The sequence below is a fragment of the Brassica napus genome, chromosome C1 (genome assembly GCF_020379485.1).
Source record: "Brassica napus cultivar Da-Ae chromosome C1, Da-Ae, whole genome shotgun sequence".
Taxonomy (NCBI): domain Eukaryota; kingdom Viridiplantae; phylum Streptophyta; class Magnoliopsida; order Brassicales; family Brassicaceae; genus Brassica; species Brassica napus.
Window position 1 is genome coordinate 14,408,163 of NC_063444.1, and position 118,335 is coordinate 14,526,497.

The following is a 118,335-nucleotide window of genomic DNA, read 5'->3' on the forward strand; positions in this document are numbered from 1 at the left end:
GACTCCTCCACTCGCTTCTCTTCAACGGATACATGTCAACATTCCCATTCACTTGGAGCTCTTTTAAACACTTGACCGAGCTGGTTAACTCATGACTTGCTTCCTTTCCTTGCAAGTCACTCTTAGGTTGTACGGACAGCCTTGTTCTCCAAGTTACCTATCTTCTTGCTTTATTCTTCATGTCAACACTAAATCCATGACCACACTACAAATTCGTGTACCATGATCTATGACCATGCTATAAACAGCTTGGCCGTGCAGGCCATTACCTATAAGGTTCGGACATTCATCCTAAAGCTTAGGGACATCATGAATTTACATGTACATAAGGATAATATGCATCAGGCCATATAAGTGAGCATAGATATTCTCATCTCAGATTGAATACGGGTCATAAACCAGACATACACCATCTTAAGAGACTTTGAATAAACCACCACAAACATATGTGCCATCTAAGATGGAACCTCAAAAGAGGATGGGGAATATATGTTGGATAAGAATATGTCTTTCTCCCACGATTTCTAAGAGACCTTGAGCCAAAACATGGGTGATCAGATTATGGCCAGGTACACGGATTGCATGACCAATGAATCTGACTATCCAACATTAGAAGGAGAAAGTTATAAGCTGGTACAAAGAAAAGAATGACAAAGAGAAATAGTATGGTATCAACCATCATTGTCTTGGCACAGATCCTCGGACTAGAGAATATGATTATAGACGTCCAAACAAAGAAAAGAAAATATTATACAAAACTAGCTAATCGAGATGCCAGACACTGACCCGAAAAGAAAAGAAAAGAATGACTAAGTCATTATCAGCTTAGCACCAAACGAAATCTGATGTCCTAGAAAGAGACACAGTCAAGTTGCTACAGAGTCTATACAAGATAGACCAATGTGTTCCATAAGATAAGGAACCTCGGAAAGAAAAGAGAAAGGTGCATAGAATACAGATCCGAGGTCATAAGGGAAACCATACCAGACATTGAGAAAAGGCTGCGCAGCTAAACATCTAAGGTACCAAACCATGTAGCTTGGGACGCCAAGCTGCTAGGTAACAAAGGTCCTGGATAATGAAATCTCAAATCGATTAGATCATGTCTGGAACACAATGGAACCATATACATAAGTGTCAACACATAAGAGATATATTTGTATAAAGATACATAACATGAACCCACGAAAGAGTACTCATAAAGAATAAAGATTAGATTGAAAAGATAAATGTGGGGTTTAAAGTATCTATAAAGAAGAGATAGGCGTATTGGCCATACATACATATATACATAAACGCCATCTGATATAAACCAGTGAAATAGATGGGTCTTGTGAGGGAAAAGAAACCGTGAGATATGGTACATGATCACGTGGTCTAAAGGTGTTCATGTTTCCTACTAACAGCATACGATCATAGCTTGTTACACAAGGATACTCACAAAGACCATGAAACAGATTATAAGGAGATAAACTCCTATGTGGTGGATGCTGCTACATATTTTCGAAATTGATAAAGGTCTGGTCATAAGAAAGAAATTAGACTGACATATAATAATGTAGTAAGCAGCATATGGATCACTGGATAAAGAACAGCTTTGTTCCTAAGTTGGTCATGGACTGAAACAAAGCAGCTGCATATAGTATGAAATACTAGTAAAGGAATTGTATAAGAACAATCCAATTCAGTCCACACACATATACAAAAGAAATTCGAAATTCTTTATGTTTACTTTATCAGCCTAAAGAAAGGTAATTTGGATTAACTCAGCTTGCTATCTCATATAGCATGTTCTCCGGATAGACAAATCCGACATCAGATCCCTTAGATAAGGATCCGGCATAGCAGAACAGTTTGCTGCTGCTGTATAAGGCAACTACTCCCATGAGACTCTATCATGAGGCTGAGAGGAGATATTTAACCTATCTCGATCGGGTACCAATATGTTGCAGTCTATAAGCTCGTGTGATCAAAGTCCATGACCTAATATATATATATATATTCAATGCGTGATATGATACATGGCAAGAGAGGTCATGGGACGCCATCAAGATAAATATAGAACTGCAATGTCTGATGTATATGGCATTACCGAATGCAAGAAAAACCGATAGCCATGTATGAAGTCCACGAGTGTATTTGGCCGCAGAGCCATAGTTTGATAAGATCGTAAAAACTCGTTGCAGCAACGATCATTGGTCACATCATGATCTTGGACACTCATGAAATGAGTTGTGGACATGTATAGACGAGGTCTATGACCCGAACATGGATCGATCAGATTAAAACATTGCCGATGGTAGTGAAAAGGAGAAGTTCATATAGTCCACACTTTATCATCGTCACCAATCATAATAGCCAAACGGAGTATCCGTGGGCTTGTGTGGTTGAGATCTATGACTCAACATGAATCAATTAGAATAGAATATGGCTGATGATGATAATAAAGAAAGATCAATGGACAAAGACATTGGTACACATCCGTATATAGAAGATACACCGGATCATAGGTTTACGACCTGAAATTATAAATTCATGGTACCATACTTAGTATATTGTCCATAAGTATGTTTAGTCTGTTCGAAAAAAGTATAGACAAGTCGACATCAAATGTTCACTTCTTGACCTTGCACACACGATGTCAGAAGACATGAGAAAAGACCGGAGAGGTCGAAATGGTCCAATTACGGTTCAATAATAAACTTGGCCGATTTGTTTACTTCCTACCTGCACGTTCTGGAAGCTCACGCATCAGATGCGTAGACTAAAGAATCTCCACTGAGGTTCACATCAGGGGGAGTAGTACGTGTTGTACTCTTTTTCCTTCATCATGGTTTTGTCCCACTGGGTTTTCCTGATAAGGTTTTAATGAGGCAACATTAAGCGTATTACAATCATGTACGGTTATCGCATCCAAGGGGAAGTGTTATAAATCATTAAGTGAATGACCCATAACCGGCCCGGTCCATAACTGGCTCATACCTAGAGAGACATGGCCGAAACCCTAGAGAGAGAGAAGAGAGAGAGGCGGCCGACTAAGGAGAGAGAGGCACACGACTTAGGGTTTTCCATATTACTAGTTTTCCTATTCCTTGTTGGTTTATGATTTGTAATCTTTTCATTTATGTATTTCCATTTAAACTCTTTTGTAACCCTTATATAAAAGGATGTATTATTCATTAATAAAACACAGTCCCCATTCTTTTACAACAATTTCTTATTTTACCTAAATTAGTTTTAAAAAGATAGAATTGTAATAAACTGCTTTAAAAAATAAATCTAGACATTTATATAATTATATAGTTACAAAATCATTTATTTTATAGTTTTTACAGGAATTTGATAAAAAAATGATTTGTGTTGGACCAAGAAAGGCTTAAATAAGGCCTGTATAGTAGGCCTCAATCAACCGCATGTATGACGAGCTCATCTTCTAGGTATTTTGTAGTGCAATTTCTAAGATTTAAAGTGGGTTAATCATTTTGTAGCAAACTATTCAATTTTCGTGATACTATCGTTTGTGTATGTTTTCTTCAATGAAGTCGATGTCATGTTTTGTACTGTTTAAAAAACAACGACATAAAAAGATCAGAAAACAGAATGAATTATATCGTGAATGCTTTGTTTGTTAGAAAATTTCAATGTTTGTGATTGATTTCATTGTTACAGTATTTGATGGGATATAAGAAGAGTATGTAAAATTCTAGGTAAATTAAAATTCTATATCATCGTTCTTGCAAATTATAATCTTGAAGGAAGATATAATCATTCTGAATATGAGACAATTATAAGGATTTCGGTTGAATGACCAGCTAGTATATAATGGAGTTGAGGAGTGTGTCAATACCCTGGTAATATTCATTTTTAAAAATGTGTGGGATTCTTATCGTATATGTTGTGTTGGACCGCTATATCACCTAGGCCGTATGCAGCATTGGATTACTATGCTTGTTTAAGTGCTAATATTTGGGGCTGTTGATCGTGTGTGATCTTTTGTTGTGTTGTAAATTATGTTGTCAAATTTTTTTCTTGTTGGGTGGTCTGATTGATGACTTGTCTGTCAAGCTATGTGTGAATGTTGTACTTATTTTCTTGCAGAGATTTATGTCTAATAAAAATATATTTATGAGAACTTTTTAAGAACATTTTACACTTGGATGTTGTTGTGTTAATTTTATTATGTATGCTATATTGTAAGGCAAAAGTGAAGAAGCTCGTAAGCTAAACTTGTAAAAGGAATGCATGCATCCTATACTTTAAGATTAGGGCTGAGTATTTTATTTGATCTAGTGACTGGCCAGCACTTAACACGGAATGTTGTTTTTGTTGTGTGTATGTTACGATTATTTTCATGGGTTTAATAATCTTGTTAATTTGCGTGTATTTGATATTATATTGTTGGATAATTTTGCTATAAAAATCGTCATTGTTGAGAATATTATAGTCCTTCAGTCTACTAACATGTCTAACAACTGTTTGAACTCATTTTTTATTTTGTTTTATATATGTTGTCCATAGTGATTTGAATTATGCTGATCTTTGAAATATGTATGCTATTATCTTTGCATTAAGTTTTGTTTGTTGGGATTTTTGAGAAAAACACGATTTAATAACTTTGCGAGTATTGACTTCAAGTTTAACAATAGGCCTCATGTTGTTGCTGAATTAGGTGATATTGTTAAAAGAAAATTCAATATATTTCTGACACTAAAACTTTATATTTTTTGTTTAAATAACTAATACAAACTTTTGACAACGTTTGTAGTAGAAACATGTGACACTGTCAAACTTTTAACATTTTTTCTTTTAGAAGTTTATCTTCGGGAAGGATAATTATTTTATAAGTTAACATTTAAATTTATATTGTAGTATGTATAAATTTACTGTTGAACATTTGGCCTCACAATGCACGTTTTAATTATTTTATTTCCGTAGTGATGTGTTTATATGGTTGCTATGAAAAAGATCACAATCATATACTGCTGCTGACATTTGCTCGCTACAGACACGAAGAAGAAATAACATATATATTTAATCATTATTATAATCATTTACTCCTTTTTTTTCATGGTGGAAAGTAGGTCTGGGCGGATCGGGTATCCGAACAATTTTAAGATATCCGGATCTTTATTCGGTGGATTCATAATTTTACTATCCTTATCCGGATCCGGAGTTCTCGGATATCCGGGTGTCGAATATGTTTTTAAAAATTATAATATCCGGCGGATATCCGGATCCGGATTTGGATCCTTGAAATAAATAAATAAATAATATTAACATATATAAAATATTAACAATAATTTAAAAATATTACAAAATTTATATAAAATTTACATGTATAATTATTTTTATGTGTTGAAATGAAATCGTAATGTGAGGGAGAGAGATGTAGAGAGAGAATATGCTCTCTGGCCTCTTCCCGAGGTTTCAAATTTTGAATCTCTAGCTCCTTCCTCCGACATGCTTGTGCTATCTCCGGTGGTCAGCTGCTGAAAATGTCCTCCCTGGAAGTCTCCGTCTTCACCTCCGCTCCCTTCATTGCATCAAGTTATATCTGACAAGATCCATTTCAAGCTCAAAGCTAGATAAGTCTCTTGTTAAGTCCAAGCTCTTAACAAAGGACGGTGGTAGTCCTCCCTGGAGCTCCTCCGCTCTGTTCCGGAAGAACTTGTTTCTACTATCTAAACCAGCAACGCTCTTAGTCGTGGGTGACTAGAACGTTTTGCTTTTCTCAAATTCAACAACTATTTTCAAACCTCTAAGAACTCCAAGTACTTTCCAAGCTCCTAGCAAGAGGAAGAAGATGATGACTTGGTAAATAAATGGGCTCTATGAAGGTGTGCAACTGATTGAAAGCTTGTCTATGAGAGGCATATCTATCCAGCTACTCCATCTTTGTAGATCTTTACTAGATATTCACAGATCTTGGATTTTCAAAGTAGATATTTTCAAAGTAGATCCGAAGCTTTTCAAAATGTATTTCTCCCTAGTCCTTGTGAGCAAGGAGTACACGTCGGCTTCTCTTCGCCTCCGTGACAAAACAACCATCATATCTCCTCTTGCTCTTGTGGGTTTTGCTCCACAACCTTCAACGAGTTCTCCATTGTGGCTTGTTTTTTTGATCGGTTCTCCTAGGCCTGAAGTAATCAGTCCGTGCGCAAGATTCTAGCCAAGTTCTAAGTTTACGCGTCGGACGGACGACTTCCGTGTAAGTCGTATAGAAAAAAATATTTTTTCTTTAATATTTCAATTTCAAAACTAACCTGAGACGTCTAGAAAAAAAAATATTAATTTTTTAATTTTTTACTGGACGACTAATTTGTAAGTTGACTAGAAAAAGTCAAATTTCTGACACATTCTGGTCAAATGCAAAACTAACCTGTTTTCCCTAGACGACTTACTGGTTAGTCGTCCACCTTTGTTTGAGACGACTTACATGTAAGTCGCCTAGAAAAAATAAATTAAAAGTCAATTGCAAAACTAACCTCTGCATTGACTAGACTTACATGTAAGTCGTCTGGACGAACAGATCTGGAAAAAAACTCAATTTCATAGTTTCATCTAGTGAGATAACTTGTTTAGCACACATAAGTCTTTTCCAAGCACTCAGAATCTCAAACAAAAGTGATCCACCAAGAATCACAAGCTTCAATGGCCCTATGAGCCATAAAAATTTGAGAAATTGCACTCCACACATTAGCACTTTACCCTATTTAGCTCAATACCCATCGACTTACTTCTCCGTTATTATCGATATTTGTTGAACGATTTTAACCCTATAGTAATTTATCGGTCTTTTTTGGTTTTCTTTTTTCAATTTTCAGATTAACTATAGTTACACGTAAAGTTTATTGTCAGACAAGTTGTAACCTATCATGTTCTTTAAAACCTTCAATTTCGATAATTCCTATCTAAGCTTTTCTGCTATATATATTCTTATGTTCGTCTTTCCATCTATCTCAATTTTCGGATTAAATAGAAGCTTTGCATACGTCTCCGTCTGAGACAAGCTGGCTGGACCACAAGCAATAAAGAAACAAAAACCATGAACATCAAAAGGCCTCGAACCATACCACATAACCCATCCCAATCAGATTCCACAAAACCCATTCTTATTTTTGTATTATGTCACGACATAATTGATTTTATATCCTATATAAAAAACTTAGGCGGATATTATTTTATTTGTCTTGTTTAAAGTTTTTTCTAAACCATAACAATCATCATCAGAAATACCAAATTTTATATCGGGCTACAAATTCCTCTATAAATCTAAGCACTTAAATAGCTTGCTAATTCTTCGTTCAAAGTCTGCCACTACAAGAAAACGTGCCCATAACAACGAACATTTACGACGAAAATATTTCGTCGTAAATTTACATGATGTTTACAACGCAATTACGAGAAATCCAACTTTCGTCGTAAACGCCATGTAAATTTACGACGAATAGATTTCGTCGTAAACTCCATGTAAGTTTACGACGAATGTACGTGGAAAGAGAAATACGTCGTAATCATTACATCGACATTACAACGAAACATGTTACCGTTATATTTAGGTGAAAACGTGTATTCAATGTGCTTTAACTTACCTAATTTCGTCGTAAAGTCGTTGTAAATAATATGTCAAAACCATGTAAAATCCATGTAAAATATTCCTTGTAAAATCGTTGTTATGTTTCAACTACCCAACTCGAAAATTTCTCTATATATATGTCATTTCCCACAACTCTCTTCCTCACAACACACAAACGGGAGAAAAAAAATCCGAAAAAAAAATCAGAAAAAAAAAGATTTCAAAAAAAAATCTAAGAAAAAAAATGGCCGGTGGCGGTAGTATTTACGAGTTACGGAGTTGGATGTATTTGCACAAAGATTCCGACGGGAGGGTGACGAACGCATTTTTGAGCGGGCTAGAGACATTCATGCACCAGGCGGGCTGTACACCGATCACACAGGAAAGCGGTAAGATGTTCTGCCCCTGTCCGAAATGCAAGAATTCAAAATTTGCACGTAGTGAAACTGTATGGAAGCATTTAGTAAACAGAGGATTTACACCACAATACTACATTTGGTATCAACATGGAGAGGGTTATGGGGGAAATGAAGCTAGTAGTAATAATAATAATTTTGAGGATGGTCATCATAGTGAAGAACCGAATCATTTGCATAATGAATATAATTATCATCAAGATCATGAGCAGATGGTAGATCATGATAGGGTTCAAGATATGATTAGTGATGCATTTTTAGAAACAACTACAACAATAGCTGATGAAACTGAAAATGTAGAAGAACCTAATTTGGATGCAAAAAGGTTTTATGAAATGCTAGATGCTGCAAATCAACCAATCTACACTGGTTGTAGAGAAGGTCTCTCTAAATTGTCTCTAGCAGCTAGGATGATGAATATTAAAACGGATCATAATTTACCTGAGAATTGCATGGATGCATGGGCGGAGTTGTTTAAAGAGTATTTGCCAGAAGACAACGCGTCTGCTGAATCTTATTATGAGATTCAGAAATTGGTTTATAGTCTTGGGTTGCCTTCGGAGATGATTGATGTTTGCATCGACAACTGCATGATCTACTGGAAAGAAGATGACAAGTTAGAAGAGTGTCGATTCTGCAAAAAACCACGATTCAAACCGCAAGGCCGTGGGAGGAATAGGATACCGTACCAAAGGATGTGGTACCTACCAATTACAGACAGATTGAAAAGATTATATCAATCTGAGAGGACTGCTGCGTTGATAAGGTGGCATGCGGAACATGTCCAGAGAGATGGTGAGGTTGCACATCCATCAGACGCAAGAGCGTGGAAACATTTCAACAAGGTACACGCAGATTTTGCTACAAATATTCGGAATGTCTATCTTGGGTTATGTACCGATGGATTTAGTCCATTTGGAATGTCTGGTAGACAATATTCTTTGTGGCCAGTCATTCTTACGCCGTACAATTTACCGCCGGATATGTGCATGGAACAAGAATTTCTATTTTTGACCATATTAATCCCTAGGCCGAAGCATCCAAAATGGTCTCTTGATGTTTTTCTTCAACCGTTGATAGAAGAGCTTAAGCAATTGGGGTCAGAAGGGGTGAGGACGTACGATTGTTCCTTCCTTATCCTCGGCTTCGAACTTCCGGGATAAACTGGTTAGCTGCTATCAAAATTACACCTCGTGGACGCATTGTCGCTGGAGAAGAACTGCCCTTGCAAGAAGAAGACGCTATCAATACAGTTGAAGTACCAGAACAACCAACTGATCAAATCCTTTTGATCGACCCGCAAAACTTTCAATATGAAGATATTCCCGAAGATGCGACAGATGAAGCACGTGAAGACGAGTTCGAGAGAAGCGACGATGATGATTGTAATGATAGTGATGAGAACGAAAACGATTTAGAGTGATGTAATATTGATGAGAACGAAAACGATTTAGAGTGATGTAATATTGATGAGAACGAAAACGATTTAGAGTGATGTAATATATGTGTCTGATGTTGTATTTCTCTATTGTAACGTATGTTTAAAGAAATATTATTTTTTTACCATCCTAATGTATGTGTAACAAATGTTGTTTTATATAATATGTATTTGTGTTAATTTTAAAAAAATTATTTGGAGTTTTAGGGTTTTAGAGTTTAAGTTGGAGAAAGAGCACAAAGTAGTAGAGGAGAGATATGATGTTAGATGATTTGTGACTTTGGGGTTTAGGGATTTCATTCTCGGTGTTTAGGGTTAAGCGTTGTAAAATCGTCGTAAATGGTTATCTATTCCACGTAATTTCGTCGTAAATGGAAAAACGCGGGCCTGGTAACTTCGTCGTAAACGTGGGCCTGGTAAATTCGTCATAAACCGATGTTTTGACGTAATTTCGTCGTAAATCGAAAAACGCGGACCTGGTAACTTCGTCGTAAACGAAAAAACGCGGGCCTGGTAACTTTGTCGTAATATTATGTCGCGTTTACGACGAAACCTTTTCTATATATTGGGACGCCGAGACGAGGCTGCCTCGTCCATTCCTCCCAAACTCCTCTCCTCTCCCTCTAAGGTACATTATCTTTCCTCTTTTTTTTTAAGTTAGTTTAGGTTATTAATTAGTTAGGTAATTAGTTTAGGTGATTATTTAGATAATTAGTTTAGGTGATTAGTTAGATGACGGAATACTATAGTTTAGGTGATTAGTTAGGTAACGGAATAATTTTTTAATTATGTCGTCATAATTGATTAAATTTATTAAAAAAATTTTTAGATGGCTCCTAGAAGGAAACTAGCAGCACCTACTTATGCCCAGTTGTTTGGCGATGGTTCCGGTACATCTTCTTCCGGTCCATCGTCTTCCGATGCAGTTCCAGACTCTCAGACTTCTCAGAGAGTTTTTTCGAGTCCTCCTCTTCCACCGCAGATGCCTCCACCTCCTCCTCTAGGGGCTGCACCTGAGTCTGTCCCAGAAGGTGCAGTTCATCCGGATTTGCGTGTGCCTTCATATGCTCCCTTCGCGAGATATACGGTGGAGGATTTGCTTGCCCAGCCTGGACGGGAGGGTTTAGATGTTCTAGACCCCGATAGACCCTGAGGAACTTATTGGTAAGTTATTAATTTTTATTACTTTAAAATTTAATTAATTTTTATTTTCTAACGGTTAAATTGTTTTTTTTTCAGGTTTGGGGCTAACAACCGTGTTAGCCGGAGCGTTTCGGCGACGATTAAGGGTTACTACGACGGGGCATACCCGAACTGGAGCAAGACACCAAATCACGTTAAGATCACGTGGTTTAAATGTTTTGCGGTAGATTTTTAAATTTAATTAAATTTTCACTTTTAAATATATATATATATTTTTAATATTTATTATTAATTGTAATTTTTTCAAAATTTTTATGTTTCAGCAAAAGTGGCATTGGTCTTTGGGAATCACCGAGAGGGTGAAGGCGGAATTCGTTGCAAAGGCAAAGATACGCCTCTGCAACACAGTCTCTGATTGGAAGGACAAGTGGGAGATCTACGGGTATGAGGGAAAGCCCACTGAGCTCACGACGGATGTGTGGGATGGCCTCATCGCCTATTGGGAGCACCCCTCTTCGATCAAAAAGGCCAATTCGTGCTCGGCTTCTCGAAGGATGAAGGATAAAGATGGCCATTTGCCCATGCTTCACAGAACCGGACAAAAACCTCATGCAGGAGTCCGTCTAGAAGCTGTAAATTTTGTTTTAAATATATATTTTAAAATAATCAATTAATATAATTTATAATATTTAATTTAATTTTTTTTTGTAGTTCGAGAAGACGAGAGTCTTACCTTCTCTGTCTGACCTATTCAAGATGACTCACGCCACATCCGACGGAGTTTTTGTGGATCCTGCATCTGAGAAACTCTTCAGAACAGTGGCTGGTCGGATTGAAGAACGGGAGACGCAACTAACCCAGGAGTCTCCCGATGGATTACCAGTCACATTGTCCACCGAAGAGGTCGACAGAATCTTCGAAGAGGTAACTTAAAATTTTTGTTTACATTATTTTAAATATTTTAACATAATTAACTATATTAATATATGTTTTGATTTTATAGGTGGCTCCTAAAAAGAAGGGACGGATAGTCGGTATAGGCTCTGTTAACGAAGTTGCAAGGGCAACTTCGTCATACACTTCAAGACGGGATGAAGAGACTGCTCAGATGAAGGCTCGAATGGATAGCCAGCAGGTTCGTTTAGACTCTCTTGAGGATTTGCTAGACGTGATGGCCGTGGGAAACCCGGTTATGCAGAGAATGTTGAGTGAGAGACGAGCCGCTCTTGGAATGCCACCACGAGATCCCCAAGAGTCCGACCCAACCCGTCAACAGCCGAGGAACCCCACCAACTACTTCGAGAATATGTAGTTTTTTTTATTTTTCTGTTTGTATTATGAATTTAAATATTATTGTATGACTTTTTAAAATATGTTTTCCAATTTCATATTTCGTTTTAAAATTTAAATTATTTTAAATTCTGAATATTAAATATAAATTAAAATCTATTATATACTAATTAATAATAATATAATAAGAAACTATGTAAACTCCTCGTAAACATTACATGGAGTTTACATCGAATGTTTACGAGTGATTAACATCGAAATATTTACGAGGGTTTTACATCGAAATGTTTACGAGTGATTTACAACGAAAGTATTTACGTGTGCTTTACATCGAAATAATTACGTGGGCTTTACGACGAATATTTACGTGGCTTTTACGACGAATCCTTTCCCTGCGCTTTACGAAGAATATATTTCGTCGTAAACGTAACGAGTCGTTTACGACGAAACCTCCATTACGACGGACGTTTAACAACGAAACGTCTTTCGACGTTAATTCGTCGTAACACCCGGTTTACGACGAATTTACAACGAATATTGCCCTATTAAAAAATATGTTTTCTTGTAGTGTGCTATAAATTCCTATATTAATAAAAGCAAATAACTAATTTTGTTACAAAAATATATTAAAAATTTGTGCTATAGAATATATACATGTTAGCCGGCTACATACATTAGATGGCCTAAACAAAATTTATCCGGTTATTATTATTTTTGTCTTGGATAAAATTTGCTCTAACCATATCAGTTACCATCGATAAAAATGTATTAAATTTTCATGCAAATCTATTAAATGCATTTAGCCGGCTAACATATATATTATATGTGAATCGAAAAGTTTTTTTTTTTTGTCAACTTTCGTTTTCATTAAACGAAGCTCAAAGGGCATTGTTACAAACAGTCTCAAAATACAATTTAGCCCAAATGAAGTCCAAATCTTAAAGATAATGATAAATTGCATGATGAACATGTGGTCAAACTCGTGGCTTCATCTCTTCCAGTCCGTGAAAGAAGGCGGTGCCGGAACCTCGCCGGAAAACTCGCCGATCTTCATCTCGAAACTTGTTTGAGGCTGCTTGCACGTTCTTCATACCTCCAATCGCCGTCGATCTCAAGGTCGTCTTCTCCAATTGCTAGAGTTTATCCAGGGAAAAGCTTCAGTAGAATCAAAGATAGAATCTTGTCAGAACGCTAGCCCTTATGGTAGCTCTGACTCATCTGGATTCAACCTTGAATCTTCAGAGCACGTTCCAAATCTGAGGTTTTGATCATCATGGAGACTTTGCTCGAACTCGAAACAAAGCATGACACCATCTCCGACTCAAAACCTGAGCATATCTAACTAATAAGAGAAAACAAACCTCTTAATCAGACGGTATATTAAGTAAAAACAGAGGAGAAGAACCGATCTAAAAGATTTATTTATGTTTCAACCCAAATCGAAGAAAGATAAGATTGATAAACAGTTCGATTTGGATGAAACTGCTACACATCAAAATCGCCTTATGCGAAAACTAAATCGCCTTATGCGAAACTAAATCGCCTTAGCGAAGAGAGAATTCGCCTTGCGAAAACACAAAATCGATCCGCAGATCGAAAATATTTACACCCAAAAGGATCGATTCAATCATAAGATTGAATCGAAAGTGAAGCTTCTCATCTCTTCTTCTCCCGTGAAAGATCCAGAGAGAGAGAAACGGTGAGAAATCGAAAAGCTAAACGATAAAACATGATGTAGCTGAAAGCCCTTTTACAAAAAAAAAAATGATGTAGTTATGTTTACACGTAGGTTCAGAAGTGGTCGACTTCCCTTATACGTACGTGTTCATTAATTACCTATAGCCCCTTTTTCCCAAATTGAAATTGAAACTGTAACCCTACTTTTTCTCTGTTTTCTTCCTCCTCCGATCCCCGAAGACCCTAATATATGATCTATCAACCACCGTACAAACAAAATCTCGTCTGTTTCACACATGTTTCAAATTCTCTCATAAATCATTTCCGATTTATCTGTCTAAGAATGTATTTTTTCTCTTGGTTGTTCAAACAAAAAAATTGATTTTTCTACGGAGTAAGGTAAAATACACGCCCATAAATAGTTTGTCAAACTCCCAAAAATACTGTATTGGGTATTTCCTTAATTTTGCATATTTTTGTGGTTTTTGAGCTAATTGTCTCTAAAAATTTTAGAATCACAATTTTGGGATTTTTTTGGATGAATATGGAGAGAAAGTGAAAGAAATGTTGTTTTTTAGTTGATAAAAATTGAGAAAGAAAAAGTGTAAATCGATTTGAGGTGTATTAAGAGCTTCAAATTGGTTGTTCATGGTGGTTGATGTATTGATGGCAATGACAATATTGTAAATACATGAAGATGATGAAGTTGAGAGAGTAAAAATGTCATTTCGGAAAGAAAAAAAAAGCTAATGGCATTTTCATAAATAATGTGAACTTGTGGGGTGAATAAGACAAAAAAAATCCAAAAAAACATAGGTTAGTTTTGTGGTTGACTTCATGTTTTGAGGCAATTTTGCAAAAACCCCATGAGATAAAGTAATAATAAAAAAATAATCTATTTAAAACGTGCATGTGCTATATATATATATATATATTATCCAACAAAAATATATTTAGCACATGTATATTTTGATTATCTATAAATAAAAATTAAGTTTATTTAATTTGGATAGAGAAACACAAAAACGGATAACATATAAAAAACATGATGAGATATAATAATAATAAATAATTTTTAAATTAAAACGTGCAGTCGTTATATACATATATTTGACGTTCTAATTATACTTAGTAATTATTGGTAATCTTCAAGGTAATAATAATACTATCTTACACATATTAATACTTTGGACAATTTTAAGTTTTTTTGTAAAACCATGTCAACTTGAAATATTTTGTGGTAAAACAATTCTTTTAGGACAATTCTCCCAAATAACTCTTTTAAATTTTTGTCATAAAAATAGTCCTAAAAAAAGAAAATGACCAAAATAACCTCTTTTTATTTTGAAAATTTTAATTTTAATATTTTATTTTTTTTAAATTTGAAACCATATCCCCAAAAAACCATCACTTAACTCTAAACTCTAAGTCTATATTAGTTAACCCTAGGATAAAATACATTTTTACCCTTTAATAAAACTTATTTTGGTCATTTTCTTCATTGAGAGCTATTTTTATGACAAAAACTTAAAAAATGTTATCTAGGAAATTTTTCATTTTTTATACAATTAATGTCATTAAGAAAGAATATTATATAAATATTTTACCAGAAATAAATATTTTTATAAATTCTATATATTATATCTTTACGATTCACATAACTACCATGAAAGTTAAGGAAGCATTTTCAAAAAATAATAAATATTCCTAAAACTTTAGAAAAACAATTATCTAAATAGTTTTAATAGTCTTATTTACTACATACATAGTCTACTAATAAATAATATATTGGTTATATATGATAAATATATGTACTACTTGTAATATATAGGAGTTTCAAATTATACATAATAAAATCCAGTAATCCTAATTACACACGATAAACCCATTAATTGTAATAGTTTGATTATACACAATAAATCTAGTAAATCTAGTAGTCCGATTACACACAATAAAACCAATAATCCTAATAGTCCGAACACGCACAATGAAAACATTATAAAATTACACATTCAAACACCTGGACTACTTCCAAATTCAAACCACGGTCCGATACCTCTTCGTCGTGCCTCCGGCTTTTTTGCTCTGCCTTTTTTTTCTCTTCCAATATACTACACTACTATAAAACATAGTTATATACATGGTAATAAAATTCTATAGTTATAAAAATAGAAATACATAATATTTCAAAATTTGTAAAATATTATTATTTAATATCATATTTGAGTAGATTTACTTTAATGATGATGAATAATTTACAACTATATTTTTAAAAAATACCAAAAATATAAATCAACATTAAATGTAATCACATGTGCCACATTTAACTATAAGCCATGTCATCTAGTATGCCATGTGACACTTATTTAGTGAAAATGATTATAACGAAAACATGTGTTAAAACTATTTTGCAAATAATATCTAGAGGATATATTGTGTACTAAACCATGAAATTTATATTTTATTTCCAATTTAGGATATTATCATACTTAGTAATAATAGTTGTTGGTAATATCCAAAAATAATAATTTACATATGAATTTAATATAATGAAAATATTAAAATTTAATATATTATGAACTTTATGTTGACAAAAAACAATCCATAATTTTTTTACATTTTACATTATACAAATTTTTAATTTAATTATAAACATAAAAAAATAAAAAATTGAAATATAACATCTTAAATCTGAATTGGTTTTCATATTCATCAATATTGAAAAAATGAATCTGGGAAAAGACGAAAAATTAATCCATAAACAGTTTATTAAATTACATTATTTAAATTAATTAGTAACTAAAATATCAGTTTATAATTAGTTTCATTTATTTTTGAGAATAGTTTTTGTTAAAATAAAAGGTAATATAATTCATAGATATGCTGCATAAAAAAAGTTTGAAAAGATTAAATAATGAAAAAACAAAAGGAACTAGGACCCGTAGAAAAGATCTATCGCTTTTTGTTTATCATAATACAACTGTCGCTTTCAAAAAAAAAAATTAATATATATAAAAGAAATATAAAATAAAACAGGAAATGGACCCACCGCAAAAACGGACGCAAGGAAAAAAAATGAAAAAGGTAAAAGAAAAGGATAAAAGAAAAGTTAAAAGAAAAAGTAGTTTTGGAAGACAAAAAAGAAAAGGGGCATTGAGAATAAGTGAAGGATATTGAGATTGATTTACTTTTGTGATAAGGGCATACTGAATTAAAGTCCAAAGGAAAAAAGACGATGAGGGTATAAGTGTAATTTTGCATTCATTAATGTGAAAATCGAGTATATATCAACAATAAAACGCGGATAATTCATTAATGTGAAAATCGAGTATATATCAACAATAAAAAGATAAAAGAAAAGGATAAAAGAAAAGATAAAAGAAAAAGTAGTTTTGGAAGACAAAAAAGAAAAGGGGCATTGAGAATAAGTGAAGGATATTGAGATTGATTTACTTTTGTGATAAGGGCATACTGAATTAAAGTCCAAAGGAAAAAAGACGATGAGGGTATAAGTGTAATTTTGCATTCATTAATGTGAAAATCGAGTATATATCAACAATAAAACGCGGATAATTCATTAATGTGAAAATCGAGTATATATCAACAATAAAAAGGTAAAAGAAAAGGATAAAAGAAAAGATAAAAGAAAAAGTAGTTTTGGAAGACAAAAAAGAAAAGGGGCATTGAGAATAAGTGAAGGATATTGAGATTGATTTACTTTTGTGATAAGGGCATACTGAATTAAAGTCCAAAGGAAAAAAGACGATGAGGGTATAAGTGTAATTTTGCATTCATTAATGTGAAAATCGAGTATATATCAACAATAAAACGCGGATAATTGATTTTCGAACCTACGACCTGTAAAACACCTGTAAAGCTTTAGTCTAGCGGAAAAACAACTTCGCTACGCTGTACTCACTCAATTGTTATAAGTATAAGTTAATAACATATGCAAAATAATAATAAAACAAGAAAAATGTTTTGTCCTTTCCTCGAACTCGGGTTACTGCATTCAATGTTATTACCACTAAACCAAGTGACATTTCTTAGGTTCTTCTATCGGTCTAATATATATAAACCAAAAAAACATAAAATGCCTAAAAATAATCCTCCATTAATCCCCTGATTTTCTCATTCGAGGACGGATAACACCTACAAAAATTTTGAACATTGCATATAATATATGAAGATTTATTATCGGATACTTTTAGCTGCCATTTCCACAAAGGTGAGGATAAAAATTTAACCAGTTTCATACCAACAATTTTTTAATTGAAAAGATTAAAAAATTTACAAACCTAAAATAGCACAATTAGTCAAAACCAGATTATTTTATAAAAATCTAAAAACTATGGTTAGCTCTATTGTGTGCAATGGAAATGATTTGTCATGGATCCATTAGAGGAGATGACTAGATGCAATGTGGTTATGTTCCTTTTATAAAAGACGAATCTCTAAAGAAAAGGCCTGCCTAATGGCTTTTTACTCTTCTGTGGTAAAGTTGGTTAGTGTTGACGCATCAGTGTATATTAGCATATCAGGAATGAGACATCTTACCAAACGATCCAAACCACACTTGAAATAACGAGAACAAGACATAATTTGTCTATTTAATTTGATATATCTATACTATTAAAAGAGAAGTAGTCCTAAAAAATCTACTTAAGCAAAGTTATTGGACCATCTAAACTATTTTTTTATTTTTTTGGTCCAACAATTATTTACTCTAACTATACACAATTACTACTTTAATTATATATATATGTTTCATACACCACAAAACTGGGTTTTCGTTTTTGAGACTTTGAGATTTATATGACTAAACCAAATCTATATAATAACAGATGAGTTTTTGCTCTCTTCTGAGCTTGTCCAAGGTGCTGACCTTAAGTTTTTGTGTCGGTTCTGATTTGTCCAATGTTCTGACCTTTGAACCTTCTTTGATACAAATCTCTTAGTGTTTGTGTCTTTTGGTCTCAGGTGGCTTGCAAGAAATTAAAAAAACAGCATACTGTTCCTAAACTACTAGAAACAGTTCTCAAGACAGGAAACATAATGAATGTCGGAACTTCCCGTGGTGATGCACAATCTTTCAAGCTAGACACGTTCTTGAAACTCTCTAACGTCAAAGGAACTGATGGCAAAACCACACTCTTACACTTTGTTGTCCGTGAGATCATCCGTTCTGAAGGAGTTCGTACTCTCCGCCTCCAGAGATCAAGCAAAAGCTTCTCCAGCGTTAAAACAGACGATTCCAACACAGACATAAGTCCACAGTCTGTCGAACGTTACCGAAGCAGGGGACTTCAAGTGGTTTCAGGACTAACCACAGAGCTTGAAGATGTCAAGAGAGCAGCTATCATAGACACTGATGGATTGGCTTCAAGACAACCTAAGCGGCTCACTTACGAACGCTAGGGAATTTCTGAAGTGGATGGACAAAGAGAGCGATTTTGAGATAGCTTTAGCTGGGTTCATAGAACGTGCAGATGGTGATATCAAATGTTTGAAGGAAGCAAAAGAGAGGATCATGGTGTTAGTGAAAAGCTGTGCTGATTTTTTCCATGGCAAATCTGCTAAGAATGAGATAATAAAGCCACAACTGATCTGAAACTCTTTGGTGACAATCTGAAGGTACATTCCCCTCTTTTTGCAGCTTGGATCAATCAATGTTCTAACTGCTTACGTTGCCATTTTGTCTGAGGTCATTCGTTTTTCATTTTCATTTTCATTTTCCAAAAGCTATTGGAAGACAATCTCCCCCTTAACAGAGTATACAAATTAAAAGATGTGTCTGCTGCTCCAATTCGTTTCTTTCAGTGACATGAAGGGGTCGTTGGTCGGATTTGACTGAGAATCAAAACGAAGCTTTGAGAGCAGAAGTTACACGATGAAGAAACTGGATCTGAGAAAAACTGAAGATTAGCAGCTGCGTAATATCTTGAGGATATATGAATATACACACAAAACACGAAAAGACATTGCGGATAGAAAGCTTGGAAACACCAAGAAGCCATAGAATGAAAACAAGAGAAAACAGTATTATATAGAGTAAGCTTCTTACTGCAATAAGTTAATTCTTTTAGTACACCAAGTGCTGCTTTTATTTTTTTCTAAAGAGCACCTACTTTTATATTTAATAGTTTCCTACAAAATATAGAAAAGACTAAATCATTATTCATTTTTTATTCATTTATCTTCCTGTAAACCAAACTTTCCACTAGGCCTAAAACTTTTATCCGAGATACGGATTCGATCCGGATCCGATCCGAAAATCCGGATATCCGGAGGGGCCAAATCCGGATCCGGATAGTAAAATGTTGGATCCGTCAAATCCGGATCACTACAAGAAAACATGCCCATAACAACGAACATTTACGACGAAAATATTTCGTCGTAAATTTACATGATGTTTACAACGCAATTACGAGAAAGCCAACTTTCATCGTAAACGCCATGTAAATTTACGACGAATAGATTTCGTCGTAAACTCCATGTAAGTTTACGACGAATGTACGTGGAAAGAGAAATACGTCGTAATCATTACATCGACATTACAACGAAACATGTTACCGTTATATTTAGGTGAAAACATATATTCAATGTGCTTTAACTTACCTAATTTCGTCGTAAAGTCGTTGTAAATAATATGTTAAAACCATGTAAAATATTCCTTGTAAAATCGTTGTTATATTTCAACTACCCAACTCGAAAATTTCTCTATATATATGTCATTTCCCACAACTCTCTTCCTCACAACACACAAACGGGAGAAAAAAAATCCGAAAAAAAATCAGAAAAAAAAAAATTTCAAAAAAAAATCTAAGAAAAAAATGGCCGGTGGCGGTATATTTACGAGTTACGGAGTTAGATGTATTTGCACAAAGATTCCGACGGGAGGGTGACGAACGCATTTCTGAGCGGGCTAGAGACATTCATGCACCAGGCGGGCTGTACACCGATCACACAGGAAAGCGGTAAGATGTTCTGCCCCTGTCGGAAATGCAAGAATTCAAAATTTGCACGTAGTGAAACTGTATGGAAGCATTTAGTAAACAGAGGATTTACACCACAATACTACATTTGGTATCAACATGGAGAGGGTTATGGGGGAAATGAAGCTAGTAGTAGTAATAATAATTTTGAGGATGGTCATCATAGTGAAGAACCGAATCATTTGCATAATGAATATAATTATCATCAAGATCATGAGCAGATGGTAGATCATGATAGGGTTCAAGATATGATTAGTGATGCATTTTTAGAAACAACTACAACAATAGCTGATGGAACTGGAAATGTAGAAGAACCTAATTTGGATGCAAAAAGGTTTTATGAAATGCTAGATGCTGCAAATCAACCAATCTACACTGGTTGTAGAGAAGGTCTCTCTAAATTGTCTCTAGCAGCTAGGATGATGAATATTAAAACGGATCATAATTTACCTGAGAATTGCATGGATGCATGGGCGGAGTTGTTTAAAGAGTATTTGTCAGAAGACAACGTGTCTGCTGAATCTTATTATGAGATTCAGAAATTGGTTTATAGTCTTGGGTTGCCTTCGGAGATGATTGATGTTTGCATCGACAACTGCATGATCTACTGGAAAGAAGATGACAAGTTAGAAGAGTGTCGATTCTGCAAAAAACCACGATTCAAACCGCAAGGCCGTGGGAGGAATAGGGTACCGTACCAAAGGATGTGGTACCTACCAATTACAGACAGATTGAAAAGATTATATCAATCTGAGAGGACTGCTGCGTTGATGAGGTGGCATGCGGAACATGTCCAGAGAGATGGTGAGGTTGCACATCCATCAGACGCAAGAGCGTGGAAACATTTCAACAAGGTACACGCAGATTTTGCTACAAATATTCGGAATGTCTATCTTGGGTTATGCACCGATGGATTTAGTCCATTTGGAATGTCTGGTAGACAATATTCTTTGTGGCCAGTCATTCTTACGCCGTACAATTTACCGCCGGATATGTGCATGGAACAAGAATTTCTATTTTTGACCATATTAATCCCTGGGCCGAAGCATCCAAAACGGTCTCTTGATGTTTTTCTTCAACCGTTGATAGAAGAGCTAAAGCAATTGTGGTCAGAAGGGGTGAGGACGTACGATTGTTCCTTGAAAAACAATTTTACGATGCGAGCAGTTCTGCTGTGGACGATAAGTGATTTCCCTGCTTATGGGATGTTGTCTGGCTGGACAACACATGGAAGATTATCTTGTCCATATTGTCTTGGATCGACGGATGCTTTTCAACTGAAGAATGGTAGGAAGAGTTGTTGGTTTGACTGTCATCGTCGCTTTCTTCCACTTGCCCATCCGTACAGAAGAAATAAGACATTGTTTCGGCACAAAAAAATTGTCAGAGACGGTCCTCCTCCATATCTCACCGGCCAGCAGATCGAAGCAGACATTGATTATTACGGAGCTCAGGAAACAGTTAAAGTTGGAGGAAATTGGCATGTTCCTGGAAATATGCCTGATGGGTAGGGTGTGTCTTACAATTGGCATAAGAAGAGTATGTTTTGGGAGCTACCCTATTGGAAGGATCTTCTCTTACGCCACAATCTGGATGTCATGCATATTGAGAAGAACGTTTTTGAGAACATCTTTTTTGAGAACATCATGAATACATTACTTAACGTCCCTGGGAAGACAAAAGATAACAAAAAGTCAAGGATGGACTTACCTGATATTTGCTCAAGAAGTGAGTTACATATCAAGAGCAATGGAAACGTTCATGTTCCCATCTTCCGGTTGTCATCAGAAGCCAAAACAACCTTGTTTGACTGGGTTGCATCAGAAGTTAAGTTTCCTGATGGTTATGTTTCAAATCTGTCAAGATGTGTTGAACGAGGTCAAAAGTTCTCCGGAATGAAGAGTCATGATTGTCATGTGTTTATGCAACGACTACTTCCATTTGCTTTTGCCGAGCTCCTTCCAGCAAATGTCCATGAAGCACTTGCAGGTAATTATAAAACGTTAATATATATACATATGTTATGAAATGTTATTAATTTGATTACTTTTGCAATATACAGCCATCGGCGCTTTTTTCAGAGATCTCAGCACACGTACGTTCAAGGAAGAAGTCATCGAACAACTTCATCATAACATTCCGATCATATTGTGCAACCTGGAGAAGATATTTCCTCCTTCATTTTTTGACGTCATGGAGCATCTAGTTGTCCACCTACCGTATGAAGCATTGCTTCGTGGACCTGTTCACAACGGATGGATGTATCCGTATGAGCGACAGATGAAACATTTGAAGGGGAAAGCAAGAAATCTTGCAAAGGTGGAAGGTTCAATAGTTGCGGGAAGTTTGACAGCCGAAACATCTAACTTCACATCATACTACTTTGCTCCAACTGTTCGTACGAGGAAAAGAGTTCCTAGAAGATATGATGATGGTGGAGTACCGACATCATATCCAATTGATGGTGTTCCTGACATTTTCTGCGAAATTGCACGGTTTGGTGGTAAAACGAAAGAAGTATGGTGGTCATGTGAAGAGGATAAACATAGTGCCCACACTTATATTCTGCTCAACTGCGACGATGCAGTGACCCGTTACTTTGAAAGGTAAATATTTTGTTGAATGTTAATTATATGAATTGCAGTTAATTATGTATGAATTGATTATTTGTTTAATTTGCAGCATGTTTGTATCTCAAGTTGAAGAAGCAATACCAGGAATATCTGCAACTGATGTGGACACACGTAAAGATAAGCACTTTGTCAAGTGGTTAAAATCACAGGTACGTAATATATCTCATACATTGATTAATTAAGTAAGTGTTTTGATACTTCAATATTAATTAAGAATAACTGCTTTTTGCAGGTTGATTATGACGATCCTTATTATCCCGTATGGTTTCACGAATTGGTTCAAGGTCCAGTTGCAAAGGTCACCACATCACCTATGTATTTCACACGAGGATTTACCTTTCACACATACGAGTATGGGAGACATCGGGCAACGAGTAACTACGGAATATGTGTGAAAGGTGAAACAGACTTTTACGGGATCTTGCAGGAGATTATTGAAGTGGAATTTCCGGGGTTATTGAAGCTAAAATGCGTCCTCTTCAAATGTGAATGGTTCGATCCTGTTGTGAACCGAGGGATTCGGTATAACAAATTTGGTGTTGTGGATGTCAATTTTGGGAGAAGATACAACAAATTTGAGCCTTTCATTTTAGCTTCACAAGCCGAGCAAGTTAGCTTCCTTCCTTATCCTCGGCTTCGAACTTCCGGGATAAACTGGTTAGCTGCTATCAAAATTACACCTCGTGGACGCATTGTCGCTGGAGAAGAACCGCCCTTGCAAGAAGAAGACGCTATCAATGAAGTTGAGGTACCAGAACAACCAACTGATGAAATCCTTTTGATCGACCCGCAAAACTTTCAATATGAAGATATTCCCGAAGATGCGACAGATGAAGCACGTGAAGACGAGTTCGAGAGAAGCGACGATGATGATTGTAATGATAGTGATGAGAACGAAAACGATTTAGAGTGATGTAATATTGATGAGAACGAAAACGATTTAGAGTGATGTAATATATGTCTCTGATGTTGTATTTCTCTATTGTAACGTATGTTTAAAGAAATATTGTTTTTTTACCATCCTAATGTATGTGTAACAAATGTTGTTTTATATAATATGTATTTGTGTTAATTTTAAAAAAATTATTTGGAGTTTTAGGGTTTTAGAGTTTAAGTTGGAGAAAGAGCACAAAGTAGTAGAGGAGAGATATGATGTTAGATGATATGTGACTTTGGGGTTTAGGGATTTCATTCTCGGTGTTTAGGGTTAAGCGTTGTAAAATCGTCGTAAATGGTTATCTATTCCACGTAATTTCGTCGTAAATGGAAAAACGCGGGCCTGGTAACTTCGTCGTAAACGTGGGCCTGGTAAATTCGTCGTAAACCGATGTTTCGACGTAATTTCGTCGTAAATCGAAAAACGCGGGCCTGGTAACTTCGTCGTAAATGAAAAAACGCGGGCCTGGTAACTTCGTCGTAATATTACGTCGCGTTTACGACGAAACCTTTTCTATATATTGGGACGCCGAGACGAGGCTGCCTCGTCCATTCCTCCCAAACTCCTCTCCTCTCCCTCTAAGGTACATTCTCTTTCCTCCTTTTTTTTTTTAAGTTAGTTTAGGTTATTAATTAGTTAGGTAATTAGTTTAGGTGATTATTTAGATAATTAGTTTAGGTGATTAGTTAGATGACGGAATACTATAGTTTAGGTGATTAGTTAGGTAACAGAATAATTTTTTAATTATGTCGTCATAATTGATTAAATTTATTTAATTTTTTTTAGATGGCTCCTAGAAGGAAACCAGCAGCACCTACTTATGCCCAGTTGTTTGGCGATGGTTCCGGTACATCTTCTTCCGGTCCATCGTCTTCCGATGCAGTTCCAGACTCTCAGACTTCTCAGAGAGTTTTTTCGAGTCCTCCTTTTCCACCGCAGATGCCTCCACCTCCTCCTCCAGGGCTGCACCTGAGCCTGTCCCAGAAGGTGCAGTTCATCCGGATTTGCGTGTGCCTTCATATGCACCCTTCGCGAGATATACGGTGGAGGATTTGCTTGCCCAGCATGGACGGGAGGGTTTGGATGTTCTAGACCCCGATAGACCCCGAGGAACTTATTGGTAAGTTATTAATTTTTATTACTTTAAAATTTAATTAATTTTTATTTTCTAACGGTTAAATTGTTTTTTTCAGGTTTGGGGCTAACAACCGTGTTAGCCGGAGCGTTTCGGCGACGATTAAGGGTTACTACGACGGGGCATACCCGAACTGGAGCAAGACACCAAATCACGTTAAGATCACGTGGTTTAAATGTTTTGCGGTAAGATTTTTAAATTTAATTAAATTTTCACTTTTAAATATATATATATATTTTTAATATTTATTATTAATTGTAATTTTTTTCAAAAATTTTATGTTTCAGCAAAAGTAGCATTGGTCTTTGGGAATCACCGAGAGGGTGAAGGCGGAATTCGTTGCAAAGGCAAAGATACGCCTCTGCAACACAGTCTCTGATTGGAAGGACAAGTGGGAGATCTACGGGTATGAGGGAAAGCCCACTGAGCTCACGACGGATGTGTGGGATGGCCTCATCGCCTATTGGGAGCACCCCTCTTCGATCAAAAAGGCCAATTCGTGCTCGGCTTCTCGAAGGACGAAGGATAAAGATGGTCATTTGCCCATGCTTCACAGAACCGGACAAAAACCTCATGCAGGAGTCCGTCTAGAAGCTGTAAGTTTTGTTTTAAATATATATTTTAAAATATTCAATTAATATAATTTATAATATTTAATTTAATTTTTTTTGTAGTTCGAGAAGACGGGAGTCTTACCTTCTCTGTCTGACCTATTCAAGATGACTCACGCCACATCCGACGGAGTTTTTGTGGATCCTGCATCTGAGAAACTCTTCCGAACAGTGGCTGGTCGGATTGAAGAACGGGAGACGCAACTAACCCAGGAGTCTCCCGATGGATTACCAGTCACATTGTCCACCGAAGAGGTCGACAGAATCTTCGAAGAGGTAACTTAAAATTTTTGTTTACATTATTTTAAATATTTTAACATAATTAACTATATTAATATATGTTTTGATTTTATAGGTGGCTCCTAAAAAGAAGGGACGGATAGTCGGTATAGGCTCTGTTAACGAAGTTGCAAGGGCAACTTCGTCATACACTTCGAGACGGGATGAAGAGACTGCTCAGATGAAGGCTCGAATGGATAGCCAGCAGGTTCGTTTAGACTCTCTTGAGATTTGCTAGACGTGATGGCCGTGGGAAACCCGGTTATGCAGAGAATGTTGAGTGAGAGACGAGCCGCTCTTGGAATGCCACCACGAGATCCCCAAGAGTCCGATCCAACCCGTCAACAGCCGAGCAACCCCACCAACTACTCCGAGAATATGTAGTTTTTTTTATTTTTCTGTTTGTATTATGAATTTAAATATTATTGTATGACTTTTTAAAATATGTTTTCCAATTTCATATTTCGTTTTAAAATTTAAATTATTTTAAATTCTGAATATTAAATATAAATTAAAATCTATTATATACTAATTAATAATAATATAATAAGAAACGATGTAAACTCCTCGTAAACATTACATGGAGTTTACATCGAATGTTTACGAGTGATTAACATCGAAATATTTACGAGGGTTTTACATCGAAATGTTTACGAGTGATTTACAACGAAAGTATTTACGTGTGCTTTACATCGAAATAATTACGTGGGCTTTACGACGAATATTTACGTGGTTTTTACGACGAATCCTTTCCCTGCGCTTTACGAGGAATATATTTCGTCGTAAACGTAACGAGTCGTTTACGACGAAACCTCCGTTACGACGGACGTTTAACAACGAAACGTCTTTCGACGTTAATTTGCGTAACACCCGGTTTACGACGAATTTACAACGAATACTGCCCTAGTAAAAAATATGTTCTCTTGTAGTGCGGATATCTTGATTTTTTTAGTCCGGATATCCAGATCCGTAAGTTTTATTAATAACTATTTCAAAAATAGTAATATCTATATATAAAAAGTAATTTTATTTAATATATTTTTATTTTTATAATAATATATGTAAATTTTATATAAATTTTTTAATATTATACATAAAAATAATTTATTTATTTTTTTGTCGTCTACCCATCTAAGCTAGATCAAGTGGAGAACAGATGAGCCGATTCTCCTAAGAGCATCTCTATCTGTCTGTGTCTGGTCTATATGGGAAAAAAGATAGTGTCTGGTCCTTGCATCGTTTGCTAAAGCGTCTGCCCGGCCGTTCCGGCTCCGAGAAATATGAGATATCCTCACATCCTCGAAGTCCTCTTGTAATCTCTGTAAAGCCTCGATCTCTGTCGCGAACGCTGGCCAATCCATCGGGTTTGTAGTCATTTCCACTAAGTCCGAGCAATCCGTCTCAAACCGTACCGAGGTTATCCTTCTGTCTCTCATACAAGAGGCTGCCCAAAGTAAACCTTCCATCTCAGCATGCAAAGCTGAAAGGCTCCTGTGACACGCTCTTAATCCGAAGTATTCTGAGCTCATTTGATCCTTAAGACTCTGCCCTAAGCCACTGACGCTGCCATTATTGATCCATGATGCATCAATTTGACAGGTAGGGATTCAGGGCATCCAAGGGGGCACTGTCTCAATCTCTGTAGTGGGGGGATCGTATTGATCCTCCTTTGCTTCCTCCTTCTCGTTAGCTTTTCTCCAACATTCTGCTTCAAGAGAGGCGTGTTGAAGAGTGTCGATTGGGGATACGTCTTTCCCATTAAAGAGTTTGTCGTTCCTCGCCTTCCAAATGTACCAACAAATCCATGGGAAGGTATCGAATTGTGGTCTCAAATGGGCCACCTCTGTTCTCTTCCAAAACAGAAAGTTCGTGTTTTGATAAATAGATGTACTCGGGAAGTAACCCAGAAGGGACAGATAGTCCGATAAAGCCCAAACCTGAAGGGCTGGGAGGCATTCAAAAAGAAGATGATTAATCGACTCCACTGGGCCAGCACATCTAGGACAACTCCTATCGGTGCCCATGTGTCTATACATGAGCCTCTCTGTCGTTGCCACACAGCCCGAGATAGCCTGCCACAAAAAATTCTTCATCTTGCTCGGGGCCTTTATCCTCCACACATGCTCTGTAGGCCTGTGATACTTGGTTCTATAACCCCTTCTTGTGAAAGACTCAACTTGGTTGATCGAAGTAGGTCATAGCCGGTTTTAACAGAATAAACTCCTGATTTTGTGTGGTTCCAAACATATCTATCCGGAGAACGAGAGCGAGAGGGTGCCCAAGTATCAAAGGGATATCATCTGGGTGAAAGAAATCCCGTAAAAGTTGTGTATCCCACTCCTCGATATCATTCCTAATAAAGGACTGAACAAGAAGTTGGGGTAGTCTGTATACAATGTGGTCAGCAGGTCTAGGTGGTCGGGCCACTCCATCTGGAACCCAAGACTCACTCCAAACCCTCTTATCTCGAACCGTACCAATTGTTTTCCGTAGACCCAATATGAGTAGAGGTTTTGCTGCCATAATACTACGCCATCCATATGATGGTGAGTATGTACGCCGATCTTCTAATGGAGAGGTGTGATTATAGTATCTCCCTTTTAAAACACGTGCTAGTAAGGAGTTCGGATAATGAATTAGTCTCCACAATTGTTTTGCAAGAAGCGCTATATTGAAATCATGAAGATCGCGAAAGCCTAATCCCCCCGAATCTTTGGGAGTACAGATCTCGTCCCATGCTATCCAATGTAAACATCTGCTGTTTTGTTTTGAGCTCCACCAAAAGTTAGACGTTGTACTCCTTAATTTATCGGTAATGCCCTGTGGAAGCAAGTAACACGACATTACAAATGTCGGAACTGCGTGAGCCACAGATTTGACTTGAACTTCTTTTCCTCCTTTAGAAAGAAGTCTTGAAGTGTTGACTCTCCCATTGAACCGATCTTGTACAAAGGAGAACACTTTCATCTTCGAGCCACCGATTTGTTCTGGTAATCCAAGTTACATCCCCATGCCGCCTTCTGAAGAGAAACCTAAGACATCTTTTATATCTTGCTTCCGAGAATACTCCACTCGGTTTCCAAAAAACATCGATGATTTGGATGCATTTAGTCGTTGTCCTGATGCCTTTCCATATATGTCTAAAATGTCTATGATCTCCTTGCATTGGCTTAATTCCGCCTTACAAAAGAAAAGACTGTCATCGGCAAAAAGAAGATGAGAGATCCTTGGGCTTGCCCTAGCAACACGGAGACCCATAATCTTCTTCTCCACTTCCGCTCCATTTAGAAGTGAGATCAATGCCTCCGTACACATGATAAACAAAAATGGGGAAAGGGGGTCTCCTTGTCTTAACCCTCTCCTAGGTAGAATTCGCCCTCTTGGTTGCCCATTGACTAAGACTTGATATGTGACCGACGTGACATAACACATAATGAGGTCAACCAGTTTTTCATCAAAGCCCATCTTTAGCATCAAAGCCGCTAAGAAGCTCCACTCCACTATATCATAAGCTTTGCTCATATCTGTTTTAATAGCCATGAAGTCTTCCCTACATCTTTGGTTCGTCCGCAGGGCGTGGAAGTTTTCTTGTGCTATCAGAATGTTGTCAGTTATCAAACGTTTTGCCACAAAGACAGATTGTGTCTCCGGGATCAAGCGCGGTATAACTCACTTGAGTCTCTTGCATAGAAGCTTAGATATAATCTTGTAACTAACATTACAAAGACTAATAGGTCTGAATTTGGTCATGTCCCGAGGTTTTTTCTTTTTCGGGATGAGACAGATATTCGTCTGGTTCAATAATGGGTCGAAGCTACCTGTCGCAAAGAAATCTCGGACAAGTCTAATAATATCTTGCCGCATCTCCCGCCAGAATTTCTGAAATAATTTACTAGTCATGCCATCTGTACCAGGTGCTTTATTTGGGTTGATGTCGAAGAGAGCTCTTCTAATTTCCTGTTCCGACGGTTCCTCGAAGAGTGGATTGCTATCATGGCTTGCTGCCTCTCAGTTGTCGGGTTACTAGATAAGAAGAATGATGATAGACGGTTGTGGTTCTGGTACTCTTGTGTTCCTGGATCTGCATTGACCATCTTTTGGCTTTACTACTTGCTCAGGTACACTAGAGAGAGTATACGTTTCAGATACCATTATTACGTTTGACAGATATTCATAATTAAACTACTATTAGATTTAAGACAAGTCGAGTGCAATTAGTCTCAGGTTTTATATAGCTCAACAGATGCCGGTTTATAGATATTATTATGCAATTTTTAGGTACCATTATCCTCGTGTTAGTCGTTCATGTCAATTCGTTTTATTCACTCTCTCTCTGTAGACATGTGCTAAGAATCTGTTCTAGGCTTCCCAAGTTCCGGGTGGGATGCTATCTGGCTTCCATTTGGCCCCCTTCGGTTTGTGCATCTATCCCGTGTATATTGTATAATTATCATGAGCCTAATGTTTGTATCAAACTATCAACTTACTCTAATTTGAATTTGAAGCGGAGCGGGAACTTGTCTATACGTGGACCATCTAGTGGAGGAATCATCCGAACAAGTGAAAAAACTAAGGAACTATATGTATGTATGCATATAAAGCAAGGTAGAGATAAAAACGGTAGATTCCAAGTCATGCAGGTCAGATCTTCATTGGTATGTGTAATGATTTCTCGAACGACTCAAACAATTTAATTGACATTGGTGCATTATCAATCATAAATCGATACAGATGGTCTAAACAAATAATCCTTGTTTCATTATAAGTGTCGTTTTACGTTTCGACACACGGATTAAGAAAACAATTAATTTTGTATATTTCCTATAAAAAACACTATTACCTATACAACTAACCATATTTCAACTAATAAAAAAATAAATTTTACATAAAATTAATAAATTTTGCATTGAAAATCGAAAACAACACTTATTTTATAACGAAAATTTTTTTTCTAAAACGACAGAGAGAGTACAAATCAATTATGAGGTGTTGTAAATTTGTTTTAAGTATTTTCATGGATGAAGAATTCAAGTATAAGATAAATGTTCTTTCCAATAACTGCATCAGTGCTTCCAAAGTCGCTACAAAGTTGAAAAAGAAACAAAACTTGAAAAAATCTGATGAGGAGGAGGTTACAAGATTGTTCAATCCTCTTCATCGATGACTTTAGTGCCAAGACCGGAGAGACCTTCTGCAGGGATTACAGCGACAGTAACAAGGGAGAAGAACTCTTCCTTGGCATCTTCGTCATCATTTCTCTTACGAGCAACTCGGACTCTGATCCTTCTAGGAGGACCTCTGATACCTCTGCTCCAAATCTGCTTGTTCAGCTTCACATCCACTCTCACATCCTTTGTCCCCATTGCCTTCTCTGCAAACTTCCTTATCTCCTTGATTGCCTTTGGAGCCTTCTTCTTGAAGGTACTGTTTAAGAGACACAACAAACCACAAAGATACAACTCATTCAAAGCTAAATTCCCTTTAAAGTTGAGTGCACAACTCGAATTAACACATTGGCAATAAGCTTAATATTGAGATTCCACCAAAATGCTAACGTGCTGATGAAACCATCAAACAGCTTAGACTTTGAACCAACAGAACAAACCGATGCATAGAAGGTTAATTTATGTCGGAACACTTACCAGCTATGAAGGCGACGGTGAAGGTTGATGGTGTACTCTCTGGTCACCACCTCCTCTTTTCTTCCCTTCTTCTCTGACATTTTAATATATTTTTCTCTCTGTTCCTGCGTATATCCGAAACTCAAACCAGTTAAACTCAGATAGGTTTATCTATATAGCCCAATCAGCTCACTGTTTGTTCACTACACATCATTTGATTGTCAACCAAATGAAGGAATATGTATAAGAATCAACTGGCCTGAATATAAAACGAAGATAAGCGAAATAAAGTTAAGACAGTGAGAGAAACATACCTTCGCTTAGAGAGAGACGGTGGGGACGGAGGAGTCGTTGGCTTATATGCGGCGCTCAGTAAGTTACCCTAGTCGATTTAATGGGCTTTTTAATCTCTCACTTTTATAGCCCAATTAAGAATTTCTGAACTGATTTTTTCCACAATCACGTTCGATAGAGGCACACTAGATGATAACTAGATCAATATAATTAACAAAACAACTAATTGATCAAACGCCAGGCGTTTGGTCTAGTGGTATGATTCTCGCTTTGGGTGCCCGCATTACTGTTCGAGGACCACAACCAGATAGAATATAGAGCCAAGTCTAGTTTAGATTTTTTATTGAATACATTAGTCTTTTTTTTTTTTTTTTTTTTTTTTTTTTTTTTGACAAACACTTCAATATAGCATAAAACATTAGTAACGAACAACAAACACTTTTTGGGGCGAAACATTATTTAATATAGTCTCCTGCAAATAGTGATCCCATGACCAAGAGCAATTTGCGAGATCTGCACACGCTTATCAGCCGAGAGTTTCTTGTTCAGCTCATGGGCTGTTTTCTTGCCTTCTCTCTTCCCCTCGGGCTTGGACGAGTCCGGCTCAGCAACTGATCCTCCCCAAAGAGTTTTGTCATACACTATAATCCCACCAACCTTGATCAATCTCATAAGCCTTTCATGGTAGTTCCAGTAACTCCCCTTGTCTGCATCATCCACAAATGCGAAATCAAATCCACCCTCGTTCTCTTTCTGCCATCACAAACATCAAACACACAAAGACCATAGTCAAGATACTAAACCAAACGTGAGTAACAAGAAAGGTACACAAAGGAAAGAAGATAGATACTATACATGGTTTAAAAGCTCGTCGAGGACTGGAAGAGGTTCAGACTTTCTGAAATCAATCTTGTGTACAACACCAGCCTCTTGATAACCGGCAACCCTAGTTCATACGAGCTTCTGTTCACATTAATGGCTATAACCTGAAAAATCTTGTGAGTGACTAAATCAGTAGCAGAGTGAAAAAACTTGTGTATTTTTCTTGGTCATGTCCAACACACCTTGCCATCTTCTGGTAATGTAAGAGCAGTGAGAGAAGAGAGTATCCAGTGAAAATCCCAACTTCGATCGTCTTCCTTGCATTTACCAGTTTAAGAAGCATCTCTATTAACTGGCCAGCGTCCGGTGCAGCAGCCATGATAGCCAGAGCGTGGTTATGGGTAAGGATCCTAAGCTCCTTGAGAGCCTCTTGTTCGCGTGGGTACACACTTACTGCATGCAAACATTTTCAAAAGTTATTAAAAAAATGGAAACCCAAACGAGAGAAAAGGTGGTGATGATGAATTTGAAGGGGGCACACCTTGTAGAGCTCTTTACTCTGGAGCAATCCCTTGGAAAAATCTGATGCATTAGCTTCATCGTTAGCCATTGTAATCGCAGTCTCTTTTTCCCAAACACACACAAGTACCTGGCCATGGAACAGTGATATAGATAACTAAACCATGCCATAATTTAAGACATTAAGCAGAGAACAATATTTTATATATTTTCATGGAAATATCTCTAAACACATGTTCGATATGACTAACATATGAGCATTTCCCTATCTGTAACGTGTTTCTTCTAAAACCACTAGAACATACCAATCATTCAACATTTTCTATCGTAGACTATAACATAGAGGTTACGATGGGTCAAACACTCTCATACAGAAAAGAAGCATTATAGAGAGAAGAAGACTAAAAACGAAGAAGGATTGAGAGAGAAAGTACCAGAGTGCTTAAGCCTTAGTTTCTGAATCTTCCACTACAATGCAGGTTTGAATTTATAGGAGAAGGTACACCGAACAGTCGTCGTCACAATCAGATTTTACTCTTCTCTGTCAAGACTGGTAAGTGTTGACGTATCAGTGTACCATCAGGGATGAGATATCTTACCAAACAGTCCAACACACAGTTTAAGAGTGCCAAGCTTTGCTGTTGTACTAACTATATCTTGTTTCTATTATCTCTATTGTGAGCATGAAAAATGGTAGTGCCATTCATGGAATCATCTTCCTTTCTATAAAGAGGAATCTACAAAGGAAACGCGTGCCTAATGGCTTTTTACTTCGCTTGTAAGTTGTAAGTGTGGACGCATCAGTGCATTAAATCAGGAATGAGACATCTTACCAAACGGTAACGATGATACACACACCAATGAAACTGTCAAACGAAGAGCAAACATGTTGTCTATTGATATTATTAAGATTTAAGAGCTAGCATGAGTGATGATGCCTCAGCTTCAACTTGTGTGTATTAAATTATCCAGAGACAGAAAAAGAAATCAAATTTTGCCTCCAATGCACTACAAGAAAACAGCAAGGATACTGAGGGAAAAAATCGTCAGAATTTCGTCGGAATAACATTATTCCGACGACATACCGACGAAACAAGTCCTCGGAAATAATTCCTCGGAATTTCTTCTTTCCTCGGAAATCCTTCGGAATTTTCCGACGGAATTCCGAGGAAACAAATTTCCGAGGAAATTCCGAGGATCACTAGTTTGTCGGAAATCTCCTCGGAATATACCGAGGGAGAACTTCGTCGGGATATTTCCTCGGAAGTTCATCGATCGATGCGTTTTTGGACATATATCCATCGATCGATCGGAATATACCAAGGAATCCATCGGAAAGGTGTCCCTCGGTATATTCCGAGGAAGATGTCCCTCGGTATATTCCGAACGTTTTTTTATAAACAGATCGATCGATGGATTTATGTCCAAAAACGCATCGATCGATCGAGTAAAAAATATAATTAATTTCCTCGGAATGTAAAAAATATTAATTTTTTTAAAAAAATAAAATTTTTGAAATTTAAATTCGAAAATATAAAATTAAAATTAAAATTGAAATCATATTAATTAATATTCAAAGTTTCACAAATAAAAATAAAACATTCCGAGTTTTTGGAAAAAAAAAAAAACTACGGGTTTGGCACGTCTGGGAACACCTCGTTCGGGTACATCCTCTGCATCATCTGCATCATTTGCTGGTTCAGCCTCCTCTGTGCCTCATAGCGCGCCTGTTGAGCCGCCATCTGGGTCTCCAACAAAGATATGCGATCATCCTTGTCCTTCAAATGAGCCGTAAGTACTTCTGGATCAACAAAGGGCGGTGGTGCAGAAGAAGGAGGAACCGACCGGGTGCAACGACCCAAACCGACCAAACGTCCCTTCTTCTTTGGAACCGACTGAATAGAAAATAGCCAAATTTACAAATTTAAACCAAGAAATAAATGAATTGAACTTTAAAAAAAAAGAACTTACGGATTCAACGATTTCGTTGATTCGAAACCGGGACAAGTTGGTTGAAGCCGTCGAAGCGTCATCCTCGGTTTGAAGATGAGACACTTCGTCTACCACCTGAGTTTGGACCAGGTCGACCACATCCCTCACAAGACCGTCATCAATCTGGCCGGTCTTCTTGTTGGTATTCGCCCTCCTCATTAGGGCGAGATCATCAACCGGCTCGCCATCATTTTCTTCCGCCTTGAAAAAAAACATAAATTAAAGAAACATTAGAAATTAGAAGAAATGCACAATAAATTAAAATTCTGAAACTCAAATAATTGAAGAAAAAACAGTTGAACTTACCATGCGATCTTCCAGAGTGGCAATAGATTGAGCACCCAAGTTATGCTTGTAGATGCCCTTCCCTTTACGGTCGCTCCTGCGTTGTTTCAGCACCTTGAGCCCATAGTTGTTGCAACTCATATATTAGTGGCTGAAGAAACACATCAAGTGATCTCTTAGGATGCTCTGGTCCGGGAACGAGAATCGAGAGAAACAAAAACTCTCGTCGCAAGCACAAGTTTGGGGGTAGGTTGTATGGTGTAAGAATGACGGGCCATAGAGAATACTGTCTTCCACTCTTGCCAAACGGACTGAAACCATCAGTACATAATCTAAGGTACACATTTCTTCTCTCATACGCAAAGTCGGGATACTTTGATTGGAAATGCTTCCACGCTTTTGCATCTGAAGGATGTCTGATCTCACCATCTGTTGAGTGCTCCGCATGCCATCTCATTGGTTGCGCTGTGCGTTCAGACAGATACAACCTCTGCAACCTTTCCGTCAAAGGTAAATACCACATCCTTTTATATGGCACTGGAACTCTTCCACTCGTATCTTTATAACGAGGCTTTCCACAAAATTTGCATGTAACCCGCTGTTCATCCGCCCTCCAATAAATCATGCAGTTGTCGCTGCATACATCTATTACTTGATACGATAAACCAAGACCAGCTACGAGTTTCTGAACCTCGTAGTATGAACCAGGAGCTACATTATCCTCGGGTAGAATACCTTTTACAAAATCAGCAATCGCATCCACACAGTCTTCAGCCAAATTATAATATGTTTTAATGCCCATCAATTTTGTAGCAGATGATAAAGCTGAATGACCATCTCTGCAACCTTCGTACAATGGTTGCTTTCCAGCATCCAACATATCATAAAATCTCCTAGCTTGTGCATTGGGTAAATCTTCTCCTCTAAAATGATCATTTACCATCTGCTCAGTACCTACACCATAATCTACATCCGTTCTAATTGGTTCTTCTAATCTAACCGCTGGCTGAGGTTCGCTAGTACTACCATGTTCATAATCAGTTTCCCCATGATGATACCAAATTTTGTAACTTCGTGTAAACCCACTCAAATATAGATGAGTCCAAACATCTCACTCTTTAATAACCTTTCTATTTTTACAATTAGAGCAAGGACATCTTAACATACATGTTTTTGCTTCCGGTTGTCGGTGAACTAACCCCATGAATTCGGTTATACCTCGTTGGTATTCTTCCGTAAGCAATCTCGTGTTCGGATCCAAATGAGGTCGATCGATCCAAGAACGAAAATAATTTGAAGAAGACATATTTTTTATGAATCAAATTCGTGTGTAAATAGAGTAAGAGGGAGGATGAAGATATGGAGTGAATGAAGAGGAAGAGGAGCGCTTGTATTTATAGTTTAAATCCTGCCGACAGACCGAGGAAATTCCGACGAAATTCCGACGGAAAAGGCTAGTTCGTCGGAATTTCCTCGGAATTTTGTAAAATCCCCCAACGGCTCTCCAACGGCTATAATATTTCCTCAGAATTCATCGGTTTTTTCCGAGGAACACATTTTTCCTCGGAATATTCCGACGGATTGATATTTCCTCGGAATTCCGTCGGTATATCCCGAGGAAATTCCGAGGAAACCCAATTTTGTGTTTCCTCGGAATTTCCTCGGAAATTCCTCGGGATATTCCGAGGAATTCATTTTCCGTCGGAATGTCCGTCAGAATACCGCTGTTTTCTTGTAGTGATGCGATAATAAACCGCTAATTTATGGATTAAAAAAAAAAGCTTTTTTAGCGTTCAATGGTTTGAAAGGCATGTTTGTTCATGGGAGTTGCTTCGTTTCTTCAAAGGTAGTAGCAGTGGCGGATCCAGTGGGGTCATTTATCATATAAATATATTTAAATTATTAATTGTAATAAAATATAAAATAATATTAATAAATATAAAATAATATTTATGTCATATATTATAGTATTAAATAAATTTACTCTTAAAATTTGTAAACCATTTAAAAAATCTAAAACAAAACAGAAAATTTACATATTGTAAATATACCAATATAATAAAAAAATATTGAAAAAAATAACTATGTTCTTAAAATTAAATATTATGTATAAGCTAGTTAATTGTGTTTGTTTGTCTATTGATGAAATAGTGTTTTTTTTTTTGAGCGATAATTTTTTTATTTATGAAATAGACAATTTTATCATATGTGAATATTATAGTTGTCTATATCGTAAGATATGAAATGTACTATATAAATTGCACATGAAAAGTTATGTTTAAAAATGCATATGCGTTACACACAAGAAATTATGGAGCTTTTTGTGGTATTTAATGACATGGAAAAAGTATTAATTAGAGAGAGCAAGAAAAACAATTATTAAGCAAATCAAAAAGTAAATAAAGAACGTGTAAAGAGACTTTTACTGAATGACGTGTCTAGCAAGTAGCAACACTAAAAAGACTTTAACTAATTAAGAAATCTACACTAGATGATGACTAGATAGCAATGAAAAATATAAACAAATTGTTTAAAACAATGTAAAACAATGAAACAACTAATCAACCTGACTTCGATTTTCGGAACCAAGACTGTACGAGGACCACAACCAGATAGTATACAGAGCGAGTCTAGTGAACTGGTTCATAACTTATAAAACATAGAAATAGCCAAACTCAATAAGAGAGGAACATACAACTAGTTTAGTGTTTTTCGTGAATATATTAGTCTTTCTTAGTAACGAACAACAAACACTTATGGCATAAAACATCATTTAATATAGTCTCCTGCAGATAGTGATCCCATCACCAAGAGCAACTTGCGAGATCTGCACACGCTTATCAGCCGAGAGTTTCTTGTTCAGCTCGAGGATTGCTTTCTTGCCTTCTCTCTTCCCCTCGGGCGTGGACGAGTCAGGTTCAGCAACTGATCCTCCCCAGAGAGTGTTGTCATACACTATGATCCCACCAACCTTGATCAGTCTCATAAGCCTCTCATGGTAGTTCCAGTAACTCACCTTGTCTGCATCCACAAATGCGAAATCAAATCCACCCTCGTTCTCTTCCTGCCATCGCAAACATCAAACACACAAAGACCATAGTCAAGATACTGAACCAAACGTGAGTAACAAGAAAGATACACACTATATAGAAAGAAGCTATACATGGTTTAAAAGCTCGTCGAGGACAGGAAGAGCTTCAGACTCTCTGAAATCAATCTTATGTTCAACACCAGCCTTCTTGATGACTGGCAACCCTATCTCATATGTGCTTCTGTTCACATCAATGGCTATAACCTGCAAAATCTTGTGTACTAAATAAGTAGCAGAAACACAGATACATATAGCACAATGAAAAACTTTTGTCCTTTGTTCACATACCTTGCCATCTTCAGGTAATGTAAGAGCAGTGAGGAGAAGAGAGTATCCAGTGAAAACCCCAACTTCGATAGTCTTCCTTGCATTTACAAGATTCAGCAGCATCTCCATTAGCTTGCCAGCGTCCGGTGCAATAGCCATATTAGCCATAGGGTAGTTATGAGTAACGCTCCTCAGCTCCTTGAGAGCTTCTGGCTCGCGTGGGTACACACTCGTCTCCAGTATATACTGCAACATTTTTTCAAAGAAAGTTATCAGGAAAAAAAAGCGGAAAGTTAAAACGTAGTGATGAATATGTATGGGGGGCGCACTTTGTAGAGCTCTTCACTCTGGAGCAATCCCTTGGAAAAATCTGATGCCTTAGCTTCATCTTTAGCCATTGTAATCGCCGTTTCTTTTCCCAAAACACACTCAAGTACCTCGCCGAGGAACAATGACATAGATAAGTAACCATGGAATGATTTAAGACATTACGAAGAGAATTAAGTGTTCATAACGAAAAGAAACATTACAGAGAGAAGAAGACTAATACCGAAGAACGAGAGAGAGAGTACCAGAGTGCTTAAGTCTCAGTTTCTGATCTTTCACTACAATGCAGGTTTGACTTTATAGGAAATTGTCAAAGTACACTGAACATGTGTCAAAATCTGATTTTCTTCCTTTGATAAAAGAGGAATCTACGTAGGAAAGGCGTGACTAATGGCCTTTTACTCTTCTTTGTCAAGACTGGCAAGTGTTGGCGTATCAGTGTGTACCATCATGAATGAGATATCTTACCAAACAGTCGAAACACAGTTTAAAAGTGACAAGCTTTGTTGTACGATCTCTTGTTTCTATTATCTCTATTGTGAGCATGAAAATGGTAGTCCCATTAGAGGGATGACTAGATGCAATGTGACCTACAAAGGAAAGGCGTGCCTAGTGGCTTTTACTCTTCTCTAGTAAGGTTGACGGATTGGTGTATTATCAGTAATGAGACATCTTACCAAACGATAACGATGATGAAAATGACAAACCAAGAGCAAACATGTTTTCTATTGATATTATTAAGTGCTAGCATGAGTGATGATGCCTCAGCTTCAAAACTTGTGTGTATTAAATTATCCGGAGAGAAAAATAAATCGATTTTTTGGCTCTAGTGCGATAATAAACCGCCAGTTTATTGAATTAAAAAGCTTTTTTTTAGAGTTTAATGGTTTTAAAAGGCATGTTTGTTCATGGGAGTTGCTTCGTTTCTTCAAGGGTAGTAGCCAGTGAAAGTAAAGCCTCTTCCAACGATCTCACCTGCACAGTACCAGGCGAAGCATTCCAGACCAAAAAGTGCTGCGATTCCAGCATCTTCAACCTTCAAATCCGCCCTATTCTTCCACAAACCTTTCACGTGATCCACTTCCTTCCAGAACAACTCTGTACGTCCAGGGATGCTACCATCCAAGGAAAAAAAGAAAAAAAATGTCAGTCACAGGAACAAAGAGGAAGTACAGTTGTTACTGAACACCATATCTAGAAACACTGTAAAGACCTTGATCAAGAAATCTACGCTAACACTTCTCTATAAGCACTGAAATGCTGGTATCTAGTGACATGCATCAAAGCAGATACTTTAAATATGTGTTTATAGTCCATAACCATCACTAAAACTAACAGATAACGAGCTAAGACTCTCTGCATCTTTCAATATCCCCCATCAAAGCAACCATGGAAGAGAAACAGAAACCAAACCCTTCACAGCATAATAACAAACAACAGATAAAGCTTTAACCTTTACTACACAAAGAAAGCTATTAAACAGCAGTGCTTAGGCACAATATTGCAGAAAATTCTACCATGCAAGAAATCCAGCTACCACGCAATTATCTCATCTAACAAACACATCAAAGCGAATCCAGAGGATCAGAAGAAGAGAGATCAAAAAGGAAAAATCAAAACAGACCTAGCAAGACGAGTGTAGAGAAGCTGCTTAGACAACTCATTGCATTTCTCGACAGTGGCTGGCTCCTGGATATAGTGCTTGTTCTTCTCCAGCAACTGTTTGTAGTAAGTCGTGCCGTGCTTCGACACAAACTTTGATGCTTCACAGGCCTTGGATTTCAATTGTAGCATCTTTGATGCCATCTTTCAAAGACTCTTCCCTAAGATTCACAAACCAAAAGAGACTAATGGATGGATGAAGCAGTAGCAGCCATTATCTATATATATATATAATGGGGGTAACACTAAAAAGGTTATATTCCAATTCCATTATTAAATGCAATCAAAAGAACTAAAACAAACCCTAATCATCGATCAAAAATAGTTTGACCTAAACAAACCTTCATCATCGAAAGTTAAGATCATTCCCAAATAGCCAGACCTCGGGAAGATTAAACTATCACTCGTAAGCACACACTCAATCAAATCAATCACTCATCAAAGCAAGCGACTCGAAAGCGCAGATCTATCCCTTAGTCAAATTACCAGAAGGAAAAAAGTGGAAACGAAAAGATGAAATTTCGATCACCTTGCTGATTTCGACGGCGACGGAGATTGAACTGGCGGTGTCGCTGTTACCGGAGAACAAGAGTGAAGCAGCTGGATCAATGGAATCCCTAGGCTTGTTTGTGACGAGGGTTTTGTTTCCTAGAGGATTTGCAGACAATGGTACGGGCCTTTCCGTAACATCTTACTAGCGCACAATTGAGTAGGCCTGATACAACGTAGGCACAGGGCCCATGGTTTATTAATTAGTGGCAAGTTTATTTCACTGGCCAACAACATTCCCTTTTATAAAAAAAAAAATCTAATTTAAATTTTTGTGATTTGTACCCTGTTCGGGACTACGCTAGGCGCTAGTCGGGCGGTAATCTCGGGTCTAGCGAGTTTATCGAAAAATTAGGGATTAAGCGGAGTAAACGCGGAGCCTAGTTTTTATATTTTAATTATATATATAAGGATATATAGTAGTACATGCCAAAAAAAAGACGTAGAAACTTAGTCCAGTGGTCCATGACATATTTGTGGTTTTAAAAGGTGTTGGGTTCGAACTGGTTGTGACGTAAATTTTCCTTTTTCTTTTATTAGCGCGCATTGGAAAAAAAATTTAAGAAACCAGTTGAATTTGTTCCACATCGACTAATATCAGTAAGAGGGGTCGTGGAATCTCCATATAAATAGATAGAGAAGGTTTCATCTCGTTTAAAGAAAATTGGGCTGGTTTTATGTTCCGAAATTTGTCATATAAGTAATATTTTGGTCTGAATCGATTTTGGTCTGATTTTTAGCGTTTATTTGGTTTTTAAATCAATTAATCCGATTTCCAACTAATTAAACCGAATAGGTCCAAATCGTTGCGGTCATGCTCCGCCGAATGCCTAGACGGGCGGCTAGGCGTCCGCGTTTAAGAACATGGGATTTGTATGTAACACTTCAAATCAATATTATTAATTCAGAATCATTGTTAATTTTTACCCCTACAACTACTTGGAATATTACTTATTTTACCATTAGACCTCTTTTAAATAAATTAAATGCCAGTATTTAACATATATATATATATCTACCTACCTATTGTAGCGCGGATCAAGATCTAGTAAAAGGTTAAACGTTTCACTCTTACACCAGATAAATATGAAACCAAAAAGATGGCGCTAACATCTGACTTGAATTGGTGTGAGGTCTCAAAAACACATAGAAAATTCATCATTATAGACATTTAACCTACACAGCTTGGAATTGTTAAGTTTTAATTTATGTGTGTTTAATAATATATTAGAGTATGATCCGCGCATTTGCAAATGTTTTTTCACTTTAGTATCAAAATTTATATGAAAATAAATATTAGGTGTGTTATTTATAAAATATATATTTTATTTCATTATAATTATCGGTAAACAATGCAAATTCGCTGGACCTTAATTATTTAAAAACATGGTCTTGTTATAGGCTTCTTGGAGCATATCTATCCGTTGAAAACATTATTTTGGTATGAATTTTGTTTAAAATCACATTTATGTGATATAAGTTTACTTTGTATTGAGTTGATTTAAAATATTTTATATTAGTCAAAAACATATGTTAATATATAACTTATTTGTGTATAATTAAATCCCATTAATTTTTACGTTTTCTATATTTTAATTAAAATATCTTAATTCATATTTTAATATATTTTACACTTGTCAAAATTTATTTTTATAATCAATTTGATTTTGCTCTAATATAAAGAGAGAAAATGCCACCTAATATTCATCCATCGGTATAGAACTACTATAAGTATTCTCTTGTCCTTTCAATTACTTTCTTTTCTTTAAAATTTGTTTCCTTTTTTTGAATACGTAAAACTATGACATATTTGGTGAGAACATATTCTTACAGTAAACTTAGAAAACAAATGAGAAGAAATCTAACTACAAAATTTTGGTGATAATTATGATTGTAGATGCAACAATCGAGGAAAAGTAAATGGGAGATGTACATGTTGGATTTGATGCTCTTGATATCAACTGCATGGGATATGGTTTCAGGTTTGTTTCTTTTCAACAATTTTTTTTTTAAATCAAAGACATTAGGTAGTTGAGAAATTCTATAAGATGCAACATATTCACTAGACATGATTTTGTTGGTAAATGTTTCCATTAGTTTTGCAAATAATTGAATTTAATATTTATTCAGGAAAAAATGAATGTCTAGTAAATTTTAGTTAAGGAATTTAATTATGTAAAATTTAACAGATAAACTGTTTCATTTGAAACGGGTGGTAATTCCCTTACAAATATTGTCCCAATTTTTTTCTAAATTTTGATGCACTAAATTTCTCTTGTAACATTGCCTCCTCTACTGCATAAAAAGTTATTTTATTATATTTTTTGCATTTTTTGCTTATGTTTTGCTCATAGTTTACTTTTTGTTTTTCTTTTGTTTTAATGAAAGGTTAGCTGTGATATACGTTTTTCAAAAAAAAAAAGTTGTAATATAACAATCTTGATGTTTTGTAGATTAGCGTGTTTTGGTTTGTGTATTTAACTATTGTGTCAATGCTGATCAAGACCACTCTTGCTTTTGTGTTTCTCTCCAAATCTTATTTTTATGAGTAATGGATTTACAGAAAATATTGATTTGGTTTTACTTTTGTTGCATTATAATTGCAAAAGGAACATGGAATTGGATGTCAAATGCTATTAGAGACGTGTATTCATCGTTCTATCGTATTCATCATTCATCAGATATTCAAGTAAAAAAATTTCATTAATTAATAATTTTACTGTGTGTCCGATAAAACACCTTCCAACGCTATTATACTTCAAATTGTAGCAAATATGATTTATACAGCAAAAGCAAAGTTCTTGTTGACGTTGAACTAGTAAAGCCGTACTACATTTCCCTGATCAACAATGTAAAAAAAACTTCTTTATAGAAAATAGTATTCAGAACCTATATTCTATATAATATTCATCAGTATATCGTTCATCTTTTTTATATGTTAAGTAATGTGTTATATCCAAGTTCTGATATTCATCATAACATGTTTTTTTCTATCATGCGGTATTTTTCGTCGAAGCTGAAATGGTGAAATAGTACAACGAGATTCGGATAAGTCTGGTGGTGGGTTGAGAGGTATCATATCAACACACGTACATCAGAGCCGTGCAAACACTATATAACATACATAAACGATTTTAAAATATATGCTCTCATTTGTGAAAAAAAAAAAAAAGTTTAGCATTATCATTATCAGATAGAAAAAAACAAACAAACTGAATAATAATTCTAAAACATATTTTCTTCTTCTTGTCTTTTACATAAACTCATTGACTAGACTTTCAAAATATTTTTTTATATTTTTTTCTAGTAGATAAAATAACTAAATCAGTAATTAGTTTTGCCAAAAAGCTGAACAAAGATAATATTTTTAAACGACTTTTAATTTGAAAAACTCATTTTAGAAACCAAAAAAATATTTGAAAGTTATTAAATAATAAATTAGTTAAAAAGAAAAGGCTTAAGTATAAGATTTGTAAGAGAATGTGAGATGAAAAACACTGTCAATGTGAAATCAAAGTGAGTAGAAGAAACAATAACCCATAATGGTAAGTTCTTTTACTACCCTAATTGGTTGTAAGATAAACCAAGAATAGCTTTTATATATCTTATTATTTTAATTAGTAAACAAATATACACTAATAAACTTATCTTTTAATTTGTGGCACATATTTTTCTTTTTAATAATCTTAAACTTAAGCCCAAATAAACATATTTTATTAGTTAAGATTAGTAATTATTCAAATACATGTTAAGTGTTTTGTAAGATTTTGATGTCCTGAGCCAATGTTTCTTTTTCTTTCAAGTAAGCACGGCTCTGACGTACACCCAACCGGAAACCGGTTATACCATTTATTCGAAAAATAACAAATGTTGAAGACAAAGATGCAAATATAATATGATTATTTCATCTTCATCTAAAACGACCGACTGGAAGTGACCGACTTATATATATTTTTAATTTTACTTTTACTATAAATACGTATGTTCACTTCTTTCATTTGATCAATTCATATATGAACGAAAAAGTCAGAGTTAACATCATCTCTATCTCACTCACGTCGACCATCTTTCTCTTTTATTTTATAGACACAAAATATATAAATACAAACACTACCTCACCTATATTACACAACACGTTATCAGCACGAAACTCTGACCAACCGAGGTTTATCAATCCGAAAGTTCTTAAATCAGTCGAGGTAATGTTTAAATTTATGTATTTCAATATATTTAATTTCTTTAAATTTTATTATTATTTCGGAGTGAGAGGCTAGACCTTCTCCGTCTATTTATTGGGATGATAGACCCTGTATTTTCCGATTGATCGTTATGGTAGGCTATGCCTTCACGATCAGAGAACACGTGGTAGGCTTTGCCTTTATGAATAAAAAGAAATGTAAAAAATGGTAGACTAAGTCTCCTCGGACCTTTAAATAAGTAAAAGTTAAAATGGTAGACCATGTCTCCTCGGACTTTGAAAAATGATCAATATGGTAGTCTAAGACTCCTCGGATCATGTGGTAGGCTAAGCCTCCAATTTTATTTATTGTTCTTTAAATTTCTGCAATTTAATTTATGCATTTATTTTATGCTTTTAATTTATGCATTTAAATTTCCGTCTTTATATATTATTATTCTATGAATACGATTATCATGTCAAATTTGACAAAGGTCAACATAAATGCCCTTGATATTACAAGACTTGGGCAGTGGGTGCAAAGATGCACCTGAGAGAAAATAAGTTTTGAGAAATCATCGATAAGTTGAAACGATATCGGATGAGAAAAAGAAAAACCATGATATTTTACCCACTTCAATGATGGTTTATAAGATGAGGTGTATCATGAGAAAAGATTTAGAAGATCTTTGATAGTTAAATCCTTGAAAGAAAGGATCAGAGTTTTTGTAAATCCTTCGAGTAAACTGAAAAAAATGAAATCATGATACTAAACCATGAAGTCGGTCCTACTAGAAAAGGAAGAGGGTGTAGTGTAGATGCGGTTGAAATCACTATCATGGTCGTGGAAGAGGACGAGGAAGAAGATTCTGTCCCTATGAGAATAATGAGAACTTCCACGAAAATGAAAGTGGTCGGGTGATAAAAGGCAAACAAAATTTTTTTGCTATAGATACGGCCAGAAAAAAAAATTGGATATGTAGTTGTCGTACGCCAGATATTTAGCCGATCTATATCGAAAATCAAAAAATAAAAAGAGAAAATAAGTATATTAAACTTCATCTCTTATGAGCCTATACCATTTTTCATAGCTTGAAAACTCATCTTGATGATTCAGATTTTACTGTTTGGTCCAGAAAATGAAAATAAAATATCGATGTGATATGAGAATTATCTTCCTGAATAAGATTTTGAGATTCATGATGGAGATAAATATACCTGGCATATATTGGGTCATCGTACATGACTACTAAGGTAACAAATATTTCTCCTCTCTCAAAATAAATAAGTATAGTATCTAGTAATATAAAAATTACTATTGGTTCTAGAAGAGCTTATGATGAAAAGAGATGCATAAGAAAAAAATGGCAAAATTATAAATAAATGGTAAACCTGAAGTTTACTGATATATAGTCATCTCCAATAATGTTATCGACATTAATTGTGAAATGTTGAAAAACCAGAAGTTTTTAATATAGCATGTCTTAAAGAAAATAAAAGAAACCATCATGGGTGATGAATCATCAAACAAGTTCATTATATGCGATTTCTTTAAGCAGACCCCAAATTAAGATCTCACTCTAAAGGATTTGAAACAGAATTCATCCCAAATGGGAAAACTGAATATGTTATTGGTTCTAGAGTGAGAATCAGTGCGAGATTTTAGACATGGAGTGTCATCATCTCGAGGGGGAGAGTTAAATAATCCTAGTGAGTGGAACATTGAAAAATTATGTTCGCACTTGAAAAAGAACTTGATAAAGTAAATTCAAGTAAGATGATCCCCATGATCGGGTGTAAACATGCAGTTGTGCATGTAATAAAGACATATACAATCCAGAGGGATAAAGTATATGGATACTTTAAAATATGCTTGCAAGTTTGCTAGAAGCATATGATAAGCTGATGGAATGAGATATGTGAAATGGATTACAATGAAAAGTAGGATAATCCATTTATAAAATGGCTGCCAGACATTTTGATGAAATAATGATATCTCATATTCCAGCCGAAAATGCTCCAATAAGAAAATGTGTCCTAAAAGGACGATATATGAGTCTATAACACGTTGGAGACGTGATAGACCACTTTGGTTCCAGAGAGTCCTCGAAAAGGAGCAAATATATGAATAGAGGATGAATTTCATGATGAGACCGTTGATATGGTTAATATAATTGTCATGTACGTGGGTAAATCATTTATGATGATAAAGAGATCTCAATTAACCATATCAGTACGGATAAAAAGATGGAACCAAAGAGAAAATAGATTGTCGACAATAATGAAAAAACGCTATATAAATGAGGGTTATGAATCTACCTCTATATATTAGGGTAGAGTGAATTGATTGGCCATCAATTCGATATAAAGCTCATTAGAAAAACGAGAGATTTTCGGACCAAAAGTCCAAGGTATATATTTCTCCAGAGAATGAAATGAAAGATGACCTTGAGGTATGAAAAACAGCTTGTTCCGAGGTCATTGGAGAAAATTTAAAATAGATGCAATATATTGATATGTCTGGCAGGACACAAAAACGACTTGAGTTGCATCTTGATATTTTAGTAGTCCCTGGAAAATTGATGATGTTCTCGGGAATGTATAAAACTCTGGAAGAGTTAGAACAAGCCACATATATAAGGTATCTTGAACCAGTAACTGGTGATATATTTACGGCACGGTTTGCCGATTGCCATTTAAAGAGGATGAATTTCCAGCGTTAGGGGGAGAAATTAAAGAAATTCCTAAAGAGATTACATGGTGTACACAGTTGTTGTTACACTTTGGCCCCCCTACGAATCAAAGAGAGCTGAAAATTCAGGAAATTGTGCATTTGCATAATTTGGCAAACCAGTTACCAAATGTGTTCACAGATACGACATGATATACCCGCTGAAACTGTTCCATCAAGAGTTGATGTTCCTGAAGAACAAACTGATGGTAACAAAATAAATGAACCTTGGGTTCAGTTAAAGAGGGGGAGACTAGCGGGTTCTAAAGATAAAAATCCCTGAAAAAAATTGTTGAGCAAAGCAGAAAGGTTCGGAAAGAACCTAATATTGAAAGATGTCTGAAAGAAGACATAAGTGTAAAGGTTCCAGAAGAACCTGATATTGAAAGATGTCTGAAAGAAGGCATAAGTGGAAAGGTTCCAGAAGAACCTGATACTGAAAATGTCTGAAAGAAGGCATAGATGAAAAGGTTCAAGAAGAACCAAACAAAGATATGGATCCAGATGACGAGAAGGGAACAGAAAAGTATGAGATTTCCATCAACTACTCCCTTGATGAAAAGTAATAGATAAAAGATGTTGATGGAATGTTCTCCTTTTCTGTGTCCAAAGATATCGATCATGAAATGATGATCCCGATCCAAGGTCCATTTTGGAATGTTAAAAGACATGATTGGGAGGAGTGGCAGAAGGCCATTCGAATTGAATTATTCTCCCTAAATAAAAGGAATATCTTTGGACCTATAGTCATAACGCCTGAGAATATAAATCATGTTGGGTATAAGTGGGTAGTCGTGAGAAAAGTAACACGATATAAAGCTTGATTAATGCCCAAGATTTTTCTCAGAGACCGAATATTGATTTTGAGGAAACGTATTCACCGGTAATGGATGCAATTACGTTTAGATTTTTGATGAGCCTAACTGCGTCTAAAAATCTTGAAATGCATCTCATGGACGTTGTGACTGCATATTTATATGGATCGTTGGATAATGATATATATATGAAACTCCCTGAGGGAATGAAAATGCCAAAGGCATTGAAAAAAAAAACCAGGGAGATTTGTTTGGTCAAGTTACAGCGATCACTTTACGGATTAAAGCAATTCGGACACATGTGGTACAATTGCTTAAGTGAATATCTTTTGAGTAAAGGATATGTGAATAATGCGATCTGTCCATGCGTTTTTATAAAGAAATCGTCATCTGGATTTGTGATCATTGTTGTATATGAAGATGACTTGAACATAATTAGAACTCAAAAGGAGGTTGATGATGCTCAAACTCATATGAAAGAGGAGTTCGAAATGAAAGATCTCAGAAAGACAAAGTTTTGTCTTGGACTCCAGATAGAGCATCTCCGAGAAGGAATATTTGTGTATCAATCAAACTATACAAAAAGGTTATTGAAACGCTTTTATATGGATAAAGTGACTCCTTTGAGTACTCCAATGGTTGGTAGAACTCTCGATGTTGAGAGAGATCCTTTTAGGCCCTACGAAGATAGCGAGAAGATATTAGGCCCTGAAGTACCTTATATGAGTGCTATCGGTGGGCTTTTATATCTTGCAAACTGTACCAGGCCTGATATTGTATTTGCTGCTAACCTCCTGGCAAGATATAGTTCTGCTCCTACTCGCAGGCACTGGGACGGAATAAAGCATGTATTCCGTTACCTCCAAGGTACAGTTGATTTAGGGTTAATGTATTTTAGAAAACCCAAGTTTAGTATGGTTGGTTTTGCAGATGCATGATACTTATCAGATCCTCATAAGGCTCGATCGCAAACCGGCTATGTTTTTACCATTGGTGGAACCGCGATCTCTTAGCGGTCACAAACTTTGGTTGCGACTTCTTCAAATCATGCAGAAACTATTGCGCTTCACGAAGCATGTCGAGAATGTGTGTGGCTTCGGTCAATGAGTCACCACATACAAGAGTCAAGCGAAATAGTCAACGAGAAAGAACCGACGAAAATATTTGAAGACAATTCGGCGTGTGTCGCTCAATTTAAAGAAGGCTACATTAAGAGTGATAGAACAAAGCACATCCCTCCAAGATTTATCTCGTACATACGAGAACTCGAGAAAAATGAAGAAGTGGACATCGAGTATGTACGGTCATGCGACAATTCGGTTGACTTGTTCACAAAGGCTCTTCCGACTACAGCATTTCGAAAACATGTCTACGGTATCGGAATGCGGCATTTGCGTGACTTGTGACGAGAAAGCTATGTCCACTATTCTCAGAGGGAGATTACGGGAGTGTACTCTTATCCCCTTGTCATGATTTTTGTCCCAATGAGTTTTTCCATAACTAGGTTTTTAACGAGGCACTACGTAATACAATGAGATTAATCAAGGGAGAGTGTTGAAGATAAAAATCCAAATATAATATGATTATTTTATCCTCATCTAAAACGACCGACTGGAAGTGACCGGCTTATATATTTTATTAATTTTACTTTTACTATAAATATGTACGTTCACTTCTTTCATTTGACCAATTCATATATGAATGAAAAAGTCAGAGTTAACATCATCTTTCTCACTCACGTCGACCCTTTTTCTCTTTTATTTTATACACACAAAATATATAAATACAAACACTACCTCACCTATATTACACAACACAAAACATTTTATTAACTGAGAAAATAACATTCAAGCTTGATGCTATTTTGTGTATCTGTGTCTGAAACTGCAAAAGAAACAATGTGATAGCTAGATGCAACGAAATAAAGACGAAGAATGCGTAAGTATGGTTGTGTAGTGATTAGTGAGATACACTCGTCATCTTAGATCATTTGTTTGTTCTGTTTCTTCTTGTTCTTATTTACCAATGGTGATGATTTCATTTTAAATTGGATATTCCTCCTTTGTAAATTAAATTCTTGAAAATCCTCAATTAAATGGGCAGACAGAAAGAAACGGGACTTACATATTGCATGACTTTTTATCACTTCCGTTGATTCATCTCAACATGTTTTGTACTTGGTCAGTACAAATAACAATCAATCGATATATAATCATGATCTGACGGTCAAATTTTTATTTTATTTTAATGCATGGTCATTTTCAAAGGAAATCACATTCTAGTAAACACCAAACTTACAATTTCTCAGTTTTACCCACTTTTTATAAGATAGTTTGGCCAGGAGGAATGAAGAAGCACACTTACAAGTTTTAACCATGTTGAACCCTTTTTGAATCATGTCAATAAAATTATATGCATCAATGAAAATTAATACGAAAACTCAAAATAACACAGAAAGTTAAGAGCTTTGTAGCAATATATAAGCACATGAGTTTTGTAAAAGATTTTTAAAGATTGTCAACTGATTAATAGAAGATTGATAGAAGTAGCATGGAGAAGTTGAAAACTACAGACATAACCGTAAACACACAATTATTTCGCTCAACTACTACCTAAAACATATAGGACATCATCATCATGTTCTTCGACTAAGTGTCACTTGGTGATCTCTTTGGTGACTGGAGGAACATCGACTGGCCCGTTGCAGTTGCCATCGTCCAGGAGGGCCGACATGAGCTTCTCTTTATCATCAGACACATCTTTAGGGCTCAAGAAACTCGGCTGGTTTGTGGACGACAGCAGCCTCGCCCACATCCTGTCTGTGATCACCACATGGTTCTGTTTCTCCGTTATTCTCTGCAACATCACAACCAATCCACACGATGATTATGGCATTAAAAGTACATCTCGATGATGATGATGATGATGACATGAAGATAATGCTGGTTTGATCATTAGTTTAGCTATTTAATCAATCAAGAACATTAAATCTGTTTTGTAACTTACGTAGAAGGGAATGTAGGTTTGTCTTCCATTCACTAGACCACTGACGTAGCCAGTGTATCCAGCCATCGCACCGTGCACTGCGCTCTGAGCCAGAAGAGTACAATAAACATTGTCTGACGCATTGCTAGGAACAGCACGGATCATGTACGTTGGATCTGAAACAAAAGACGATCAGAGCTAATAATCTAAACCGCCAAGAAACTCATAATGGAGAAAGTGAAAATGATATGAAATGTACCAATGTACTTAAGGTTCATCACCATCTTCTTCTGATTAAAATGATCCTACAAACCCAAGTAACAAAAAAACCAAATTTTAACACTTGATTGGTTTAGTCTGATTCTACTTCTGTGTAATTTGTGGCTTTACCTTGATGCTTTGTGAAAGCCAAAGACCAACATCGTTAAGAAGTTTGTTACCAGAAGCATCTTTGAGAGTCATAGACTCCATGCTCTTTGACATAAGATCTTGTCCTGCACCTTCTGCAATCACAAGCACCATGTGCCCACTCTCCTTGAGCCGTTTCTCTATGTACTCAAACAGTCCACCTTCTCCTTCCAGGTAAAATGGTGACTCCGGAATCAAACAACAGTCCACGTCTCTGCTTGCTAGAGTAGCGTACATCGCTATGAACCCTGTTAAACAAAGTGCACACACTTGTCAGATAATCTAACAAGAGAGCTTGAATAGGGCAGAAGAAGAAACAGAGTGTATTACACACCGCTGAAGCGACCCATAAGCTTGACAACACCAATACCGTTCTCTATACTCTCGGCTTCCACATGTGCTGCGTTGATAGCTCGTTGAGCCTCTTCTACAGCTGTGTCAAACCCAAAAGATTTGTCTATCACCTGCAACAAAACAAAAACGTGAAGACTTTTAGTTCCTCTATGAAAGTGATGTGAGGTAAGAGAGGGATACACATACAGGTATGTCATTATCGATTGTTTTTGGGATTCCAACAACTGCAACTTTCAAGCCACGTCTTCTAACTTCCTACATGGTTACAATCACAAGATCGGTCAGATACTGAAGTGGTACAAACTTGCAATGGTTAAAATGGGATTTCATTACCTCAAATATAACAGATGCGCCTCGCTGTGTTCCATCTCCACCTATAATGTAAACCTGGACGATGACAAAACAACCACATCAAGAACTGAGTTTTTCACATACCTCTAGGTTAGTATCCAAACCTGATTGATTCCTCGGTCTTGAATGCTGTCAACGATCTTTGTAGTATCATGACCACCTCGTGAGGTCCCAAGGATGGTCCCTCCTCGCTTATGGATATCATTTACGACTTTAGAGTCCAAGGAGACAGTATTCCTAGCATAGAAGCCTCTATATCCACCCTGAAAAAAATGATCCAATCTTAGAGAAAATGAGACAAACAAGAGCGTGAATGTGTCTAGATGAAAACTTACATCTATTCCCAGTATTCTCTTCACTCCATACATATAAGAGAGACTGCTCACGATTTCCCTAATCACGGTATTAAGGCCGGGACAAAGACCCCCACAGGTGACAATGCAAGCATGGACTTCATCAGATTCGAAGTAGACCTGCAGACAGAGATATGTCAACAAGAGATCCTATTTCAAATGAAGCAAATCTAGCAAAAGGAAAAGAAAAAAACCTTTTGACGCGGCCCGGCTCGTCTAAAGTGAATCCCCCTTGGACCATCCTTGTGAACAACGATCTGAACAACAAGTGAAACATGAGGTCTAAATTCTCAAGGATGCCATGGATATTATAGAAAGCTCCAAATATATATATATATATATACCTTCTGAGGGACAGTGTCATCAGCATCAACAAAGTATTGCCTGAAAGTTTCCACAAACAAAAAGAAAATCATGTTACAATTGCAAGGTAACATAACTACGAACCTTATTTGCCTAAATATCAGGGAAAAGAAGACTCACTTAACCACTGAGTAAGCTGGATTGTCTTGCAGTGGATTATGATAAGTCTGCAATCACAAAATAAAAACTTTACCATTAATCAAAACTTAACAACACATAATAAATGACTAAAAGTCTAGAACCATTACAGAGATCATAATCATTGGGACCCAGATGCAAAAGATCCCACTTTCTAACTTGGGCAATCTTATATCATTTTTCAAAGATTCATTTCATCTAATCTAAACTTCAAAAAAAAAAAAAAAAAACTAAAAAGTTAAAAACTTGCACAGACATGTATCTAACATAGATCAAGTTCCGTCTTTTCTTGCAACTGAATAGATCATCAAAAGCAAAAGCTTGAATCAGAAAGTAGCTGAGTGAGAGAGATGGGAGAGGAGGAAACGTACAGGAAGAGCGGGAAGATAATCGGAGAGATGAGGAACGTCTTCAAGAACATAACCACAAGAACCAGTTATGATCTTCGGCTTGCTACTTTCCACAGTACTCATACCGACGCACTAAACTGGAATAAAAAACTATAATAACCTTAAACCTTTTTTCTTAAAAGAGATCTTTTTTTCTCGTCAACGATTAAATCGAACAGAGGAAAGCAGGAAGAAGAAGCTCGATCTCTGAAACGAATAAAGAGAAAAAGGTTAATGAATGAAATGAAATCCGTAAGATCAAAGACAAAGGGCGAGCCACTTTTATAGGATCAAATCAAATTTCAAAAACCAGAGAGAGAGAGAGTAACCAGTTAAGAGGTACATACGAGGTGGTAGGGAATGGTGGTTTTGGTAAGGGAGAATATTGTGGGTGGGTATGATTCTTTAAAGGGTGTCTTGATCAATCAAACCATGTGGCGGTTTTTGACGGGTTTTGCCGCAATAATAAACTGTGGTTTCATCAATTTTAGAATCTCAGCTGTATACCGTATTCTACGAGGACGATGCCTCTTTTTGACAAATCACCGTAACTACGACCATGACTACTTGACAGAGAAAGGTCGATATTTTCTAGAAAAAAAAGAAACTATTAGTTTAACGACTTCTGTTTAGCTACCTCCTACCTTACCTAGGTTGATTTTCTGTTTTTTCCAATCTCGGACTTGTTTGACAAGTCATTTTTTTGGGGTTCGGTTTGATATATTTTTGGGTTTATAAAGTTTTTATTCAAAATGCTACACACATTTTAAAATTGTATAAAGATGGTTGTGTGTTTGTATATGTCCATCTAAACTTCTTGTTATTGGTTTATCAAAAAAAAATATTCCATCAACATGAAACTAAACAAATACGTTTGGTAACTGCAATAAGTCTATTTCAGCTAAACACTTAATATTTTAAGTCTTAACACATGAACTCCACTAGCACATTGTGACAAGTAATTTGCAAATGAATCATTTTTAAAGAACCTTTTAAAAGAAATATCTAAACATAGAAGCACTTTTTGAAAAATAACCTGATAGCACTTGCTAAAAAGTACACAACAACAATGACAGGAGTTGATTACATAATTCGTTTGATCTCTGTTCAATGCCAAAAATATAATTCTCCGTGTAGGCCGGCCTTCAATCTTAAAAGAACGGGCCATTGAAAGCCCATTTATGGATGTAAATATTAAAATAATGAATAGTGATGAACTTGTGTCTCTCCACCTCTTTCCAGTGAACCGGGTTTATCACTGTAGCGCGGACCTCACGTCCGATTAATTTTTTTTTTTTTTTCTTTTAAAAACAAAAATCAAACAGAAAAAAATATAATAAAAAAATACTTTGTGAACCCCATTCACTAACAGGGTGCTCTTAGACTTCTTGATTATATTTGTCCTCGTTTAATAATGGCCTGAAAGACTTAGCGGGCGCACATATGATTACGACGTATTAACATACGATAATACGGTAGTTATATTATTAAAAACACACACACAAACAACATATGACATCACTCGGATGGGAAACAAACAACACAAACAAACAACACACGACATCACCCAGAATTTCAAAGCATGAACCTTACATCAAAAGGGAACAAAGCTACTTTATTATTACAGAACATAACTCAGAACTTCAAACCGGAATCTTTGAGTTTCTCCTCCATGATCATATCGATTTTGTTCCCCATCTCTGGAGTTAGATAATTCTTCCAATCACCAACTATCCCTTTTCGAAAATGGTTCTTGTAATCAATGCCATTGATTGATCTTCCTGTCTTGTTAACCTCCAAGCTGCTGAGGTTAGGCAGAGAGCACATCTCCAAGATCTCATCCACAGCTCCATTGTTTACTTCTTCCTCAGAAAAGGGACAACCCAAGAACTCCGCAAGTTTCTTGAGCTGACCACGAGTATCTGCATTCACTTCATCGTACCTCATAAACATAATACGCTTAGGGTTTTCCAAGCTAGCTTTCCAATAACTCAGGATATGATCCCAAAAGGGACCAAACAAACAAACCGCGCTACAAAAAGACTCGAACATAGACTCAAGTATGCTTCTGTCCTCTTCTTTATTCAGACACCTACAAATTATATGCCAACGTGACACCAGAGAATCCTTAGCATCCCTACAAATGTACACTACCTTGCAAGGAGAGTCTTTGAGAGCTTCTTGCAGCGTGTGGTACGGCATGTGAGTAGAAAACAGCCTTGGAGATGACGATAAGAGCTTCCTCAAGTCCGGTTTTGGGGTGTCGCGGTACAGATTCATCTCAAGAACCGGTACGAGGTTATGAGGATTGTTGAATAAAAGAGGATGTTGATCCTCAGAAGAACGGTTCTTTGATCTCTCAAGGAGGGCCACGGTGAGTGCCTTGAGCCATAAGGTACCGCATTTGGGGAAGGATGCGACGATGACATCGGTGTCTTGAGGCTGAAAACCTCTCTGGACATTGAGGACACCTTGGAGAAAGTTGTAGTAATACCAAGAACCTTGGTACTTGCAGAGGTTTCCACCAAGGTACTCTTTCTCTGAAGGAAGTGAAAAGATTAGAGTCTTTGTTTCTTTGGTTAAGTCTTCTTCTCTCAAATTCATCCAAAACTCTTTCTTCTCCATTTCGACTTTTGTTGGTTACAGTTTGTGTGTTTCCTTCAAATCACCTAGCATCGCTATTTATATTGAAAATCTTGTATACTACCTAAAGAGGCAGTTATTAAGTATAAAAGAAAAAAAAGAAAAATAGATACATATGCTAAATAATGAATAGTTTCTATATTTCTTGATTATTTTCTTACTATGAACTTAATAACATAGCAATAAATCAACAATTTAAGAAAATCCTGACTTGATTAGCTGTATTAACAAGTATTTAAACTAAATTAATGTAAGTTCTATATTCCCTCTCTATTTCTCAACAAGTGTCAATTTAGCATTTTTTTCTTGTTATACAAAAAAATATCGTTTTAGAATTTCAGAGCATTTTATACTTATTTTTAACTGAATATTAATTGTAAAAAATAAATAAATTTATTTATTTCAAATACTATTGGTTAATTAGATGTAATTAATGAAAATATAAATATATTTTAATCATTTTTTAATATATGTGAAAAGTGTCGAATTGACGCTCTATATAGAACGAAATTAAGGAGTTTTTTTAACTTTGGAGATATCAGAGGTCCATGTAGAGGCCAAAACTAATCCATAAGAAGGTGGTGTGGCACACGGATGGATTTTTGTTCTGGGTATTCAAATCACCATATCCGTGTGGCCACAAGTTGAAGTGTAGTGGGGTGCCTTCGAACCTAAGTTGCTTAACAATTCCAAAATCCGCCTACCACTATACCACCACCTCGTGGTTAAGTGTCTGTTAATATGATTTTCATTTTTCAAGAAAATCAATAAAAGGATGCATGCATTAGTTATTAATTTTGACATAAATGTAATGAGTCATATAAAGCAGAAGGTAGGAATAAAACTTATTCCAACTTAAATTTCGAATCATTATAAGACCTACAAGAAAACTGCTCTTTTGGCTATGCCTCCTCAAAACCATGTTGTTACGGACCATCTTTCTATTTAAAACAAAATATAGAGTTAGTACAATGGACATTAAAACCTGATAATTAAAGAAGGATAATAATCTTCTTTGTCCGATAGAAATCTAAAAAGATTTCAAAGTATTTTTGTTTTATTCTGGTTCCAAGGATTCTTTTCACGTGCTACTCAATCCGTATCCCAAGTAGCTCAGTCTTTGGCTCAGCCTGTGCGAGTCTAGCCAAGATCTAATTGATGGTTAAATTATAGAATTACATCGAGAGACAGTTTTAAGATTTTTATAATATAATAGGGCAATTTATGCTACCAAGACACTTTCTTCTAACAGCTTCCTTATTTCCTAAACAAACTAGTCAATTTACAACTAAACTCATGACTAACCAAACCAGTATATTCGCGGGAAACAACCTCAACCACATATCTATTTTCCCACTCAACGGTCCAAATTATATCTATTTCTTTTATTGACAGGATTTCATCACAACCCTTCATTTTTATAAATAATCTAATGGTCAAGCTGATTATAGACAAAATGGACCCCTCTATCTTTCTTCTTCGTCTTCTTCTTTCCAAACATTCTATTTTTTTTTCTAAATTGAAATCTGATTCTTCAAATTACTTTTTCAAAAGAACTTGCATGTAATTATTATCTCTATTGCTCAATCTATTTTTTAAGATATGTCAAGATGCATCTCCGATGATGGTTTAATAATGACATATACGAAAACGCCATCAACGACAGAGACATTATCAACTTTGGGTAGCAACGACAGAGACATATACAACGGTGGAGAAATTTCAACGGCAAAGACGATGCAGAAGACCCATCATCCACCATGGACCAGAATATGAAAATCAAGAAATTCATCCAATAGGACCACCACCAGTGAGAATACTATTTTATTCCTGAGATTTTGATTGACTCACAATCTCAAACCGTGACGAGCATCTTTGTCTGTAGCATCAAACCGCGAGACCACATGCCTGAGCCGCTACACTCGTGGTCGCCGTCAAGCTCCAATCGCATTCGCAGAGAAAAAGCTCAATCAACAATGGTCAACTCTCTCGTGTACACGTGGATAGTCAATCATCGTGTACTTCATATACACATAGTTTCCCATGGACAAAAATATCAGAATGTATACGTGTACTAGATGTATTTGAATGTACGATCTCTTTTTTGATGAGCCACTGGTATATTTTTTAAAATACGTCCACCTTACACAATGGATCCATCCTAGTGTACGTGTGGACACTATCAATAAAGTGAACATGTGTGCACTATCGATGAAGTGTATATGTGTACACTATGTATCCAAATGAATCATTGTACATGTGGATAATGAAATATTTTGTGTACATGATATAGTGTACACAGCAAATGGAAAGTTCAAAGCTTAAGATGCCTCGTTTCAAAATGATTGTTACATTCAGAGTGCTCATGGCATTAGTGAATGTTTGGACCGACTATAGTTAACGATTTTTTAACCATCTAAACAAGACTCCTTTGTAAATTTTTTACAAAAACGTTCAGTAGGTAGGATGTCCATGGATACATTTGACTCATAGTGCACATGTGTACATTTGCCTCAATGTGTACATGTGTACATATATAGTTGTCCACAAGTACTTTACTTCACATGTACGTTTTTTAAACAGAAAACTGATGCATTTGTGAATTCATACTTGTCTTATATGTTGAATAACACAAAAATCATTTCACATATACATTCTTATTCTTTATTCTTAGTATTCAAATTGTTGAATAACACAAAAAGCAAAATTCTCAAAGTCTTAAGGCCTTGAAGAACAAAATGTTGAGTTAAAACTACATTTGAATTTTTGAGTTAAAACAACAAGGAACTAAAAGAAACAACAAGAAATTAAAATAAAACCCGAAACTTCTCAAAGTGATCCTCTCAATTCTTCAAAAGTGATATTATTTTGGAATTTGGGCTTCGAGAATAAACAGTTAATGACTCTTTAGCATAGAACGATACTGCAAAAACACAATAAGAACTAGAAAGACAATCTTGTCAACATACAAATGAGGATAATGTCCATATAATAGTTGCATCTCCTGATCTGTAATCCTAGGCCGATAACGTGGAAGCATCTGGGTCTTGCCGCGATCTTCTGATGGAGGACGAGCGACATGAATCTGTGACTTTTTAGTACATAGGAAGAAGGGGCATATGATTTAACTATCCGAAGGATTTGGAGATATTAGAAGCAGATGAGACGAATATTGGATTCGCCACAGGATGATAATTGGTTTTTAGACTCTAAGCTTCAACGAGAGTTCTTGAAGAATTGGATGACTAGTGATTTTAGAGATTGTAAAGTCAATCGTTGGAAAAAAAATAGCAGAACCAGATCTGAAAAAAAAAGAAATAAAAAAGATGAGAAGATATATAAAAAAAGTAGACTTTACTAGTTATATATATAAAATCAGGTTTAATCTTTTCTTGGGTTCACCACTAACTTTTGAATTTCGAAAATCCAATCAAACCAAAATCTCCTAACTAAAAATCAACTCACTAGTTACGCTTTTAAGAGGGCATTTTGACACTTTTCACTTAGAAACTGCTCCAGTAGCACAAACTGCCCTAGAGTTAGGGCTGTGACGGATCCGGATATCCGGGAAATTTAGGGTATCCGGATCCGGATCCGTCGGATCTGTGGATTTAATATCCGGATCCGGATTTGTGGTTTCCGGATATCCGGATTTCGGATATCCGTCTCTATATTCTATTATCCGCGGATATCCGGATCCGGATCCGGATCCGCAAAAATAATTAAAAATAATAATTTTTTTTAAAAAACTAAAATTTTAAAAATAATACAAAAATGAAATATTTATACAAGAGTTATAAATATATATATATATATATATATATATATATATATATATATATATATATATGTCTATAATATTGTAAAAACTAAAATATAATATTACAAAATTAATTTATGTATAAATATTATTATATAAAGTATAAATATTAATGAAATTTAAAAAGTTAATGTGTTTTAAAAGTACGGATCCGGATCCGGATATCCGGACCTAAAAATTAAGATATCCGGATCCGGATCCGGTTTGGACGGATACAAGATTTTACTATCCGGATTCGGATCCGGGCACCCCGGATATCCTATTTTCGGAGCGGATCCGGAGCGGATCTCGGATCAAATCCGGATCTCGGATAATAAGTCTCAGGCCTACCTAGAGTGTTAATAAAACTTGTAAACTGTTAACAACTTTCTTCTTTCCTAAACAAACTAGTCAATTTACAACTAAACTCATGACTAACCAAACCAGTATATTCGCAGGAAACAACCTCAACCACACATCTATCTTCCCACTCAACGGTCCAAATTATATTTATTTCTTTTATTGGCAGGATTTCATCACAACCCTTCATTTTTATAAATAATTTAATTGTCAAGCTGATTATAGACAAAATGGACCCCTCTATCTTTCTTTTTCGTCTTCTTCTTTCCAAACATTCTATTTTTTTTCTAAATTGAAATCTGATTCTTCAGATTATTTTTTCAAAAGAACTTGCATATAATTATTATCTCTGTTGCTCAATCTATCTTTTAAGATAGGTCAAGATGCATCTCCGATGATGGTTTAATAATGACATATACGAAAACGCCATCAACGACAGAGACATTATCAACTTTGGGTAGCAACGACGGAGACATATACAATGGTGGAGAAATTTCGACGGCAAAGACGATGCAAAAGACCCATCATCCACCATGGACCAGAATATGAAAATCAAGAAATTTATCCAATAGGACCACCACCGGCGAGAATCGTGACGATTTTATTCCTGAGATTTTGATTGACTCAGAATCTCAAACCGTGACAAGCATCTTTGTCTGTAGTATCAAACCGCGAGACCACATGCCTGAGCCGCTACACTCGTCGTCGCCGTCAAGCTCCAATCGCATTCGTAGAGAGAAATCTCAATCAACAATGGTCAACTCTCTCGTGTACACGTGGATAGTCAATCATCGTGTACTTCATATACACATGGTTTCCCATGGACAAAAATATCAGAATGTATGCGTGTACTAGATTTATTTGAATGTATAATCTCTTTTTTAATGAGCCACTGGTATATTTTTTAAAATATGTCCACCTTACACAATAGATCCATCCTAGTGTACATGTGGACACTATCAATAAAGTGTACATGTGTGCACTATCGATGAAGTGTATATGTGTACACTATGTATCCAAATGAATCATTGTACATGTGGATAATGAAATATTTTGTGTACATGATATAGTGTACACAGCAAATGGAAAGTTCAAAGCTTAAGATGCCTCGTTTCAAAATGATTGTTACATTCAGAGGGCTCATGGCATTAGTGAATGTTTGGACCGACTATAGTTAACGATTTTTTAACCATCTAAACAAGACTCCTTTGTAAATTTTCTACAAAAACGTTCAGTAGGTAGGATGTCCATGGATACATTTGACTCATAGTGTACATGTGTACATTTGCCTCAATGTGTACATTTGTACATATATAGTTGTCCACAAGTACTTTACTTCACATGTACGTTTTTTAAACAGAAAACTGATGCATTTGTGAATTCATACTTGTCTTATATGTTGAATAACACAAAAATCATTTCACATATATATTCTTATTCGTTATTCTTAGTATTCAAATTGTTGAATAACACAAAAAGCAAAATTCTCAAAGTCTTAAGGTCTTGAAGAACAAAATGTTGAGTTAAAACTACATTTGAATTTTTGAGTTAAAACAACAAGAAACTAAAAGAAACAACAAGAAATTAAAATAAAACCCGAAACTTCTAAAAGTGATCTTCTCAATTCTTCAAAAGTGATATTATTTTGAAATTTGAGCTTCGAGAATAAACAGTTAATGACTTTTTAGCATAGAACGATACTGCAAAAACACAATAAGAACTAGAAAGATAATCTTGTTAACATACAAATGAGGATAATGTCCATATAATAGTTGCATCTCCTGATCTGTAATCCTAGGCCGATAACGTGGAAGCATCTGGGTCTTGCCGCGATTTTCTGATGGAGGACGACCGACATGAATCTGTGACTTTTTAGTACATAGGAAGAAGGGGGCGTATGATTTAACTATCCGAAGGATTTGGAGATATTAGAAGCAGATGAGACGAATATTGGATTCGCCACAGGATGATAATTGGTTTTTAGACTTTAAGCTTCAACGAGAGTTCTTGAAGAATTGGATGACTAGTGATTTTGGGGATTGTAAAGTCAATCGTTGGGAAAAAAATAGCAGAACCAGATCTGAAAAAAAAAAGAAAAGATAAGGAGATAAAAAAAAGTAGACTTTACTAGTTATATGTATAAAATCAGGTTTAATCTTTTCTAGGGTCCACCACTAACTTTTGAATTTCGAAAATCCAATCAAACCAAAATCTCCTAACTAAAAATCAACTCACTAGTTACGCTTTTAAGATGACATTTTGAGTCTTTTCACTTAGAAACTGCTCTAGTAGCACAAACTGCCCTAGAGTGTTAATAAAACTTATAACTGTCTTAGAGTGTAAATGACTTCACTGCAGGTCACTTTTCATCTTTTATATTACATGATAGGACACTTATTGCTACAAATACACTTTTCTTTAAATTGAAATTGATTTCTAACTAATATAGCTGAATCCTAAAAACAGACTTTCCTAACTAAAAACTTTAACATCCAAAACCCACTCATTTTTAAGCTTCTCTTTCTCATCTCTTCTATCTCTCATCTCTTTAATCATCTTCTTTGTCGCTTCTTTTCTTCTTTTATTTTTTTTCTAAAAGATTTTTTCTTCATTTTTACAGATGAAAGGTGACTAAAAATCAGAAATTGTCCTTGATTCTCCGAGGTGGGTCATGGTCTCTCCATCGTCGATTCACTGTAGACTTCTCTGATTCCGCGACTAACGAGCCATGACGAGCTTTTTCTCCGTCGTCAATGTAACTGAGTCACGATCTCAATCCGCGTTCGTAGCCCTAACCATGGCGAGTGACAAGCCGCTACCCTCGTCGTCACTTCGCTAGTCGCCGTCAAGTTCTAGTAGCATAGAGAAAATTCGAGCAACAAGCTTTAGTCCCTTAGTTTTTACATTCCAAACCATAGCCAGATCATATAATATTATATACATGGGCAAGAATCGTGTTAAAACAAGTTGCAAAATTGCAAGAATCGCGAAAAAGTGATGAAGGCGCATATTAGGGTTTTCAGTCGAAAGAGACTGATGAAGAAGATGAAGGTTACTTTTGTAATTTTCCTTTCATTAAAAACAGGAAAAAACAAATAAACATTATTTACACGGCTCGAACCCGCCACCTTATGTGATTTGTTTAGGCACAAACCACCGGACTACCATGTAAACGTGTATACAGTGTACAAAACATAATTTCTATAATATGTACACCATTTTTCATCTTTTGTGTTATTGATAATTTGTGCTGTGATTTTATACGTCTCTATGTAATGCATATAATCATGTTATACATTCTAAACCATATCTATAAAATTGTATTTTTGGGGATACGACACCAACTCTCAAAACACAGCTCCCTAATTAGTATCTACATAATTTTGCAAATGTGTATTTCAAGTGTGTGTAGCAAATGTATTCACTTTATTCACATGTACATTACGCCACACAAAAATATACTTAAACTATCCAAATGTACATCTCTAGACAGAAATATGTACATGTGTACACATGTACACACAAACATGTACACATGTACACATGTATGCATGTACACATTAACATGTATGGCCAATAGTACATTTTGATTATTATACTATATAATTACTATTAAAATTATAAAAATAATGTATTACAATTTTTATGATACAATTTGACGGTTTTATTGATATTTTATACATGTACATATGTACACAATCACATGTATGACTAATTGTAACTTTTGATCACATGATTTTATTGGATTTTATCATTTTATTTTAGTTTATTTTGAGCTACTTTTTCTATAAGACCCTACAAGTATTCTTTCCAAAACTTTTTTTTTGAAGTTTCTATTCAAAATTTCAACATTAATCTCAGTTTTTTGTTAACTCATTTTGACTAGATCGACAACCAAACTTATACTTTTCATTTTCTTAAATATTATGTTTTGGTAAATAGGTGTACATATGAATCATTATACAAATTAATTGGTGTACATGAAAATTGTTGTACATGTGGATAGTGAAAATTTTGTGTATATAGTGTCATACACATATAAATAGATGTACATACACACAAGTGTACACATGGATATTATAAATATGAATATTATTACAACAATGTACATCAACATGTATATTACAGGCCAAGCGTGTATATACATATATAAAATACTAACGTTGCGCAGGAAGTCTAAAGATCTTCTCTAGCCCAAATATTACAACCCACACGTTTTTTGGGTTTTTCTTTTCTTTTTATTTTATTTTAGTGAGGGGGATAATAGTAATTGTACCAAGTCATATTCCTCCTAACCTAATCTCTGTAACAACGACGCCTCCACTTGTTTCAAGATAACAACGACACCTCCACTTGTTTCAAGATTTTTCACCCATTTACACACGATTTCATCATTTTATAACTCGATCCTACCATATTTTCTACAGATCCTAATAAAAAACACATGTTTTAAACATAAAGCGAAACAATTACAGAAAAGAATTCGAGAAATCCGAGTTTATCTCCGATTAGGGTCATTTCGCGGAGTGATGCGGAGGTAATTTTTCGATACGAATGCAGCATAAACAAGGACATCCCATGGTGGAAGATCTCGCTGTGGGAGCTCGACGCAACTCGATGCTGGAGCTTGACGAAGCTGTAGTTCGTGGAGGAGACAAGACGCAGAAGAGACTTGGAGCTAGGGATGACAATCAAGGACCTGGACCGCGGGCCTGGACCGCAGGCCTAGCCCGTAAAGGCTTGCTGCAGAGTGGGATTGGGCCTCCATTTGGTAAGCCCGCAAAATTGCGGGTCTCGCGGGACGGATCAAAAGCGGGATGGGCTTAACCTGCGGGATTTTGAAGACCCGAACCCTAAGTCCCCATTTTTGTTTTCGCCTAAAACATTGAGAGAGAGAGAGAAAGAGAGAGAAAGAGAGAGAGAGAGAGAGAGAGAGAGAGAGAGGGAGAGAGAGAGAGATAAAGAGAGAGAGAGAGAGAGAAGGTGATTCGACATTATGTAGCTCCGGTGATGGTGGTTTCATGGTCGATGATGCTTCCGGTCTCCCTAGCGCCTTCAATCTGCACCGGGGGATCTTCTTCGAGTCGTCATAAGAAGTTTAAAAACTCACTTTCCACCGAAGAAGAAGATCTAGTTCCCGCCATGAGTTCTTCATAGTTTTGCCTTTATGTATTTGTTCACATTATCATACATTTTGGAGTTTTAGGTTTCAATATATCTTTAACTGACTTCTATTATTCTTATTTACAGAAGATGAAGTTGATGGTGAAGAAGAGAAATTTCCATCTTTTTGTCGCTTGTTGGTATTAAAGATGAAGAACAAGAAGTGTGATTGATCTTTTCTTTTTATTTATTTTTGGGATTAGCATCTTTGATTTGGTGTTGGTTTTATTTAATTTTGGATTCAGGAAACTAAAGCATTTGTTATGAACTTATGAGTTATAATATTTGGATTCAGCAACTAAAGTAATGTTTATTTTTAAAATGTTTGGAGTCTAACAAAAGTAAATAAACTAGTGTTTTGATCCAACTAAAATCTTCAACTAACAAGTGTATTGCCTTATCCAGTTCAATCATCGACTAAACTCACTTACTGATGTGTTATGAAACTGATAAAGCGTCATGAATCATGTCCCGCGGGCCGATCCGCAAAGGCCTACATATTTTGCGGCACGGGTTTAGTCAGCCATTTTGAGGACCGCAGCCCGTGCGGGCCTGACCCGCTCGAAGACGAGCCCGCTGCAGTACGGGACGGATCAACCTGTTTGACATTCCTACTTGGAGCTGAAGATGACTTACGGTGAATGGAAAAGAAAGAGAAGGAAAAAGTTAAAAATATTTTTAAATAAAATAATTAAAACACAAAAGGAAAAAAAATAAAGGAAACTAGAATCTTTTTGTTTTTGTAGTTACATTTCGTCAGGGAAAAAGAAGTAAAAGTTAATCAAAAGTACCTTATGAGCAATAAGTAACTTGTGATGTAATAAAAAGTCACAAAGTGACCCTGAGCGAAAATAATTCAATGTTAAATATATGGTGCAGAACTTCTTATAATAGTATAACTTTCCTGTCGCAGGTTCCATTTTAGCTAGGTTCTGCAACTTGTGCTTTTTATTTTTTTGTTAAGGTAGTTAGTTTAGCATAACCAAGAAGTAAATTGTTTCGTATATTTAATTTTGTAACTAATCGTATGGTTTCCCTACGTAAACAGTTGGCGGGAAGGGTAATTTTACTAGTCATGTAATACTATTATATTAAAAAGCTGCACATTGTTCAATCATAAAATGATTAGATTTGTATAATAACTCCCAACAATACATGTTAGTTGTTAGGTTAGTTATCGCAAAAGTAATTAAATTTAATCTTTTTGCAAGTTGCTATAACTAACCTAACAAAAAATGTTTTCGGCAAAGCAAAAATTGCTTTCCAAATTTCTTCATCGCTTGGCATTGCACTCATTTGTGCTGATAAATCCTCAGTGCACCTGAATGAGTGAATGTCCTGTATCAGCTACACAGAGAAAGGCGAAACATCCTGATTGGGCCATCACTCTACACCGCCTGGTAAGTTAAGGAAAATTTGCAAGTTGACTGCCCAAGTGGTTTTATATGCTATCTCGAATGAGAAAAACAAAAGGTTACATACTTGGCTAGGCACACTTATTTAATTACCAAGGAGATTCAAATCTGTAACGACCCAAATCTCGGTCTGGGAAAATTTAGCCCAATAAGACTCAATTACATTGCAGAGAACCCTATAGTTTTTTTATTTAAGATGGATTTCGTGGTGGCCTATGACAGAGACTTTTGGGGATGGCAAAGTCCTGCCGGAACGTCACCGGAACAGCCACAAATAGCCACCATGAAAGAGAAGCCATCCCACCATCCGAAAAGAGAGATTAGAGCTCAGCAGACACGTTTTGGGGAACAGAAGAACGATCGATCAAATATGAGTATTTCGAAGCTAAATTTTGAGATTATGTTCTACACTCATAGATCTATGTGTATCAGAAAGCAGATCGTCATTTGGAATTTTTATCTAAGAGTTATGGTTGTTTCTTTGGAACTGATATCTACAGATCGGATCCGCGAACAGTCAACTTCATCAGCGTTTTACCGTTGATACAGAAGGAACCAGGAAACGTGCGAGATATCATTGGAAAGATCTCGATGCCAGCTTTTCAGATCATCTATCCGATTGTCAAATCGACGTATGGTTAGAAAGTTATTGACGTTTCTTCTTGGTGAAGAATAAAGCTGTTGAATTGCAGAGACAGTTCCGACCAGTCTCGGTGTAAGTGAGAAACGGTCGACAGAAACAAAATATTTCAGTCTAGAAATTTGTCAGTAAGTAGATAATTCTCTTATCTATCATCTCTTGCAAGCGGATCGTTATTCCGAGTTATTTTCTGAGAGTTATGCTTGTTTTCGTGTGAGGTGTTGGTGCATTTTGAGTTTACGACCATCCAGGAGATGAAGTTACTTTGGTTAAGCAAATGGTGTCCGATCGGAGTAAACTAGGTGTATATGGATAGATGACACATAGGACTACATTATGACCGGAGGGATCGAAAAGTTAACGGTCATTTCTTGAGTTATTCATCTGTTTACTGTATGGTTCAGTTCTGCCAGAATATCATATTGATCTAATTTCAGAGAGTTCCGGAGTTGCTTTGTTAGAGCCGTAAAGGTCCATTCGGCGTTTCCTCAGGTTTCTTCAGAACCCGTGGCAAAGGTGAGGGTCTTTTCCCGAACTTCTCTTACACGGCTTAGGACCTCGAATAAGTATAATTTGTTTCTAATGTGTTCCGTCTGTGTGAAATCGAGTCTGTCATTGCTTGTTTAGTTTTAGGCTCTTTGCTTAAACCGGAACTAGGGTGTTAGATGGTTCAACAGTGCTTGTTCATTTATAATTGATAATATATATGTATAAAGTATATTGAGGTGATTTGGGTGTTAGCCGACCATGGAGACGTAATTCTGTGTGTCGGCCGGGGACCAGTACATTGGGTGTGGTGTATGCTGCGGCACAGCTTAGTCGACCTGTTGTGCCAAGGCTTCGAGGTCGATAAATCGTCTACGGGCGTGTGTTACCGAGCACATATTCGGTGGTGTTTTGGCCTGTAAGTGGGCAGTGAGTGTGCACGTCGCTAGGACTGTTGTATGATCTTTGGGTACTTTAGGTACCGTGTTTGCAACGTGTTAGGATTAAATTATATTTATTCGGAGTGCTCTGTCCGGGTCCATGGACTTCGGGTTTAGTATCCCATACCTCACTGAGTGACTTCCCCGTTACTCACCCTTCATTTGCCCCCTTTCAGGTGAAACTGACGAGTATATGATATTTGGACGGATTGGTGCTACTGGGCTTTTTATTCGGATTTTATTTGGGCTTAGGGTGAGTGGAGTCGTGTATATGGGCTATTGTGTTATGAGATATTGTTGGTGGCATGCTGTTCTCCCGATAGGAGGTGACGGGTGTCACAAATTTGGTATCAGAGTGGGGTTCCGCCCCGGCCTCGACCCGGGATGGCGATTAGGGGATTCGGTTTTCTACGTTTTTAAAAAATATATATAAATTATTTATATAAATATATATATATAATAAAAAAAATGTTTGCGAAGTTCTTTTAGCACCATTATGTCCAGTAATTACTAACTCAATTGTCTCTTTCTATGACGATGAGTAAAATCATCGCCATTCATCCTTCGACTAACAAGGTTCTAGCCAGATGTTCAGTAGCAGATGTGTGATGCCTCAGTTTGTCAGTTTTCTCAGGAGTTATCAGTTTCTTCGGTCATGATTCCGAGATTATCTAGGAGTGGATATGTGACGTTTTTGCTTCCACCCTACTTCAAGCAATCGTTCCACGAGGTTTTGTTACGGGAGATTACGTGATATGAGGTGTGAGCCATTGGTTGGCATGTGTTGTTTTTGTGTACGAGTATGTTGACTATTTTGGAGGTATATTTGGTTTGTGAACTCGTGGAGATCGCTTTTGAATTGGGGTGCAGCAGCTTGCGTTGTATTGATATTGGAGTGACACTTGGTTTTGTTTACTAGCTTTTGGCATTGTTGATCGTTTCAGAGATGTGTCAGTTAAAACAGCTGGCATGGGATGTGAGACCTATTTATATTCATCGCAGTGTACAGTTATGCTCGGAGGACTGATTTGTTTGGGGAATCGTCAGAGATGGAACTACGTTTTTACGATGTCATCCTTGGAATGGATTGGCTGTCACGACATCGAGTAGTGTTGGATTGCCTGAGGGAAAGAGTTGATATTGCTGGAGCTGATGGGAGTTTTTATTGCATGCATGCTACATGCTCAAGGGTTATTGGATATAAGAGCAGAGAGATTTTTGGCGACCATATTGATGCTTAGGAATGTTGGACAGTATGAGTTGTAGGATCTTCTGGTTATTGCAGATTATAAGGATGTATTTGTGGCCTTTGGAACGGCCACAACCAGACACGTGAGACGTTTTTACAATTGAGTTGGAACCAAGGACAACACTTGTTTCACGAGTTCTACACCAATTAGCGGCAGCTGAGATGATCAAGCTGAAAGAGCATATGGAAGATTCATCAGACATGGGTTTTATCAGACCGAGTACTTCACCGTGGGAAACATCATTATTTTTGTAAAGAAGAAAGATGGAAGTTTCAGTCTTCGTATCGACTACATTGACTTGAACATGGTATCCTCATATTGATGAGTTGTTGTATTAGCTACAGGAGGTTCATGGTTCTTGAAGATCGACTTGGCATCACGACACCACCAGATTGCGATAGATGAAGAGGATGTGCGGAAGACAGCCTTCCGTATTATGGACATTATGAGTTTGTGATTATGTCATTTGGGTTGACGAACACACCCGTAGCATTTAGGAAACTAATGAATGATGTTTTTGTGAACACTTGGACAAGTGCGATTGTACTCATCGACGACCCCATTGAGTTATTCTTGGAGTAGAGGGAGCATGATGAGTGTTTGCGCATTTTGTATTGATGCATGAGGATCAGGTCATTCTATATACATTGCATCAGTTGAGACCTCACGAGACCCACTACCCTATTCATGATTCGTAGTGGCTGCAGTGGTATTTGCGTTATAGTTTTGGAGATTGTAATTGTACAAGAAGGAAGTTCAGATTCTCTGGGATCATTGGAGGCTGAAATCTATCTTCATTCATTAAAACATGTACTTAGACAGTGCAGTTGGATTGAGTTGGTAGCAGGCTACAGTTTGGACATTGCATACCATCTGGTAAAGACAACCAGGTGACAAATGCCTTGGATAGGCACATGAACGACGTATCAGGAACCAAAGAGGTTCATGAGTTTACTGGGATATTGGCTAGTCTCAGATTGTGTGCCATTACTGTCGATGGAGAGACAGATGGCCTTGGGACTTTGGAGCAGGCAGTTTTGCTATGGAGGATACCCCAAACACATGTTAGCGTTATGGCTTTGTAAGACGATCGATATTGGGAGTATTGTTATCATAAGTGTTGAGCGGGATGTACCTGTACTGAAATCGAGTTGTGTGTTGGACGATAAGCTGTTAAGAAAAAGAATCTTACAGCAAATGCATCACTCGTGTTTCTCTACCCATCGGGAACACCAAGGCGTACAAAGATATGAAGTGTTAACTGTAATTGGTCTAGTATGAAGAGAGTTGTAGCTTCATTGTGTCACAGTGTCAGACATGTCAGATGGCTATGACAAAGGATCAGTTATCTATCATGTTATTTTTGAACTTGCTTTTGCCAGAGTGGAAATGAGGCATGGTGATTATGGACATTGTTATTTGATTTTAAATCACCATATGTGGAAAGGATGCCACATGGGTAGTCATGGATAGACTTACCAAGTCAGCCTATTTCCTAAGTAATTAAAAAGACAGTCTGAGTTAATCAGTTGGAGCAGACCTACATTATTGAGTTGTGAGGTTTCATGGATGTCAACATTGTATCGGATTGGGATTCGAAGTTCACGTCTACATTTTTGGAGTCATTCAGAAGGAACTTGGGACAAAGATCCACATGAATACAACTTATTATCAGCATACAGATGGTTAGTCAAAGAGGACTATTCAGACTTAGAGGACATGCTCAGGGATTGCGTCATACAGTGGGATGGAAGATCAGAAAGCATTATATCTAGCAGAGTTTCCCTACATCGACAATTATCGTTCGAGCATTGAGATGACACCGTATAAGCCTATTTATGGTAAGCCTTGTCGTATACCACTTTGTTGGACCAAAGTGAGGGAGTGACATGAGTTAGAACTATTAATGCTTCATGAGATGGTATAGCAAATGGACATGCTCAAGGATTGGCTTTGGGACGCCCATGACGGCAGAGGATTTATGCAGCTAAGCGTCGTAAGGATTTGGAGTTACATATGGGCAATCTAGTATACCTAAAAATAATGACATTTCAGGGAGGACTTAAGACTCATAAGCTGAAGCAACTAAAACCGAGATACATTGGACTGTATCCTCCGGTGGAGTGAATTGGAGCAGTTGATTGCAGTTATTTTATCAGCAGTGTATCAGACTTCCATGACGTGATCCAAGTGAGATCAAATTCAGATGAGAATTGACTATCCGAAGGTTTTTTTTTAGGACGGTATTGGACAGCCGACTCAGGATTTGAATTCGAGGACGAATTCCTCGTAAGTGGGGAAGAATTGTAACGACCCAAATCTCGGCCCGGGAAATTTAGCCCAATAAGACCCAATTACATTGCAGAAAACCCTAAAGTTTTCATATTTAAGATGGATTTCGTGGTGGCCTATGACAGAGACTTTTGGGGATGTCAAAGTCCTTCCGGAACGTCACCGGAACAACCACAAATAGCCACCATGAAAGAGAAGCCATCCCACCATCCGAAAAGAGAGATTAGAGCTCAGCAGACACGTTTTGGGGGAACAGAAGAACGAACAATCAACTATGAGTATTTCGAAGCTAAATTTTGAGGTTATGTTCTAAACTTATAGATCTATATGTATCAGAAAGCAGATCATCATTTGGAATTTTTATCTAAGAATTATGGTTGTTTCTTTGGGACTGATATCTACAGATCGGATCCGCGAACAGTCAACTTCATCAGCGTTTTACCGTTGATAAAGAAGGAACCGGGAAACGGGCGAGATATCATTGGAAAGATCTAGATACCAGCTTTTCAGATCATCTATCCGATCGTCAAATCGACGTATGGTTAGAAAGTTATTGACGTTTCTTCTTGGTGAAGAATAAAGCTGTTGAATTGCAGAGACAGTTCTGACCAGTCTCGGTGTAAGTGAGAAACAGTCGACAGAAAAAAAATCTTTCAGTCTAGAAATTTGTCAGTAAGTAGTTAATTCTCTTATCTATCATCTCTTGCAAGCGGATCGTTATTCCGAGTTATTTTCTGAGAGTTATGCTTGTTTTCGTTAGAGGTGTTGGTGCATTTTGCGTTTACGACCATCCAGGAGATGAAGTTACTTTGGTTAAGAAAATGGTGTCCGATCGGAGCAAACTTGGTGTATATGGATAGAGGACACATAGGAATACATTATGACCGGAGGGATCGAAAAGTTAACGGTCATTTCTTGAGTTATTCATCTGTTTTCTGTATGGTTCAGTTCTGCCAGAATATCATATTGATCTAATTTCAGAGAGTTCCGGAATTGCTTTGTTAGAGCCGTAAAGGTCCATTCGGTGTTTCCTCAGGTTTCTTCAGAACCCGTGGGAAAGGTGAGGGTCTTTTCCCGAACTTCTCTTACACGGCTTAGGACCTCGAATAAGTATAATTTGTTTCTAATGTGTTCCGTCTGTGTGTAATCGAGTCTGTCATTGCTTGTTTAGTTTTAGGCTCTTTGCTTAAACCAGAACTAGGGTGTTAGATGGTTCAACAGTGCTTGTTCATTTATAATTGATAATATATATGTATAAAGTATATTGAGGTGATTTGGGTGTTAGCCGACCATGGAGACGTAATTCTGTGTGTCGGCCGGGGACCAGTACATTGGGTGTGGTGTATGCTGCGGCACAGCTTAGTCGACCTGTTGTGCCAAGGCTTCGAGGTCGATAAATCGTCTACGGGCATGTGTTACCGAGCACATATTCGGTGGTGTTTTGGCCTGTTAGTGGGCAGCGAGTGTGCACCTCGCTAGGACTGTTGTGTGATCTTTGGGTACTTTAGGTACTGTGTTTGCAACGTGTTAGAATTAAATTATATTTATTCGGAGTGCTCTGTCCGGGTCCATGGACTTCGGGTTTAGTATCCCAAACCTCATTGGGTGACTTCCCCGTTACTCACCCCTCATTTGCCCCCTTTCAGGTGGGACTGACGAGTATATGATATTTGGACGGATTGGTGCTACTGGGCTTTTTATTCAAATTTTATTTGGGTTTAGGGTGAGTGGAGTCGTGTATATGGACTATTGTGTTATGAGATATTGTTGGTGGCATGCTGTTCTCCAGATAGGAGGTGACGGGTGTCACAAAATCATTCCGAAGGCCAAGCTGTATGGAATGGATCAGGATGCAAGAAACACCAACAGGATCACATCAACTCAAACAACCACCGGAGACACGTACCTGCATTCATGGTTTCAAAACTTTGCGACATAAATTCCCAAGTTCAAGCCAAATTCCAGAAATTGTTGTTGCACATGTGTTTTATCTTCTACTTTTTACCTTGCCTGTGTCAGCCTATTTCTTTCTGTATCTCGGAAGTAAAGATAAAAAGGAAGTTAGTAAAAAAAGATAATTTCTCTTGTTGACAAGAGTCACAAGATCATTGACTGACTGTATACATATATAATATAAGTTTACATCATTATAAAATTAACTTTCCATTTTAAAAGTATGATAATTTATTTTATTATTTATAAACGCAACCAGCAAAACTAACATAGATTTTTGTTTAAGATGACCTATAATTATTTTATATAATTTTATTCTTGCTCATTGCATTGTTGTCTACTACTGGTCTCTAATGTAAGATAAATAGTAATTACTGAAACGAATTTAACAGATTGCAGGTGTAAATAAAAATGACAAGGAACAAATATAACTTACAGATATTCTCAGTTCTATTTATTCGTTTATAATATATTATTTTCCTTTACTAATCTATATTAATACATTGAAAATAGAAGAGGTAATTCAAGTTGGTCTACTTGTTGTGTCGGCCCTCTTTTCTCTCTACCTTATCCCCAAGCCGTCGAAGATTTCTCGAGTCTGTTCAGCTCCGGCCACCGGCGGTGGCGCGCGTGGTCGCCGGAGGCAGCTTCCTCTCCTCTTCCTTTTTGTAATTTGCTCTGGTTTGCCCTCTTTCTTTGTCATTGTCGTTTTGCTCGGTTCTGTGGGCGGTGCTCCGGTTCGGTTTCTCTAGATTTGCTCCGGGGAAGTTTAGATCTGTGGCTTGGGGCTTCTGTTCTGGAGTTTCGGCACGGCGGTGAGGGTTCTTGGGCTGCCGGAGTCGGCTTTTAGGGTGAACGTTTCGGTGGATCTATGTTTTCTCTTTCTCGGTCCTTTCGAAGCTTTCCGTGTTGTTGGCAGGTGGGTTCGTCGGCATCTCTCTCCTCCAGTTCGGTAAGTGCTTTTTGCGAAGTAGTCTTCGTCGTGGAGAGAGGAGTCCTGGCTTTCTTCCTTTCCCTTGCTTGGCGTCTCGCATCGGAAGGGGGTTCGCTCTTGGCTCAAGGGAGGTGATAGATTTCTTCTATCGCTTCGTGCACGGAGGTCCGATGGCTGTGTGGTTGTCGAGCTTCTGTGACTCCATGTCTGCAACTTCTTCCCGGATGGTTGGTTTGTCGTCTATGGCTTTTTCAAACTTCCGCTTTGGTGGTTGCTCTCTCTTTGTTGTTTTGTCCCATCTCTTGTGTCCAGCCATCTCTGCCTCTTCTGAGGTCTCGAGCTCTCAGTCCTTCTTCGTGGGCCATTCTTCATTGTCGAGTTCTCCGGCTTTTCCCGTCGAAGCGCAATGGAGACCGGAGTCAGGTTCTCTGCCTTCGGGGCAAGACGTCGATTTGAAGTGTCAGTGTGTCATCTGTCTCTCCTTCGGCGATGGAGACTTGTTTCGACTCTGTTCATCCATGTGCCTGAGTTGCCGATGGTGTGATCAGGTAGAACTTTGTTGTTCTCTATTGCAGGTTCTGGTGTTCGTTATGGTTGGTGCCTCTTCGCTGCCTGTTTTGTTCGAATAAGGTGTTCAGGTCTTCAGGTGGTACGGGTCCTCGACTTGTGCTTTCCTTGGAGGCTTGTTCTGTTTGCTCGTCTTTGGCTTTGCTGGTGCTTGGCCGAAGGTTTTTGCTGTCTGACCGTCTTGGTTGTAGTTTAGAAGGACGTCTGCGAGCTGTTTTTGGGGGAGTCTTATCATAAAGAGCGGATCATCGGGCAAGCCAATTTCTACCGGGTTCCGACTCTCGGTTTTACTGTGGCTTCTCCTTCTGCGGCAAGTGGGTTGTGCCGGCCCGAATCAGTCTAAGTCGAGTCTCTGTTTAGTTGTACCTTTGTTTCTTTTGTATTTCTGTCAAAAAATTGAAAAATTGGTAATAATATCTTAACATTTTTACAAAAAAAAAAAATAGAAGAGGTATTGTATCTTTAACGGTAGGAGTTTAACGCACAAAGCCGACCGAGGATTCCTCCGCTAATCGCAATTTACAATTTCTAATATGGTTAACTAAGAGAAATGAGTAACGGTTTAAATGATCTGATAAAAACATGAGGCGAGAGAAAAATCAGGTATAAACCCATTTGGGATAAGAGCCAACGTTGCCTACAGCTTGCACGTACGTAATACATACACATTATCGTTATTCTTTATCCATTTTCTTTAACTGAAACCGTATCTCTTCGCTTATCTACATGCATGCGTAACTATATATACACAAACTTATCTTAATTTTGTTGTTTACTATAACGAAACACAAACATCTTGACAAGAACTCAACTCTTTGTTCTCAATCATTGTTCAATAAACCTTTTTATTTTTTTTCCCTTTTTTCCTTTTGGTATAAGACTTGAAAAAGGAAAACCAGATAACTATCATTGACGAAAAGAAAAAAGGAAAAAAGATGAGAATTCACGATGGTAGTCTCATTTGGACAACGAACGAAGATGTTGTTGAAGGACTTTCAAGATCCTCTGCAAAAGATTCATCTGATTCAACAGAGGACGCCTCCTCTTCTTTTTCTTCAAATGGGGCTTTTGACGATTTATCAGACCTCATCTCTCAGCTACCGACCATGTAATGACTATTCTCTTCGCGAATCCATTTTTCTTTCCAGGTTATATAAAGAACATAAGTAATAAACCATAGAGATTGATGCTTCTTGGATTGATCAGTATAGGGGATAATATACAGCAACCTTGAAATATTCATCGCAAGATCTCAGAATCATTTCTTCATGCTTTGATTGATCACATAAATTGTGTTGACAGTATTTTTTTTTGGTTGTTTTGTTTCACATAAATCATTTAGATGAATATTTTTTCTTATTACGTTTTCACAGCCACGAGAAGAAAGGACTTTCAAAGTATTACAAAGGCAAATCTCAGTCATTCACATCTCTAGCAAAGGTAACATGCCTTACCGGTCTTGTCAAGAGAAGACCAAGAATGAAGACTTGCAGGAGCTCTGGGGGGCATTTGGATCAAACCTGCAAAAGGCTATATCGACCCAACGCTACAATCTCCATGAAAGCCACAAGAACAGCATCTTCAACTCGTTCCAATTCAAGACTAATTAACCTTGAACCTTTTCATGATTCAACTACACTAAGTTCAATGACATGACAATAAACTTTCCGGTTCAGTTTAACATTGTAATCATTTGTATACAAGGTCGCCCAAGATAAATGAAAATAAAAGATAATTTAGAGTTAAAGAACCGTCTTTCTCACTACTAGAACAGAAAAAAAAAATGCCAGAACAGATAGCACTCAGGTCTTTTAAGTCGTTTAATTGTGATAGTGATTAGCATCATCAAATCTTGTAAACAGGGGTGATTCCAAGAAGGTGGAAGCATTTCCTCATCACTACAGCCGTTGCTTCACAAAGTAGGAGACGGCTTGCCTCCTCTGGTGAACCAATGACCTGTGACGAAGTTCATATTTTTAAGTGAGATTCAAATAATGGGCTATGAAGTTTGATATCACAAATATCAAATAGAAACGTAGAATGTCAGGAATCCACACCTGATGAATGGAGTAGAAGGAGGTGTAGCGTTCAGATAAGTCGTAGAGGTAGTGACACAACACGTTCGGCAACAAGTTGCTGCAAGCTTCCTCAACCGTCTGCAAATCGTTCATACATGGGTTCAGCAATTTGTTCATCTTGTTACCCAGAAAATGAAGTCAAATTTGAAAGTAGTATCTAATGATCCGCATGTTTTACCTCAGCAAATCGAAGCAAGTGAAGCCCCAGTGCTCGTTCTTCAGGATGATCCAATGCTAGCTTTTCTGTCTGCAATAGAGCGGATGTTGAAACGTAAGAAAAATCTTTATCGCACGGTGTATGGTAAGAGTTTATAACACAGTTTCTCAAGGTGTTTAAGGATCCATCAGATATGAAAATGTGAAATTCGACAGCACAAACCCGAGAATAAATAAAAGACAACAATCTTAAGACTTCCCAAATCTAAATGCTCACTATACACACTGGCATGGAGTTAACAGTTAAACACTTCTGAAAACTGTTTAAGCTTTCAAACCAAATAGATTGAGACAATGGGAAAGTTCAGTTGTAGTCAAGAGGAAGAACGGAGGAACAATGAATAATTTATGGGTATGCGGCTAAGTACCTTTTTCAGCTCATCTATGTCTTTGCCAGACTTTCTGATGATTGAACAGATCCGAGCATGAGCGTAAAGAAGGTAAACGGCTGTATTTCCCTGCTCATGATGACATGTGACCAATAAGCATGGCTAGGATGACTGCATAATGCAAATAAGTAAACTAGGTGGCAAATACCAGTACCTTGTCACTAAGCATTTGATCGAAGTTGAAAGTATAATTTGTCAATCTGTTGTTCTTCAGATCAGCATACCTTGAAAGAACATTAAACAAAACCGCATGTTAGCATTAACATCAAAATATTAAAATGCGCACTATCAAAACATCTGGTCGAAAATTCATCATATTTGTTCCCCAAAACGAGAATAGACATAATACTCACTTCACAGCACCATATCCAACTGCCTCAGCTGTTTTGTCTAGCTCCTCGGGAGTCCATTCTTTGTCCTTACCTAAAAAGAGGAGCAACATATAAAGGATGTATAAAATCACAAAATAAGTTACAAGGCTGACACAAATTTAGATACCACGCTCAATAAGGGCAGTTTTACTGCGAGTCTTGGCCTCATCCAGCAAATCAACTAGGCGGACTACATCTGAAGATCGAGTTCTAAATCGCTTGCCATCTTCCCCAAGGACGAGACCAAAACCAACATGGTCCACTCTTGGGTAAGTTTTATCACTGTCTGGAAGCCACCCTGCTTTTCTGGCAGCCTGATTCATAGTAACATGATAACCACAGTTACTACCGACAGTTTTAAGAATGACACATAGAAACAGAAAATAAAAATATTCATCAATCCTACTTTGAAGAACATATTGAAGTGCTGCTGCTGGCCTACATCGGTGACATATACAATCCACTCAGCTTTCTCTTCATTAAGCCGATACCTGGGACATGAAGATTTAATTATCAGCATACAATTCATTATTGAACAATAGGCAAGTTCAGGTCAAGCCACACACTTCAGTAAATACAAACACAATACGTCATAATATATGAGATGTATACAAATTTTATAGAGGAAAAGATAACCCACCAAAGAGCAGTCAGATCAGTTGAGGCATAGTTAAAACCACCGTCACTCTTTACAACCATGAGTGGGATGTTGAAGCCTTCGAGGAAGATCACACGAGCACCCTCACTTTCTTCAATCAACCCCTTGCTATCCAATTCCCCGATTACGTTAGCGATAAAGGGGTTGTAAAAGCTTTCACCCTGGCATTTATCAATGTATTTTTCATTAGCCATCCATATACCTCTTATCTTTCTATTTGTGTCAAATAATATAGTATCGATATCCCTTCTTTTACCTTTTCTTCAAGCTCAACTTTAAGGCGCTGATAAACCTTGGCAAACTCGGTTCGGCTGATTTCACAAATCTTAGCCCAAGCCTTGCGGTAAATAGGATCTCCACCCTACACCAAAGAAACCGAAAAATAGAGAAGTGAGTAATTTAGATAAGGCAGCAGCATATTGGCTCACTGCCAAACAGAAGAAACCACCAATAATTCAGGTTATGAAAAATGTTATTTACCTGTAGACGGACAACAGCCTTTTGTGCCTTTTCCTTGAAGTCCGGATCACTATCAAATTTAGTCTTTGATTCTTTGTAAAACGTCTGTTAGATGGCATATGAAAATAGAAATTCAATTGATATAGTTCTTCACATATAGCGTATTATGCAATTATAGGTACAAAGAAAAGCCAATAAGCCATATGATGTAAAGCAACTGACCTGAAGATCTCCAATGGCTGTCTCAGTCACACTCTCGGTATCAGGAAATTTCTCAAAGAGGTACTCAATGAGCATGCCAAACTGCAGAACGAAAAGGGCTTTTATTTCTTTGATAAACATTGGAATAAAACAACAAAGCACTTGGTTCCAAGGTTAAGAAATTATTTGAAGAGCAGAAAAACAGCTACCTGTGTTCCCCAGTCACCAACATGGTTTCTGCGTAAAACTTCAACCTTTGAGTACTCGAGCATGCGAGCTAGAGTGTCACCGATGATGGTTGATCTCAGATGACCAACATGCATTTCTTTAGCAATGTTGGGAGAGGAAAAATCAACCACGGCTCTCTTAACTGGAAGACTAGGCGCCCATGTGTCAATTCCGTCAATAAGCATTTTTTCAATACTCTGCATATTAGAAAACAACCATGCTACACATAAATTATATATACGACTGATTAAAAAAAAACAATTATACAAGTGAGGAAAACAGCAAGAGCACCTTAGCCATCCACTTGCTTGATAGTACAAGATTAACAAATCCAGGGCCAGCTACAGAACAAGTTTCCACCATCTCAGAAGCAGGTAGATTCTTTGAAATAGCCTATGTGAAAAAAAAAACGGAAGAAAACAAGAGTTAACAGATAATGTAAGATCCAATAAGAATCTGTCTGCTACAGGACAATAGAGAGCATACAAAATCTCCGGAATTCTAAAGACCAAACAAACCACCAACCTGACCAACAGCTGGAGGACCCCTGAACTGAGTACCCTTTCCTTTAATTACGGACCATAGACCCATTGCATTGTTACTGCAGACAAGAATATTATGTAAAAAAAAAAAAAAAAAAATCTAATTTAACAAAACTAAAAAGGAATTTAATTTGAACTTTTTTATTTCTATCGGAATTAAGTGAAAGAGAGAGAGCACCATTGGTAATCTCCAGGTTTTCCAGGAAGAGAGGCAGCAACCTCGGTCTCCACACTAGTTCCATCAGGAACCGTTAATCTGAGAGACGCATCAAAGAGCTTCTCGACCTCCCGTTTTAGATTCCCCGTGAACTCTTGACTCTGTCACAGCACTCAAAAATATCAGTTATGAAACGGTGAAAGAAGAGCAATGTCTCATGGATTAAAACAAAGAAAAACCTACGACTTACAGCTGCCATGGTTGCCACTGACTTTGATCTGGTTGCAAAAACAAGTCTCCTAGTCGTTGCTCTGAATACACCTGTCTAGGTTACAAAACAACACAAGGGGAATCAGTACACGCAAAATAGCAAACTCCATTAAAAAAAAAAAAAAAGTTTCATCAAAGCATTGCTACACACATCATGGTCAAATAAACACTCAACGTTTATCTTCGACAACCCACGAAAGCCAATCAAACGCATTCTCAAAATTTCAATCAAAATACGAAAACACAGAGAAACAAAATCAGAACATGCTCACAGTACAATAATTAGTAGCAAAATCGACTCTCTCTCTGCTAAAAAAACAACACTCTTATCTTAACAAATATTGCAATTGAAACGTCACTATATGAAGCTGAAGCTCGAGAAGCAATTGCGAGAGCAGAAGCCAGTAGAGATAACGGCCGAGAAACGGGAAGATTAGAGGTTGGAGAGAGGATTTTACCAGATAGAGAAGAAGAAGAATAAGAAGAAGAGGACGACAAATAAGCCAAGTGAGGACAACGAGAAAGAGGATTGAAGGAGCAGAGAGATGACGGCGGTGTAGCTGTAACCGGGAAAAGGGTTAGCCTTACTGCTGCCATAGCTATATTCTCATTTTTCCTTACTTTTTTTTTCCTTTTTTATTTTTCTAAAAAGAAAAAAAATAATAATTTTGTTTAAAGCAAATCAGGTGTTGGGCCAGGCCCAGTATGTAAATTAGGTCATGTCAAACGCGAACGTGATTCGGCGTTTCAAACAACTTAGCGGCTGCGATCGCCAGATCAGGGAAGCGCACAAAACAACGGGGAATTCACAGAGTCGAGGAGGAAGAAGAAGAAGAAGAAGAAGGGAGGAGGGATCGTACCACGGTGGATGATATCAAAGGATCGGCGGCAGGCGGAAGGAGTAGAGCCAGTGGCGAGAGCTGTGTCGTTCGGGTTTTTGATACTGGCAGGGCTAAAATAAGTTAGAATTTAGAAGCACTTTTTGATATTTATTTCAACATTTTCTTAAAATTACCTTGTCAACCAAATCCATTTGACTCTCTTTGAACCGATGGTGGGACCCGAACCGACCAATAGTCAGATATATGAACCAATGTCTTGAAAATTCATAGATTCAATTCAACCGGTTGGACCGTGAAATCAGTCAATAATTTTAAATCATGTCATTAATTATATTTTCAGTTTAATTATCGTTGTACAATAAAAATTTTGTTAGAAAATAAATGTCATTTTAATTTCAACACAAAAATTATAAATAATATTCTTTAATTTATTTTTTCAATTAATTGAAATATGTTTATGTGTAATTATGATGTTTTTATTTTGAAAATATACAAAATTCAATATTTTTTAATTTATTTGCACAAATCTAAAACGTCAACATGTAACGGAATGAATATTTGATTATTTTCAAAGCAACTCTTATGATGAAGATGAAAGAACAATACTTGAAGTTAAATGTCATGTTAGTACAAGATTGAATTAAAATGCTTTGAGATTAAGATTTCAACTAGTTTATAATTCGCGCCCTGCGCGGGGTGAAACATAAATTTATATAATTACAATAGTTACTTATGTTTAAAACATGTATAAATCTTGAATGACAGATTATGTATATTATATTTGTCTTTCTGTTGTTTGTTTTTGTTTGTTTACATAAAACCATTTAGACTAATAATAATGTGATATAGAAGAGGAAGATGTATTCACTAATATTTCTAAAATAAAATAAAATTATTTATCATATATCTGTTCATAATGGTTTTTAGTTTATCTTATTTACATCACATATATCTTAATACCTACAATCTATTAAAACAGAATAACAAATAATCCAACTTGATTCCAAGTAGAATATTTTTTTAAACTATACTTTATGTATTTCTCTTAACCTATACTATTACTAACTACTCACATTTAAATATAGTCTAACTATAGCTACATATATCTACAACTAGGGTCAATCCGCCTTACGGGCGGGAAGTTATGATAAAAATTATTTTATTATGTCGAATAGTGCATCCAGTGATTGCGTGTTACGTGCTCTGAAACTTACGATCATTGAAGTTGCTAGGCTTTTTCTTGACAATAATGTAGAAGGAGCTTACGCGGATGTAATTGCTAGACACCAATAGATGGTGGATCCAAGCAGATGCTAATCCTCCTTCCAGTAAAAGCATTCTACAATCTTGTATTATTAATATCACAAATTGAAAATATAAATTATTTCTAATTCGATATAGCAGCCTTGATTTTCATTTCTTTTTTTAAGTTTTTGTGATTTGGAGGATTGTTTTGTTTTTGTTAAACTTTAAACACTTTTAAATTTTAACCCTTTTTGAATATAAATGTAAAAACATTTGTTGGCATGTTGATGCTTAAGGTAATATTAGTTTGTCTCCTCTTATGATTTCCTCAAATTTCCTTACTCTTCTTATGAGATCTCAACTTTGGGGAATACATGGTTCAGACGAAGTATTTTAGTTGTTGACAGTTGATTTACAGGTTTAATTTATTATTGTGTGTATAATAGAATGGATATCGATTAATTTCTTGAAACCAAAATTAATAAATTTAATTACTATAGTAGTAAACTACTTCAATTTCCTTCGACCATTGGCTGCATATAGCAAACCATATCCAATGTTGTATTCAACCTAGATCTAATGGCTGGCCTGTTCCGTTTAAAATATATGAGAAGGACATCGAGAAATCATTGGCTTCAGAAGGAACATGAACAATGTGGCTACCGTTGTTGCTATTGACGGCTGAAAGGAGGGGCTCCAGTTTCTGAGGTTTTTCCTCATTGTTTTCTTCTCCAAAATTGACAATGCCAAGAGAGACACCTTCTTTTTGAGCTTTTTCCCAACAACCTCTAAGGCATTTTTTTTTGTACTTGATTGGGCTAAGAAAAACAGAAGCACGACATAAGCATCCGATAGCTTTTTAAGAAAAAAGAATAGGCAAGAATTCTAGTACCTTACAGCCAAAACAATAATCCTTTGGCTGTTGATTCTTGGCGTTACAGTTTTGCAAGTACCTGGTGCTAAAGACCTGTAAGAATGGCTTCCTTCTCCTCATCACCCAATCAGTTTCCAAGTCCAGGAAGAGGAAAGGTGTGTATTAACACTAAGCCACTGAAATCAAACCATACATAAATAATCACCATCATTTTCAAGTAAAAAAGCCACAAAACATTAGAGAGTAGCTATTTCCTCTTAAATTTGGTTAAACGATGGTGTTGCTTTATAAAGGTAGTCTTTTTCGGTTTGGTGTATGTAAAACATATCTTGCTATCAGACTTTGTTACATAGTCAATTTCGCAATAGTAAATATCATAACAATCAAATGAGAAAAGATATCATGGATATAATGGAACTTACGGCTCTTCTTTTGATTTAGAAATAATGTTTATGCTCTTTAGGTCCTCATGATCAACACCGCTCCAATCTGTAACAAAAAAGGATGTTTAATCATATCAAATCGAATAAGTTTTAAAAAATTAATTGAAATAAAATAAGCTTACCAAGAGATTTTTAGTCCAAGATTCAGTGCGAAAGTTCTGAGAAAACAAAGACACGTTCATCGTTCTGCTACGTTACTGGCGCCAGCTCAGTTGTCGGGAACCCAACTGTCGATCTAAATAGAGATCCGCAACTCTGCTTGAAATCTAATCCTTTTACTTTATAATCCTCTCATGAACACGACTGATCCTAATTTTACTCTAACTTCTTGAAATCAAAATCAGAGGTAGGCGTAGTCAAGACTCTAACTCCTTTACCTGCCATTCTCAAGATCCCCACAGTGTTCTCCAGATTCGACTGCAATGGCAAAGCACGAAAGATCCCCTAAATCACAGACAAAAAGGTCAATTCAAAAGCTCTAATGGAATAGAGTATAACTGGGTTTTGGCACCGCAGAGAAGATTGATAGCTTCGGTTTGAGCCTATAATCTCTATCTCTCATCAACTCGAAGTTGTCGATGTATATCATAGTCGACTACGGACAAATTCAAAATTCACGCATCAATCAAAAATACTCAAAATCAGAACAGATGAAATTCGAAAATCACCTCGAGCAAATGTTGAAGATGAAGATAGAGTTTGAGAGATATATAAGATGGTTTGGAGGGGAGCAAGGCATCCCTTTTTTTATACGGAGAAACACCGCCTCTAAGAAGACATTGAAGTGTAGATCATGGATAAAGGAATTAAGAACATGTTTAATGCAATGGATCTGGAAGTTGTATAGTTTTGATGGATGGAAAGAAGTTGAAAGGACGTGAGTGAAACCCCAAAGAACGGAATCGTCATGCCAACTTCTGCATCTCAGTCTCTCTAATGGCGGATATCAAAATTGTGACAAATCCCTAAATTCTAAAACGATGCAGATCAAGGGTCTTAGTGTTTCACGCAAACGGGGCTCCTTGAGGACAATACGAAGCCCAAATAACACAATATGAGACCCACCTTTCTTGCAGAATTTAGTTAATGAAACGCAAAGTTTTGGCGCGCATGACACGTGTCACGCCTGGAGCCATCGAATTTCTGACGTGTAATCCTACGTGTCACGTCCGGGAGTGAGAGAAACTCTCTTTTATATAATAAGACTAGGGTAAGCCCGCCCTGCGGGCGGGATGTGAAAAAAAAATATTTAATTTATTTTCAATTTGTGAAAATTATCTTAAAATATATTTATTATTTGGTATTATTATTTTTGTTAAAAATCATAAGGAGTAGTCCATTTGATGTTGTTTTTCTGTAAATTTTATCATTTTTTAAACTTGTCTCTTGTAAAAATAAATTTCATTGTTTTTTGCTTAACACTGTTTATATGTATGTTTATATTATGTGTGAATTGTTATTCGGATCGTTGCTATACATTATATTTTTCGTCAAACTTATTTGTTTTAAAAAATATTTTCATTAATTTGTGAATAACCTTTTAGTTTCACTTTTTTGCACACTGATTTAGGGATGTTTAAAAATAAATAATATTATAATTTTTCATAAATAATATAATAGTATTTTACAAGACAATTATTTTGTAACATGTTGTATTAAAATATTTTGATACAATAATTTGGATTCAAAATTTAGCTGTTCATGTATATTTCAAATAAAATTTATTAACAAATCATATTTTCGTGACATTTTAGAAAGGAAATAGTTTCCAAAGATACAAATATTTCGATTTTATTTCAATTCATGCATTATCGATTTTGATTTTTTTAAAGTAAGATAAAATTAAATATATACATGTATAATATATTAACTTCTTGCATAAGAATACTTTCAAACATTTTAGATAAGAGTACTTGAAACCTTTTTGTATTATATTTTTTAAAATTAAATTTAAATTAGGTTTATCAATAATTTTAAATATGTAGTTTGTTTGTAAATATTTACTTGGTTGTGACTTTATAAATTTTGAACATTTTTCGATGAATAGAAATTAATTATTTTTAAATATATAAGATATATTAATTTAAAATTTACATATTAGAAAGTGAATACAGACCTCCTAGGTTACAAAAGTGAGATTATTCGCTTACTTCATTAGCCTACCTACGTTACAAATTTCAATCAATTAAAAGTGTACCAAAAGAATGAAGATGGTCCTTGAAGAAGTATTCAGAGGCAAGGAAAGATAGACTATCGTAACAGATTGAAGGAATGGAATAAATGTCTTATGAGGGGAAAAGGAAAAGAACTGAGATTGTAAACGGAAGTTGAAATTAACAATAGTCAACATTCTCATCACACAATTATTTACACAATTGCAGATTGCAAGCGATGCCTTTGGTCCCAATTAATGACCTTTTGGCTACAATAAAAGGAATCAACATCTTTCCCTCAAAATTTTTTAAATTTTTTTCTAACATAATATGCAAGCTTTTCTGTACACCCTGAAGTTTCATTCCTATAATACTGATTTCCCTTTAATCGTTTAGCATTCATCAAAATTTATCACTAAAATTTATCAAGTTATATACATATGTTCATGTCTGATCATAGCTAGTTACACACATCCGATCAACTAATAGAGAGCTATAGTACAATCAACAACCAAGACAGCTTTGCTTCGCTTACAACCTGACAAAAACCCATCAAATCAGACTTTAGCTGCAATCACATGTTTGGTTTTAACCACCCACTGAACCACTTCTTGTGCCCCTCTTTATCAGATAGTAATCTGAAATATAAAAAAATTGATCTGCCATTCTTCCCGTTACCACACTCCATCCAGTGTTAGCCTCACTCATCATATACAATGCGCGTTATGTTCTCTGTCTTGAACAAATTACAGTTCGCATCTCTGGCTGTTGCGTCGTTACTGCGCATTGAAGAATTATTATCATTATTATGACTATTGTTCTGGAAATATAAAGGGTTGGGAAAACACAAACGTAAACGCCACAAAGAAAGGACATGGACAAAGGAAGTTCACTTCAATAAATACCTTTAAAAGAGTAAGGGGAAATATGTTTATAGTAATGAAACGTTCACATTCAGATAGAGCAATAGAAAGGTGCATTGCCTTTCATCACATCAACTGAAACTTTTCCCATACTAAACCAAAGTCACCAAATGGAGTTAGGACCGAGAAAATATACTCATATCCAAGGTCTATCTTAACCATACTAAACAAAAGTCTCCGAAAGCTCTGTCCCTATGCTCTCTGTATTACATGTTACCAAGCCACATGCTCAGTTAGATTAAAATAATATGGACCACAAAAGAACCTAAGAACAATGCGTAAGTGGAATGATTCTAAACTACACAATTCTACACACGGTACATGCTCCTATAAAAATTACAAATAGCCTTTTTCTTCCTTTAGATGCTATTTTTTTTTTCTCATGCATCAGTTCATCATTTCCACAGAGGCTTTATCGCCACAACTTAAAAAACGAACCAGATAACTGTGATACAAAATCGGATCAAACATTTCAGTGTAGCTATTTACATAATGTACAACATAAACAGAAATGTAGAAGGGAAAATCAGAATCAGATCAAACCAACTAATACAGAGCTATTAAGATTTATGACATCATATCATGGACACATGTTTACTTGAAGACGAATATGGAGGTTCATATTCAGAGAAAGAAACAAACCATGATCCATGTCTCTTTGAGTCCTATTCATGATCCTTTGCGGAAGACTGCACATTCCATTCAGTCAATTCACTCTCAGTCACAAACTTGTTGGCTTGTAAATTTCCAAGAAATCAAACATATGAACATAAGGCTGAAAGATCTAAAACTTAAAACATATCAAAATTCAATATTTTCCATCTCAGTCAAAGTTATCGTGTAGCATAAAGATGATGTCGTGAAATCTGCAGTATAACATATAAGTCACTTTTGCAAAAACATCAAATGCAGATTAAACAAATGTTATAACATTACAACCAAACAAACATGCAAATTTTGTGTTCTTGATTTAATTATCAGATTAAAGTTTTCAATTCTAAACCGTGAAGTGTGTAAATAAGATGTGAGGAACAGATCGAGAAGAAAACGACCTACACTCTTTGTAGCGAATCAAAATTCCATACCATAGTTCATCATCCACCATTATTGAAAACGAAAGGAAGCACAAATTAGCTTCGCTTTCTCTAAACTATGTCGCTGCCAAATACGTAAATGCATCTTGTTCTGTTCACCGTAGTCACTGCTGATTCTCCACCGTTCTTCACGTTCCGTGATTCCCAGAAACGCATGTGATGCGTCATCCCGAGGATTTCATCCCGAGGTGTGGGAAGAAGGTAATTAGAAAACGTAGTGGGAAGGAAAATGTAAATGGCGAGTTCAGATGATGATGTTCAAGGAAATAAAGGCTTTCCTTTTATAAGAGAAGAGACACCGCCTCGCAGAAGAATAAAGTGCATTCAATAACAGATAGTGTTCAAAGAGGGGTGATGGAGTTAAGGAGAATGATAAAGGAGGTGAATCAATTAGGAGACACGTTTTCGTTTATCTGAAGAGAAGACATAACGTCATAGATGTATCAGAGATCGATGAAGAAGACTCTTTGTTTATTTTGTGGAAGAAGAAGACGAAACCCTGAAAATCTTGTGGCTGGTCTTGCTGAATAAAGAAACAGAAGCCCAACACGTGATAAGCGTTGAAAGCCCATCAAAACTCGCGTTCAAATGAAACGTTGAGTTTCGCTATTGAGTGACACGTGTCGGCCAGAGAGAGCTCGACTTATCTATGTGGCAGAGGACGTGGCGCAAGGAGAAGGGATGCAACTATACTTTATATAAATAGATTTGTTTTGAAATAATACAAACTTCCTTATTTTACTAACTAAAGATTCTCAAATAACTAATTAGATTTAATTAATCTCTAATATTATATTTCCTAAATCCTTTTAAAAACATTTCCAAAATCCGGTCAAAAATATTTACCACCAGATATTTAGTATATTTTAATATGAATATTTAATTGAAGTTTCCAAGTTTCTACTCATATGATTTTATTAACATTTGTATATTTGTTGTAACAAAAAAAATTAAACTATTAATCACAAAATTTTCAATGTGAAATATTTAATAGTTTTAGTAATTTATAATCATTTTTAAAAATTCAATGAAAATTTTAAAATTAAAATATTCAGGTCTCGATACTTTTTCAGTGCGAGTTTTGAAATTAACATATTTATGTATTTTATATGGTATATGATATATAGTTTAATTTAAATAATATTAAATATATATAAAAATATTTTATATGAATATCTATTAAATGATACTTCACATTCATGTGATTTTATGATCATTTGTTTTTTTTATAACAAACAAAAGTAAAATCATTGTTCACAAAATTTTTATTGCCTGGTTTTTAAAAGTTTTAGTAATTTATAGTCATTTTAGAAATTCAAAATATAACATATAAGAAAAAAAATTAGATTTTTCATTATATGTTTAATGTGATTGTTTAATTTTTTAATAATATAAATTAAACAAAAATGATGGAGGATACAAAAACTATTATCAAATCTTTATTATTCAAAATCATTAATTGTTGAATATATGTTAATCACATTAGGTAATTCCGTAGCTTTTATTTAATGAAAGAATAAAGAATATTTTTTATGCATTTCTAATCAATTTAATAGTTAATTTAATAAAAACTATAATATGCATTTAGATGGACCAACCTATTTTTCTAAATATTCTGAGACTGGTTTAATCTTCGTTCAATTACCATGAACTTACATTTTTTTGGTAAAGAGTTTCGTCAAAACTACATTGATCATAGTACAAAGAAACTGATAGGGATGTGTTTATTGATATTCGGATGCAAATCTTTAAACAATACACAAGAGTGAAAATAATTATGAAATCAAGAATATGATTTCTATATAAACTAAAAATCAAAACGAATGTGCTCAGAATAGAAACCCAACCGCCAGAGTGGCTACGGTAGCGACAAAAGCAGGGATAGACAAGGAAGCGTCAGAGGTAGGGCTCGGAGCTGGAGCATCCACGGCGGCTGCCTGTTGCAGAGCAGAGAAAGCCATCATAGCCACCAAGACAGCCTCAAAGAGTCTCATCTTCATTGCATCCATTGTTAATTACTGAGAAAGCAAACGAAGAGATCGTTAATGTATTTGTGTGTTTTGTGGTGTGTTGCTATGTGCTGTGACTTGTGTGTTATATATACACATGGATGCGTGATAATTAGGCGAGCTGTATGTGCCTACTTTACAGTTTAATTAGCACCAACCCAATTAATCATTTTTGAATTAATCAACACAAAAATCATTAACGTGTTTGAGCTCATCAACTAAGATATTTGGAAATAATTTAGAAATAAATAGCTGGAAAGAGCAATGCAGCCGATTTTAGTTGTTAGTATCTAGTGTTTTTTTGTTGGAACTCGTTTTTGACAAAGTGGTGTAGACCATTTTTCTGATGGGTTTTTCGACGGAGACGTCTGTCGGAAGAACCGGAATTTGGACACGATGTAATCGTCACCGTGAACACTATGAGTTAGTGTATTTGTTAGTCAAAATCAGAGTTGTTTTGAATGAAAAATGGAGGTCCAAAGTGAATGACATGAAAAGCTTATAAAGCTATATATTTGGTTAAATATAAAATATAACAAATATTTCACTTTAGATACGTGAGGTTTGAATTTAGATTTAATAAGTTAATTAGACTTAATGTCAATTAATCTATTTTAAATCTTATTCATAAAATATTTTGATATTTGGTTAAATATAAAATATAAACTCAATTAAGTATATTGTTGGTTTTGATTTGGTCAATACAACATTATGACTTAAATTTGCTAACGTCTAGAATCTTTACTCACGGAAATCAAATTTTCTTTATTGCTAGGATTATGACGTTAGCGACTCCATAAATGACATAACGTGTTCATCTTTTTTGAAGTTATAAAAGGAGCACTTGTGTTAACTTATCCGTTGATAGAGAAAACATACAATCCTCCATATTTCTTTTATCTTTCTTTTTAGTTTTCTTTTGAATCCGAGAATATACACAAAACTAGTTTCTTCAGGCTTCTGATAGAGTGACGCAAATCAGAAGATTTTTTGCAGTTGTATCTTGGGACTCATTACGTTATCAAACCGTCGCACTACGGGACGTATTTTGAGTTAAGAAAAGAGATAATATCTCGCCTCTGCAATTAAATCATTTTTTTTTTAATCTTTGGTATACTTTTATCAATTTTATTCTTTACAATATTCAGTTCTCCGTAAATTATATAATACGGTCTCATCATTTTTTTTTCTTGGAGAGATGGATATAATATGTTGATTCAAAGAATATACAGTTATTAAGGTGTTGTGTGTTTCAATTGATACAGTTCATATAGGAACGTTTTCGTTAATAAAAAGTAAAGTACTATATATGAAACTGTTGTTTTTCCCCTGTGCCAGTCGTGAAATGAATAGAAAATGAGAAAATGAGAAAATGAGAGAACCAATGAGCTGTGTGGCTGTTTATTTATAGGTGAAGAATATGGACTGTGAATCTGTGATTGATGGCACAGTCCATATCCATTTCTACCCCAATTATTTCTTAAATATTCTTTAAAAAAGAATTTATAAATGGAAATTTTCATTTTCTTATATAACAATACAAATTTTATTCATAAGGCCGAGAAAAAAAGAAAAGAGTAAGTTACATAAACATGTTTTCTTTCTTGGAAGCCAATAAATCAAAAACACACACACAAAACCGAGAGATCCAAAAAGTTGGTTTAGAACAAACGTAAATCCTTATTCAATCTAAAATCTGAGGTGATTTGATTTTTAACGAGGTTTTAGATGATTTTAAGGAATTATGGAGAATAAAATGATTTTTGTTAAACCACTATAGAATATCACCTAAAACCAAGGGATTTGAGTTTTTTTTTTTTTTAACTAAGAAACTCCACCCAAACACTCTAAAATCACTTGAAAACTTGAAAACTCCACAACTTAAAATATTTTCAATAACAGTGGATTTCAGAATACTTTATAAAATGCCAAGTTCAATAATACTGGATTTTAAATGAGTTTTTAAAATTCATGTTTCAATAACGGTGAATTTGTCATTTTGACACAAATCACTTAAAACTCTCAATTGAATACATCCCATAGAAAGTTAGAAAGTGTAAATTATATCAGCTACAGAGACAGAAAGATTGGAACTTGCGATCAAATGAAAAATAAAGATAATTTTAAATCAAACGCCAAACAAGCCTACTTGACCTGGACATATACGGATGATGACAAGCTGTAACGATCTGCAAGCGACCAAAATAATTATTTTCCCAGAAGATATGAACAAACTTAAAGCAAATCGACAACAGCCCCACTAGTCTTAAAACATTCCGAGATACTCCAGAACCAATTGAACGGTCAACGGTGTTTCAAGTGCATACTAAACTCGAATTGATTGTCTAGCTATCACCAAGGACCATACTTAAAATGACCCTGAATCTTTAAATACACTTCAGAGATACAAACTCTAATCAGGATTATGATTTTTTTTTAACCGAGATCAGGAAGCAAGAACTACAAAGTGACTACGAATGATATATATAAAAAAACAATATGAGAACTTTACAAAGAAGCGAAGATGATCGGGTTTGATAATATATTGATCACTCAAAATGCAGATGGAAGTGATTCTGATATGTAGCGATGGCAGCTGAAGATGAGCTATAAGCGAAAGCGTGATCATCACGATCGTCTTCTTCTTCGTCGTCAACTTCAGGATAAAGCAAACCTGGCGGAGGAAGACAGAGAACGGTCAAAAACCACACAGCGAATCGACCCAGTTCCTGTAGCGGGAATAAGCAGACAAGGTCGAGCATTTCCCGGCTGCTTATGCGGTCCGACGGTGGTATCATCCTTGCTCGCTGCCAAATATCAGCCGACAAAAGGGCTACCGACATAACACTCCCGCCGTTGAACACCATATGCCCGTACAGTGTTTATTCACAAAACGTTTCTGGTTTCTTTTGAAAGAGATGATGATTCCGTGATTTCTGTATGATTTGTTTGTATGTTGAGTATACAGAGAGGTCAGGATTTACCTTTTCAACTACTTGATCCCTTTTGTGATTTTGCCACGTTGACTTGAATGTTTCATTATCAATCATTAAACATCATTTAGTGCCTAATCCGGTTTTTATTTTTCTGTTGATATAATATTCAGAAATGAAATTTTGTTTAAAGGTCCACTAGGCATTTTGTATTGCGGAGTTGTAAACACATATCACGAGATCAAAACACAGGATTGTCAGACTATTGAATCCTAATACGGGTTTTTAAAAAAATACATTTTTTGGTGCGTCTATGTTCTGTTCTGTGTGTAAATTAATGAAATCTTAGTTCTTTGGAACAGAACTCTGTAGAAATGATAACTTTGGAAGTGAGAATGATGTTACAGTCTTTAGCATCACATAGTCTATAGCATATTCTCTATACACTCCTGACATATGCTTGAATAACGCACTCATTTCCACTCGGTCAAGATAAAAGTTATACCCTGACACTATTGATGAGTCTAGATTGAATAAATAAGAGTGAAAATCGATGGATAGAAGATTAAGAGAGGAAAAAAGAAAGGGGATAACACCCAGTTTTTGTTAACCGTAATCGATAATGTTTTCACGACCTAAAACAATGAAATATAATCGATTATTTTGATAATCAGTGAATAACAACATACTTTCGATGAAAAAAAAATATACAAGGCAAACATATGGTCAACGCCTGAAAACGTAAAAGACTTCGATATGATGGGCCGTAAGTCAAGCCCAAAGGCCGAACAATGATAAGTTGAAACTATCCGGTGGTTCAAGTGTGGTAATTAAATTTGAGACCATTAATCACAGTCTGCTTTAGTTCTTTTGGGGGCACTGTGTGATAATTTAGGGTTTCTTGGCTCCTCTGTTATTCGGACTCTCCCGTGAGAAAAACGAATCAGGGGTTGTCTGTGAAACGCTAGAGAGTTTGTGCAACTGGTTCTACTGGAGAAATAGGACCATCTCCGACTTGGTCAAACTCTTCTGGTCTCATTGTCATTTTAGAAACTATCATTTGGCCAAATAATCAAACTGTAAGTTTTTCTATGTTTTTTTTTTTTTTACTTTTCTCTATTCGGATTAGTTAACCCTTTCGGTTTCTCTAATCTGCAGGATCCAATCGTGTTTCCTCACATGGACATCATCAGTCACTTGTCGGATGATTTGCTCTTGCGGATTCTGTCATTTGTTCCTACAAAAGATGTCGTGGCCACAAGTCTTTTGTCCAAAAGATGGGAATGTCTTTGGACGTCAGTGTCCAAACTTGGTTACGATGATAGCTATCATCACACCGGTGACTACAAGAACTTCTCGCAGTTTGTTTACAGGTCTTTGCTCTCCAATAAAGCACCAGTACTAGACAAGTTACATCTCAAGCTCGGCCCTGACTGTCCCTTCATCGATGTTGAACTATGGATTAACATCGCACTTAGTCGCCGTGTCCGTGAACTAGAAATTGATCTTTTTTCCAAGGAAGAGTCTTTTAATTTGCCTAATAGCCTATACACCTCTGAAACACTAGAGATCTTGACACTCATCAGCTGCGTCCTCGTGAACGTCCCTTCTTCCGTTTGTCTCCCGTCTCTCAAAACTCTCAAGCTCGACCGTGTCGATTACACAGACAACGATACTCTACCGCGTCTTCTATCCGGTTGTCCAAATCTCGAAGTCTTGTTTGTGGAACGACATGTTGGAGACGAGACAACTGATTCTATCGTCGTCGCGCCTTCGTTACAAAGATTAACTATGTTGGACACACATTCCGGTACATGCGGTCGGTTTGTGGTTGATGTCCCTTCTTTGAAGCACCTTGAAATTACAGATTCTGTTGCTTACGTCGACCTCCGTCGAATGGAGAATATGCCTGTGTTGGAGAAGGCATGCGTTTGGATTACTAGTAGTGGAGTGACCCAAGAGTTTTTAAAGGCTCTTACTTCTGTCCACCGCCTTTCACTATCTTTATCACCTTCAGAGGTAAAATTACAAAAATCTTAAAATATATATTTTGTATCCTGTAAAGTAGTTTTTCATCTCTTTTGTATAATTAAAATGAAAATAAAAATAACAGGTTATGATGCATCCTTCTGGTATGACATTCAATCAGCTTGTTCATCTGGACTTGTACACTTTAACTGAAGGCTGGTGGGATCTTCTTACTTGTATGCTCCAAGATTCCCCTAAACTGCGATTTCTCAGACTCAGCAATGTATGTGGTCGTCTCTAGAATCTGCTTTTATCAGGTTTGGTTTTCCGATACATTGACTGACTGTTAATTATATATATCTTTGGTCTTAGAACAAATTAACAAGTGAAAGCAAAGAGACCCCAATTGGTTGGAGGCCTCCGAGTTCTGTTCCTGAGTGTTTGTTGTCTAGTCTAGAGGCTTTCGTGTGGATTGGGTACAATGGGAGACAAGGGGACAGAGAGATGGCAATATATCTCCTGAAAAATACTGCTTGTTTGAAGACAGCGACATTCTCTCCAGATTCTACTGATTTGGGAGAGAAGTATCAGATGCTCAAGGTGTTGGCATCTGTAGCTACAATATCTGCTTCGTCTCAGCTTCTATTCGACTGAAACAATGGTAAAAATGTCGTTGTCTTGTATGGAAATCTCTTAGTTTTTGGTTAAATTCCGGCTAGTGTGACTTAGGCTAGGCAACCTTCAACTTCGTCTTGGTTTAGTATTTTTGTTGATAGTCGTTTAACGAGTCGGTTAATTAATCATCCTCTCTCCTTTATCTTTTGTGCTCATCTTGTGCCGGACACACCAAGGAGTTTGCTCATTATGATTTTCCGGTTTATTTTTCTAGATTGGAAATTTAAACTTACATTATTTTTGTTCGGTTTACTTCCATGGGCGAATCCAACATTTAACTGATTGATTCTACGGTTGGATTCATAAACAGCTTTGTACCTGATTTTTATTCAGGTTTAGATCAGTACGGTTAGGATTATATTTAAGTGAAATAAACGTAGTGTAGGTTAACAACATTAGGCCTCAGAGATCTTGGTGGTTAACCAATCATCAACTGAAGAACAACAACGTGTTGTTCTTCATCAAGAGTAGCAAATATTTTACTTGCATCACTGGCCGCATGATATATATCGACACACAAATTTAAAAGGAAGACAATTAGTTTCAATGATAATGAATCAGAAGTAGCTGGTTAATGATCACATCTTTCCCGAAGGAAATCAATGGGAATCCGAATGATTTCTTTCGTCATCTCTCACCATCAACGAATTTAAAACGAAAAGATACAGAAAATAAATAAAAAAGGTTGGAGTGATGATGATAAGTCAAAAGTAGCTGGTTTATGATCACATCTTTCCCGTAGGAAATCAATGGGAATCCGAATGATTTCTTTCATCATCCTTACCAACATTTAGCTCCCCTCAATACTTCAAAAACATTCATTCTAATAAACGACTAAGAGAGTAAAATCACTAACGATATGTGCCTTCTAATGTATCAAAATAAGAATTCCTAAGAGAGAAATTCAGACAAGAAAATCAATGAAAGACGCGAGATAAGAGCGTTGATGCAAGAAAACGTTGTTTCATTCTTTGTTGGAAGAGGAGACAAGAGATGTAATAGTATATATATACAACGACGACATAGTTGACTACAACGAGGAACCCTAATGAGGGCTCATGGGCTATCTATGTGGTCACTAGTTTATAGCCTGGACCTTTTCTTCATGGGCCATCAGTTTGGTCGATTGGTCTACTTCCGGAACGGTTTATATCCCTGACTCATCCTAACCTTTTGCACTATATTGATTTAAAAAAAAACAGATTAAAGCTTTGATTATACAACGGAGCACAGGGTAAGGAGGATGGATACAAAGACATAAACATGAAAACGACTACATAAAAATATATATATATTTCTTAGGACAAAATACATTATACAGACATTGGGGCAATGTTGTGTTCTTAGCAATAATCATGTCGAGCTGCAATGTATAGATAGATTCAGTCTCAGGTACCAAATGCTTCGGACCAGAAGCTGCCTGTGAGGACAGTGTCTCTCCTGATAGTGACACGGTCTATATATAGGACCACTGGATCAATACTTTGCTTACGAGCTATTCCCGACGACCAAAACCTGAGATTGCCTGCCTCCAAACGTAGATACGGGTTTGTTCTAACTTAAACCGACACCTCTTGCTTCAATTTTAAAGCTTGAGGTGTTGGTGTGGCTGCTGCTGATCTATCCTTGACAAATGTCCTTAGGCATCCGTTGATAATGCGTGGCGCTGATCCATCACAGAACCGTTTTGCAAGATCAACAGCCTTTGTTTTTGCATCATTTTTTGTAACAGTGTTAGTTCACAAAATGATCAAGGTTATCGCATTGCAAAGCTAACTGAAGAGGGGAGATACACAGAGAAAGTTGAGCGATACCTCGTTAATGACAATCGGGTGTCGGGTTTCAAGGACTGCCATTTCAGACATTGCTAAATGAAGAATCGAAAACTCTAGTATTCTTCCAGCTGGTGCACTCTATAATCACACAGACAAAATAAGAGGCAGCTTGTAGATGCTCAAACTAATTCAAAAGCACATGCAACAAAGGGACAATGGAAGAAAATGATAGTTTTCAACAATCCAATACTTGACCAGAGTAAAAGTTCCAATTGTTCAACTTATACCTTCCAATCTGGAGGGGAAATCTTCTCGATGATGACAACATGACTATCCCATTTATCAGCCACTGCAGCCAAGAGTTTCTTTGCAAACCTTTGGGAAAAACACATAGTGGTAATAAAATATCCGTGATTTATTTCACGGCCAGCAGCAATATCTATCCACTAATACATTTAATAGATTACCGTAAAACAAGTTTGCTGTACACCAGCTTTGGAGGAGCTGAGAGCACTTCTGCTTCTGCAGAAACGGTAATAGTAGTATGTCATTTACAAGTAAAAAAGATGGGAAACTAATTCTTAGAGAATAAAACCTACCAATTTTCGATTCGTTTTCATCATGACGCACAAGCTCATCTTCCTCTTCACTAGTCTCTGTTTTAACCGGGGGACCTCCAAAGCTCATGTGGTTGTATTCCAACAAAGAAGTCTTGTCAAACTCGTATCCAGGCTCTGTACAAACCAATGATCACACACACGCTGAAGTCATGTCACAAGCCATTTAATTATCAATAAGAATCAAGCAATTGATCCACATAATGACGCTCTCAAACAAAACCAACATAAAATTATAATGAAATTCCTATTGCAGCAGGAAACAAAACAAAGATAAAAAAAAATGTATATTATTGATATACTTACCTCTTCTTGCATTGATCCTCTTCTCAAAGAGACGAATTGGGTCAGAGCCTTCTAAGCAAGCGGCATAAAGTGTAACACTGTCAAGATCATATAGCAGTTCATTTTGTTAGCTTAAAATAAATAGATTTCAGTGAAGGCTATATTAAAACACCTCTAAGCTCATGGAACTCTAATTAATATGAGCCTTATTCTTATCACACCAAGCCACAAAGATGACTGAACCGTTCCAAAAATCTCCAATTCCTTTCAAGTCAACGAAGCAAATACGATTTTCAGAGGCAAAGAGAAAGAGAGAATGAAACATACAGCGCGAGCTCGCGGGCGGCGCGGGGGCTGCTTAATCGGCCGCTCTTATCTATCTTCGGCATCGGGACATCTTTCACTTCCTCCGCGGTAAGCGTCGGCGTACGGAGAGAGCCTCTCGCCGGAGCAATAAACAACCGTCTGTTTCCCGTTCGCAGGGATACCAAGTTCGTTGGCCGGAGCGAATCCACTAATGTAAATCCTAGTGAACGGTGAGAGTCCAGTGAAACGTTACTGGAGAAGTAACACAGACTCGATGAAGAGCGTATGCAAAGCGGCGAGATGGTTCCCTCCATTTTTGTGTTTGAGCTCTCTCTCTTGCTTCTTCTTCTTCTTCGTGTTTAGTGAGAAGCAGATAACGATTATCCGTAAAGAAAAACAAATATCTCGGAAGAAAACGCAAGCAGCAGAATGGAACGACGGCGTTTTGAACACCATAAAGGTGTTTTAAAAAAGTGGCCTATACAGGGATCGAACCTGTGACCTTCGCGTTATTAGCACGACGCTCTAACCAGCTGAGCTAATAGGCCATTACGATAAGCAGCTGTGTGTCAACTTATAAATAGAATAGTTTTAAAGGCACTTCAAATTGCTTATGGTCATCATCATTTATCTGTACAAAATGCGAAGAGCTTTAAAGACTTGAGAATGATAACTTTTACCTATTAGCATTAGCAATGATATAACACAAAGAGAGAAAATATTCCATTCTTCAAAACTCAAAAGTGTTTATAGATCTTCAACAATCTGTGTGATCACAATATTTTTATGTACTTCAAAGCTCTGATGAGTTGTGACCAAAAGAAAGGGAACCAGAGATTGTTCTTTTTCTAATTTTTCCTCCTTTATCCTGAATTAGAGTTCTCATTGAGCTGAGACGACCCTGAGGCTGCTGAACCGGATGAAGAAGAAGCCGAGGAAGAGAACAATCCGCTGAACCGCCACCCAAATGAGAACCTTCTCTCGTTCCCACTAGTGTTCCTTGCATCCTCTTCCACATCACTTCTGTTGATCTCTACACTTCTTGTTCTCGGTCTTAACAGATCAGCCTTTACCTCATCATCAGGAGGTAGTTCATATCTGCACACGGGACACGAACTGTGAAGCTCAAGCCACGGTACTATACACCCGACGTGGAACTTGTGCTTACACGGCATCTCTTTAGCTTCACTTCCTTTCTCAAACTCATCCAAACAAACTGAGCATTGCAATGTCTCGCATATCTTAACCGTTGGAAGACTCTCCACTGCTTCCTTACGTGCTGGAAGAGATCCGTGCCTGGTTGGATCGTTATCAGCTAGATGTTCAAGCAAGTGAGCTAACCCGGTTCCGACAAAGTTATCTCCAGTTCCAGAAGGAGAAGTATTGTTCTGGATAAAATTAAAAGCCGTATTAAACTGGTTCCTCTCCGAGCTCTCATCCTCGGTGTTAATCCCTTCACGAATGCCCTGGAGCAACTGCAATATAGCAGCTGAGCTTCTCCGTCTCCTTCTGATGATAGAATCAAACTCCCTGTCTAGATCAGCCTCTCCATCATGTTGCATGTGGCGATGACGACGACGGTTATGATGATGATGATGATGGCTATCGACAATGCTGTCATTTCCATCAACATCAGCAGCTGCAGTAATATTGACGGCATCATTATCTAAGCCAAGCTCTGTCCTCCTAAACCTTCTACGTCTACGAGGATTGCTCATCATCCCAAGCAAGATTGGACCCCATTGAGATAATGCACGGTCTGTACCGAAATCGATCTCTGAGTCTTGAACCTCTCTAATGCTGCTGCTGCTGCTGCCATCGTTAAGCTCACCGCTCATTTCCTCCACGAACCCGCTCTGGCAAAAGGGGCATTTGATCTCGGCTTCAATGACAGGAGGATTCACCATTTGTGAACACATATGACACCAATACCTAGCCGCCATTGCCTCTTCCTCTCCACCAAACTCTGTCTCTCGTTTCTGAAACAAACCAGAAGAAGAACGTAAGAAACATGACGAAAACTTAGAAAGTTCCCATCTTTCTAAGTTTTAGCAGATTGAAATAAAGTCAATGACATTCAAAACAAGTCAATAAAACGAGGAGAATCATCGTCTTCACAATCCCAAGATTCAGAAAGGAATTTTACCCAAAAAAAACAGATTCAGACAAGAATTTTACCCCCCAAAAAAAACAAGATTCAGACAAGAATTTCAGCAAAAAAAAAAAAAAAAAAACGTTTCAGACAGGAACTACCTTAGGAGATTTGTAAGAAAATCAAGCTCCCTATGCAAGCACACAAATAAACTACAGAACATGTTCCGCTAAGCAATGAAAATAAGAGCACATCGCATGAACATATAACCTATATAAAACCATACCTTGCAAAGGTTCCTGCTTTCTGAAGATCTAGAGGAAAAGGATAAGATCTTGTTTCTTCTTTAGATCTCCCCCAAGAAGAAAGAACTCTGGGAGCTCTTTTATTTACCTCTGCAGAAATGGTGGTGGGGGAAGAAGAAAAGAAGGGAAGGAAGACGGGAAAAGGAACAATAATTATTTGCAGACCCAATCCTAAAGCCCATTAACCGTAATCAAAGGAACCTAAACCAATTTTAATTTCGAATCTAGCTGAACCGAACCAAATCGAGTTAAACCGAACCGGGGGAAGTTGGAACTTGATTGAAAGAGAGGAGAAGGCTCGTCTCGGAAAGGTCGTGTAATCTCCGACGATGAACGAAACCGAAGCAGCCGGCGTTACCGATGATTCCGCTCCCGCGAATGCAGTCGCTGCCGATGCGACGGAGCATAAAGCGATCGGAGTGATTGAATCGGTGGAGGAAGCAGTAGGAGGAGCAGAGAAATGGGTGGATGATTTGCAGCGGACGGTGAAGGAATCGAAGGATTCCGCCATGCGCTCCGCTCGTTCTCTCCGTGAAAACTCTACCTCTCAGTTCCGATCCATACAGGTGGTTATGATTCTCTTCGAATCGAGATTCTTTCGCAGCAATTTTCAGGTTACGCTAAGATTTCTAGAAACAGAGTTCGATTCAGGGCAGATTCTGCTTCATTGAGCCGTTCTTGTATGTGAGATGGTGCTAGTTATTGTTCAGATGGTGGAATCGTAGCGTTAGGAACTTATTCATGGCCTTTGATTTTGCTTCCTCTTGTTGAGTATCTCCTAGCATTGAGTTTCTTTGGTTACATATCCTCCAAAGAAACAATGTATTTTCAAGATGGTAGTTATTCATGTTGCTTAACGATATAGTAAACCTTTATCTGCAGGATTTTATTCCACATGCTTTGACTCAGTATAAGACCTATGAGAATGCTTTCTTCAGTAAAGTTACAGGTAACTTGACCCCAAGTTTCTTCACAAACTACGCTTATGAACGCTATTGAGATATAACACATAGTTTCTCAAAACCTTCCTTTTGTAGTTGTAATGCGTCTATTCCTGATGATCAATTCTCACATGATTTACCAGATTTGTAATTGTGAGTTTATCCTTAATCTGACTCACTATCCCCTCTGCTGTTTTTTTTAATTTCTTTGCAGAGGAATTGAGAAACGCAAAGGAGAATCCGGCTGCTGCTGCTGGAATTGGTCTCGCTGCTGGTCTCCTTCTTATGCGAGGTATAACCTATGCTCTTATCATCTTTCTGATTTACAATGTGCCTTTGCTTTAAAGCATCTGAAAAGTATCAAATATTTATTTCTGAGATTTGTCTTGTATAAATTTGGTTTATCTATACTTCTACTAATTGCAGGCCCAAGAAGATTCTTGTTTCGTCATACTCTGGGCCGGTTTCAGAGCGAAGAGGTATCTAACATGCCACTGACTTTAAGTTTAGTTCTTAAGACTGTTATACAGTACTTGGTTTCCCTAGTTTGTGTCCCCTTTCTCGTTTTTTTTTTTGATCCACTTCAATTCTATCTCTTCAGGCACAGTTCCTGAGAGCTGAGAAGCATGTCCAGGAGTTGAACATGTCTGTAGACTTGATGAAAAAGGAGAGCATGAAATTGCTTGAGAGGTCGGCTTTAGCAGAGAAGGATATGAAACGCGGTCTTTCTGAACTCATGTATGCCTCAACATCTGCGGAACTCACTTCCTTACTTTAATTGACTTCATTTGGGTTATTAAGGCTACTACTGTCATTATCTGTAGGGACTCTGGAAACAATATACATCGTCTTGTTAAGTCTGTCCACAAGGTTGAATGCGAAGCTGCAGGTAAGAACAACACACAAAATCTTTTTACCCTTATTATCTACCTTCCATTGGTAATATTCATTTATTCCATGTGTCACTGTGTATATATGTTAATGAGTTTAGATCCATGCTGTATGTTTACACATAGACTTGTATTTTCTGCAGATTTAATGGATGGACTACGGCAAATTCCTGGGAGGGAAGCTATCAAGCTTAGAGCCGAAGTGAGTCAATTTCTTTTCATCTCCCTTATGTTTAAGCTTTATTGCGGTGAACGGTCATTCAAAGTCGCTTTTCTTCAATCATTAGGTGGCTTCCATGACTTCGCTCCTGAGACAGAAGAGGATTGCATTGAACAAAAGGATCATGAGAATGTCTGAGCTAGGAGTTCCCGTCTGATATACAACACAAACCCACCAAGTCTTGTGTTTTTTTTCCCCTTAAGGTATTTGAAGCATGTTTCTCGTCAATAAACATTTACTGTCTTAAAAAAGAAAACAAAACCTTAGCTTGAGACAAATATATATCTCATGCTACTTTTCCTGATATTTGAGTTTTGAGACCATTAGCTTATTTGCTCGAGTTGTGAGACAACAGATTTATGAGAAACGTAAAAAAAAAGTTACTGATGTTTGACATGAAGGTTTTTTAAAAGGGCTAAGCTCAGTCCCATAACTAATACTGAAACATAACTCTTATGGGAAACGGAATGTGGGCCCCGCTCTTATTGGTCTAATTGCGTTAAAATCTCCAGACGCGCAAGAAGCTTCAGTGGTCTGAATATTTCGTCTGTTGACGCCCAGCGTCCGATATCTCCTCCTTAGACGCTCTCTCTTGAGCAGAGTCCCTAGCTTGTCTTTTCCCGGTTTACCCTTGACCTGAACCGGTAACATCTCCAAGCCCATCAGCTTCGCAACGACTCCGGTCTCACACCACAATACACTCTCCCCAGCTACAGTCCGAGGCTGGTGTTTTGCCTCCAAGCTCATCTGGCTTGATCTCCGTCCACCATGTTTTTGTAGGAATTCCACCATGTTTTTGTAGGACTTCGTACCGGTTTCTAAGATTTATACATCAACCTATGAATTTATATACCTAGAATCTCATGCTAATATTGAAATATATCTAGATCTAAGATTTCTAATATACTTTGTTATTTTGCAGCGGAAAAATAAACAAAACAATCCGAAGTTTCTTAACACTCCAAACGTCGTGCCTCTATCGGTATCCACACGCACACAAACTAGTTCACAACGGGATGCTAGTGCCGTCAAACTAGACAAACGTTTTATCTCTGGTCGCCTTAGGGTTTTAGTTGCATTCGTCGTAATTAAATATATATAATAACATGGCAACGTGCTTAACCTAGTCCACTTAAAGGCTGGTGGGCTAAAACCCATGCACATACACGTTCATCTTTTCATTAAGATAATTATAACTATTATAATTATCACTTACTTTAGTATAATACATCTTATATATTATATTACTTCCAAAACCATAATCATTAATCTAGTTTGTTTAGGTGTGTGATCCTGTAAGATCATATAAAATTAGTAATAGATTCTCAATCTATAGATTATAAGCGGTTTCTACCAAAACATTATAACCACCTAATTTTAAACGATTGTCAAACTTCGACACTATGACTTTAACAAGAGTAATTGCAAAATGATTTTAGGACATTCCCAACAATCTCCTACTTGTACTAGAATCATTTATTTTCGTAATCCCTTTGTCGCTATATCTTGATCTCAGCATAAGGCAAAAACTAGTGTCATCCTTATTAAGCTAGATCACGTTTATCGAACTCTGATTTATACTGATAAAAAACAAACGACTGACATTCACCTCGTTTGACCATGACCATGCATTTCTCAGTATCAAATCTTCGATAGGTCCAAAGATATTTATCTCCCGTTATATGGGAGGGGCAAATCCCATCTTATTCCATCCATGTTCCTTACAAACTTCATAAAACACCTAATCAATGCCTTTATAATCACCAGTTACGGCTGACGTTTGACAAGGTCAAAGTGAACTAATCCATAAGTCAAGAATCATGACGAACTCAGGTCTAAGGACTATACTTCATAGTCGTAATGAGAAACTCTTATGACACTCATATAACAATCTTGTAGAGTTCTCATAGCAGGTCAATCCGATACTGTGTTCCCCAACACATATCTATGTGATTGAATTTAATGCAACATATTAAATGAGTCCACGAAACTTAGTCATCAGTCACCTCACATACTAGTCATTCACGGTTATTATTGTCCCAAATTAACAACCTTGACTATGGACTTTTTCAATAACTTATAGCATCTTTCACTTATAGGGTTTCATGATTAGTCACGTATTTGATGACCTATAAGAATGATATAAATTATTTTGGGATTTTTATTTAATAATCCAATAATCAAATAATTCTGAAACAATTTTATTAATTTGAGTACATAATCAAATGTATGTCAATATGAACATCATATCATAAACATAAAATCTCTCAATAAATCAAGATCACATCTTAAGATACTATCTTAAGATACTTAATACCCATGGCTACAGTATGACTCTCATACTTAGGCCATGAAAGAGGCTTAATCAATGGATCAACAACATTTGCATCCATTGAGAGTAGCTATGATGATTTGTTTGGAACTTTTCCAACCTACCACTCTCCATTAAGACAAAAGATGAAACCAACTTGTGATAAAAAATCATTTTTGTCAGTCTGAAAAACTGGCATCTGGCATCGTTGTAACCACTTACAACAAGCTCATCAATTTTTCCATATACCAAAAACTAAAATCCAAAACTAAAATCTAAAGTTAGACTTATGTTGGATTGAAAGCCCATCGTGGCCTAAAAGAGAGAATGATCTTCATTCTATTATTCGATTTTGGCTTTGATTGGTGACATGAGTTACTATTGATTAAGTTTAAAATAGGGGTATAACTCAAAAATGTTACCATTTATGAATTACTTTTATTTTTTTTATTTAGTGTTTGAGTTATAATATATTGTATATGAGTTACAATTTTGAATTAATCCTTTGAAAAAATTGATAATCCCTTATATATTAATTGAGAAGCATTATAACATTTTTTTGTAATCACATGTCATCAATAGAATGATTCTTAGAATCCTTAGAGAAATAGGTTGGTTCATCTAAATATATAATAAGTTTTTTATTAAACTAACCATAAATACATTATTAATGTGCTTCATTATTTCTTTAAATAAAATTACGGAATTGCCTAATGTGGCTAAAGTATATAGGACAATTAATGATTTTGAATAATAAAAATTTGATAAAAATAAGTGTATCTTATATTATATTTATTTTAATTTTAAACTATTAAAATAAATTAAACAACCATATTAACCATATAATAAAAATTTATATTTTTCTGTATATGTTATATTTTGAATTTTTAAAAAAGAGTATAAATTACGAAAACTGTTAAAAGTCTCACATTCAAATTTTGTTATCCATGGTTTGAAATTTTTGTTATGACATGATACACATGATTACAAAATCATATAAGTCAAAAATCTCATTTAATAAGTATTTAGATTCAAAGATATATATATATCATTTTAAATTAAACTATATGCCATATAAAAATACATAAATATTTTAATTTTGAAATTTACTTTGAATTATTTTTTGATAAAAAAATATATATCATTTTAACTTTTTTAAAAATATTATAAATTATTTAAACTATTAAACCCACAATGAAATTTTATTATCAGTAATTTAAAGTTTTTGTTATAACAGATACAAATGATCAAAAAAACATATGAGTAGAAAACATCATTTAATATATATTAATATTAAAATATATTATATATATGTTACTATCATTTAAATTTAATTATATACCATATCAAATAGAAAAAAAAAATTTGGATTATAAAATTTATTTATATGTTCACACAAATTTAATTATATAAGTAATAGTTACTAACTTTTTAATTATTAAATATATATTTATTATTTCATAATATGTTAAAAAATATAATACATAAAATAATTTATATATAATGTTCATTCCGCGCAAGACGCGGGTCTTAACCTAGTTCAAGTTATCAGAAGTTGAATTGTTTTTCTTTTGGTTTTATGCCAGTTATCAAACGGTTACTGTTTAAACTTTAACAATTTTTTAAAATGCATTCATAGTTGTCTCACGTGAACATTTATATTATATAGATGTTTACTAGTTAGTCCATTTATAAACTATTAGTTCCTTTTAAACTATCTAAGATTGTTTCTATAATTTTAATTGCTAAATCTATTTGGCAACTAAAGGTTTTTAGATTTAGCAACTAAAGGTTTTTACATACATTAAATTATATGTAAACATATATGAACATTTTGGTAGAATATTTACATAATTATATTACTGTATTTTCTTAGTTTTAGTTTAATTTAATTTACTTAATTTAATATATTTGAAATTTAATTAAATTTTATAACAAATTTAATTATTATTGTTAATTTTTTTGTTAACATGTTAAACTATTACTGTTAAATGTTATTATTATTGATATTCATATTATATATATACTGCAACTTATACATCAAAAACGTTACCAATCAATAATTACAAAAAATTTGTAACTCATATTTATACTGCGAATTCACTACATAAATCTACAGTTTTTACCATATAGTTTCTACCGCAAATTACTTCGAATTATAATTTTTATTGTAAATACTCTAACTCAACGTGTCACCCGTCGTAGCCTTTATTTAAGTGTGCTGAATCTATATATGTACTTGGAATATATATTGATATCTTGGTTTGATAATGCCTTACATTTATGTGCATATTTTACTTGGAACCAAAATAAACGATATTATCAAAGCATAAACCATAAAGTTTAAGTGATTTGTATTAGTGTAGTCAATATATACAATATGGATTTTTGACGTATATACGATATGGAACTTAATTCAATGAAACTATAAAACGTATGTTATCATTAAAAATGGATGATATTAATCATCTAACTAGCAACTTCATATAAATAGAATTTCTAATTCAAATCTGGTAATTAAAACTAAAAAAAGAAAACTAAAACTGATACACAGTTCTAACCTAACGAGTAACCACACATTTTGGTCCATGTGAATATAGATAGTACAAGTACGCGTGTAGTTGTTTTCCTTTATACATTAATGATTTATCATTTATAGGTTGCGGGTTGTCGTAGATTGTGGAGATAAATCTATACAACTAGTTGGTTGTTCGCAAATTCGCGGATATAAATATTATAAATATATATATATATATATATATTATATATACAATATTATAAATTTTGAATAATAACTAGAAACATTAAAAATATAATTTTAAATTTTAAATAGTTTGAAAATCAGTCATAAAATTTATATAATTTTGATGTAAAAATAATTAATGAATATCTAGTAGTAAAAAATGTTTTTGGAATTATATATGTAATTATCACATCAACTTCTTCAACAGAGATTATGCATCTTCTTCAGTATTTTCTTATTTTTCTCGTTATTATTTTATTTTTTAATTAAATTTTTGCTACTGCTTTCCTAACGTTTTACATATTTTTTGTCAAATATTTATTTCTTTCTCAAAATCTATACTAATAAAGTTGGCTTTTTTCCCTTATTAGAGTGTCACATCATCAGTTAGAAGGGGGCAAATGCTGACACGTCATCTTCTCTATCTGAAAACGCAAATGTTTCGTCTCTTCGAGAATTTCTTAATGGGCCAGTTATTATAGCTACTACACGACACTAAACTTAGTCTCAACGTTATAATTGCATGTTTGACCATTTTGTAAACGATGGGCTACTAGGTGAATTTAATTATAACGAGAAGCCCATCTACGTTATGTAGTCTTATTCTTCCTGAACCTTTTGTTGTCTAACCGAAGAAGAACGCAGAGTGACGATTGAAAATTCTTTCCTTCGATTTTCAAAGACAAGTAACGCCTTCCTATAGCATTCAATTGCTCCATGTAATGATTGCAATAACAACCATTAAACCACTCTCTCCACTCCTTCGTATTGATTTCATTATACATCCATGCTAACGCCAGAATGTCTAAAACCTAGGGTTATAAATACGCTGGAGGCATGACATGTCAATCATCTCTCCTAACAAAACATTCTAAACTTTCGAATCCAAGCTCACCTACCTCCGATGGCCACCTCACGTATCATTCTCAATAATTAGAAAGCCGGGCGTTGCTCTAACAAAGCGGAGATCCGTATGCTCTGATTCTGGGAAGCCTGTAATGTCAAGAAAGGAGGTATAAAAAGTGGGATTCAATCCGCTGCCATATGAGGTATTTGCTCTACACTGCGATGTTAGTATATCAATCCATCCAATTGGTTAATATAAAGTTTGTCACCAAGGTCAACAATTTACTTTCATTCTTTGCCGTTTGTGTATTATGAGTTAAACAAGTGAAGGGATATGATCAACTCATTCAGTTTTGATTATAATGTATATTAAGAACTTTAGTGCGTTTTCAGCAAAAGTTGACTATGGAAGATCAAAACAAGCACTTCACTACAACCAGCGGCCATGCCGGCCAGATTGTGGGAAGAAAAAACTCAGGTCCTAAGATAAAGAATTTTTCATTACGTTGCAGTATCTATATCTGTTTTTCTTTATCATATCACCATCAACTAACTTGAGTCTATATGTTCAGAAAAAGTAACAATGAGGAAAAAGAAGGGCTCACTGGTTACTGGTACTTTCCAAAACCAGATCTTCCAGAAATAATACTCGCCCAAGAATACTTTGATAGAGCCGAGCTTCTTATCCGGAGGTACTAAGTTATGGGTCTTGAAATGTATCAACTTTTCTGTTTGGGATCAATAAAATTTATTCCATTTTTGCAGATAATGTTTCAGTCATTGGCCAAAGATGGAACTATCCAAGTAATGAAAAAATCATACTTTGTTCAGGAAAGTATATGCTATGCTAATCAGATAAATACATAATTTAGTTTCATGCGAGGCATTTTTAAAACTTCATTGATAACATATTTCAGGCTTACCTTACTGTAAAATGATTCTAGCTACTGTGTGATATATGTTACAGATAACCGATCATGTGGAGATTGAGATAAAGGTTATGAGTGTTGTCTACGAATCTTAGAGATAGCTTGAGCAGAACGTAAGTGGGAAAATCAAATATTCACGGCTCTTCATCAGCCAGGAATGGCAAATACGACCAGCCTTTTTCTTGATTCAGCCCACTGATGTATGTTTGGGTGATTGCAAAATTACCAGTGTAAACATTTCAATTGACCCCACATATTGTACGTTTTTGGTTTCCATATTTGTGATCGTGCAGTTGAAGACCATTAAAAAAATTACCAGTGTAAACATTTCAATTGACCCCACATATTATGTTTTCCCACTTGAAACAAATGAACTCGGTATAGTTGCCACATGAAAAAATAATTTCAAATTCAGACCTCTCGATTGTGAAGATGTTATTGAACTTACATATATAAGAAAATCAAATTTGTAATCGACTATCAAATGTTTGAAAAAAACAAAACTTTTTATATTTTAGATTTCTATCGTATTCATTTAAGTCAACTTATTATTCCCACCCAAACATATTTCGTGGAATCAATCCTAAATTAACATCAACCTCATGATCCTCTAAGAAATAGTAACCTCTTTGGATGTTTTTAATATATTCTTCACACAACTATTTAATATTCACAAATTATGTCCTCAAGAAATGATAATATATAGTCCAGACCTTGATTCTTCAAGACTTCCGTAATGAGGAGTTTAGAATCAAACGTTTAGGTAAAAAGTGCTCCACAATATAAATTATACCCATGCAAAACTTACAACAATACACAACACATGTTGATAAGGCTAGATGCTAAGATGAGACGACAATCACCAATCACACGGGGTCCAAAATTCATGTGACACCAACAGAAATAACATATAAGTAGAGATGTAAATCAGCATGATATCCAGTAAAAATATCTATATATTTAAATAATATGGCTACATAAACACACCAAAGAACATAATTCATATCCAAGAACGATCACATTTAATTAATAAAACTAAATCTGTGAACAAAGATATTGTCATAACTTAAACTGTCATGTATTTATATGACCACCGTCGTACAACGTAGTGGGACATTATCGCAATAAAATGGAAGTGATAATAATCACCCGAATAATAGAATCGGGAAGGCTGTAGGAAGCTGAAATCATGCTTAATGAAGATAACTAAATCAAATCACCAATCTAAAGAGACACACTAAATGCCCGAAAAAAGTGAATAGCTGAATTAATATAAAATCTATAGTCTTATGAATAATTTATTTAAATCAGTTATTAATTATGATTTTAGTTAAAGATCATTGTCTTATGAATTAATACAAAAATTCATTACATTTTTTGAAATTTAGAAGAAACTGTTTGATCAAATTATTAACATAGTTCATTTGGTTTTCAAAAATATTGACATATATAGATTCAAACAAACATGTATATATATAAAGTATAGTACTTATTATTAGGTTTTAATTCTGTTTACCTAACTTAAAGTAATTTACTAATAATTGATTATCTATTTTTCCATCGTTTCGATTTATAATTTGAGAAAATAAAATAAGAAGATTGTGTTATTAAAAAAAATACATATATTTACTGTGTTAAATATAATCAACTACTGTTTTAAATAAATAATTCAATATATAACTATTAAAACGAAAGTAGACAAATATTAAAAAGTAAATAATTACACTTTCATGATTTTTAATGGTGAAATAAATATATGATATGTAAAAAGAAAAATAAAACAAATAATAGAAATATAAAAAAATTATTACTTTTAATTGAAAATAAAATAAATATTTAAGATTCATGTTTCTCCACTATATTAAAAAAATACATAAAAATAAGATGGTATCAGATACTTCAGTCAATACTTATAACTCAGACGAAAGCATTGACAGCTATGACATAAACTCTTCAGACACAAATCCTCCTGTAACTTTAGCCTATTATATTTTGCAGCGGAACCATTCATGATGATGAATCAACCCATTCAATTAATGAATCAATGTTTGGATAATGACAATCCAGAGGCTCATTATATTGAGGGGTTAAATCAATACTTCTTCCAACACAAATCTATTAAAGGACTCAACCATCTTCACCAATCCGCATATCTGAACTATGACAACGATACATGTCTTTATGGTAAATTAATTTTGTGCAAATGCATTTTTGAAGAAGATAAATATTTTTTGGATAAGCTGTCATGAAAAAATAATCAATTCAAGTCCGATCAATGCTAGAGCATGATTGAGAATTCACTTACTGGATTCGTGAAATGAAGCCTCCAATAAGTTGCCACATCTTTGACATATATAAAATATGCGAATATTGTTAATAGTTTAAGAGGATGAAACAATTTATTATATTTCTTCAAACAAGATAATCACAAAACAAACACAAACATTTACATGTTTCCTTTTCAAACATCATCTTTACTTTGTTTAAATTTCAACTAAATTTACTTTGTTACGACTATCAACTTTTTATACTACTTTTATTAAATCTATCAATCACAACAACTTATGTTATTCCACATTGATCTAAGTTACTTCAAAACAAAGTAATACACTATTGTCGTTAACCACTATCGATCAGAAAAAAAAATATAATTCTCTTTCCACATATATTCATCTTTAATTTTTTTAAACATTTTTTTTACTAAGACTACAAAATAAATTGTTAATCATTTAAAAATAAAAAAAGACGAACCCGGCGCGTAGCGCCGGAAAGCCACTAGCTAGTAGTAATATAAAACATACAATCAATGAACCCAAAACCCATCTTATAATTCTCTTCAATCATAACATTATCTTATTCAGTGTATTATATGATTTAAATGCAATTTTTTTAAAATCAAATTTCTCACATGTTCTGTTAAATATAATTCTTTGAAATTATAAGAGATTAATAACTATTATAGATACAACTATATTTTATATGAATATGAAATCATTATTTATATAAAAAATTTTATATTCATTTTTTTCTGTAGTACATAAATATAAAAAGAATTGATCAAACATTATTATACTTTCTATATTTTTGAAAATTAGCTACCATTAGTTATTATTTGTAATATAGGTTATTTGGAAAGTGATAGTAATTAGTTTTAAATTAACCTTTTACTTTAGATCTAATTAAAATAATTAAAAATTATAAAAGTTCGTTCATTATATTATGTAGTTTATAAATATATAAAAAATTAATATTCTTTATATAATTTCGAAAATAATAATAATAATAAGATGATTTTTCTAAATGTATAATCATAAAACAATGTGGGTGGCAGAAATGTAGTTTTAATTGAGCAAAACACAAAGTTCTAACCGGGCCTCGTGGTCTGGTGGTTTAGGAACCTCGGCTGAGGTGCCCGCCATCACGAGTTCGAGCCCCGGCCACATCGGATTTAACATCCCTTCCGTTGGGGCGCTGGACCCCTTACGGGGTATAGTTGGGAATGTGGCTGCCCAGATACCAGAGTTACCAAAAAAAAAAAAAAAAAAAACACAAAGTTCTGTAAGAAATTGCATTAGAGTTGACAAAAAAGGAAAAAGAAAGCGTATTAGACACAGTCTACGTGTGCTCCAAGATACCTGCCCGCAAACAGATGAATGTTCCGCTAACTCCGGTCTTCCTGTCCGAGCCGGAGTCGTCATGAACCTCTACTACCAAATCTACGGTCACACAGACCAGTCTTGCTTCTTCGGTGGCAATGGTATGGTCGTCACGACCAATCCCAGCACCGGTGCATGCATCTACGTCTACCCGTCCTCAACCGCCGCCGCCTTTATCACTCCGATGGTTTTGACACTTCTGCTTCTGCTTCTTTTCGTTTTTGTTTACGTTTAGGATCTCGATACGATCCTATATGATGTAATGCCGTTATGAAATGAATAAAATACAATTTTAAGAAAACGGACTGAAACCAAGTGTCTGCGAAGAATCGTGGAATTTCAGAAATTAGGGTTCGTCAAACAGCAAAGGAAAAATACGTTAATCTGAAATATATAGTTTAATTACAAAGATCCAACTTAAAAATCCAATCCATCCCAATAAAATAACAATATTTTAAAAATTTCTATGTAAATATATGGTTCCATTGAAATCATAAATTAGTAATTTTTGTATATATAAATTTTATATAAGTACAAAAACAATTACATTATTTGCTTTATTTCACGATATAATTATCTCTATATTTTCTTAACTTTTCAATATTTTTGCTTATATTTAGTAAAATTATATCTAAACCACATTTAAATTTTATAAATCATATTTTATATGCACCAAATAGTACAATAAAAATAACGTTAAAGTCGAATTAAAAAATTTCAAATAGTGTATATACGGTAAAATAAATTATTTTGTTTATTTTATAGAAAAATATAGGGCTTATTTGTGAACTAGCCATGTTTTGAATACACATTAGGTGAATGTCATTGATTTTGACATAGTATAATTTCTGACATTTATGCCATAAAGTGTTCGGTTATGTCATTTCACTACAAGAAAACACGCCGAATTCCGACGGAGGTTCCGACGGACATCAATGTCGTCGGACGTTTGTGACGAATTACCGACCAATTTCCGACGAAATCCAAAAATTTGAAGTCGTCGGAATTCCGTCGGAAATGGGTCGTCGGAATTTTCCGACGACTTTTTGACGACATTCCGATAAAAAATGTAACCGTTGTAGTCGTCGGAAATTCGTCGGAATTCCGTCGGAAATGGGTCGTCGGAATTTTCCGACGACTTTTTGACGACATTCCGATAAAAAATGTAACCGTTGTAGTCGTCGGAAATTCGTCGGAATATACCGACGAACTTCCGACGACATTCCGATTAACAGTACAGTCGTCGGTATTCCGTCGGAATTTTCCGATGAATTTCCGACGAACCATGTGACCGTTGCCGACAAATATATATGACCGTTGTATAGCCGTTTGAGATTGGACAATACCGACGGAATTCCGACAGACTGCAATTTCGTCGGAAATTTCGTCGGAATTTCGTCGGAAAGTCGTCGGAGGGCCGTAAGCAATTTCCTATAAATACAACCCCTCCTCGTTCAACTCATTCACACTTCATTCTCTCTTCATTCTCTTTAGTCATAACAATTCCGTGAAAATCATGTCTTCAGAAGTTTATTATCGTTCGTGGATGGATAAACCTCATTTGGATCCGAACACCAATTTGCTTACGGAAGAATACGTTCAAGGGATTGGAGAATTCATGAGGCTTGTTCAACAGCAACCGGATGCAAAAAGTGGTATGTTAAGATGTCTCTGCTCTACTTGCAATAATAATAAGGTTATAAAAGAATTTGATGTTTGGACTCATTTGTATATGAAAGGGTTTTCACGTAATTATAAAGTTTGGTACCTTCATGGGGAAACTGGTTATGAATATGGTAGTACTAGCGAACCTCAGCCTGTTAGTGAACTTCAGCCTGATATTAGGTTAGAAGAATCTAGAACGGATATAGATTATGGTGTAGGTACTGAGCAGATGGTACATGATCATTATAGAGGGGAATAACCAAATCCCGAATCTAGGAGATTTTTTGACATGTTGGATGCAGGAAAATAACCTTTGTATCAAAATTGTAGAGACGGTCATTCAGTCTTATCATCTGCAACTAGATTAATGGCTATTAAGACAGACTATAATTTGGCTGAAGAATGTATGGATGCGATTACTGATTTTGTCAAAGGTATTCTACCTGAGGATAACCTTGCACCGGGTTCATACTACGAGGTTCAGAAACTTGTTGCCGGTCTTTAACTACCGTATGAAGTGATAGATGTATGTATTGACAACTGCATGATCTACTGGAGAGCGGATGAGACACGGAATGTATGCAAATTTTGTGGAAAACCTCGTTATCAGGAGACGAGGGGAAGAGTTCCGATCCCATTCAAAAGAATGTGGTATTTGCCTTTGACGGAAAGATTGAAGAGGTTGTATCAGTGTGAGCGCACAACAAAAGCAATGAGATGGCATGCAGAGCATTCCACAAATGGTGAGATTAGACATCCTTCAGATGCGAAGGCTTGGAAACATTTCCAGTCAACATATCCAGAATTTGCGGAAGAGAGAAGAAATGTTTATCTTGGATTATCTACTGATGGTTTCAGCCCATTTGGAAAGCATGAAAGACAATATTCTCTATGGCCAGTTATTGTGACACCGTACAACTTACGGCCGAGCTTGTGCATGCGACGAGAGTTTTTGTTTCTCTCAATTCTCGTCCCCGGGCCAGATCATCCTAAAAGACCACTAGGTGTGTTTCTTCAACCACTGATATATGAGTTGCAACAACTATGGGCGCATGGTTTTGAGACATACGATGTTTCGTACAAAGAAAACTTTCAGATGCGGGCAGTACTTATGTGGACAATAAGTGACTTTCAAGCATATGGTATGTTATCTGGATGGACAACACATGGGAGGCTATCATATCCATATTGTCAAGATGACACATATGCTTTCCAACTAAAGAACGGAAGGAAAACGTGTTGGTTTGACTATCACAGACGATTTCTACCACCTGATCATCCATACCGCAGGAGTAAGACTTCGTTTACGAAGAACAAGCAGGTGTTTGATGGTCCACCTGAGGAAGTTAGTGGGAAAGATTTGTTGAAGCAGTTTAGGTATTTTGATGCAGAAAGGACGCCAGATGTAGGTGGACATGAAAACATCCGATTCAGTGCGGTTGGAGAGCTACATAACTGGCA

The 118,335-nt window shown here is 35.9% G+C and overlaps 13 protein-coding genes, 1 long non-coding RNA gene, 3 other non-coding genes and 2 pseudogenes across 36 annotated transcripts; 4 read left to right on the forward strand and 15 right to left on the reverse strand.

Moving 5' to 3' along the window:
• Positions 1 to 31,162: 31,162 nt before the first annotated feature.
• LOC106399352 (60S ribosomal protein L31-3) lies at positions 31,163 to 32,151 on the reverse strand. Its single transcript, XM_013839829.3, has 3 exons — positions 32,066 to 32,151; positions 31,773 to 31,876; positions 31,163 to 31,554 (listed from the first exon to the last, which is right to left on the reverse strand). The coding sequence occupies exons 2-3, from the start codon at positions 31,850 to 31,852 to the stop codon at positions 31,275 to 31,277; spliced, it is 360 nt and encodes a 119-aa protein (XP_013695283.1). The 5' UTR covers positions 31,853 to 31,876; positions 32,066 to 32,151; the 3' UTR covers positions 31,163 to 31,274.
• A 316-nt stretch (positions 32,152 to 32,467) lies between these two features.
• LOC106399041 lies at positions 32,468 to 33,477 on the reverse strand (annotated as a pseudogene).
• Positions 33,478 to 38,292: 4,815 nt separating this feature from the next.
• Positions 38,293 to 39,827, reverse strand: LOC106402264 (probable caffeoyl-CoA O-methyltransferase At4g26220). 10 transcript variants are annotated; one of them, XM_048744249.1, is made up of 5 exons: positions 39,594 to 39,827; positions 39,351 to 39,458; positions 39,043 to 39,267; positions 38,827 to 38,958; positions 38,293 to 38,727 (listed from the first exon to the last, which is right to left on the reverse strand). In XM_048744249.1, exons 2-5 carry the CDS (start codon positions 39,417 to 39,419, stop codon positions 38,437 to 38,439), a joined length of 717 nt encoding a protein of 238 aa, XP_048600206.1. In that variant the 5' UTR covers positions 39,420 to 39,458; positions 39,594 to 39,827; the 3' UTR covers positions 38,293 to 38,436. The 10 variants fall into 10 exon arrangements, with proteins under 10 accessions (XP_048600206.1, XP_048600202.1, XP_013698417.1 ...); XM_048744245.1 differs by having other exon boundaries at positions 38,827 to 38,967; XM_013842963.3 differs by having other exon boundaries at positions 39,351 to 39,449; positions 39,572 to 39,827.
• A 231-nt stretch (positions 39,828 to 40,058) lies between these two features.
• BNAC01G18310D lies at positions 40,059 to 41,738 on the reverse strand. 2 transcript variants are annotated; one of them, XM_013842964.3, is made up of 3 exons: positions 41,540 to 41,738; positions 40,973 to 41,171; positions 40,059 to 40,463 (listed from the first exon to the last, which is right to left on the reverse strand). In XM_013842964.3, exons 2-3 carry the CDS (start codon positions 41,152 to 41,154, stop codon positions 40,277 to 40,279), a joined length of 369 nt encoding a protein of 122 aa, XP_013698418.1. In that variant the 5' UTR covers positions 41,155 to 41,171; positions 41,540 to 41,738; the 3' UTR covers positions 40,059 to 40,276. The 2 variants fall into 2 exon arrangements, with proteins under 2 accessions (XP_013698418.1, XP_022567259.1); XM_022711538.2 differs by having other exon boundaries at positions 40,973 to 41,195; positions 41,540 to 41,671.
• A 9,990-nt stretch (positions 41,739 to 51,728) lies between these two features.
• Positions 51,729 to 55,202, reverse strand: LOC106397275 (ATP-dependent 6-phosphofructokinase 3). Of its 5 annotated transcripts, XM_013837858.3 has the most exons (14): positions 54,971 to 55,201; positions 54,606 to 54,830; positions 54,217 to 54,263; positions 54,078 to 54,117; positions 53,928 to 53,990; positions 53,716 to 53,853; positions 53,485 to 53,643; positions 53,363 to 53,416; positions 53,216 to 53,284; positions 53,010 to 53,139; positions 52,658 to 52,923; positions 52,527 to 52,572; positions 52,289 to 52,443; positions 51,729 to 52,138 (listed from the first exon to the last, which is right to left on the reverse strand). In XM_013837858.3, exons 2-14 carry the CDS (start codon positions 54,705 to 54,707, stop codon positions 51,938 to 51,940), a joined length of 1,470 nt encoding a protein of 489 aa, XP_013693312.2. In that variant the 5' UTR covers positions 54,708 to 54,830; positions 54,971 to 55,201; the 3' UTR covers positions 51,729 to 51,937. The 5 variants fall into 5 exon arrangements, with proteins under 5 accessions (XP_013693312.2, XP_048600209.1, XP_048600208.1 ...); XM_048744252.1 differs by having other exon boundaries at positions 53,485 to 53,853; positions 54,971 to 55,202; XM_048744251.1 differs by having other exon boundaries at positions 53,485 to 53,853; positions 54,953 to 55,106.
• An 884-nt stretch (positions 55,203 to 56,086) lies between these two features.
• On the reverse strand, positions 56,087 to 57,288 carry LOC106400347 (cytosolic sulfotransferase 3-like). Its single transcript, XM_013840719.3, has one exon. The coding sequence runs from the start codon at positions 57,246 to 57,248 to the stop codon at positions 56,259 to 56,261; it is 990 nt and encodes a 329-aa protein (XP_013696173.1). The 5' UTR covers positions 57,249 to 57,288; the 3' UTR covers positions 56,087 to 56,258.
• Positions 57,289 to 68,086: 10,798 nt separating this feature from the next.
• On the forward strand, positions 68,087 to 77,031 carry LOC125580159. Of its 2 annotated transcripts, XR_007317896.1 has the most exons (3): positions 68,087 to 69,006; positions 69,081 to 69,159; positions 69,746 to 77,031. It is a non-coding gene; the product is annotated as an uncharacterized LOC125580159 (long non-coding RNA). The 2 variants fall into 2 exon arrangements; XR_007317895.1 differs by having other exon boundaries at positions 68,087 to 69,159.
• Positions 77,032 to 77,344: 313 nt separating this feature from the next.
• On the forward strand, positions 77,345 to 78,351 carry BNAC01G18340D. The gene is made up of 2 exons (XM_013842182.3): positions 77,345 to 77,673; positions 77,939 to 78,351. Exons 1-2 carry the CDS (start codon positions 77,501 to 77,503, stop codon positions 78,219 to 78,221), a joined length of 456 nt encoding a protein of 151 aa, XP_013697636.1. The 5' UTR covers positions 77,345 to 77,500; the 3' UTR covers positions 78,222 to 78,351.
• Positions 78,214 to 83,144, reverse strand: LOC106401637 (arginine--tRNA ligase, chloroplastic/mitochondrial). 4 transcript variants are annotated; one of them, XM_013842179.3, is made up of 18 exons: positions 82,995 to 83,144; positions 82,115 to 82,189; positions 81,886 to 82,025; positions 81,691 to 81,766; positions 81,457 to 81,558; positions 81,147 to 81,362; positions 80,959 to 81,039; positions 80,758 to 80,841; positions 80,534 to 80,638; positions 80,260 to 80,438; positions 80,026 to 80,110; positions 79,747 to 79,933; positions 79,602 to 79,671; positions 79,403 to 79,472; positions 79,228 to 79,317; positions 78,822 to 78,890; positions 78,623 to 78,721; positions 78,214 to 78,521 (listed from the first exon to the last, which is right to left on the reverse strand). In XM_013842179.3, the coding sequence occupies exons 2-18, from the start codon at positions 82,121 to 82,123 to the stop codon at positions 78,411 to 78,413; spliced, it is 1,773 nt and encodes a 590-aa protein (XP_013697633.1). In that variant the 5' UTR covers positions 82,124 to 82,189; positions 82,995 to 83,144; the 3' UTR covers positions 78,214 to 78,410. The 4 variants fall into 4 exon arrangements, with proteins under 4 accessions (XP_013697633.1, XP_013697635.1, XP_013697632.1 ...); XM_013842181.3 differs by having other exon boundaries at positions 82,115 to 82,185; positions 82,995 to 83,142; XM_013842178.3 differs by lacking the exon at positions 82,995 to 83,144 and adding an exon at positions 82,593 to 82,780 and having other exon boundaries at positions 82,115 to 82,185.
• An 8,260-nt stretch (positions 83,145 to 91,404) lies between these two features.
• Positions 91,405 to 91,799, reverse strand: LOC106400353 (arabinogalactan protein 13-like). The gene has a single exon (XM_013840726.3). The coding sequence runs from the start codon at positions 91,715 to 91,717 to the stop codon at positions 91,538 to 91,540; it is 180 nt and encodes a 59-aa protein (XP_013696180.1). The 5' UTR covers positions 91,718 to 91,799; the 3' UTR covers positions 91,405 to 91,537.
• A 2,467-nt stretch (positions 91,800 to 94,266) lies between these two features.
• Positions 94,267 to 94,584, reverse strand: LOC111211788. The gene has a single exon (XM_022713061.1). It carries the CDS (start codon positions 94,582 to 94,584, stop codon positions 94,267 to 94,269), a length of 318 nt encoding a protein of 105 aa, XP_022568782.1.
• A 911-nt stretch (positions 94,585 to 95,495) lies between these two features.
• On the forward strand, positions 95,496 to 97,545 carry LOC106397793 (F-box/FBD/LRR-repeat protein At4g26340). Of its 2 annotated transcripts, none has more exons than XM_048744256.1 (4): positions 95,496 to 95,729; positions 95,809 to 96,669; positions 96,764 to 96,901; positions 97,162 to 97,545. In XM_048744256.1, the coding sequence occupies exons 2-4, from the start codon at positions 95,830 to 95,832 to the stop codon at positions 97,270 to 97,272; spliced, it is 1,089 nt and encodes a 362-aa protein (XP_048600213.1). In that variant the 5' UTR covers positions 95,496 to 95,729; positions 95,809 to 95,829; the 3' UTR covers positions 97,273 to 97,545. The 2 variants fall into 2 exon arrangements, with proteins under 2 accessions (XP_048600213.1, XP_013693875.2); XM_013838421.3 differs by having other exon boundaries at positions 95,499 to 95,729; positions 96,991 to 97,545.
• A 146-nt stretch (positions 97,546 to 97,691) lies between these two features.
• LOC125581220 lies at positions 97,692 to 97,790 on the reverse strand (annotated as a pseudogene).
• A 55-nt stretch (positions 97,791 to 97,845) lies between these two features.
• LOC125581167 lies at positions 97,846 to 97,931 on the reverse strand. Its single transcript, XR_007318877.1, has one exon. It is a non-coding gene; the product is annotated as a small nucleolar RNA R12 (small nucleolar RNA).
• Positions 97,932 to 97,992: 61 nt separating this feature from the next.
• LOC125581166 lies at positions 97,993 to 98,077 on the reverse strand. The gene has a single exon (XR_007318876.1). It is a non-coding gene; the product is annotated as a small nucleolar RNA R12 (small nucleolar RNA).
• A 399-nt stretch (positions 98,078 to 98,476) lies between these two features.
• On the reverse strand, positions 98,477 to 100,697 carry LOC111210840 (transcription antitermination protein NusB-like). The gene is made up of 7 exons (XM_022711534.2): positions 100,298 to 100,697; positions 99,992 to 100,068; positions 99,668 to 99,802; positions 99,536 to 99,590; positions 99,356 to 99,443; positions 99,108 to 99,206; positions 98,477 to 98,996 (listed from the first exon to the last, which is right to left on the reverse strand). Exons 1-7 carry the CDS (start codon positions 100,588 to 100,590, stop codon positions 98,853 to 98,855), a joined length of 891 nt encoding a protein of 296 aa, XP_022567255.2. The 5' UTR covers positions 100,591 to 100,697; the 3' UTR covers positions 98,477 to 98,852.
• A 53-nt stretch (positions 100,698 to 100,750) lies between these two features.
• Positions 100,751 to 100,824, reverse strand: TRNAI-AAU. The gene has a single exon. It is a non-coding gene; the product is annotated as a tRNA-Ile (tRNA).
• A 162-nt stretch (positions 100,825 to 100,986) lies between these two features.
• Positions 100,987 to 102,847, reverse strand: LOC106399044 (E3 ubiquitin-protein ligase SIRP1-like). Its single transcript, XM_013839522.3, has 2 exons — positions 102,655 to 102,847; positions 100,987 to 102,255 (listed from the first exon to the last, which is right to left on the reverse strand). Exon 2 carries the CDS (start codon positions 102,217 to 102,219, stop codon positions 101,140 to 101,142), a length of 1,080 nt encoding a protein of 359 aa, XP_013694976.2. The 5' UTR covers positions 102,220 to 102,255; positions 102,655 to 102,847; the 3' UTR covers positions 100,987 to 101,139.
• Positions 102,848 to 102,953: 106 nt separating this feature from the next.
• Positions 102,954 to 105,118, forward strand: LOC106444193 (RGS1-HXK1-interacting protein 1). Its single transcript, XM_013885697.3, has 8 exons — positions 102,954 to 103,239; positions 103,556 to 103,622; positions 103,829 to 103,906; positions 104,041 to 104,093; positions 104,216 to 104,352; positions 104,439 to 104,503; positions 104,648 to 104,706; positions 104,792 to 105,118. The coding sequence occupies exons 1-8, from the start codon at positions 103,003 to 103,005 to the stop codon at positions 104,879 to 104,881; spliced, it is 786 nt and encodes a 261-aa protein (XP_013741151.1). The 5' UTR covers positions 102,954 to 103,002; the 3' UTR covers positions 104,882 to 105,118.
• Positions 105,119 to 118,335: the final 13,217 nt, after the last annotated feature.

Coding starts and splice junctions, on each gene's coding strand:
- LOC106399044 (XM_013839522.3), bottom strand. CDS start 102,219: ATGGCGGCTAGGTATTGGTGTCATATGTGTTCACAAATGGTGAATCCT.
- LOC106402264 (XM_048744242.1), bottom strand. CDS start 39,479: ATGTCATTGTTCCTCGGCGAGGTACTTGAGTGTGTTTTGGGAAAAGAA. Junction 39,268..39,350: donor AGAGTGAAGAGCTCTACAAA/GTGCGCCCCCCA, acceptor AAAATGTTGCAG/TATATACTGGAGACGAGTGT. Junction 38,728..38,826: donor TCGACGAGCTTTTAAACCAT/GTATAGCTTCTT, acceptor TTGCGATGGCAG/GAAGAGAACGAGGGTGGATT.
- BNAC01G18310D (XM_013842964.3), bottom strand. CDS start 41,154: ATGGCATCAAAGATGCTACAATTGAAATCCAAGGCCTGTGAAGCATCA. Junction 40,464..40,972: donor CTCTACACTCGTCTTGCTAG/GTCTGTTTTGAT, acceptor CTTGGATGGTAG/CATCCCTGGACGTACAGAGT.
- LOC106444193 (XM_013885697.3), top strand. CDS start 103,003: ATGAACGAAACCGAAGCAGCCGGCGTTACCGATGATTCCGCTCCCGCG. Junction 103,240..103,555: donor CTCAGTTCCGATCCATACAG/GTGGTTATGATT, acceptor CTTTATCTGCAG/GATTTTATTCCACATGCTTT. Junction 104,353..104,438: donor CGCGGTCTTTCTGAACTCAT/GTATGCCTCAAC, acceptor CATTATCTGTAG/GGACTCTGGAAACAATATAC.
- LOC106399352 (XM_013839829.3), bottom strand. CDS start 31,852: ATGTCAGAGAAGAAGGGAAGAAAAGAGGAGGTGGTGACCAGAGAGTAC. Junction 31,555..31,772: donor CACCGTCGCCTTCATAGCTG/GTAAGTGTTCCG, acceptor TCTCTTAAACAG/TACCTTCAAGAAGAAGGCTC.
- LOC106400347 (XM_013840719.3), bottom strand. CDS start 57,248: ATGGAGAAGAAAGAGTTTTGGATGAATTTGAGAGAAGAAGACTTAACC.
- LOC106400353 (XM_013840726.3), bottom strand. CDS start 91,717: ATGGATGCAATGAAGATGAGACTCTTTGAGGCTGTCTTGGTGGCTATG.
- LOC106401637 (XM_013842178.3), bottom strand. CDS start 82,731: ATGGCAGCAGTAAGGCTAACCCTTTTCCCGGTTACAGCTACACCGCCG. Junction 81,767..81,885: donor AAACCTGGAGATTACCAATG/GTGCTCTCTCTC, acceptor TCTTGTCTGCAG/TAACAATGCAATGGGTCTAT. Junction 79,473..79,601: donor GTTGGATATGGTGCTGTGAA/GTGAGTATTATG, acceptor TGTTCTTTCAAG/GTATGCTGATCTGAAGAACA.
- LOC106397793 (XM_013838421.3), top strand. CDS start 95,830: ATGGACATCATCAGTCACTTGTCGGATGATTTGCTCTTGCGGATTCTG. Junction 96,670..96,763: donor TATCTTTATCACCTTCAGAG/GTAAAATTACAA, acceptor TAAAAATAACAG/GTTATGATGCATCCTTCTGG. Junction 96,902..96,990: donor GATTTCTCAGACTCAGCAAT/GTATGTGGTCGT, acceptor CTTTGGTCTTAG/AACAAATTAACAAGTGAAAG.
- BNAC01G18340D (XM_013842182.3), top strand. CDS start 77,501: ATGAGAATTCACGATGGTAGTCTCATTTGGACAACGAACGAAGATGTT. Junction 77,674..77,938: donor ATCTCTCAGCTACCGACCAT/GTAATGACTATT, acceptor ACGTTTTCACAG/CCACGAGAAGAAAGGACTTT.
- LOC111211788 (XM_022713061.1), bottom strand. CDS start 94,584: ATGGTGTTCAACGGCGGGAGTGTTATGTCGGTAGCCCTTTTGTCGGCT.
- LOC111210840 (XM_022711534.2), bottom strand. CDS start 100,590: ATGGAGGGAACCATCTCGCCGCTTTGCATACGCTCTTCATCGAGTCTG. Junction 100,069..100,297: donor GCCGCCCGCGAGCTCGCGCT/GTATGTTTCATT, acceptor TGATCTTGACAG/TGTTACACTTTATGCCGCTT. Junction 99,803..99,991: donor GAGGATCAATGCAAGAAGAG/GTAAGTATATCA, acceptor TGGTTTGTACAG/AGCCTGGATACGAGTTTGAC.
- LOC106397275 (XM_048744252.1), bottom strand. CDS start 54,707: ATGAGTACTGTGGAAAGTAGCAAGCCGAAGATCATAACTGGTTCTTGT. Junction 54,118..54,216: donor CCAGCTTACTCAGTGGTTAA/GTGAGTCTTCTT, acceptor GGAAACTTTCAG/GCAATACTTTGTTGATGCTG. Junction 53,140..53,215: donor CAATCGATAATGACATACCT/GTATGTGTATCC, acceptor GTTTTGTTGCAG/GTGATAGACAAATCTTTTGG.